Genomic DNA, 142,685 nt, shown 5'->3' with positions numbered 1-142,685 from the left:
CTTAAATAGTGGGACTACTTTGAATGGCTTTTAGCAGCTGACCACATCCATATTCCATCAGAATTGTATACCCTGACTTCTGTCTCACTTCTTTTTTTGCTGGCTCCCTGTGTGTCTCAGTGGACATACAAATAATCCTTACAAGCCAGAGGTTGAGGCTTCAGAGTAAAAGCTGATACTCTGCTCTCTATGGTGTCAATGACAATGTACCCCATTTAGTAATCTTTGCTCTACACGTTTTTAAAAAAAATGTTTTCAATGAAAGGGGCAGCCAATCAGAGGAAAGCAGGCTTGTGGGGGAGGGGATTCTATGACTTGTTTCGGACAGTAATGAACTGAGACACTGCACCAAGAGCAGGACCAAGGCAACATAAGGCAACACCTAACACGAGGCAGTAAACACCAAGCTAAAGCTGTAAAAAGTGAATAAAGATCCAGGCAAATCTTAAGACTTTATACAATTTTATCAGTTTAGTTTTTTCTAATCAAGGTAGCCTAAATCATTTATCTGCATGCAAACATGGCTAAATATGATTCAGTGCTCTCCTATACATAATACTGCGTCTTCAAGTCGGAACTAAGAAATTAAAAAAAGCTCAGTCTCTGCATATATGCAGCTCCACTGTGCAGTGTGACTCCCTTGACAATTAGCAGTTAGTGCTATAGCAGGTAGATTGTTGAAGAAATCATCTAATCATCTAATCTTCGTGATAAAGAATTGTAATAAGCTAATCCCATTGCATCCTCTGCCAGGTTTCTGGTAGTTTTCTGGTGGAAATTCTGGCCAAGCAGTACTTTACTCCATGAAATGCCAACTGGATTTTATCCAAACACTGAAGCCTTGTTATGTAATCGAAAACTGTGCAATTTACTGGTATTGTAAAGTTTTAGAAATGGCATAGTGTGGAGGAACTATTGTTACCTGACATCAGTAGGCGGATTCTGGGTGAAAGGATTATGAGAGCAGGCCAGGATCTGGACGATGGCTCCAGGGTAATAGGTCTCAAACACCTCCACTGCTGTCGGGTAGACGGGCTCCTCAAAGCCTAGCTCAATGTAATCCTTACTGTAGAAGCCTTTAGGAGTGCGACGAAAAGGCAGCGGAGCACTGGCACACTGTTCCCACCACGTCCCATAAGTTCTGAATACAGCTGTCTGGGTGAAGTCCCCTGAGCTGGGGTAGACGTTAGGCACCCCTGCCAGGTTCCACATGGTGTAAGACATGCTATTCTCACTGCCATAGTGGGAGCTGAAGTCCAAAACCTCTTTGGCGTACTGCTCCACCTCCACACTGACTGGCAGTACCGCTCTCTGGCCAGATTCCACAGCCCGTCGACTGGTCAGAGCCTCGCCTCGAGTTCCACTCCTGGAGCGCCGCCGCAGACAGATATAGTAAAACATGCTCAACAGGGTTAACATAGGGAACTCTGGGACTGATGGGGGCAGTGGGGAGAAACGGAGTAGGAGGATAACCCTCCACCTACGGGTAGAACATTATCTCAAGCGCTGGGGATGAACAAAGCGCAGGCTAGAAGGCTGGCTGCATGCATGACCTGTGGGTTAGGCAGAGACAAACAAGAGTGAGAAGAGCAAGACAGCAGGTCTAAGACACCACAGAGGGACCAATTTCTGCTTGGTCCCGATATAAACTTGATCATTTTGGATATCTGAATCCTAAATTTAAATGAAAATAGCAAGAAGCAAAAATACATTTTTGGCTGAATATAAATTGAAGGATTGTAAAACCAAAACAAAACAAAAAAACGTTCCATGTGGAGAAAGCGCTACTTTATGTTGTGCATGATTATACTAATAAATAATCAATACATTCAATACATTTCTTTGGGGTTGTCATAAAAAAAGACCTGCTTTCAACATAAGGTTTTTACATAACAGGACAAAAGATAAAATCATCCACCCTGTAGCAGGTCTTAAAATCAGATAAATGCAAGGTCAGGAGAACAACATCACATGACATATGACGCATCCCTACTCATTTAACAAAAATTAAGCCAAAAATACAGAAGCAGTGTGTGAAAGACTAAGCACATGCCTGGTTTCAGCAGCTTTTAGAGCCCTAATCATCACCCATCCACCGCCATGCATTACTGGCAAATATCTCCATATTAGCTTGTCTGTTTAAAGGACACTGTTCTAGAAGTCTTGTGCTTTGTTCAGATGTAACTTTGCAAATCTAAGCTGAGCTGCCATGTGTTGTTTTTTTTTTTTTTAGAAAGAAGAGATTTTCTCCTGAAATCCTTCTAAACAAGCCATACTTCTTCCAATTGTACCATCAAGCACAGTCTGACCTTGGGATGCATCTGCTGGGAGATACACTCCAGGGAAAATTGGCAACGGTCTTCAATGTTTTTGCACTTTTTTTTCCCCACTTAGAATGATAGACTTCAAATTGTTTGGAAATGGTCTTTTAACCCTTCCCAGATTGATGGACAGCAACAGTTGTTTCTCCAAGCTCACTGCTGATGTATTTCCTCTCTAGCATTGTGTTAACACATACCTGGCTTGTCCGTACCAGTAACCTCCCAGAGCTTCTGCTTTTTCATTTGTTAAACAAATAATGATGTTGTGCAATATGTAAAATGTTGTTGGTTATCTGAGGTTATATTTGTTTAAAAGGTAAGACTTACTAAGAACCATGTTTTGCAATTTGTGCTGATATAAAAAATTACGTTAATTAAAAGACAGGCAGCTTCTTCTTACCATGACTATACATGTATACTTACTTTTACATTTTGATGCTTTCTTGTAGACAAATGATTCATTTTTACACATTGACAAATTACAGCAAGAAGCTGGATCTAATTTCTAGCGATTTCTTCACTATTTTAACCACTTTGACACTTTCTGAGAAGAAGACTTGCTTATTTAATGAATACTTATTCTGCAAACAAACCAAGCACTTCTGCAGCTGCCAATCTTCGAAAGGTATAGCCTTGTACCGCTGCTTGCGTGTGGCATTTCTTCATAACTACATGCGGTAGTTTGTGGTTAAATGAAACACGGCAAGACATTTATCAAACCAAAATGCAAACTGTAGAGGTTAAATCCATGTTAACGCTTGACACCATCAGAAATCGCTAGCACTGACTACAATATTCAGGTTTCAAGACATCCTGGTACTTAATGGTGCCTGGTAGCCACAAATCAAGAGTGGCTACATGATACCAGAAACTTCTGGGTCTGGTGCCTGACACTCCTGCCTCACAGGTTTTCAGTATCACAGATTGACCCAGCTGTAGGCTGCAGTGAGCAGTACACGTTTGCCAGGGACATCCTGTGCTTATGTGTAAACAAACAAGTAGCCCTACAAGCAATAACAGGACACGAGTCCCCACCAACCCTATATTAACCGCCTTTAACATTAAAAAACAATTACATAAAAGCCAGTGATGTTTAGACAACAACCACGTTTTGATAAAACTAAAATATTAGCTTTAACTGTACACATGAAATACTAATAATACTGTAAAAAAAATACTACAGTTCTGACAATAATGTGGCCTTATTAATACTGTACGGGAAGAGAAAAGGAAGTGTAGCGTTTTCTGTCTTGCCAATGTAACCTTTGATATTTCATTGTGCATTTGAAGCTAGCTAAACTAGCCCTCCAACCTTGCTACCTTTGAAGGCATTTCGACATTACATTAGGTAAACGAATTCTGACATACGTAAGCGTACTTTAAGCCAGCTGCCAGGAAGAAACTGTCTTTTCCCAAGTCCTTGTTCAATAAACTGAGCAGTCTCCCACAGCTAGTGCTGTCAGTGTTAGCTAACGATAAATAGTTAGTGTTAGGTAGGCAGCTAGCTAGCAGACACAGGCTGAGCTGTCAAAACATGAACTGTTAGCTTCCGTAATGGTTGCTGTGCAAAAACCGAGCGATCAAAGAGGACAAAATTTACAGTGAACGTAGATCAATGAATCCACTGACGAGGAAAAACTCTCTTCCTTCCATAGCCGTTCACAAAGATTTCAACAATCAAACATTCTTGACGTTTACCTTGTGTTGCCTTCAAGTAACAGTCGGCCAATGCATTAACTCAGAGAGCGCACAGCACAGTCAGCGACATAATCTGGGTAACCCTTCATCTTTGTGTGTTTTAAGTATTAGAGAAGTATCAGTATTATTACTACCACTACACGAGTTATTTCTACAAAACACGATGCACTGGGGCGAGGCTCCAGGGGGAAAGTAATGCAATTTGGAAGACTGCTGCTTTTTTCTCTTTATCATTGCACCAGTGCGGCACTAAATAATTGACTGTGTTCAAATGTCGTGAACAAATGCGAAACATGGCCAATTTTGACTGTTTTTGTCAAAACGTGTGATTAAACAGGACGCGGAAACCTAAAAAAAATAGAAGTTACGTATGAACTTTAAATGTCACACTTTAAATGTACAACAAATTATCAACATCCGGTCGGCTTCTTTTAAAGCAAAGGATTATGGGAAAAGTAGTTCTTTGGTTTAAAACAGACACTCAAAACATTCACCCCAGTTTCATGGTTTTTAATACATTTATAGATAATCCAGCGTAATGTGTATTAAAACATACCATTAAAAGAATGGAGGAGTATAATAAGATTTCATTCTGTTTCAAGGCCATTCACAAACAACATAGATGTACACTATATACACACACACAAAAATAAAAGGTAGAGTTCGGTCAGCAATGGTGAAAATAATTCTTCAGCTTATTAAACCTTGGAGATAAAAAAAATTAAAACAACTGAAAAAGATTTTTTTTTTTTAAATAAAACACACACCAAAGGAGAACCAGTCATGTAAACAAAGAAAGATATGAGGTATAAGGTAAGAGCTAATTAAACAACAAGGACCAAGATAAAAATGTATTCAACCTTTTAGACATATTTCAGCGTCCTAAAATACTAACGTAATGTAAGAAAACAGTCAAAGAGGGAGTACAGCCTTTCGCTCAAACACAAGAAAACACAAGCAAACGTGAATAATAACTCTTTCTCGTTGAAGGACCCATTTATTGGCAGGTGTTTGAGCAAAGGGGGCCAGAGGAGTTTAGGGAACACTGCTTGTTGCTCTGCTGCATCCAGAATATTGTTCCGCCATTGGGGCGTGTGGCAGTGGTGGCAAGGGGTTCAGTACTGGGAATGAGGTCACCCTGTACTGTCCTATTGACAGCAGGAAGTGGTGCAGCACCACAGCAAAGAATGCGATGTCTCTGCGCGCTGACTCTTCTCCTGGTCCCGTCAGGATGTGATTCAAGCCTCTTTGGACAGTGATGTTTCCAAGAAGTTCATTACTCTTGGCAGTATTAGTGCTTAGAGAGTAATGGAGCAGATTGATTTCTGATTTGCTCAATTGGAGCAGAAATGAGCTTAGTCATTTCTGCTCTGATGGAGCATGTGAAAATAGCAGTGGAGAGCTGGTCTGCTTTAGCTAGGACTACTTAGAAAGCCATTTTACTGAACTGCTTGGGGAGAAGTGCTTAAAGGTGGCAACCAGGAACCTTCATCATCACTATCATCACCACCAAAAATCTCCTGCTGGTGCTTTCTCTTTCTCCTGGAGCACTCTTGATCCTGCCGGGTGGTCTTGTAATTTAAAAGCACTTGAAAGCACCCGTGAAACTTTTAAAAATAAATAAATTAAAGGTACGGGAAAACATTTCTATAAACCTTTAAACATTTTGCCAATTTTCTCACATCTTCTCTTGGTTTTGTAATGCCACTTTATTTTTTAACAAGTAGCTGGTAATGTAGACATGGTGTACTCAAAAGGAAACAAAAAATAAAAAGCTAGCATGCCCACTGCATTTTCAAGAGTCGTAACTCTAATGAATGTACGCTACAATTTGTACAAATACTGAATATTATCTTTTGGGGCTGCCAGTCAAACTGAATGTTTTTCACATGCTAAAAGTCTCTTGTCTACAAAAGAGAAGTCTGTCCTCCACCATCTCCTCATCACCTAAACTCTTCAACGATAACAGACAGCAAACTTCAGCTGCACAGTTTGTTATGCAACAAAATCCATCAAGTGATCACAAAAAAAGAAAGAAAACTCGGTGTTTGCTGCTTGCTGTAGCGTCCTCATGGCAGTAAGTTTTTGGACTGCTTCAAGTGAAGTGTCCAGGAAGGACAAGTGATTTTCAAAAAAGAAAAAAAAGATGGTGCATGAGATGATGAAAGCGTCATGTCGAAGAAAAAGATGAAAATGTTTTCGCATTGCTTGGCAAACACTCCAAAGGCTATAAATACAAAGAAGAGTGAAGTCACAGTGGTGCTCTACAAAGGTTAAAGCAATTTGTGCTGAGCTATTGGTGGTTTAAGAAGTGTTTTATTTTTCCTGGGCACAAAAGCACACAGATCACACGTTTCATAAATCTGAAACTCAGCCATCTTCTTCAACTCGTGAAGCCCTCCTGCTGTAGATCGTTTGCTGGTTTTAAAACCAGCGGAGTAATAGACAAACAGTGATGTTGAGGGAAAAAAGCAAAAAACAAAACATATTCGCAGTTTGAAGACTCTTGATGGAAATCTGTAATAGACATCGAGGTTGAAATTATTGCTTCGTTATTGCATTAATATTAACTATGGGGAAATACATTACATAAAACCTAAAATAAATGTAGGTGCAACATTTTATGTTTGGTTTATGTAAGCGGACAGACACTTAAAAAAATCATGTAACTTCAACCAGAACCAAAGGCCACAGGCACAAGACCCAAAACTGCTAAAAAAAAACCCTCTAAAATTAGTTGCTTCTGATGTTCTTTCCTTCCCTATCTTCTATCTTATCCTATGCATTGCTTTGAAGAGTTACTTTCCTCCTGTATATTTGCTTCCTTTGATTTCACTCATTGGTTTCACCTGTGGTCTTTCTGCAAGTGCCTTGCTTTACTGCAAATTTTTCTATCAATCCAATAACAAGGGTCAGTATTGCAGATTCCAATACCAATACTTATACTATAGAGGCAGCTTATACAGGAGACAGCAGCATGATTTATGAGCTGAGTCAACATCAATTTGCAAATTATGAACACATTTTAATGACCACTAAATCACTGTGATTTTTACTTTGCACAATAATTAGTTGATAAAACAAATCACATCTTTCAGCTTTTCATGTATTTGGAAACTGGGTCTTTTGGAGAGCTGGAATGCAGCAGAGATGCAGTGTTCATCTCTAAAGCACTTTGGGTCAGCTTCTGTTGTTTAAATGTGCTATAGGCTATAAATAAAAAAGACACGGCAGTCACACAAAGGTTCAGTTGTTTATTATAGTGCAGGTTTAAGGCACATTTTTTCACTTCCAAAATAAAGTATACTAAAACAACCTCACACAATTCAGTGGGTTACAAACTGAGCTTAGGTGATAATGACAAAGTATCGATCCTATCGTGCTTGTACCAGTTTTGGTATCGATATTATCAATATTTGGATCGATCCACCCACCTCTACATTCTATCCTGTGTGTACATGGTCTGCCTGTGTCTGTAAATGGCCTGTATTTATATAGACGTAGTGTCTCCACGTCTGTAGTGGGATCATCTCTTTGCTCTTCATTTGGCTACCTCTCAGTTCTTGTGCTGCTTTTGGGAACTCTCTTTTGGACTTTGGGTACAATGTTTTTTGGGTCACCCCCAAAAAACATTTTAATTTATTGTCTCTGCTTGTCCCTGCTTCCTGCATTTGGTTGCTCTCTTGTACATTGCTACCTTGATATTGCACATAAGAGAACATGTATTAATCATATTGAGACCATGACAGAATTCAGTGTTTGGCATCACCTCTCATAAAACTTTAGTGATATTCCAAAATACACGCACACTCTCCACCCTGTATCCCCTGATAATTAAGAGCCTAATAGATCTTGCGTATGATGGCGGTCGCACTTTGGCTGGCATTTTGCATCGTTGAATGACTTGTCCAGTTGCTCAGTCTCTGCAGCACACCGAGGCTCTATTGTCAAAACCAAAAGACCAGAGTGCCTCGACACACCCGCAGGCGACCAATCATGAGTCCAGCTCTCATTAGCAGGCATCCATTGTGGGTGACAAGTGGAGATAATTACCTTTGACCACAAGAGCTCTCTTGTTCTCTCCCTCTGTCATAGAGACTCTGTCATAGAGTGTTATAGAGACTTTACAGATAAAAATATACCCCATCCTGCTAAATCTGTCACTTTTTTGTAAAAATAGGAGACTTGTCTATGGCTTGCAAGAAAGGTCCTTTGATTGTGATACTAATAGTTCTTGACCGTGATGAACAATTTCACTTTGACATCACTGCATTATATCTGCTGATGCTTGAACATGTTACTACAAGATCAGATTAACTTTCACAGCATGACATGTTTCTTAGCAAATCCTGTACTGGGTTTTCATCACTTTATCTTGATTGATCTCTGTCTAAAAGAAGACTGTAACACAGAAGCACATCAGAGACAAGGATGCAAACCCCCCCACTCACCCCCCCACACACACACACACACACACACACACACACACACACACACACACACACACACATATATAAAGACTACCCAGCCAGATTTAGAGTTAACAAGAAAGGATGATGTGAATAGGGGGCTACTGGGCATGCTCTGTGATTGACAGGCCAAGCTGCTGTCAGCTCCTCCAGGCAAGCATCAGCGAGCAGCAGTCCTGCTACTGTCAGAGCTCTGTTCTGGTCCACTGTGCCACACATACATATGCACATGGCCGAGCACCCACAAATGCAAATCAGGTTGGACACACACACACACACACACACACACACACACACACACACACACACACACACACACACACACACACACACACAATCTATTATTTTCCCTTGTGTCACTCACACGCACATCCATGCACTGATACACTTTCTGTCCCTCTGCTGTGCCCCAGCTGTCAAAAGCCAGTTAAATAACGAGAGTGCTGCTCTCCTGCCTCTTTGCATAGAAGAAGAGAAGCTGGTTATTGCTTGTATGGAACAGAGTATGTGTGTGTTTCTTCCCAGCTGCAGTGTGGTCACCCCACATGGGGAACTGTCTCATGAGGCTGTAAGAGTAACCGAGCATGCCTGCTCATCCCTGTTTAGATTGGATACAGGGAGAAGCGGCCTTGCACTGTGGCTAACCTCTTATTTTTAATTCACTTCCCTGGAATGAAATGTAATATTGTGCACTCTGGGACTAATCCTAGAGTAAGGCAGTCGTAGAAGTTTGATTTATAAACGGATCACAAGTTACAGCATCATTTGCATCAGAAAGATCTGTTTTTGTGCCATGAGCTCTAGATGGCTGGACATGTATCACTTGTATATATTTAATCGACAGGTCAACATGTTTCAGGCATTACAGCCGGGAAAATGGTGTGGCTGAAGGACTGTGGAAACTGAGAAGCTGTATAGGATTGACAAGAGAAAGCAAGGTGCAGTGCAGTCGTTAGCAGGTTAAGATTTACATTGCTGTTAGTTGATATAGAGGTGGTGGCAGATTTGAGCGCAAACTAAACATGGAAATACCAGAAATTTAAAAAAAAGTGTCTTCCACTTTATATTGCAGTAACTGGTCACAATGTTGCTCTGAATGAAAAACTAATGTGAGCATGTTAACAGGTTAATGAGGTGTGGTTTAATGTGTGCAACTAATCTGATGATGGTTCTAGATGAATAGTTAAACACAGTTTGTCCTGCTACTCACATGGTTGTGTGTGTCATGGCGCAGTCCATCCCATAATAAGATGGGTGTAGCCATCAGGACATCATGGTGAATGTGATTGGTGGTTCTTACAGAAAAAATTCCAGGGACGCTACAATCTCATGTGGCGTGACTTGTCAGTCACAATGTTGGCCAGCTTTACTGTTCTTTTGACTCTAATATGGACCATAATTAACAACATGGACATGAATGTTTAATTCATTAGGACTTGAGTTTGCATAGAGCCTATGGTCTGTTTTACTCTATTTTACTTATTACTATTGAATTAAATGGAATTTCAATGCATTTTATCTGAAATTACAATTAAATTATATTTACTTACAAATGCTTATCCATAGATACTCAATAATAGTAGAAGTAATAATAATAATATAATTATAAGAGGTATTATAACAGGAAAAGAGATAATTATACGGTAATAGATTTTAAATGGTGTGTAACTTCAAGTATTTTATAAGAAACAAGAAAAAAATGATATTGTAAGTAATTTTAAGTAATCAGATTTTTATACATATTATCAGAGTACAACTGAATAGTGAAGAATCCGTCATGCACACCAAAAGAAGGTATAATTATTTAATAAGATTGGAAGTTAAGCTACTTCGTAATTAAGCCTACGGCCCTGTATGTACTGCACATTTACAGTGTAGGTTGGAGAAGTATTATTTTTGTGCTAAAATACATGGAAGTTTCTCACTACTTAAAATTACTCACAGTATAAATAAATCTTCTTCCTTGTAAAGTATCTTACGTTACACACTACTTACCATTTTTACAGTGTAGTCTGTTTCTTCTCTAAAATACCTGACATTACTCAAAGTAGCATAAAGTATAATTGTTTCTTCTTTGTTGTAAAAATGTGAAATTATACCCCTTTATGCTAGTGTATAGGTATTTTAAGCTAAATTAATAACATCTTAATTCTAGCAGAATTACACCCTTGCTGGGAGCCATAAAGTGCTACCAAATGATAAATAGTTTACAGTGTCGTTAAAATACATTGAAATTTGCAATGCATTTTTTGTTTGTTTTTAATTCTTTTCCTGTGCTTAAGTTTTAATCTGGTAAAAAATTATAACACCTTCTGTCAAGTACTGATTGACAGTAATAGTAATTACATGAAATTTTAACTGTGTTTTATTTATACATGACATGATAAAGCTTCAAGCATACTAAAGTATGTTTAATAACAATTTAGTCAACTCCATTAAGAGTCCATTATGACAAAGAACTTAGAGAAATCTAAATCTATGTCACAGGATGTAACCATATGATTTGAGATTTTAGATGATATTAATCATCAGTCACTCCGCCCCCTCACACAGCTACACCCATAGATTTTTCTGTTGCCTTGAGGCCACACACAGGTATAAAACTCCAAGACAAATCTAATTTCCCTGTTTCAGTCATTAGATGAAATATTTTAATATATTCTATCCACCTTGGTTTTCTTGTTACTTATCCAGACTTTCATCCTACAAGAGAGCGCAGTTTCTGAATAATCATACTGATATTTCATTCAGTAAGCACCAACGCTGTGTGTGAGTTAGGCTCTGAGTTGATGAAACCCACTTAACAGCCTGTCAAACCTGATTGTGGGATCCATTCACCCTCGCTGCCCTTGTCACCACCATCCACTGGAGCAAACCAGTTTATTAAGTTTCCTTTCTTCCTTTTAGACACTAAAACGCGCGTGAGCATCACTATATACCAAAACTATTACCTGTCATTATGATTTTAAATCTTGCAGCATCCCCATCATTCACTTACTCTTCTCTTCATTTAACTTTTCGCACAGCTCTGACCTCCGATCATAGTCTGTCACATGACATTCAGCTAAACTCTGATAACTTTGCCTACCAAGATGCTTTGAACATTTTCCACTGATTGCAAAACTTCTCTTAATGACAAAATCTGCAAATATAATTACTGCTGCAAGAAAACCCAGCCAGAGATAGCGGACAGAAGCTGTCATCTGCTATTGTTTTCTAGTCCTTGTCCTCCAACTGAACTTCACCGACCGACAGTTTAATTGGTTTCAGGGAATCGAGTGTGAAGAGGAGTCATGACCTTGATCTTTCTCCCCGATAAATGACTTTTTCTTTTTTTTTTTTTTACGAACTATACATGCAAATATGCAGAGTATGTGTGTTCGAGAGTTGAGAGGGAAGTAAACAGATACATATTGTCTCATTTTATTGTGTTTAGTGGCTGATTAGAGGCCTAATTAAATACAGTGTTAGTGAGCTCAGAGGCAAACAGAGGAGACACTGACCCTGCGACTTCTAATGCACCCTGGGGATCAGCTGAACAAAGAGAGTAGATGCACATGGGAGGACAGAGAACATGCATTCAGAGACTTTGAACAAACAAGCATCACCAGACCTTTATCACCTGAACCTGTCCTTAATTCACTCTTCAACCCGCACCATAAATATTAATAGGAGGGCAACAGGAAACGAAGCAGAACTAAACATTAGATCATGGTGATGTTGTTTGCTTCAGTTCAGACCCGAGGGGTACAAAAGCACAATATTCAATATATAGGCACGAGGACCAATGTCACAACCTTGACATATACCCACAACTGACAACTCACCTGCACTGATTTCAAAACAGGATTTAGCAGAAATATCTGTAACGCTATCAGCAGCCAATCTCACTATCAGTTTCTTTCCATCTGATGCATTGATACAGCAAATGTTCACTTCAGAATAATATGATTATGTGAGAACGCTGCACGTTTTTTGCCCTTTGGTTGAACAACCCTGCGTTGTATACATTTTACATATATGTAGTGTTTGGAAAACATACAAAACAGCACAATCAGATGACTTACACAATCCAAATCTGTCGTTTGTTTCTGTTATTTAGTTTTGTTTTATTTCCTTTTAAAAGTTATATCTCAGGTAAGCCTGAAAACTGCAAATTGGATTATTTATAATATTGCAATTCTCACTAGTTGACAATAAGATTATTATATGTTACTGTATTTCTTTTTTTCTTTTCTTTTTTTTTTGCTTCTGCTACAGACTGGATGTAAATGGTTTGTCTGTTTGTCATTGTAAACCGAATTACATAAAAAGTTATGAATGAATTCATAAACAAATTTCAGGAAACCAGAAATCCAGGATTCAGAAGGTAGGGTTTTTTTAATGTTGCAAGATGGGGGGAAATTGGACCCTTTCCATTATATTTTCATGAATATATATCAGATTGAAATAGGAAAACACAGAGAGACATCTAGACGTTCTCTAGAAAATGATCCAAACTAATAGAGATCCATGTATTCTTTACATTATAGGAATTCAGTTCATACATATTGTTTAATGATTTTTTCCATTACTCTGACGTATGTATTTGAGGATCTAGGAAATGCAATTTGAAAAACAATGCTCAGAACTGAAGGAACATGTGGAGGCCAATATAATCAAGACTACATTTCCCACAGTGCAATTCAATACCACATTTTCACTGACTTAGCTGCCACTGGTAAGATCTCTTTCTTTTCTTTTCTTTTTTTATTCTTTCCTCCTGATTTTAGTTTGATCTTAGTGCAATTAAACAACCCCAGTTACATCATTAAAGCTGCTTTCTAAAACTTCAGACAGTTCTCTAAGGAGTCACATGAGACATGGTCATATCCACAGGCTTAGTGCTGTGAAGGTTTTTTTTAATTATTATTTTTGTTGAAAAAAATGTTTCATTAATTTTTGGGACTAAAAGCCAATTGGGAGTGCTTCCATAACTTAGATTGGTATGAAATTGCGGCAGGTAATTCAGTCCAAATGATTGGGTCATATTTGGGAATATCTGTGTCATGGTCTGGGTGTGTGGCTGTAAAATTCCATTGAAGGTCTGGACCTCCCTGGTATCCACCTACAGCCCCCCTCACCTGAAGCTGATTGAGGCAATCAGGTTGGAGATTTAATCTGCTTGCTGACACTGCTTCCTCGCCAGTTCGTCAACTACCCTATGTTGGTAACCAGGCCTCACGCTTCATGTTCATGAATCTCAAGTGCTCTACCAACCTTGTAATCTCGTGTTCTAGTTACTCCAGGAAAACTCCATCATACTGAACCACTCATCTTGGAAATCTGGTTAACCCGCCAGCTCTCGGAATCATCTCCTTGCCTCACCTGCCTGCCTTCCTGCCCTTACACCACCTCGGGACCTTCACCACTCAGGACAGCTGCCACACACCACCTAACCCACCTGGACCGCACCACCTCTCCCACAACGCTTCCATCTCCCACCTGCACATACTTACCTAATCACCAGCAGCTGCCGTTGCTTTCTTGGACCTGTCCCCTTGCTTGTCCCTCTCCCCTGGCCAAGACCCTAACGTGAACGTCATTTTGGTGTTAGTTAATAAACCTTTGGTAAACCCTTTACTCTGCCTCCGCCTTGGGTTTCCTGCACGTGGGTTTGATTTTTGGTGCTCGGCCTAGTAGGTGCAAGGCTTGGTATGCAAACCTTTTCAAATGAGAGATTAGCTACACCTTCTACAAACACAATCAAAGAGCATTACAATTTGTCCCAACAGGTGCTAAAGCTTGGCTAAAGAGTTTCACTTTAAAGCATTTGAGTCTTAACCCTGTGAGGTATGGTTCATCGCTGTTGATAAGCCTAGGCTAACAGACTATGTCATGTTTTTTGTCAATGTTTGCATCAAAGAGTACTTGAACTTTTTTCCAAAACATCCATTTTCCTTTTCTCCAAAGGATTCAAGTCCTGTTTTTGAAGAGAATCCAGCAGCTTGGGGTCTGCATTTTGTAAGATTGGAGCAGTGGTGGTCAAAGCTTGAAGTGCCACTTAAGGTGCTTGACTTGGTGCATGACAGCTATGAAGGGCTTGCAGTAGTCATTAGCAGCAGAGAAAGTGTATGACGTGGGGCTTTATTTCATTTCCTGGGGCAGTGAACGTAATGTACTGGTAACATAACATATAACACTTCTTGTGGAGAAAGTTTAACAGCTTACACTATGTTAAACACACACACAAAACCCCAACAATTTATTTGACTGTGATGTATAGAGAGAGTGAGAGGAGTAAAAGGGGTAAAGAGAGAAAAAACATAGGAGATAAATATGCAAAATTTATTTATTGCTGTACAGATATATGGTGCTTATCCCTGCTTCTCTAGTGCTGTTCTGTTGTGGTATTATAGACCTTATGTTGGGGGGGTTACTTTTTTTTCTTTTACATGAATTAGGAATATGTGTTGAGTTCACAGTTGAGCATCTCTCCATGCTCTGATGGTATTCTGCTTCTTTGCAATGATATTTCGCTTCAGAAATGCATGACCTCTTTGAGCATTCTCAGGACTCACAGGATTAGCATTGATTACACACCTAATCACACACCTAATGTGTTTCTCAGTAAATGTTAACATTTTGGGGATTACGCACACCCCACTTTTCAGTTATTTATTTTTGAAAAATGTTTGGAATCATGTATGATTTTCGTTCCACTTCTCACGTGTACACCACTTTGTATTGGTCTTTCACGTGGAATTCCAATAAAATTGATTCATGTTTGTGGCTGTAATGTGACAAAATGTGGGAAAGTTCAAGGGGGCCGAATACTTTTGCAAGCCACTGTAAGTATACCTTCAAGGTATTAGAGAAACTGGTTATGGAGCTCGAAGGGAACAGCCTTTCAAACAAGGCCCTGGTTCTCAGGAACAGGCTGTACAAGTGAACAGTTTTCCAGTTATGACACGGGAACAATATGTTTACTACTTTGAATATGTGTCCTTGTTTATTTTTTGTAGAACACTGGTAAAATTACAGTACACAGTGAAACTGTAGCATCCAGTGTTCACTTTTCAAGCCACGGCTCTTTTGAGAAACAGAAAGTGTCATGACATTTTTTCTTCTTTTTTTTCTCGTCACCTTGAGACTGAGTGTGCCACACCCTCTGCTTCTGGGCAATCATTTTCAATCGCAAGTTGAATTACCACAAACATTTTATGTAATGCCAACTCAATCGACTGCAAAATGATCACTGCATTACTGCCGTCTTGATTCACCAAAGGGATTTTGAAGCTGGCAACTGATCTCAGGTGGTCACAAACCTGGTCTCAGTCATTGAAGCAGCTATTTAGAAAGCAGTCAGTTTGCAAGTTCATTGGACATGGTCACAGTAACTGTGGTTGTGCTGCGATGTCTGGCCACTGTTTTCCCTAGAATGATTGTAGCATAAGTTATTGTGATGTTTTGGTGATAGAAGCAAGCCAATGCTAATCACAGTTTAGGTCTCTTGGTTATGTCCTTGCAGGTTAAAATGTTGGAGTGGCACAAATAATTTGTGTGGCATCAAATTTGATGCAGAACAGCTGATTGTTCTGTAAATACTTTGAAATGTTTATTTTTTTAAAAACCCCGCCTTGGCTGCATTTTTAGGTAAACAGCTGCAAAAAAACTTCATTGTTTGCAAAACTCAGTTACTTTTTTGAAGAAGTAACTATATAATTAATTGCCCAACACTGGTCATTATATACTGTATCTTGCGGACAGAGAGTTACAGGACTCTTTCCCAGACCACAGACTCATACTCACAATACAAGTCAGAGCTTTATAAAAAAAATTAAATAAAAAAAAAAGTTGTGTTTTCAAAATTGGAGTTCAAATTATTTTTACTTCCAATAGTGTTAACATACTACACAGGTCATGAACAAGATTTTTTTTTTTTTTACATTTTAATTGTAAGTGGGCTAAAGCAGTTAATTAAAAGTAGTCTAACATAAATGCTGTAATTTGATTATTTTAATAAACCATGTCACTTGGATGGATTCGATGCTGGCGTGACCACAGTGCACATGTCTGCTGTTGCTCACAGTGGTCCAAAGGACCGCACAGGGAGTTTGTGTGTTCGCTCAGACACATGAAAAATTAGAGGGAACATTGATCCAGAGTGATCTGCCAATCTTCAGGCATGTTTTCATCAACCTTCGGGACTGTCTTGTCGGAAACTGACAGTCTCCCGCTCCTTTGTTTGAAGTGAATTTCAGTACGACTGGCTGCAAACTCTCTACATCGCTTGCGAACATTTTTGACATCCATGCACAACTGTCCATACACGTCTCTCAACTGGCGATGAATTTTAAAGTGGTCCTTTTGCGTTCAAAAACAGAATAACTGCGCGCGCTTCGCACTTGGCGGTAGCGTTCAATGGGAGCTCTATTTTCATAGGGCTGCCAAGCCAAGATTGAGCATCCCAGCGAAGCCGTGCATGCTTGTTTGGGAGTGGAGGAAGCACCAATCACAACAGTGTGGCCAACAGCCGTACGAACAGTTTCTATACGTCACCACTGCTTTGGGAGACCTTACTTTTGGGATTGCCCTCATATATAAAATAAACTTAGCAGAGAATAATCTTGATAATCTAACCTTTACATTTTACATAAACAGTTAGTGGCCAATAAACAAGTGGTTTCTATAAATATTCAACAGAAATGAAAAGCATAACAACAACACAAAAAACCATGTTCATTGCAAAATAAATTGTGTGTAGTTACAATAACATAAAAAAGACTATGGTTGACAAAGCATAACTTAATTGCGTGCAACCGATGTACATATGTTTTTAATGTTAATCCAACAGGTTATTTTTTTCAGTGTAGATGGGCCCTATAGTTTCTGTTTTACATTAACATGCAACATGCAGACCGCTGCACACGCATGATGTCCTAGACAACTTATCAAAACAGATGAGATTAAACTTTCATTTTACCTGAGGGTGCCTTTGTAGATACGATCAGAGATGTGGTAATACATGTAACATACTAACAATGTCAAGTGGGAATGATATAAATATTTAGCTAAAACCAGAGGTTTAATTATAAATGAGGAAGGACATTTGAGAGAAAACGGTATGGATGATGCAGTCTGAGGACGTGTGAAGGAACAACCACAAAACACCAATATTGTACATGGCAGGTGAAACGAATGGGAAGCTGTGGTAAAATAACCGTTTCAAGCCAAAGCTGTACAGATTGCAGCTCACTGCACTCTAACAGGTGTAATGAGGATACAGAAGGTATGAAAAGACCTAGGTACTGTACACAATGCACATGTCAATCTGGTGAAAATAAAGTACATGTAGAGGAAAGGCGATCAGTGCCACAGAGTGCACAGAAGCAGTGAGAGTGCAAAATATATCGACACTGTCACCTACTGACGCGGTCATTATCACTAATCTAAGATGAGGGAGGAAATCGTCTAAAATAAGCTAAAATATCACTGCATTGGCCACACCTTTGATTTCCATTTAGCTCATGTTGCTCCTGAGGCCCTTGAAGGCTATTTTTCATGCAGACCCCCTCCTTTGGTGCTCCCCCCCCCCCCACCCCCACACCACCCCTTTTTTATTCCCCAGCCCTCTCATCCCCTCTCCACCCCATTGCCGCCAACAATACCCCTCTCACCACACCGCCCCACTCTCAACAGGCTTCTGTGGAATTTATTCAAATATTTTGACATTTCGCCTCCCCTCACTTCCCGAGCAGAAATGATTTGTGACAGCTGGAGATGGGTTCGGTCGGAGGAGCTTCATCTAACACCCTGCCTTCTTTTTTTTTCCTTCTCTGTCCTTCTTTGTAGAAGGGCAGATTTTTCTCTTTCGACTCCCCATCTTTTTTTTCCCTTCTTTATTCACCACTGCTCCTGTTAGCTGGCACAGGCCTTGAAAGCCTCTCACCCAGTTTTTTTTTTTCATGTGACTTCCTAGTGTGATAGACAAACTGGGTGATATTCTTCTATTTGTTGACATTTTGTGTTTGCTGTCTCTTTTTGTGCCTTTTGCTCAGTGCCCACCTACTGTTTGATCCTGGGCTGACACCATGTATTGGTAACATGGAGGGTAATCCTTCTATGAAACGCCTTTCATCTGACTCCTCTGACGCAACAAAATCCTCGCTTGTGTTGCCTATAGACAAATATAAATAACACAATTTTTCTACAGTGTGATCACCTGCATGGTGTTGCGCAAGCTGGACAGTAAGGGAATGACACCAGCACTTTCAAGGTGCCTTATTTTCCCACATGTATTTCAATAGCTGATAAACTGATAGAGCATCAACATGAGGAAGCGGTGCATCAGCCAGTGCTGCCTGTGACAGCAGAGTGCGGACTACAGCGCGGTGCACTGACAACAAAGACTCCATTTGAATAATGCTGCTCATTAGTTGGGGGACAGGGCCTTTTTCTGTTGGCGCCTGTCCCTGGTCACTTTGCACCACTGCGATAGACAAACACGCACACACACTCAACACCAAGGCTGTCATCCATCACCACGCTGGGAGAAAGGTAGGCGACGCTCAAGACAAATGCATTTTTCGTTTTTTTGTTGTTTTTTTTCCTCTGCAATGATTAGACATTTTCTCTTGTGGAGCATCACAGCATCCACACAGAGTGAAGAAAGTGATGCCAGCTCTCTTGTACTGTACATGGCGCAGACTGAAGGAAGCTATTGAAAAAAGATCTGAGATTCCAGCGGAGACTCGAGCTGTTGGAAATCCTTTATCAGCTCCAGTGTCAGACTACTGAAGAATAATAAACTTCCTGACTGACCACATTAAAAAAAACAAAAAAAAAACAACGAATCGTCATTATAATCTGGCATCTGCATAAAATTAATGAGTTTCTGTCTAAATTATACTAAATTAAGTAGTTTTACTGTGTTTCGTTAATCTGTACATGTCCTAAAATTTTACCTCCATCTACTACAATCTACCGCCCCAAAAAAATGAAAAATAAAAAATTGCCATGAATACGAATCAAAGTCCAGTATCCAGGACTAAAGTTGGATATGCTTTTGCAAGGCAAGTGGAAACATGAAGCTAGCGTCAACGACACTTCAGTCCCCACAGAGTCAAGTGAAAATGCCTAAAGCAAAAATAAGCATATTTGGTTTCCGTATGATAGGAGCTTATTGTTATTCATCATGAAGGGCTTGGCTAATTTGACTGACAAGTGGATGCTGTTTGGTTTTTTTTGTTGTTGTTGTTGTTTTTAAAAAGTAGTGAATTACTGATGGACCTTGCTGAAAAGCTAGCTCGCAACCACCACTAGCATTTATGGTTAACACCCTAAGCTAACTCTGCCTGTACTGGGGTTAAGCTAGCTTAAACTGCCAGCTTAAATAAAAACAATTTTTTAAAAAAATAAACAAAAGAAAGCACAAAAGCAGGAAGCCAAAAAGAAAAGAAAAAAAAAAAGCAAAATAGTGTTAATAATGAGTGATTATTTTCGATAAGATCTTAGCGTCATTAGCTAATGCTAGCTGCATTTATAAACCATACCAGAAACTCTGCAAACATGGTTGAGGGGTCCAATCTAATAACACCAGTTAGTAAAGGTGAGGCTCAGCAGACAGCTGTGTGGGCGTAATGAGTTATAAAAAAAAAAAAAACCCAAAACATCAATCTACCATACAGCTGTTATGAAGTTAAATGGATTCATACTCATTTAGTGCTTTTCTACTCTGAGCATTCATGCATTTTCTGCTGCAAGCCTCAGTCACCCAATCACACACACACATTCATACAAGTGTTTTTTTTTTCTCTACCTAAGGGCCTTGTATAACATTCGCACACAGATTGAAGCTGATGGATGCATTGGGGGCAATTAGAGATTCAGTATCTAGCCCAAGGATACTTGGACATACAGACTGGTGTAGCCGGGGAACTGATCCACCAAATGTCCGCTTAGTAGATGACCCGCTCTACCTACCCACTCTCTGCCCAAAGGTGGAAACAATCCAAAGAAAAACAAAGCATATTTTTGTACCAGGCTGTAGCCATCTATGTCTTGGAGTCAGCCTGAAATTGCCATTCCAGGAACTGCAGTTTCACCGTTTGATTAATTTTACAACCCTGGAGGTTGTTGCTTGCTTCAAATGCTGACTTTGTGGTTCTTTTTACAATGAAACACTCCCTTTTGTTTTTACAAGAGCACTTGTATCAGTCATTTCAAAAAGTAGCACCAGACAGCTGATATCAATGTTTAGCTGCTCTTTTTAGGACATCTTTATTTGGACAGAGCCAGGCTGGACTAAGCTAACTGCCTGCTGGTGGTGGATTCATAACAGCATTTTCCTCACTATGATATGATGATAGTTTTTCTTTAACTTGACCTTTTTGAATGATTGCACTACCTCAGATGAAAATATATACAGCATGCACCATAGGCATCAACTGAGTATCGGGAAATCCATCTTCAAGTACGAGCACATCTCTGGTAGAATTTAATTAGACAGTGGTTTATCCTTTATGCAAATAAAAAAAAGATGAAACCAAAGTAATTTGACTTAAAAAAAAAAGAATATTGTGATTGTTTGAACAGACCTGTGGAAAATCCAACTGTAGCTCTATAAAAGGAAAAGAATCAGTCATCTGCCAAGGACAGCCGGAGCTAATAAGTGTGTAACATGATAGAAAAGAAAATTAGTTCATAGCTGTCATCTTCTTGATGAAGAGGCAATCAAAATCAAAGTGAATCACTCTGTGAGGAGGATTGTGTTTTGGAATTCAAACGGGCAATGCTTCAATATGACAAATCAGCCGGTGTGGTGCATGTTGATTGATTCCGTCCATGAAAACCTAATAGATTTAGCCCTCTGTGAATTTGGCTCTCATTAACCTCGCAGCGTTTTCATACGAGAATGTATTGGAGCCATTTTATCCACCACTCAAAGGCAATTCAGTGGGTGATAAATCCTTTGGCTTATCTGGCTGCAGGTGACAGCACAGCAGAGCACTGAGGCTGACGGGGGCACAAACACACTCTCGCAGAAATGCATGCGCACATATTCACACTCCGCAGACACACGCAAACACACATTCTGTTGTGACGCACACACATTTTCTCATAGGGGTCGCCATGGTGACCCATGTGCGGAAAAACCCTGTGATCCAACCGGAACCGAAGACATGCTCCTCGACCCGAGCGGCCAGCCGTAACACAAAAATCTTCCTCTCAGCTCCCAGAAAAGAAGAGGAAGAAGAAGAAGAAGAAGAAGGAGGGTACAAAAAAAAAACTGAATTCAATTACACAGTCGAAACCCACTCCTTGCCCTCCGGGAGTGATATCAGCACCATTTAAAAGTCTGATTACTCACAAAACCAATAACATTTTGACTCCTTGGTAATGGACCAGTAGATTAGAAAATTTAGATTACATTTAACTGCCTGTAGATTCTCATTAAAACGCCACCAACTAGTTAGAAACAATAGGTAATTAAGAGTGTAATGAAGCGCAGTAGCGTTAGCGCACGTCTGCACGTATGCTACTCTTGTGGGACCCAGCCTTACTTTTCACTTATCCTGCAGCAAAGCCATACCAGCGTCTCATTTGGGCAATACGACATATTTAATTAGATTAATGAATTTCGGTGCTGTCTCCATGGGGTTGGTTGCGCTCCTTGCAGTGACAGTATAACAACGCATTATATATTGGGGGAGGCTTGCAAGCTGTAGGCAGGCCGGTTTTAGGTTGGTCCCCTGACAGAGGCGCAGTTTGTGACAGTTTGGGTGGAACCTGTCTCAGGTTTACTCCTGCAAAATTGTCAAATGCAAATAATCACAAGCAAATGTGCTGCAAGATTAAGCACAAACTCTTATCCAAAACTCCAGATTTGATTTAGTAAAGTGAGGTGTATTGAATTAAACATGATTGATTGTAACAAAAACAGAACAAAAAGTGAAAAACACAGGCAAGAGAACTAAGGGTGATAAATGGGTTAGTGTTTGGCTTAAAGCTAGTCTCTGTTGCTCTGGCCAGTCAAAAGTAAATGCTTCGACACAAAGTAAAGACTAAAGGAAATTAAACGGGCCGTGGGTCTCTGAGGCTGCAGCTAACTTGTTTGAAACACTTGGAGACTGTTTTCAGCCTGCTGTAACAGTCAGTTGAAGAAAGTTTTTATTTTATAATGAAATGGCAAATAACTCAGAAATACATTTAGCACGAAGTTCATAGCACCAGTGTGATACTACCTTAATATGTTAGCTTAAACAGTGTTCCAATTGGGTTTACAGGCAGTTTTTAGGCTGAGATAATTTGCTACAAGAAGATGAGAAAAGGTTTTGCTGAGTGTAACATGAATAGGTGTTACTGGAGTTGAACTCACCTCTTACGACACTGCTGCTATGACACTTCTCTCTTCCACGTCAGCATTTCTGTGCCTGTGTTGAGTGTCTTATCTCGCACAAACCTTTTGGGTGGCAGCGACAGTCGATAACTCTGTTTTAACAAGCAGCTTATCTCACTGAACGTCACCTGTTTTTGAGCATATAGTCTGCTTTAGTGATTATTGGCGTAACCGGGGCCTTTTAATAGCTCTGCTGTGTTGAGATATATTTAATTAATGAATCATCCTGACTGTGCTGTTTACAAAAGTTGATTTACTTATTGATTACTGAAAAAACGAATCATTCTGACTTAAAATTTAAGGGGAAAAGCAAACAAAAAAGGCAAAAATTGCATTGTTGATTTCAATAAACAGATTAGACTTTTGTTGAAAAAATGCACATGTCCAGATAGGGTTGATAGAATTGACTGCAAACAAAGAACAGCCCCTGGAACTAATCACCTTTCTCAGTTTTAGAAAATTTAAATGTAGTATACTACAAGGCCCTGATTGATCCACTCTGTGGGAGGAATAATTGCTAGTTATTAAGTTACTGATGCTGGCTACTCTGGACAGAGTATGATAGTTATTCCGAAAAAGAATGGATCAATAGAAGTTACAGCTGTTTACAGCTGTCGTTTAATAGCTGTTGCACCATCAATCCATCCATACTATACCAACTGTCACAGTGCAGCATGCGCTGTTGCCCCATGGGATGGCAAATTAATAACAAGGAGTTAGTAGTATATAGTAAATGTTTTTATCAAACTAAGTATTAGCTATAACTGTGTTTTAGGTTAAGGTGGGAGCTCTGGTTTCTGCTTTTTCTTTAGCTGTAACTTTAGCTTTGACTATTTGCATTATTTTTGTTTGATTCGGTTTTTAGAGCATTACAAACATTTTAACTGGCACTAACAAGAAGTCACATATTACTCCAGTTTTGGATTCTCTTCATTGGTTGCCAGGAAATTTTAGGTTTCATTTTAAAATCTTAGTTTCAACTTTTAGAAGTCTATGTGGTGAAGCTCCCCAGTATATCTCTGACCTGTTGAAACCTCATGCTTCTTCCCGAGCACTTCCCGAGGTCTTCAGGTCAGAAGTTTCTGTTGGTCCCACGCACTAGGTTCAAAACATGTGGGGATCAAACTTTTCAGACACTGGCAAGGCAACACTCTTCTGTTGTCTTTACACTCCATTGACTCTTTTAAAAAGACATGTCTATACACTTTGTGAAGACAATGTAGACCTATATGGACCATAGACTGTAATGGGGCTTAGTAACCGTGATATTATCTATTGGTTAGGGAAGTTTTTGAAACTTGGAACTGAGCGTTTTCCCTGTGGGCATCTTGCTGTTTTAAAATTAAATGTGATCTATGATAGTAACCATTAGGAGTCTCCCTCTGCTGGCTATTATCAGAATTAGCACATGTTTAAAGCACTTTCACTTCACTGCATCTTAAAGATGGCTGCAGCCATCTTTAAGATACAGTCCCTGTTTGCACAGCATTACACTGAACCATAAAAACACAATTCATAACTGATGAATAGATAGCATTCAAAGCTTTAACCTATTTAGTCAAATGTGTCCTCATCAGAGCCAAACAACACAGTTTATATTAACTGTACACTTTTGCACCTTCGCCTATGGACTGCGAAGCCATGCTCGCTATCATTTTTCTTTTGTAGTATTGCACTGCCCTCTATGGGACTGCATCTAAACTGCACACAGTTTTGTGTGTTTCGGGCATATCTCCTGCCCAACTGTTTTCAGCACATTATGGATCTATATTTCAGCACAGAGGGCATTACATTTTGGAGAGAAGCTTTTTAATAACAATTTCTCGAGCTCAGCTTTATTCAGTGTCTACTGTAAATGGCTTGCTGTATTTTAACTTTTTGCGCTGATTTTAGAGACAGGCACAGATGTTCCACTCTCTATGTGTATAGACACAGCTTGTATGTGAATCACTAGGGGAATATGTCTAGAAAGCGCATACGCATTTGCACACCTCCAACCTGGTAGAGTGTTTGTGCTTGTAAGTACTTGAATAATTGAGCCAGATTCAAACACACCATCTCTCTGAAAGGAGTCATGGAGGAGGAGGAGGAGGAAGAAGAGAGAAGGAGAGCAGATGGCCCAGTGCAGATAGACTCAGAGACTGGGAGCGAGGAGTGTTCTCTGAAGGACAAGGTCTTGTATTGTTGTGGCTGCGAGGGCAGCTCTGTCACACGTCGTACCAGGGGTCCCCAAAGAGCCAGGGTCTTATGGTGTCAGTGTCCCCCCAGTCCTCATCCCCCAGCCCTGGCCTATTGTGATTCTTGTTTTTTAATTTCTCAAACGCAATCAAGTGTGACACAAACTGTTTACCTAGCGTGTCTGCCACAACCAAGAAGAGAAAAGGAGAGGAGAGAGAGAGAGAAAAAACAGGCACACAAGCCAGGATCTCGGCACAAAAATAATCCTCCATAATACCAGAGAGTTTAAAGAGGCTTTGCCAACACCTCCCTGAATCCCCCCCTCCACCTCTCTTTGCTCTTATGAAAAAAGGAGGGGGGAGATAAAAAGAAAAAGGCAAGAAAAAAAAACACATCAGAAGAAAGCTGTTAAATTCGCCCCTCAGTCTCGTTTGGGATTGCTAATTATTGTTTTTAGAGCACAACAATTGGGGTATTAGGGCATAAGCGGCTGGAGATAACATCCAGAGGAAGGCGAGGGGAGGGAAAGGGGAGAAAAGGGAAGAGGTGCACGGGGGGAGACAGATAATGGCTCGACAGAAGGGGAGCTATGATAGGGTCTGGTCCATGGCAGCGTCTCTCTGTACTGCGACACACCACAATATCGGGGGACTCGCTGGCTCGCTCTGTCTCCAAGGATCTTGAAAAGTGAAGAAAACTTGGCAAGGAAAAGTTTCTAATGTTTGACAGATTATGAATTTGGCTGAGATCAGAAGAAAGGGAATGAGAACAAAGTCACCACATCACACCACAACAAACAATGTTAATATAACCAAAATATTCAGGAAAAGAAATGTAAAAATGCTGCTATAACACATATGCCTTAAGAAATATATAAAACCCTTGTGGAATTATCATCAAACACAACATTTATCATCAGCTTTATGGGAATTTTATGACTTTTAGCTCTTTGTTTCAGTTTTGGGCCCACATTAGACGCAACCAATGAACAGCAGAGTGGCACATTTAACAGATAAAAAGACATATTTCTCTTAGAGGACTAAGAAAGCACGATCTAAAGCAAAGGAGAGACAAAAGATTTTGAAAATCAGCTGTGGAATGAGTTACTTGCGAGCACAAAGACTTTTATCATCTTTCCATGACTTTTGGTGGAAAAAAAACCCTTGCAGTTTCTGTCATGGGTTACATTTTCATGTTACGAATGGGCCAGTTTTGGTGTTGGAGGTCTGCAAATGAAAAACTAGCAGATTTTGTGACATCACAACCAATATATAAGAGAAGAATCTAACTTTTTAAAGCAATGATAACTTTAAATTAGAGGTGATCCAAACACCGATCCTTGTGGAACATCAAACATGAAATCATAGACAGAGAGGACATGGTATGGCAACATAACATGTTTAATGATGTTGTTTATATTACATGGCTTGACTTGATTCAGGTTTATTTAGGCGTGAGTGGTTTGTGGTGCTTAACTGCTGACACTGATGGGCAAAGATAGATGGCACACTATCGTATTACATAATAATTTTATTTCAATGAAGAAAAGAAACTTTAGAGTACCAAAAAAAGTACCTGGAGATGGCGTATGCCCCAGAGGAGAGAGAAAAAAAACAACTGGAAAACACATTCATACACACACACACACACACACACACACACACACACACACACACACACACACACACACACACACTTTGGCTTTTATCCTGTGAATGAGCAGGCCAGCCAAAGTCATCTGGAAGCCTGCACATGCCAATGAATAAATAAAGCCGTAATTAGTAAAGAAAACAGCGCCACCTGTTGGTGTCCCACCCCTGTGAACTCGGACCATTATAGGGAGCTGTGGGAAACACCTGAGCCTACAAAGGCTGTGTGTTAAAGAGCTGGCACACGCTCAGAACGTGCGTGGGCGTATCAGAGGAAGTTTTTTTTTCCATGTGGGCCACCCGTGTAACCATGTGTGTTTCAGGCCTTCCATTTGTAAAGAGGCTTACTGAGCATATGTGTTGGTATTGTGAGAGCGTGCATGTGTTTGTGTGTTCACTTGTGCTCGCTTGCGTATGTGAAGGGGTCCAACTGCATGTCCTGGGGCCCACCTGGCAGCATTGTGCAGATTCCGGGGCCTGAGCAGCTGGCCTGGGGGCTGGTGGGGGTGTTCGGTGCGGGAGCAGTAGAGGAGGTTTAAGAGGGGCGTGGGGAGGTCTTCCATGGCCGTTCTCCCACCAGACCCAGGCAGTAGGAGGCAGATGGGCAGGCCACAGTCACTGCCAGAGGGCCAGAGGGGCCACAGGGCCAAGGGACAGGGCCAGCCAAGCCCGACAGAGCTCACACGCATGGAAAAAACATCAAAAAGACCCCCCTCCCAACAAATAAAAAAAAGAACAAAAACAGCTAACCTACAATAACAGACTTAATACATGTAAATTGGAAGACTTAATTTATTAATGGATCCACATCCATGAGCAAATAGTAAATTTGTACTAGTTAGTTTTTATATATAACTATATAAGCAAAGTACTAGATGATGATCACCATAGTTATTGCAGTGTATCCTAAGAAAATACAGCAAATGTGTCAGAAATTCAACCAGTCATTGTTTTCAGAACCTGTCTGGAGCTAAAGGGGTGAATGACTGAAAACTGATCATTTATCATTATTGACCATCAGAGAAAATGTTGCTCTCTTCCATACTTTTAATGTTGCTCAAATGAGGCTAGACTGCTGTAAGTGTACACGTCTTACACACCGATGTTCATAAAGACGATTATGAAGTCTCTTTTAAACCCTCCGCAGCTGCTTCAACACATGCTGAAGACAAAAAACAAGCCTAAACCAGCACAATGCAGAGGACGGTTTTAAACGTGGGGCTGGGTGATTTCAAAGGATATCTTGTGTGAGTGTGTTTGTGTGGGACTGATACGCAGATTGTAGTGAACTTGTACTATAGGTTGATTCTGGTGGTGGTGGTGTGGTAGGTAGCCACCGGCTCTGGTAGTCCAGAGAGCCACAGATGCTCCACTGTTTGTGTGTTGACTCTCTGTAATTTGTTTGCTCTAATTTGTTTTGCTGTGCCAAGGGAGTTCCGATTTTAATTTTGCTCTGTGTGTGTTTACCCCTCTTTGTGGATCGCTGATCTGTTAAGCACAGAGCGAGGGAGAGACAGTCAGTGCGGAGGGTGGGCTGTTCGCAGAGCCAAATTAAAAAAGGAGCAGTGCAGATTGTTTTAAGCTCTGGCAGCCCCTTCAGGCCCAAAGGCCTTGCTCGCAGCCTGCACCTGCTCCGTCCCCGGGGAACTTGGTTCCTGATCCGTGGCCCTAGCTTCTCCTCCCCGGGCCCCTAGCCCAGCCGCCTCATCCCCTCCTTTTCTCTCCACTCCGCTCTGACTTCTTGCTTTCTTTCTCTCTCCTCTCCTTCTACCCCTGTCTTTTCCAATTCTTCCCCTCCAAAAAAACTCCTGATGCTCCTTTTCTCTTTCCTCCAGTGACTTCCCTTTATCCCTTCACTCCTCAGTCCTGGCCTCTTCACCTCTTCTCTCCTCTCCACCACCTGCTCCTCTAGTTCGTTCTCATTCCTCCTTTCCCTTTACTTGCTCCTGGTTACTTCCTCTTCGCCCTGGTTCAACTCTCTCTTTTCACCTAATGATCTTTTTTTTCCTCCTCCTGCTCCTCTCCTCTCGTCTTGCCTACAGAGTCATGGCACACTCTTAATCAGCCCCCCTCTGCACATGAGTGATTGTGGCTGGTTTAGCATGATTGAAAACACACCACCACATGCACGATATGCAGTTAGGGATACGACAGCACAGTGTGCGTGTCAATAAAGCTGCGTCATGACTTCGGCCCCTTTCCGTTAAGCTGAGATGCACAAGCAGAGTGAACACGAAACCAGGGTGTGGTTAAAATTGTCACAGCTAGTCTTTATTGAAATCATCCAGTCACTCCAGCTTGTATGACTGCCACAGGTAGTTTGATCAGTCAGTCAGCTCTACATACAGTATGATACACTTTGTCACACATACAATATTTACATTACACCAGCAGCAAACGCTATGACGTGGTTCCAATAACAAGACATCTAGTTTTAATATGGCTTGATTAATGCAGTCCAACTGTACTGTAATATCATGCCCACACTGGATGAAGCGACTGAGAAGCACACAACCAAGACTGGTGCGGATCAGGTCAGAATGCAAACCACAGGTTGACATGATTGAAGAAGGTTGTTTCTACAACCTGAGTCTCAGTTCATCTCTGGCCTTTGGGCAGCTACCTAGGATTGTTCCCCAAAACAATAAAAAAACAAAACATAAAAGTCATCTCCTCAGATGATACATAGACATGCAGACAGTTTTGGTTTTCCCTGGCCAGGTTTTGAGATATCCACTTTTCCTTCATAAGGATGGAAATGGATGGATTTTTTCCCCCTTATTTAAAGTGAACTGCCACTCTCACTTCCACTTCATAGTTTTAAAAATAAACCTTAGGTATCTTCTACAGTGCCTCCCTCAGTCCGGCCTCTGTCTGAAACAAGCTCTTTTACCTCTCATACATTAAAAACAAATTTCTTCTGATTGGGTGCCTCTCACAAACAACAGGTTTGAACAGCTGGTGGGTCGGCTTCTGTTCCCACTGCCAAAGCTATTAGGGATAACCCCTCATTGATCGCAGTGAGAGCCAAGAGTGGAAAAAATGTCTAAAACGGAGCATTAAGAGCAGTCTGAACCCTGAGCTTTGGCTCACAGAGATTACCAACATAAACTCATTATTAGAAAGGTGGACATGTTTAATATTAATCCAGTAAGCTAACAATATATTATATATATATATATATATATATATATCTCTATACACTTGCTCATTAGAGAGATTTAGAGCATTGTTGTTCAATTGGCATTCCTGGCTGTCTGATATAACTACAGTACTCACTCAAATTTATCAGTGGTTTGGTCTCCAGCTTCTGAAGGAAATTTTAGCTCTTTACTTGCTAAATAAGCTCAATTATGATCACCAGCAAGTTGCTGTCATTATTAGTGTCATATGGTGCTAAGCAGTTTGTCTAGAGCTAAAAAGCTGCCAGCTGCTTCTTAGAATGACACTAATGAGAGCAGTGAGACTTAACAAAAAGCAGTTAAGTTGCAGCCTGCGCGACCAAAACAATCACCGGAGAGGTGCTGTGCCTCTTTGTAGATCTGAGGGAAAAATGCAACACGACTCTGTTTGCATTAGAAAAATAAATGGATCCTTTTCTGGAAAAAAAAAGAAAAAAAAAGAAGAAGTTACCAACAGCTTTAAATAATTCTGCAGAAATGTCTGATAGTTGCTCAAAAAAAACTTTTTTTGGTGACAGGTAAAATATGTTCAAAAATGTTTCGAAAACATGCAAAAATCAAAGGTCATCTTATTAGCTTTAATATTTAATTTGAATGATTTACAAGTCAATTGATTTTTGTGACAGACATCTGAAGGCTGGGTTCACACTCCAAGGCCCTATGCAGAAATTCTGGTTTAATCCTCCGATGAGTTTGTTTGGCACTTTTTTTTTTTTTTTTTTCCATTCCTCTCTTAGCCAATATCAGAAAAACAGTGAGACGCATGTGTAACAGCGTCCCGTGCATCGTACTTTTACACAGAAGCGACAAGAGGCCGAAAAAATGCGTTTACCGGTTCACTTTTAAGTTGATGTGCAGAAGTGGCCGGCTAATCAGAGAGGACGAAGAGAAAGATCGTGGCTTTTTGTGGTACAGTAACTCCTAGCTTCATATTGAGGCGTGGAGGCAGTGTTGGAGCCCAGAGTGGTTGGATTCTGATTTTCACTGAATAAAAAACTCTGTATTTCAGGGCTCCATATGAAAGAATTGAAAAAAAGAAAGCAGATTTCTGTGATTTGTGCTTTTGTGAAGAAACACGAGTGGTATTTAAGCAAAGGAATCTGATTTGGGCCCTTTTTTTGCCAGCACGTGAATATAACCTATGAAACCTGTTTGCACTGTAAGATTCTAGGCTAATAAGTGTTTAAGTTAACCATCTCATATTTTGTTCATTTACTTTTTATTTATTCCTCTTTCTGTGAAATAAAAACTAATGAATCTGGCAACTCTGACCATCTATCCAGCCAGCTGAATGAAGATTTTTTTTTAATTTTTCCAGGAATTAAAATGAAACTCCATTAATCTCGTGGAGCGAAATAAGAAAAGAGACTCCGAGCCTGGAGAATTCAAAACAAAACTATCTGCACGGTTTAGTGCCACTCGTGAGGAGAAAAAAAAAAGAAGTTTATAATCAGGGTTTGTAGACCCTTTAATGCAAGTCACACTTACTTTTTATGTACCATAGTCAGTTTTTAAAAGCCATCACATTTTCATTACGAGCACTTCCAGCGAGCTTAACGTGACAGACAAAAACGAACGCTCCCCCCGGCCCAGACACTTTGGTCCACATTTTAATCAAGATTTTCCACCAAGCTATAGTCGCTTCCTTTTCATTTGGTATTCTGACTCAGTCCGGTCTGCAAACACTTTATCAGCTGCTTCACTGATGACATTCACACCCGGTAACATTCGCATATGCGCAGCCGACATGAGCAGCACAGTCCACTGCAGCTTGATCTTTATCAGCGTCATTCAGTCTCCATTCTGTGCCTTCACAGCTGACTCCTCCGACTGAAATGAGGTGAAAATTAAATTTCCACTAGTGCAAATTAAGATCTCTCTTTGAGAGCAATAAGAAAAAGAAATAACATTAAATATATGTATATATTTAACAAAAAATAAATTATTGTAGAAAGAATAATATCAAGTGGCACTGATAATAAATTATATCATAACAAAAAAATGTCGCAAAGGAGTTTCACCCATTTGTCTCAATGTTCTGAGCGCTGAGGGTGAGTTGTTGCTGCGCTAAGTTGTAGGATGCAGTATCTTTCTCTCTCTCTCACACACACACACACACACACACACACACACACACACACACACACACACACACACACAAGCGCGCGCGCTACGTATGAATGGGAGATTTAGCAAAGAAGTGGACATTTCTTGTGTTAAATGTACTGCACGTCCTTAGTCTGGAGTGACCTTGATGTAGAAGGCAACAGGCGGACTGCTGACTCCATCTAGTGGTCAAATACAAGAACTGCAGCTCTCCGATAAGACCACAAGAAGTTTGGAAGAAACTACAAAAAAAAAAAAACCAAAAAAAAAAAAGACCCGACAACAACAACACCCCCCCCCCCAACTCTCCAAGTTCAACAATAACAAAGTGCAGGCAGATAATTACTTACTGGGCAGAAAATAGGATGAAGCTTGCAGAAGAAATAGGCACAAACCTTACCTCCTGATTTCTGTTCAACAGGCCTATACAGTAAGTGTATCTGGGCTTTTAGACAAAATGATTGAATTACTTTTTTTCACCACATACAGAAGCATGAGGGAGCATGAGGAAAATGACTTTAGGGTCAACTTAATGCACGGACTGATGCTCAATGTCATCTGTGTTTACTCCTCAGCACACGGATGGCTAACAGCAGAGACATGGCAGCTGTTCCTTTTTCAATCTCCACCTGTTTCAGTGGTTTTGTGCGTTATGACACACGGCAGAGTGGTGATTAGTTGCATCATTTCATAGCAAGTGAAGTGCCACCTGTCATGTCTGTAGCACTCTTCTGTTGCCAACGCGCTCTTCATGAGATGGTTCCTTTGTGTGTTAACCTTTCGCGCTAGCTTCTGCATCTTAGGATGAGACAAATAAGGCAAAGAGGAACTGTCACAGGGACAGTTCTGACGTTACGGGAGGGAACTGACTGTACAGTTGCATGTTTTGTAAGGTTTATTTTGCATCGTCCGCATACAAACGCCCAGTCTGCCCATTGGGAAGTTGTAACATGCTGGGCATTACAGGTGGAGGAGCTGGAATAGTTCTTTCAGCTGTGTGCGAGCTGCTGCTTGGACACATTGTTCCAGCCAGATTTATTTAAGCAAAACCACACAGCAGCCTGTAGCACCGACTGTTCTAGCCTTCGGTCAGTCTCAGTCTGCCTAGGTCAAACTTCCAGGTCTGGCATTGACTCCTCTTTAAACTGAGCATCATTGTCAGACCCTGTGCCCACGTCCGAATCAAATAGCGAGCGGTCAGAGTCGGGGGAATGTGTGTGCGTGCGTCCGGCTGAGTGGCTGCTGCCATCGCTGTCGTCCAGCGTGTCAGTCCTGGAGAAGAGGCCGAAGTCCAGCAGGCCCGTGGGGGTGCCCCCGCTGCTGCTCTCGCTGTCTCCGTCGTAGTAAAAATCCTCCACCTCAACAAACCACTCGGGCCAGAACCTCCTCCGCATCCGCTCGCAGAACATGGCCAAGTTGATCAGCTCTCCTGTGGAGACATGTAAATCTTTTTGAAGACAGAGAAGAAACCAGCAGGTGGTATCACAGGTGCTTACTGCCTTTGTTAGTCTTTTCTTGTGTCCGGTTTTCTTCCCACAATCACCTTGATCACAAATTATGGATTAAAACACAGAATCAAGCTCTGATGCTGTTCTCTGAAAAGATAAAAAGACTTCAGTGTTTCCTGTGTGAGACTTTAAAGCTGCTCTCTGAGCTTGTGTAAGCAGCACTGCACTGCAGCAGAACAGCACTGCCATCTAGTGGACTACACATAAAAATGCACCAGTGAAAACATCTCACAAGTATGCTTAAATTTTGCAAGGACAAGGTAATATACAAAAACTTGTGATAAAATACAGCATGTATGTGTTGATTTGCAATTACTGAATAGATCCTCTGACCTTTGATAAGTTGCTCTGGTCGTGTTCCAGGTAAAGTCCACATGGCTTGAGCTAGATGCCCAAACACTGTAGCATCTAATGTTGACATCTTAGACCCCATGAAGTATTTCTTATCTCCTGCAAGACAGAAAACAAACAGCAATTTCAAGCAACGATAAAGGGAATATACGAGAACTTCCACAGCACTGTGCAGCTAAAGATGGTTAAATTAAAACTATTAGTAACATTAATAAGCAGCGATGAAGCAACAAGTTGGCCAGCTGATACTGTCCCTGTTCACCAGTACTGGCATGTTGGCTGTTAGTAATCTGCTGTGGCATGTTAATGCAGAGCTGAGAAGACTTTAAAACAAATCAGTTTTTACAGTGATGATTTACCTGCTGCAAATCAATAACAGAAACAAAGTAACCAAACACACACACACACAGACACATAATAGATATCAAAAACCAAATTAAAGTACTCCTTTTTCAACTCTGCAACTCATTCCATCTGTGTTGTTGAAAGCTTTCTTGCTACAGATGATTTTCATTCCACTTGTACTGGCAGAAGGTGTTTGTAAACCAACAGTTTTCGCTTTACTTTGAGCTTTTTTGATGCACTAACTGACTTCATGAACTACCTTTAGCTCACTTTTTGAGATGTTTATCATTAAGACCTTTGCACACTGAGTGTGCTGGGAAAAAAATGTTATATTCCGAATTCTTGGGATATGAGCTGGTCATGTAATGTTTATACATATAGGATGTCAGTGGGGCAGTTTAAGCTCTTGTTAGCAGAGTCAGTATCACATCTGAGGAGACAGAAATCATTTCAAAGAGCCAGAGCAGTGTCTAGCTGTGTGCCTGAGGTAAAATAGTATTATTTTACCATTTCAATATCCATCTTAATGTATGAAATATCAGTACAAATTTGATGCATCAGGTGTGTGAACGGCTTTATTTTAAGATTACAATACAAAATGATCTATCACTAGCACTAAATCTTAGTTAACGGTTGTTTTTGGATACTTTTCCCCCCACCTAAACACATTTCACCGAGCACATTTTGAACTGCTGCAGAGAGTGCTAACACTGACTAGAAAGACAGAGCATATTTCTCCCATACTGCCTTCTCTTCATCGGTTATTATTCATCTCTGCCTGTCTTCCACAGTGTGTCTTTTGTCTCGTCTCCCTCCCCTCACCCCCAACTTGTCCTGGTTCTGCTGGATGTTTTTTTTCCCCCCAACTCTGCCAAGTGCTTGCTCATAGGGGGTTGTCTGATTGTTGGGGTTTTCTCTTTATTATCGTTGGGTCTTTACTTTAATATAAAACGCCTTGAAACTTGTCATTTAGTGCTATATAAATAAAACTGAAATGAACTTCTTTTTACTTTTGTTTTTAAATTTGTTCAATTTATTCATACATTTTTCAAATAAGTGGAAATACTCTGTGATCTTTGAGTACCCCAGGCAGCTGCTGACATCTCTCCTGGTTGGGAATCCCTGCTCTTATACACATCATCATCAATGCCATTAGAGATGTTTTTAATGTAACCTGTAAACACTTCCAGTAATGCAGAGGGAAACCAAAACACTACAGGAAGGCAGGTTAATGAAAGGTTGCTAAGTATTTGTGTGCTTTTCTTGCCCTTCAGAGAGCAAACTTCAAAGTAAACTAATTTCATTTTGAAGTTGGGAAATCAGCTCTTCTGGTTAAAATGCCAGATTTTAGATGAACACTTCTGGTACTTGTGTGTAACAAACATTAAAAGACGGAAGCCAGATGGTTGTGGAGTGTACCAATGTTTTCACTCGGGAATGACTTTTCCATTTTATACAAGCTGTTGTTCGCTGTAATGACACAAGCAGATCGATGCAAAGCACTATTCTAAACACACTTATATTGCATCCCTCCAGCTAACATCCAGAACGTTCTGTTTTCATTTATTACTGTCTGTACCTCAATAAAATTCAAGTGCAAAAATGCAGATAAATGACATTTTGTTCTGATAAATATAAACCAATTAAGAGGAGCTTGTGAATATTTTGAGAAATATCAGCTCACAGTAACAAATTCATGTATTTTCATTGCAGCCAATGGAAAAAAGAAATAACACTAGCTCCATTATCAGCTTGCATAACAGCATTAGCGTATCGCTCTATAACCACAGTCCTGATGAGGTTAGTCTTAGTTCTACTGAACAGGCGTCCGTACCCAGTAGAGTGGCCAGTGTCCTCATGTCCTTCTCCATCAGTGTGTAGACCTCCTCCTTGGAGAAGCGTCCGATGCCGTGGCCGTACATCTCCCGCCGCACCATGCCACCATTCAGGTGGCTAAGCATCCATTTCAGCGTGTCACTCAGAGGCCCACTCATCGCCAGCAGCTTCTGTGTTTCCTCCAGGTTATCCACCCACTGGCAGTAGGCTATTGTCCTGAAGGAAAACACAATGTAGACAACACTGTGTTACGATTACACTGGCTGGCAAAAAGCTACTCCTCTAAATCAAAAGTGAGCCTCAGCTACACCTACAGTCTGTCAGTTTCTTACACTCTTCCTGTACTTACTTAGCTCAAGATCAAAAAGTATTCCAAATGTTGGTCTAAAATCATCGTGGTCTTTTCAAAAAAGAACAAACCGCATTTGAAACTGAGTCTTTGAGCCATCAGTTCATTTGTATCATTTATAGTTGAACATACAAAATGATTTCTACACAGCCAAAAAACCTTATCCCACTCAGCATACAATTCATGTACCAAGAACATGCTAGAAGGTATAACACCATCAATATTAGCACACATATTTAAACATAAAATTATCACATACAAAAGGTTAGGGATATAACAGTTCTCCAAAAGCATGTTTTTGTTCATACTGCTGTTTTTAAAGGAGATAAATAAAGCAAAAACAAGGAAAAACAGCTTTAATGCCTTAATGCTTAAATCTTATTTAGTTAGTTCAGTGACTGCGTGTCTGTGTTCACTTTGGCATTTTCACCCCTGCTTTGCAGAAACATTGTCATGTTGTGTTGTATTAAAGATCTGTAAATCATTAGATCCGTTTCAAGTAAAACCAAAAACTACACTAATACAAGAAAGAAGAGCCATGTTTATTCATCTCTCCAGTCTAGTGCTGTATTTTTAAAACTGAATATGGTGGCAAACCAGAATTTTACAAAGGACCAACAGTAATATTTTACTCTATGATGCTGAGTCAAAGTGAATTAGAGTGGGATTCCAATAAAAGTGTTTAATGAAAGGTCCAGCCACTGCATCGTAAAGCTTTATGTCTAATGACAATTAGCCTCAACTTAATCAATAAAAGTGCTCCACCCATTCACTTGCTGCCAGAACACAACATCGTATATTCAGCCCTTCAAACTGTCGGCCTGAGGGTTGAAAGAAATGCCTGGAATCCGTTCCTGCTGCTCGTGATAAAATATAGACGCCTACTGCTGCAAAGCACCGGCAACTTACAGTTACTCATGAAAAGAAAGCAATGCTGCAGAAATGGCAGCATATAGTGTATCTCTATATTGAGATTTTTCTCACACTGTGGTCCAACAAATCCTGTTTATTTACAAGCAAACAAACCCAACTCAAACCCTCAAAATCCCTTGTGAAACCACCAAAGGACAAATGTTTCACATGAATTCACTCCATAAAACAAAGACAATGAAAACAGCAACTCTGGTATTTCATACATTTGTTGCTTCTGTTCTGCATAAGTTGTCTGTGTATCCAGATACTATGATTAAGCTGTTACATTCTTACACACTTGGACTTTTCACACTGTAGGACTTTTTTTTCTTTCTGTTTATGATCTGAAAAAGTCTGAAGAAGTGAAGAAGTTGGGCTTGGTGCTTTTTTCTTTTTTTTTTTGGCTCAACAACAGAACTCAATGACAGCCAAGCTGTTTGTTGATAATAGTACAAGTGCAGGGGAGACCTACATGTTTCTACCTACATGGGTTAGAGCTTTTACCCCTCAGTTCATCTAAAGGCCAGTGCCTGGCCTCTGTCATTTTTCTGCTGTATGTGACTGGTTGCTCAATAGAAACTGAATTAAAGAATCTGGGTTATATTAATTTTCAGAGTGGGGACTATCCATTGGCCAAATGCTACTTCCTGTTATATTATCTGATGTCCAAAGTGTCTGTATTCTTTAAACAAACAAACAAACAAACAAACAAACAAACAAACAAACAAACAAACAAACCAGAAGAGGAGCAAGCATAAATAGAGTATTTTTAATCCCCAGGTAATTTCAAATGCAACCTTTGCAAATGTTTCTGTGCAGTTCGCCACAAACTGCATTTTCAAGATAAAGCTGCAGTTGCAGTATTTCCCAGGGAGAGAAAAAAATGCTAATGTGTGATCCTGACAGATGGAGAAGGATGCAAGAAAGAGAGGAAGATGGATGGATGAAGGATGACTGTTTTCAAAAGTTCTGGCTGCTCAATACAAGAAAGTTTCCATACAGGAAATTTAAATCTTACATGTAATGCCCTCATTGATTTTAGAGTTTTATAATCAGATACATGTCTGATGCTGTACTAAATTACATTTTTTGAAACCTCTTGTCAAACAAACAGTGTTATTCAAGGGTTGCATGGGAATACCTGGCGGTTTAGTGCAGGCTAAACAGTACATCGGACTGGTTACACCGAGGGTGGCAGGGATCATTTTGGTAATGATGGTAATGATGGGTAATGATGGGTAATGATGCCGATTAGATTCACTCTGTGAACTATGGCTTTTATACTAGCTTTATAGTGTCTAGGAGTTGGGGCCATTTAGCCATAAAGCTTATGAAACATCTACTTATACAGTATTTTAGTGAACTTTGCTGGCTAAATCCACAAAGAGCAGTGAATATCAGAGCAGCAGCCCAAGTCAGCCAATCACAGCCTGCACACAAAGAAAAGTCCAATGGAGCTCACGAAACAAATCATTTTACTGCGTGACTTATTTCTAACTCATTCTTTTCACCATAGATGTGTTACAGCCCATCTTAGAGTTCCTCCTCCTGCCGAATCCCCCTTTAATCCGCGGTTATACCTGCTGTGTTTGCAAACAGTTGGACATTTAAATATCCAGCATAAGGTTAATCTCAATTTAAAGTTGTATTTATGCCCAGTTTTACTCTTGAAATTCCTCTTTGACATTCACTGGATCACAGCTGCTAACACTAGTTGTCTGTGTATGTCTACTTTAAAGTATAGTTGAGTGATCCTTTTCTGGTATTACAGAGTTATTAACAGATTTGTATTTTTAAAAAGCACAGCAAAATAAATGAGTATATAATAGTAAAGCTAGCTTTGAGAACATTTTCTGCTCTATAACCATGCCACTATGAATCAGGAAGGCAACTCTCTGTGTGCACGATCTAACCAAATCTATCTCTAGGCTGTGTCTCAGTACACAAAGAGCAGCACGCGGTCATGCTGCCCTTCCCTGAAATAAATAATTCACTCAATAGGTCTATATGTGGGTCCAAACTTGGTGCAGGGTGCATGGACAAGCAGAGGAAGAGGAGCAGGGAGGTGACACAAGGAGACAAGACGGGAGGGAGCGTGAATGTAGATTACATGAATGACCTCTGCTGCTTTTTGAGAAATGGAGCAGATTCAGTTTATAACACAAAGCCAGCAAATTGTTCCATCCGTTGTTCCTTTTTTATAAGTGAACTAAAACCAATGAGTAGTTCAAATTGTGTTCTAAAATTATTATATAGAGAGCAATAGGCCATACCACATGGATCAAACCGAGTTAGTGTGTGTATGCGCGTGCGCCTTTGTGAGGGGGATGGATAGAGAAAGAGAGATAGAGCTTTTAGGTAATGGAAAACACTCCTCTCGGTGTAGATGGAGTGTGGAAAACGATTTCCTAGCAGCATGTCTCTCCCCCAGTGATCCTGGAGTGACTCACTGCTGCGAAGGATGGCAGATATCAGAGCCTGGGCTGAAAAGCTGCACAAACAATGCACAAATAATCTTACTTTTTTGTTTTTAGAATAAATCTGCAGTGTGTCTTTTTTTTTCTTGCTGCTAAAATAAATTGGACCTTTTTTTCCCGGGAGGATCCGTGTAGGTGGTTCCTCATATGGTTTAGCACTGAGCACATTAAAGTGTGCATTTAAATATGAATGCATACACACAAAATTACATAATCAACTCAGCACCACATAATTTCACCCCTCAAGTGCAATAATTAAATCAAACTGTAGAAACAGAGAACTGCTTTTGGTCTTTAAAATGATCTGACAGTGGCTTTTCCATTTAAAGTGCCTGAAGTCTTAGCTCTTAAAAGCCTTTCAAAGGCACAGCTAAAGCACTGTATACCTATACGACTTACTTACCAGTAGAGGTGTTCCTCAACCATTTTGGTGACAGCGCGGGACACAGCTATCTCCTGTGGGGTGAGGTTCTTGTTGAGGTTCACACCCAGCTTCTCCTCCAGGAAGTCCACTATAAACTCTGACCCCGACACCTGTTCGTGGTTGTACTCGATCCAGGGCATCTTACCTTGCGGAGATAGCCTGCCATCAAAGTAGTTCTGCAAAGGGAAACAACTTTGCACATGAATTTCCTGGGCTGTGTGTACATTTTATTAACAAAACAAAGAGACTGTAGACCTATGTGAAAATGGAGACTTATTTGTGGCATGAAACTACACAATCATTGACTAACAAGCTGTAAATCACAAGTCATCATCCATAATAAGCATGTGGTTTCAAAGTCAGACCCAGTCTTCCTCATTGCATCCATTTTTTGCAACCAAGATGGTCATTAACAACTAAAATCTTAAGATCTTCAACTCCGTCACGTCCAACAGCTTTCATTGTTTTTGTCCTTATATGGAAGCTGTTGACAAATGGGACCCCATTTCTAAGCTGCCATTAGCTTGTGCTACCCAGTGTTGATGCTGATGGAAGAGAGACATTAAGGCTGTGCAACAGAAGTAGCTATTAATGGCTGAAGAGAAAAACAACTTCAACTCTTCAGAGGCAGAAACACCCCCCTCCCCTCTCTGTTATCACCTGGTAGGGCAGATCCGCCATCCGCAGATACGTCTCTATTTTGAGGCAGAAGGGCGAGAGGCTGGGCACACCATTCTTTGGCCTGGAAAACTGATGGAGGATGATGGCGTCTTTGGAGTCCAACTCCTGCTCCTTCCTACATAGAAACCAAAGGTGGGGGAAACTCAATGAATAAATGTTGTACCTGTAAACGTTATACCTCTTTAAAGACCATTCTTAAACTCGCTAACATTGTCTCATTTTGTACATTTTCCCATATGGAAAAGATTTATATAAATCTTATAAAGTTTGTATCTGTCTTGTGTGAAACTTGTATGAAAAGCATACAAGAGTGAAAACAGATATAAGATCCCTTGAAAAATTATATAATGAAACTTGTATGTTTTGGATACTTACTAAAACAATGTATGAAAGTAATGCGAAAGTGGCCACTTTCATGAGTAAATCATATAAGCCTTATATGATTTACTCATGAAAGTGGCCACTTTCATGAGTAATCTCATATAAGTTTTTACTATTTCTTTTCTGTATGGGTTGTGCCAGTGTTAACGTTAACAGCATACTTTCATCTATTCTGTGTGGATGAAAGTATGCTTTGGTGTCTCGAGCCTTTCCAACTATGCATAGATACCAAGAGGAAAAACTGCCTAAAAATGTTTCATTTTAACCCAGCGAAGCCAAAATCAACCGGTTTTTCCACCTGTTTTCAGGGTCAATTGGTGCAGTGGGGCCAGTGAGATAAAACCAAACGTAACTCAGCATCTGGACAGAAAACAGGACTTTGAGTTCAGCTTCAGGCTCTGGCCAACCTCCCTGTGAGGAGTAGGTCACACCTGCAGTTTCTTTCTAGCACGGTGACACACTATTCGTGCCGAGTTCTGTTTTCTTTGCAAGTTTAAAAAAAAAAAATTATTATGTTAAACAATTCCAATGAATCCCAATCCAACTTTATTTATAGAGCACTTCAGAAAAACAACACAGCTGACCAAAGTGCTTTCCTGTTAAAAGACAACATCAAGATTTAAACAAACATATTAAACAAAAAGGAAAAAAATAATATAAATCACAGTAAAACATGGAAAACTATAAATAAAATAAACAATAACATATACAAGAAATAAAACTAACAATAAATGAAAATAAGTATTAAAAGGAACCAAAAAAACAACACTTTCTTTATTCACACTGAGGTCACTAACTTTTACATAATGAGTCTGTACTTCAAGTGACTTTAAGTGTTTTGAGATATACTGGCATCACTAGCTGTTATTATACTCCATTAAAACTCTTTAAGTGATTGTCAAGACTAGAAATTTTATTTCCACTTTGATAGATCGTTCTGTGAAACAAGGAGCAGCTGAGCTACCTAAGGCTTAAAATCCACAAAGTTGTATTTACACTGCTCCACTGTATTAGCCGAGGGGTATTAAGAGCTTCAGTTATAAGTCAGAATATTGACTAAATGAGTCATCTCTCCTCCCACTGTACTGTAGGCCTGCTGTCTAAAGACACTTAAGATAATAATAAGCTAGAATGCAATTGTGCAGGGAGGATGTTGGTGGTATTCCTACACTGCTATTACCGTGCTAAAAATTGTAGTTGAGGAGTGTCTCAATGCTATCTAATATGGCAATTAGAGTTAAGACCTTTTTTGCAACCAGAGAAATAAAACTACACCTAACACATCAGCACAGGGAAAAAAAACTACATCTAATCTGATTTTACTACACCGCTTTCCTAATCACGTTACACATTCATCTGGGCATCTATTTCTATTCCTGAAGAAGCTTTTAGGCATCATCTCAGGTACACACACACAGACCCCATCTGCTCCGTTTAGCATCTCTTTTATCACTGACCACTGCTCCCTATATTTGAATAAATTTGTGTAACTGCAAAGCGGTCTGACAACACTTACTCCACTTTTAACCATCCTTTTTTAGAGTTAGGTTTGTGGAAATTATATTATAGATTATGGTTGCTTTTCTTTTGAGTTCTATCCTATTTTACGATCACATTACAACATGTCGTCGTTTTTTAATTATTCAGAGGGGAAAAAAACGTATTTCTGTACATTAAGACAAAAATAAGTAAAATAAAATTTTTTACCCAGGCCACTTTTAGAATGACAGAAAAAAAATGATAGAGCAATATTTTGCATGGCACTATTGTATCAATAAAGGGACACCAAATATCTATATTTTATTAAATAAATTAAAATACTCTGGAAACACTACAATAAGAGAGCTCATATCATGTAGCACCAGCATTAGATAAGGTTAGCGGAGCAAATTCACATGAAATCAGCTGAACTTTTGCAATATAAAACAACTCAATAAATACATCGTTAAAAAACAAAACAAAACGAAAAACCATCCAATACTGGACACAGTTAGCTTGACGATGCTAAGCAAGCGAATCACTAAGTCACACGAATTCATTTGTAACAACAGATATTTGACTGTGAACAATTTATCACTGTAACACTTGATCACAGTTAATTACCGTATTATCAGAAACTGATTCCATGTAATTGGCAACTTGACCCCATTCCAGGCTGGATGTTATCTAAACAAAAACTAAATACAAATCTGTTTTTACAGGATAGTACAGAGTTTATATTTTATTATATTCTAAAAAATAATATGTTCATTTCTAATTTAATATCAGCAACATGTTTCAAAAACCCCAAGTCAACAAAAGATTGTTTAAAAAAAAACAACAACAACACACAGCTGGTTGAGTGTTTCACAACTTATGAGCTTAAACTGTCATGGATGCTCCATCCTAAAATATAAAGAAAAGAGCAATCCCTCAATCTACTATCAGTCCATATTTCAGTGCCAGCATCTGTGGTTGTGTGCATTGTGTGCTTTGAGGCAACGTATGCTGCCATCCAAACAAGCCTTTTATTTTCTCTCAGGGAAGGCCTTGCTTATTTTCAGTAAACCACATTCTGCAGAAAATATAAATTCATGCTTGCATGACGACAAATTCTTATTTTTTTCATAACGTTTGTAGTTAGGGCTAAGGCAGGCTAAGGCTGCAGTGGGGACTTCCCATGATGCACTAAACATTTCTACTAATAATAATAATAATGGATTGGATTTATGTAGCGCTTTTCAAGGCACCCAAAGCGCTTTACAATACCACTATTCATTCACTCTCACATTCATACACTGGTGGAGGCAAGCTACAAACTACACTCACCTTTTTTCACTCCCCATGTTTTTGTTTTTTTTAAATAAATCTAGTGCATGCCATTAACTTTTGTCTAGTCTCTCCCATAGCTTGTGGTTTGACCTGTTTGCGGCTGAGATCAGAGCAAATATTTTTGATTTTCCTAAACTTTGCTCTGCTGGAGATTCCTTCCTGTTTAAAGGGAGCTCTTCCTCTCTATTGTCACAGTGGTGGCTAGGAGTTGTTGGTTGTGATGCTAAATAAATAAACTTGAGCTGACTGTGGTGCTGAAACCTTGCAGGTCTCCTTGGTAGCTGTCCACAGTTACATGGTGCTGAAAATATTCTAAATCTGCAGAGAAACTGACATCATATTATTACGCCTGATCTACGCATGCCGTCCTTCTTCCATGCACGTTGTGGTGCTTCGTCTCTCAGAGGAACCACTTAAAGAACTTCTCAAAGATCTCTCAGCTGGGAAAAGGAGAACAAAAGCTGACTAGTCGTAGCAGCAGCTCTGCCAACAATACATCACATGGCACGGACAGATGACGCCGGCAGGCTGCGGGGCCAGCCTCAGCGGCCTGCACGTGATTCAGAGTTTCTGCACGAAATGCACGGTTCACGCAGCTTGTGGATCGAGGAGGGGGGAGTGAAAGCAGAAACTACCAGGCCACTGTAACAGGATGTTCTTACTTCCTGGCACTGGCCTGGCCGAAAAAAATAAATAATCCGTCCATTCACAGCCAGGCGGTCTGTGCTCTGACAATAGTCCCGTGTTAATCTCTCTTACAGTGACCGCATACTGATCACCAGCTTTCATTGTAGAAAACAACTGTAAATGACGCGGACAGCTGCTGTGTCTCAGCTCATTAAAGGTCAGGCTGATTCCGCAGCGTCCGAGGAGCGCTTCGTTTAGACACGCTCAGGTGCCGATGTGTTCCGCACGGGAACTGGCACACGAGCGGACGCGTGACTCGCTTATTAATTATTTTTTTAAGTCTCCACCTAGTGTCGTGTCCTTTGAAGGAGAAAACGAGGGACGGCAACCTCAGCAAGAGCCTCTTCCCGCGAGAGCTGCAGAGGAACCACATCCCCATGTACACACTCCTGTATCCATAATGCTTTATGCGGTGTCACTCATCAGTCACTGTCAGCGGGGGTGGGTGCGATCAAAACGTGAGCCCCGGGAGGCAAAAGAAATACTAAACAAACAAACAAACAAACAAACAGAAACCTGGTGGTGATAAAGATGATAAAGAGCTCAGGAATGTTGCGCGTCCCTACCTGATGGCGAGCAGCTCATGCAGTAGGTAGGCTGCAGCAGCCAGCAGGGCCCCCCCGGTGATGTACAGGGTCTTCTTCCACCAGGAGTCCGAGCCCAAAACCGACATGATGCCTCCGTAATCCTGCAGAGGAAAGGCGATGATATAGCCATACAACGACTGCTGCTGCTCGGAGCCGCACAGCCCGATGGGCAGGCTGTGATTCCGCCCCAGTTCAACAACACACGGCCGGGAAGAGGCGAAACCAGCAGCCCAGTACATCCTCTTCCCTCGGTTACAGCCGCCCCGCGTCCTCCCTGCTGCAGTCCCCGTTAGGCTTCATCGAGACCCCCGGCGCTGTGTCTACGGCATGGCGGCGGTGTGGCTAATATTGATCCAGGAAAGCGGAAAAGGTAAATATCTGGAACATCACTCCCTGAGATGAGGCTCGGCAGCCAGCTCGCTTTCCTTCGCAGGATCTGCCCAGCATTATCGCGCGAATAACAATGGCAACACCGCGACTTCCGGTCCCTAATTTCAAAATAAATGTCAGTGTCCACACTGTTACAATTACATTTTTTGCACCTAATATTTTACTTGCAAAATAACATTTTCTGCTCTTAATAACCGTACACAGTGGCTGTTAGTTATTGCTAGTTTTCCATCACATATCATGTGAATGGAATTCTATCGTAAATCTGAACATGATATAAACTAAATTATTCATTTTTGTTCATGAAATGTTTTAATCGTTTAAAAGTAGTCGAATCATTATCTGATTTGTCTGACCAAATAAATAGGTTTAATTTATTATTAGCAAAAACAAATTAAAGTAGCTGGGACCAAAGATTATTTGGCTGTTTTGCTTCCAAATAATGGAAAAAGCTTAAAGCAGGCCCATCATGTATTCCCTTATTTTCTGTTTATATGGCAGATCCCCATCTGACCAAAGTTTCGAGGTACTAATGGGTGCTTCCTTTTTTCTCAAGGGACAGACTAAGATAAACATGAATTAATCTGAACTGTGAATTGTGCAAAGCTACGTCTACATGTTTAGTTCCAGGTTGTTGGGGTTTTTTTGAGTCTCTCAAAGAGCTTTAGTCAGATACACTTGGTTTGCAAAAAGATGTCCAATCCCCACCATAGAAACGAGAGTTTACAAGAAAGAGAAGCAATTGATCTAATTAAGTTCTGCATAGAGCTGCTAAGAAACTTATGTGATTAACACCTGTAGAACTTAATAACTTTCACAGCACATATTACGTGTAGTGGAGTGTACATTTTGATCATCAGATCAAGGTAAAAAGAGGGCTAGAAACGCAAAAAAAGAATTACCCAGTCCTTTTATTTTTGTGGCAAAGTTGGGCAACTTCCGTTGCTGTCTAATCAAATGCCGGTTACTTCATGCAGCCGGCCTATTGTCTTTCTCCGGTGGAGGATCGGAGCCACCCCGCCCTGGCGAGCCCCTGAACGCAGAGACTCACTCACCACCACGAAAACAAACTATTGGCCAACAGCAGCCAAACATGATGATAAGCCCTTCTGCTCCGCTTCTACATTTTAAGCGGCCTCCAACCGACTGACTGCTCCGCTTCAGCTACTACAGACTGCTAATTCTATGGAGTGCAGTGTGTTTGTGCAATCACACTGAAGCACATTACGCAAACGAGAAAAGTAAGACACGGATTGCAAATCCACTATGCCAACTGTGCTGTGACCGCGGTGTGCTGTGGGTATAGACTCTACTTACAGTCTAACTGTATAACTTAGTGGTAAATGCACTAATAGGAAGGAGTACTCACTCTGGAGCAACTTTGGAAGTGGAAGACTTCGTTCATCCTGACGCTTTAATCCAGCAGGTGAGTTCCAGATCTGTTTGTAGAGCATGCCGAGAACAGGATGTAGACAACTCGGACAAAAGAACATCCAGTAGTTACGTGTCCGCCGGTATCATCCTGGTGCCAATTACCTGCCTGCTGCTGTCTGACCCCGTCAGGTCAGTGAAGGAGGGTGAGTGCTTACCGCAGCCATGGCTACGGCAAGTTAAACGCGCGGCCTCGTGGCTCTCGGGAGCGCGCATTACAGCAGGAGCGTGTATTGGTGTTTACTGCTGAACCAGCCTGGGAATATGACACAGCAGGCACTGCTGGAGCAAGGCATTTAGTAAACACACACATAGAGATACTGTCGGCAGATAGAGGAAACGACTTTGACACCAGGAAGCATCTTTATGACGTTTTTTGTTTTTTTAAATGGCACTTTTGGCCAGATCGCTCGTGAAAAAGACATTTTTGATGTCAATGACGCTCTTTACCTAGATAAATATAGGATACATAAAAGTCACTTTGCCAAAAACCGACTGCAGCTTCTTACCTTGTGACAGGACTGTTTTATTTCTGGCTCAAAATGGCTTGATATCATTCTTAAGAGACATGCTTGTCATGTGTTTGACAGACTGTGGGTTGACAAGTCATTTAAAACAGTTTAAATATAGACAATCATTTTGGGGCAAATTCCTGAAATCATTTTTCTGGCACAACACAGACTTAAAGCACAGCGCAGTCTCTAACACAGCAGCACAAGAACAGGCTCTAGGTATCAGATAGAGGGTTGAGTCTACAAAGGGAACAAAGTTGAACAGTGTGCAAAGGTGCCCCAGAGACTATCCAACATATAGTAATAGGATGTAAGAAGCAAGCTGGAACTGCATAGATGTAGAGGCACAACCAAGTGGCTGTGATAGCGTACAGGAACATCTGTGCTGCATATGGACTAGAAGTCCCCAAGTCCTCAATCACAAAAGGTGGTTGAGAACAACAGGAGTAAGGTCATGTGGGACTTCCACTTCCACATAGAAGCTGCTGGCAAACCAAGCAGTATTGTAGTGATTGTTGACAAGGAACAGAAGACCGCAGTTGTCATAGATGTTGTAATCCTACCGGACAGCAACATCGGGAAGAAGGAGCACAAGAAAATGGAGAACCAGGTGCTGAAGAAACATCTGGAGCAGATGTGGAAGGTAAAATCCAAAGTGGTCCTAGTGGTAATAGAAGCATAAAGGAGCTGGAAAATTAGCTTGAGCAGATTCCAGGCACAACATCAAAGGTCTCCATCCAGGAGAGTGCAGTCCAAGGACCAGCTAAGACACTGCACAGAGCACTCTAACTTCCAGGCCTCTGGTAGAGGACCTGAACGTGAGGAGCACACACATACCACCCCCCAGAGGGTGAGAGGGAGAGTTCTTTTTAAAATATGTATATACAAAGAGCATTTATTTTTTTTAAACCGGTGAAATGTCAACATATCTGAAATTGAAATAGGTGTAGTGCTCAGTCCTCACAGCGTGCTCTGTTAGCTTCTGCACATGTTCTACAGTCATATTTCTGGTCTCTTTAAGACCATCATGCAAGCATGACTTATTCTCTGCACGAGGGAGATCTGTATTATGTAATACTTCCACATGAGACCAGACCCCTTATAATCCCACAGGAAATGGTTGCCCCTCCCCTCTGTGGACACAAAATATAAATTAATATTAACATCTAAAAACCCGAAATCATGTTTGTTTGTTTTTTGTTAGCATTCCAAATAATCACATTTTTCACTCTCATGCGTTCATTCTTGAGAAATCAAACTGATGTGAGGTCAGTTTTAATGGAGGATGTTGCAAACCTTTAACTATTCAGCCTCAAACACCACACTGACGCAGGACAGCATATGCTGAAAATGATTACACAATTAAAGGATGCACCGTTGCTTTACACAGCTTATCAAACACTAGACATGTATTCAGCGCTCACGCAGCACAGCACAGCATCAATGGGTCTGCCAAATGCAGCACATCTCTAATTCTATCTGCAGGCAGTTTGTCCCTTTCCTTGAATAAACTCAGTCTCATGTGCTGCGTCACAGCTGGCCCACAGGATGTCAGGGCCGCTCGCGTCTGAGTTATTATTTCTCATTTTTGGATTTCTTCTCAAGTGGCGTGGCTCAGCTGCTACTTTCTATGGTGTGGTCCTCTGGGTGGAGGCTGCTGTCCTCAGCCTGTTTTCTCAGTTTGACGGCGTGGAGGGCGTAGTTGATGGCAGTGCTGTCGGTCCAGCTCCAGGCTCCCGACAGGGGGTTGTACAGCATTCCTTTGACAGACTGCACCGAGAAACCATCTAACAAAGAAGGAAGACACTGATGTCAACACAAAAGGCAAAATTAGATTTTTATTTTTGCACTACTCCTGAACACGAATTATAAAATGAGCTTTGCAGACAATTTATGGACACAGAAATCCTCAAAATTTACTGTTTAAAAAAAACTTTTACATCTTGTAGCGACCTTTTGTAATATGGTATATTTACTTAGTTCCACATAGATTTGCCCACTTAATTATTAAAAAAAAAAAAAAAACCTTTGCATTTTTAGTCTGTTTTCTATAATCAGTGGGAGCTTCTTTTTTTTCCTCCCTCCAAAGGGACTTACGAGACTCCAGGAGGCGTTCCAGGTCTACTGGGCTGACAAACTTCTCCCAGTCGTGGGTCCCGTCGGGCACGATGCGCAGCAGCTGCTCCGCTACAACAATGCCCAGCACGTAGGACAGGTTGGTTTTATTTATAGTCGTGATGAATAGTGAGCCACCTGGCTGCACACAGGGAGCAAAAATGGAAAGGTTTGATTCATGAAATATAAATTAAATAGACTGCGTTACTTCTGGAAACACATTTCATGACACCTCTGCAGGTGATATACAAGGGAGGAGCTCTTCTACGAGATGCAGCAGGGTATTTATAGAATGGATTTAAGGCTTTCAGAGGACAAAATCCAGCGCGCGAGATCTGGAAGGATGCCAAACCTCAAAGTTCAACAAGGCCAAGAAAAATAGGTTGAACAGGAGGGGAGAGAAAAAATAAATAAAAGCATGAGCATCAAAAAAATATATGTATGCGTGGTCAAGAAAAGTACATTTAAATGTTTGGGGTTTTTTTTTTTTCCTTTTTTTTTTTTTTTTCTTTTCGCCTGTCCCGTTTGGCTCTTTTGCCATCAGAATTATTGTCTAAAGGCGAGGAAAGATGCCCAACGGATTTACTTTACCAAACTGACCATCCCAGCCTTGCCGTAATGGTCTATTTGATTCACCTTTTATTGTTTATTTAATTTATTTTTTTATTTTCACTTGCTAGATACGGGACAGACTTGAATGAAGAAAAGAAAAGGGAGAAAGGAAGAGGGTGAAAAAAACAGCGGAGAAGAGGGACGGGGATAAAGGGGAAAAAAACAAAAAACAAAAACCAACTAAATAAGCAGACAAAAAAAAAAATTAAAAAAATACATATACCAATCACCTGGATCACCTGTTGAGAAAGAAAAAAGAAAACAAGCAGAAGAAAACGAGAGCAATACAATAAACAACATCACGATGATATATGGAAATATAACAGTAAATACTAAATATTAAACATTATTGTGTTTGGGGTTTTTTTTAATGAAAGTGCAGAAGAAAGATTTAGACCAGAGAGAGAGAAAGAATTCCAGTCATGACTTAACCTCCTGTATTAAGCTTTTTTTTTTCTCCCCCCTCTCAGCTACTTTTGGCCCACTAACCTAGGAGATTCTGACCCCCAGGCTGCAGTATGGACCACGGCTTTCACTGAAACTTTTCAATGATAAGTACAAGGCACACACAGAAAAACACAGCAGGTCATCCACAGACCCCGTCCAGCCCGGTGCTGACTCGGGCACCCATAACTGTCTAATTCAGAGAGAGGGAACCTCTACCTGATATGCAAACACAAGTGCAGTATTAACACACAAATATCAGAGTCAAAGTATTAAAAAACAAAACGAAACAATAAAACAACAAACAGCACCTTTAGCACTTGGCTGCAGCAGAAGGCGAACGTTTCCAGGTCAGCCAGATGTTCCACAACCTCAGACGCCACCACAGCATCAAAGTGTCCCGCTCCTTCATCCTCTCCTCCTGAGAGCTCTTCCAGGGTGCACACCTGGTAGGACACCCGCTCACATAGGTCCGGGTCAAAGGACGAATGCAGCTGGGCGGTGCCAATGCTGTTTTCCACTGGATCTATACCCAAAACTTTAGCTCCCAGACGACCCAGGGGCTGGAGGAGGATGAGGAGCAGAAAACTGCACGTCAAACTTTTTTTTTAAAAAAAGCAGAGCCGAATACGATTCACTTAAAAGAAGAACAGACAGTACAAAACCATATTAAAAATGATAAAAGTAGACAAAGCACACATTTTAAATGAATAATATATTAGTTGCATTAGCTTTGAGGAATAAGAATACGATTTTTCATTGTCCTCTTTGGATGACAAATATAACATTATACATCAATCATATTAACTATGCTAAATACTTAAAAAATAAGTCACTGTTCAACCACAACAGCTAACAATATGAGCAACATTTCTCTTGCATTATAAAAAAAATATATATCTGTATCACAATAACTCATATTTTACTTAGTCTTAGTAGAAAAACTTGACTCTTACACACAAATAATGTTGTACTAACAAACTTGAAATGTTACTGCTTTGTTATCTAACCTGTCTTCTTCAGGATGCTGTGCTCATTTGACTGTGAAGTCACTGATTATGTGTTGGAACTCACATTTCCACAAGCCTTATGTTTATCTACAGTAATATATTCACTGGGGGGTAATAGGCACCGATTTGCATGAACTATTAAATTCTGGAATACAAAATTTAATGAGAGAAAGAAAATTTCCTGACTTCCATCATTCACTTCATCCACACTCATCCATAACCTGTCCATCTTCATAAGAAGAAGAAGAACTAGTAAATGGGGATTGTTGTTTTACATGCAGGTAAATACAGCACAGTGTAGGTCTAATGAGAGTTATTTGAATTCAATGTTAGGCTTTTATAATATATCTAAAACATGTCAATTAATACAAGAGATTTTGTGGTTGTTGAGTAAAAGAAACCCAAAACAACAACAACAACAACTCATGAAATTAAAAACAATATCAATCATGGTAGTAAAGCATCATTTCATCTCCACAAGACGCTGTGCTGGCACTGTAAATAGAGTGGGGGAAAACATAGCAGCGATATGCAGGAACATGCACTAAATAAGGGTTTGGTGTGAACGGTGCCCTCCTGTGGACAAAAGCTAAACATCCAAGTCTGACTGAAGAGCTTTTTTGCCCAGGGGCCTGTTATCCATCCTTCCGCTGCTGATCCCGTGTGATGGTAGGACTGTTAGCTAAGAGACGGTCAGACACACAATAACAGTCACAGCCTTAACAGGCGCTCTTATCATGTGTGTCTGTGTCTCAATAAGACAACCTGTGTGACGGAGCTGTATAAGAACAGGACCTGATTTTGTCTTCAGAGAGCACACAGCACAGCTGGTGAGTCCTCAGCTCACATCAAAGCTCCGTCCCAGTCATGCAGCTATCAGTGCTAACAAACAGATAAACAACTGTAAACGACCGACTGTCCGATCCACCACGCCGTGACCAGTCAGATCAAAGCAGAACGAGCACCGGGCTGACGTTGAAATGTTTATCCGGGCTCTGCTGCGTATGCATGCGAGAAGCCTGGCACTGAAGCACATCGAAGGCACATATTTACGCTGCACGAGGGAAGAAAAGACTCAATGTGACGTGAAAGGTAGCAATTGAAACAATTGCGCCCAGACAGATAATATGTAGCAGGAAAGACGCTTTTCTTTGGCGCTGTTGTTTGCTCTGAGTCTGCAGCTTTCGGACGCTTTTTACCTCTGTGAGCAGGCCTCCTCCACAACCGACGTCCAGGATCTTCAGTCCTGCGAGTGGCTTCCCGGGATGGCGCGCTCTGTGCACATTCAGCAGGTTATCCCTGTGCAAGGTAAAAATATATCTCCCATTCCCAAGTCTTCAAGATATTTCAGAATACTCTACAACAGACCTAACGCTTAAAAGTAAAAGAACAGTGGGCAGATATGAAATTGTGAACCTCCAAAGTCTATGAGAAGCCGCTTAGCATGAGGAAGTGTAGGGGTAACTCCATGGTGTATTACACCATCTTCTCTCAAATCGCTCCGAGCAACAGTGTCAGCCAGCAAACAAGCATCCTCACTTCCTTCCCTGATATACAGTCCGACAGCCTCCTGCCTGAGGCCCGAAACATGGGAACAGGCTGAGACCTGACTGCACATCATGCTCGTCATTAAAGCTCTGCTAAGGTGCCAAAATATACTTACATCCATCTAACTACCTCCTCGCACTACCACCACCCAGACAGAGCCAGACAAAAGCTACTGCTGAACTATCAGCACATGATAAACCATTACCGTCAGCATGAACTCAGTGATTATTTTCATAAAATTTACTTTGACTTAATGAACCAAAAACCCCAAAAAGAAATTCAGTCTCAAACCTGAAGTATTTCTGAGTGTTTTCCAACTTTATATTTTAGAAACTGTGGGTAAACATTTTGTCACACAGGTAAATTTGCATACACAATGAATAAAAAGTCAAATAATGACCTCTACATTTTTTCCCTATCATACTGTGTTCCCTCACTTTGGTGATGCTGGTAGAGTAAGCCATCTATCATATGGATCCAAATATCTCCGTGTTCAACTTCGTTGAGATCAGCTGACTGTGAAAACTGTAGCATATGGTTCGCATCATTTTCATAATAATCAAACCTTTCAGTGACCCACTCATGTCCTACAGAAGGTTACAACTGCCATATTGGAAAAGACCACTCCCATCAGGACATAAATCTGTATCCTTTGATAAGAGGACAAGTATGATGGAAACTCTGAATTCCTCACAATAAAGGGCAGATTTTTTTCCTTTAATTTGTCACCATTGCATGTATAGTTATGATTCACTGTATTGCTGTCAGTGTAACATTTTGAGGACAAAATAGACCATTTTGCTAATAACTAAGGCAAATCAAACACTAAACCCTGTTTTGTTAAAGACATTGCATTTGGTTACTACACGGGGTATCTGCACAGATCCTGAGTCTGTGTACAACACCATGTATTACAGAACTAAAGCACACACTGAAACAATGAAGAAAATAAGGCACCCTGGCAGGATGAACTATCAGAGTCGCAGAGCTCCAGCAGCAACAGTGGCAGCACTGCTGCTGTCTCTCATTTCAACTTGCCCTGAGGGTAAAATCTTATTGGGCAAATCATCCCCACTCAGACATCACTGACACTAGATCTGTCATACTGTCACCATAAGCACACATCATCATCACCACCACCACCACCACCAAGAAGATCCCAGGGTGGGGGAGGGGAACACAGCACTGGGCTCTTGGCTGGATGGCTGTCATGATTACAGCAAAGGGTCCTGAACAACAGATCTTATCAATCAAAACAGCCCCAGCCGACCCCCAAAACATGCACACGTGTAGAGCCAAAGCAGCTGAAACACTATTGGCTGAAAATGTACTGATATTTGGAAGAACCCTGTCACTTTCAATTTCTCTTATTTTTCCTTGTATCCTCACAAGTTGCTTTCAGATACCACGAGGCCGCCCGGCTTTCCTTTGGGTTATGTTACGTTGACACCATCTGTTGGCGCCTCTGATGAAGATTGACGGGCGGATTGTGTACCGTATAAAAGGCACCCTCAGGTCGTTCATGGCGTGAAGAGCTGCAAATTCTCCCTGTTCATCCCACCACTTGTTTGCCAACGACTGGAACTTCCTCAGTTCATCAGGGTCCACGGTGCTGTGAGAAGCTGACCGAACGCTGCATGTGGAAAAAAAACAAACAAAAAACAGCCATTAAAGTAGAAACAACCAAGCCAAATAAACAAGGAACCAACAAAAGACTGTTCTATAGTGTCGATAATAAATAATAAAAATCTCACTATACTTTTTGATTCAAAATTCTTCTCCAGAACCTGCAGCTGAGTAGCCCGACAGCTGTGTTGAGTGTGTGGAGTCGAGCTGTTTGCACACATATTCCAAAAAGTATACACAGCACTTCACTTGTTCCACATTTTGTCATGTTAAAGCTTTATTCCAACATGGACTTGATTATCACTTCATAATGAGTAAAAAGGTTTGCTTGAAATTCTTGCAATTTTATTAAAAATAGAAAAAAAATATGCCATGTAAGTATTCAAAGTCTTTGCTCAGTTTGATGCTACTCGCTTTGCACACCTATCTTTGGGCAGTTTCTCTCATTCTTCTTTGCAGAAACTCTCAAGCTCCATCAGGTTGGACAGAGTGGGAGTTGGTACACAGCCATTTTCAGATCTCAAACTTCAATCATGTTCAAGTCTGGGCTCTGGCTAAAGTCACTCCTTTGTTATTTTGGCTGTGTGCTTAGTGTTGTTGTCCTGTTGGAAGATGAACCTTCGCCCCAGTCTGCGATCCAAGCTAAGGCTGACTAGTCTCCCAGTTCCTGCTGCCAAAAAAACATCTCCCAGCATGATTCTACCACCACCAAGCTTCACTGTAGGGATGGTATTGGCCAGGTGATGAGCGATACCTTGTTTCCACCAGACATGATGTTTAGCATTTAGTTCAATCTTTGTTTCTCATGGTCTGAGAGTCCTTCAAGTGACTTTTGGTAAACTCCAGGTGGGCTGTCTTGTGCCTTTTATTGAGAATTGGCTTCTGTCTGACCCTCTCCCATACAGGCCTGATTGGCGTAATGCTGGAGAAAAGATTATCCTTCTGGAAGTTTCTCCTCTCTCCACGCTGGAGCTGTCAGACTGACAATCGCTTTCTTGGTCACCTACCTGACTCAGGCAGAACTTCTATTTACAGATGATGGTGATATTTTTGATGAAGAGTAATTTTTCTGTAACCTTCTCCAGATTTGTGCCTCAATAAAATCCTGTGTCAGAGGTCTGCAGACAATTCCTTGCTTTGTTTGTGCTCCAACATACACTGTTAACTTTGGGGCCTTATTTAGACAGGTGGACTCCAATCAAGTTATAGAATCATCAGATGACCAGTGGAACCAGGATGTACATGATTTTGAGTGTCATAGCGGGGGCTTTGAATACATATATGAACATATTTGGTTGCTATTTTTAGTAAATTTAAAAGAATTTAAAGCAAACCTTTTATTAACCGTGTCACTATGGGGTATTGTGTGGATCTTTTTAGGTAAATAATGAATTTAATCATTTTGGAATGAGGATGTAACATGATGAAACACCAGCAGTCGTGTACTTTCTGGATGCACTGTGTTGGGCTATGTACCAATATCAGTATCATTGGCTCTCATATGTGAGCTTACTGTTTTTCTTATCCTATCCAGTATTTTGCATTCTGCTGTGCTCATCATACTTTGGACACACTGAGTGCAGTAAAACTGAAGAAAATGAGTTAATCTAACAAGCAAAATACCAAGCCCTTTTGCTACTGACATCAAACATATAGTTTCTGAAGATGCAAATCGCAAATGCAAATTCTAAAACAAAAGGTTGTGCTGGTATTTAACCCTCAGTACCCATTTCATTCAGTTCATCTTGCTAAAACCAAGTAAAGACATGTAAAAAAAAAAACGTGTAAAATGGTTCGGTAATGATGCAATCTCTGGTGACGTGCAAATTTTTACAAATGCTGAATTGTGCCAAATTTTGTTTTTTTAGTTCATGCATAAGTCACATGCTCAAAATGCTATCACTTGAGTAAAAGAAAAAGGCAGCATTTTTAGTGTTCTAAAAAAAAATGGTGAAAAGTGTTCAGCCACAGGACACATCAAGACACTGAAAATCGTGTCTGTAAGCAATGAATCGGTTTGTGCAGAGATAATCTGCTTGGAAGCCTTTCTAATATGATAGCCATCCACAAAGGTACTCAACTTTAAGATACTTTGACTATAAAGTATCGGAGTATTGGAGGAGCATCACACATTTCACAAATCAGTCCAGTTCATTTAACAAAATGACAAACCTGACTATCTTTCTGGATGCAAAAGGATGCTTGTATTAAATTTCAGAGTAGTAGTAATTAGAATTGTTTCCGTAACATATTTATGATGCACTATGTATCAGCTGTCCAGAGTCGTAGAGCTACCAGGGTGAGCCTCGTCGGACCTCTTAGTCTAAGCAGTAGCTGTATGCTGCTAAATTTCACTGAGTTTTAGTTTCTTTTTTTCTTTTGAAAAAAAAAAATACTGATTTCTAGCCCTGCTTCCGGTCCCCCAAATATTCTTATACAGTGTGGCACTGGAAAGGAAGGTGTCACCACACGAGTGTGTCTGCTAAATACCCGTTTTGACGGAGTACAGCACGTCGTTCTATCTCCCGACAGGCGCTCCTCTGCAGCCACAGTGTCCGCTGTTTACACACCGCAGTCCAGCCGAACCCGCTTCGACCAGCGGCCCTCTGGACCAGGCCACAAACAGCGGTCGTTTTAAGGCAGTGCAGCCCTAACATGAGGCGGCGAAACTTGTTGGAGTACATGTCATAAAACCATCGAGGTACTAGCTGTGAAGTTCATAATAAACAGTCTTCTTCGTCTTTGGAGTTCAGCGTCGCTGGGTTTCCTTCTTCTTCTACGCTGAGATTTAAGCGCAGCTCTCACCGTCGCCGTTGCACTGCTGCCCTCCTCTGCCTTTGGAGATGAGCCCACTTCTCCACTCTAGTTTCTCGGGCCTCTCAGGTAAAACCAGCGAGATGCTCCCCTGTAAAGCCTGCTTCCAGATTACAGCTACTATTTTCAGTTTCGTCATCATTGACGTTGACTATCTTTTTCAATTATTCCCCATGTCCTCTTGAGCTGCTAAGGACCCAGTGCCTCTGCCACTCTTCATCTATTTATATTTTATGTATTTAATTTTATGCTATGCCAGTTTTCTTTTTTGACTGCTTGTGTCTGCTCTATGGTATTCGAAAGAATAAATATGAGCAGTAAAAGTATGCCAAGTTCTTCCTTGATTGTTTAAAAATTAAAAAGTCCCAGTTGAGACCTGACCAACTGGACAAAGTAGAGTCTAATGACTTTGGTTAGTTTCATTTGTCCAATACACTTTACCCAGTAATCACTTGCAGGTTAATAGGATCCATCAGTAAAGAAATCGGATATTGCAAACCACTCACTAAAAATCAGTGTTTGCACAGTAGGAAATGAAAGTTCGACAGCTTTATTTGTTCCCAGTTTTTTTTTAATTTATGTTTTAAAATGGATTCGTGGGAGTCATGCTCTCAGTTGTGATGCCTGATCAAACATTTAACTAGTTTCATTTTTTTTAAAGTGCCAATCATCTCTGTACAAACAGAAAAAAAAGTTTACTCATTGGGGAAAAACCAAAACTGATAACTTCACTGGCCAATCATATGTTACTGATGACTATTTTTTTACTACTAGGGTGTAATTTGTGATAACTTGTATTATGTTCACATGTGGAACAAAACAGTAAGATCACCTATGACAAGAGCGTTTCTGGCACAGTGGAAACATCTGAATGGTTTGAGGGACGTGAGATGAAGATTTTTGTGTTGACTGTTGTCTCCAAATTCTAAATGTGATTAAGCATTTAACCTGCACAGGCTTCAAGTACTCATGTGGTACACTAACCTGTGCTCCCTCGTCAGCGCTTGGACTCAGTGTTCGGATGCATGACATGAAGAGTTGTTTTTTTTTGTTTTTTTCCAAGGCCAAATCCAAGCATCACCTTTCAGAAAACTGTCTGGATGTGCTCATGTTATATTTTTATGTTCCAGGATTTAAAAAAAAGAAAAAAAAAGATCAGAAACAATGGTGTACCAAACACTGAGCACAATTTTCAGGCTCACCTGCAGCTGAGAGCCTTTAACGATGTGCTATGTAAGAAGTGAAACTATTGAAGTGTTAATATTTTATATTGAATAACTGTTTTTCAGTATGAACAAACAAGCAATTTGATGCTTTAAACAGAAACCATTATCCTAACTACAGCATCAAAAAATATTTTTTTCCTAAAGTAAAAGTTCTTATACAAAACAACCTTTTAGATTTCTAAATTACATTTTGATGTTGTAGATCTAAATTGATTTGATTAAAATAACTTATTTAATCACTTAAATATTGCTGCATTGCTTTATCTATAACAAAACCGCAACAAACTTGTAGATTTAGCTTAAAAAGTGACACTCTAAAACTTATATAAAATATGGTAAGGAATACAAAGTGCACCATTTGCAGTACCTAGTGGAACAGAAGTAGCACAACTTGTAAATACTTATGGACAAAGCAACCGTTCTTCAGAAAACTGAGAAAATGTTTTAAGTTACTTTCTACCATTCATTCTATCAATGCACGGTTTTTGCAACACTACTTCCATCCAGCAGCACTGACAGCTGAACACATGCAGCCTTAAAGTGGGAATTATTGTAATCTCTGGGAAGTAGCAGGATCCTGCTTTGTATGGTTAAGTTTAATGCAATTGCAACACGCATCATTAAATACTGTGTTAGTAAATACTGAATTAAGGTCAGAGAGGTAGTGAGGCAAGACAAGAAACAGTTTATTAGACATCTTACAATAATTGGAGAAAAAGTTAATCTTTTTTTAAAATATACACAGTTTCACTTGAGTTTTTTAGTGTGTAATTAAACTGTGCATGATAATGGAAACTCCTACCATTCAAACTTGTTCTTCAGGCACACTTTAAAAAGAACATATTTACAGTAAAAGAAAAGTATGAGGGGGTTTTCACCTACACAACTGCCTCTATAATGAGACAAGCCTGTTCAACTCATGGAATTTAAAATGGCAAAGTGCACAGATCAGGGCAGTGACTGTGCTCCTCAGCGTCTGCTACGACGGGAGGGAGACGTCGACCTGAAAGAAAGTTATGAACACGACATTATTCCTGCACTAATGACACTGATTGCAGTGCACAACAGAACAAAACACGTTTCACCAAAAATACTGTCAAGACTATAAATATGGCAGAAAACTTCCATAAAAACTGATGTTATACAAATTCTACAGATGCAAATTAAACTGCAGAACATGGCGAAAAGACAAATTTGTTTGTTTGGCTCAATTTGACATTTTCGCCCTCTATTTTGGCCAGGAACCAGACAAATCAGGCAGATGCTCTAGGGAAGCGGTACTTGCTAGTATTCAGTCATGGCATATTTGCATTTGACATAGAAAACCGTTGTGAAAGATTTAAGCCTTTAATTCATGAGACCTGACTTTACACAGTCAGGCACGTGTAGCTGTATTAAACATTAAATTTTCATAACAGCCAACATTTTCCTCTCAGCTACTACAACAGATCAAAGACTCGAGAGAAATCACAATGAAAACAGTATTATAAAGTATTTTGAAAGAGAAAAAAACGAATACTACCTTGATCGCGACTTAGACTTGTGTTTGCGGCTTGCCTTCTTACCAGACTTGTGAGATTTTTCCGTCGATCTTGAGCGACTACGTTTGGATTTCTTATATTTTTTTTCCTTGCTAACTTCAGGGGAGGGGGATCTACTTGAGTCAGAGTCTGAGTGCCTCTTGCTAGCTTTGGCCGAGCCCTTCTTGCTGGCTTTACTATCATGTCGCGAGTGCTTGTCAGTTTGAGAATCGGTTCCTAACTCGCTCTCTTTCCTTTTCTTAGATTTGCCATTCTCTTCACTAACTACAGAGCTCCCTTTTTCCTTCTCTTTGGTCTTTGGCTTTTCCTTCTTTTTATCCACCTCTTTGTCTCTATCTTTATCCTTCTTTTTCTTGTCTTTCTCATGACTACGACTCCTTTCCCTCCTCCTCTCTCTGTCTTTACTAGAGGCCTTTTGTTTATGTTTGCTGCTGCGACTATGACTGCTGTCCCTGCGTTCCCGACTCCTTTTCCTCTCTCTATCCCTCTCCCTGTCTCTGCTGCGACTGCGACTTCCTCTGGCCCTCTCTCTGGCCCTGTCTCTGGACCTAGATCTACTCCTTCGACTCCTGCGCTCCCTGGAATCACTCCGATCTTTCTTGTGGCGGCCTGATCGCTCTGCACTGCTCCTCCTCCTGTCCCTGCCCTTCTCACTGCGATCACTACGATGCCTGTGTGAGCTGTGGCTGCGGCTGCGCTGCCGGGTTTTGTGGGATGAGGAGCGACTACGTCTCCTTTTCCTTCGCGGGGAGGAAGATCGAGAGGAGCTACGGGAAGATACCGAGGAAGAAGATGAGGAGGAGGAAGATCGACTGCTGCTGTGGCTGGAGGTGGAGCGGGAGCTGCTGCTGTGACCATTGGTGGGAGAATCGCTGCTGCCTCTCCCTGAGCGTTCCTTCCCTCTGCCTGAATGCTTTCCCTCACTACCCTCCCTCTCACTACGGGACCTGCGCCTGTCTGCCAAGGGCTCTGCCTCCCTCTCTTTCATGTCCTGTTTGTGTGGATATTCTGACTGACTCTCATCATATTCCCCCCTTTCTTTACTTAATCTCTCCTTTGCCATCTCTTCTGTACAAACAGAAAACAAAGACTCAGGTTAAAAGTGAACTAGTAACACACATTGCACAAATGACATTTAATATTTACCACGTGCTAGCAGCGCCTCCTGAGCTTGTTTCTCTTGCAGCAGCTGCATCTCCCGCTCTTTGCGGCGGAACGCGTCCTGCTTCTCCCGGATGCGGTGACGTAATTCTTCCTCATCTGTGTCTGAGGATTCGGATCCTCGGACGCTACGGCCATCCTCATCCTCGCTCTCATCTGAACCATAGTCACCGAGCCCGCCTGCCACAACAGAGCCCCCAGGTTGTTGAGTGTTGGAAACTGTTAAGATCCGCTCTCAAATCAGGTTCCACTTATGAAACCACTCAATCCAAACTCAAGGTCCCCATTAGGGCTGCCACGATTAGTCGACTAGTCACGATTATGTCGACTATTAAAATCGTCGACGACTAATTTAATAGTCGACGCATCGTTTGAAGCTTTGTAAGATCACAAAGGACGCAGGAATGAGTAGTAGGATTTAAGAGTGTAATAACGGACTGAAACAGAAGATGGCAGCACTGCATGTACAAGGATGCCAGCTGCCGTTAAACCCCGAAGAAGAAGCTGTGTCCCAGAATTCATAGCGCAGCCCAGCGCAGTTGTCAACAATGGCGGCAGCTAGTTAGTTTTAATGTTATTATTCTTTCTTGGTCACAAAATAAACGTTTAACATATTTTCAGGCGAGAATGTAGCTGTGTAAACCTCAAATATCTGCTCAGTTTATCAAGACACCACATATTTTCAAAAGCGCTCCGACGTTTTCGGAGACGTCTATTACCCACTAGCTCGATAGCTAGGCGGGGGCAAGGCTAACTAGAGCCGTGAGAACACCGGACTCCCGGCAAATCGTTTTCAAACCCACCGCCGTCTTTCGCTAGTCAGGTTAAACATATATATAAGTCACTTAGATAACTTAAAAATGTTATTGTTTGGCTTTCTTTAGTATTTTATTTGTTCCTGAGTAAATCGGTTTGGCTGAGATTAAAGTTATAGTTTTTGCACAGCTAAAACTGTCAAGCAGACAGCTGATTATCAGAAGTGTGAGACGCTGGAGAATATACTCCGGTGTCCTGTTATATTTTAGAAAGCAAGGAGTTTATTAAACTTCACCGAAACAATCTGCAAATTTCATTAAAAATTAATAAACTACCATATTGTCTTTATTTTTAATTAGCACAAACACTTCAAGCTGTAAGCTAATGATAGTTATATAAGACCAGATGCTGCTGGTGCAATAAGCTGTACGCTGTACGTCCAATGGATGATGATCTGATTAGTCGACTAATCGCAAAAATAATCGGTGACTAGTCGACTATCAAAATAATCGTTTGTGGCAGCCCTAGTCCCCATGAAAGGCACTTAATCTTGTTTAACTTTATACTTCACACCAGTAAACCTCTTATTAACAAAGAGTACACATACAGCTCTTAAACACTTTCAACAGTCTGTAATGTCTTTGAGAGCATGCTTCTAATTTCAAAGCACAGATCTAAAAAGCAAGTCAGATGCCACTTTTGCCTTAAATAGTAGCAGTGAAATATTGGGTGTCACGCTTTGTGCCAACAGCTTTTCCCACGTTCCGACTAATAACCCCGACTATAAATCAAAGAAACTTCCCTTCCCTCCCCACCAGTGACAGAAAAAGGGATACTCACTGAGACCGGTCAGAGAAGCCAGTGCACTTGACTGTGCCAGCTGTTTTGCAGGAGCTTTGATTCACATCAACAACAGGAACAACATGTTAAAACACATACTGCCATTTTCTCAAAGGCAAGAGTCGCTAGAGAAAGGGATGGGGCCACAGATAAAGCACTATTCACAAGAGCTGCCATTGGTAACAAGAGAAAAAAATAATAAAATAAAACAAAAGAAATGGAGAAAAGAGAGAGGGTTAACAAACAAACTTCTGTCACACATCCAAGTCAAACAGTCGGACAGGAGCGAAAGAACCAATCTGTACTAATGCACAGTCACTTCACTGGAGGAAGTCTCTTGTATCTACAGGTGAGTCAGCGCTGAGACTTTATTCAGTCTTACAGCCATTCAGCAGCACCTCCAATACCATGACAGGTTTTCAATACTGTCTGTGACAAACACTGCTCTGCTGTGTCCTGATGCATTAGCAGAGAATGGTTGGAAATGCATATCAGACAGACATACTCTGATGTATGCTGCTCAGTCACCCTCACTTACAGGGTGTTACGGAGTAATTTTAAGAGGCACGTAACGAATTCTGTCCAGATTTAAACATAATGTTTTTGTGACAAGCAGAGATAATGCAAAAAGAGGAAAATATAAGACCAGACCTCGAGTGGCTTTCCTGTGAGTATCTCTAGCCACATGCAGGATCTCTTCATTTGTGACCTCAAGAAGGATCTCTGTCAGGAGTGTTTTTGTCATCACCATCTAAAACAAGGACAAATTAACAAACATCTCAATATTTTATCAATTTCAACAATTAGATTAAAATCAAGCGCTCAAAAAGGAGTCAACTGGACATTTTTGGTTTGTAAACACATTTCACCTCTACAAATCAGAAAAGAAGTCCAGTTGCCTCCTTTTCGAACACTCAAAACTGCCATGACCCGGACTGAGAACCTACACAATCACACTCAAATCTGACTACTTGAATGTAATTTGAAAGTTCAAACTGACCAGCTGGAATTCCTTTTCCTCCTCAGTCATTTCAGGTTCACTGTCTTCTGCAGGGGGCGAGGGACTCCGCGCAGAAAATGCTTTCTTTAGTGAAATCTTTTCTTCGTTGTCATTATCATCATTGCCCTCATCATCACTGTCCTGATGCAAACAGAAGAGAAGAATGAGTTTCAATCAAGAAAACATAGCCAATCATTGCTACAGATGAAGAGGGAAAACAAAACTATTTGCAGTATGGGTCTTAAATGAGTTCCTTACAAATTTACTCTTGCGGGGCAGACGTGGGCCATCACCACCCTCATCAGCCTCATGGCCTTTAACGTCATCTTTTGCCATTTCTGCACGCTCCTTCTCCATCCGCTCGCGCTCCAGCTTCTTTTGCTTCTCCCTGTCCATCTTTTCAAGACCTTCTCTGATCCATGCAGGTAGTGTGCGTCTCTTTACAGCATCTGGAGATCAAACGTGTTATCCACATATATTTTACAAACGATTAAACTATTCCAGTACAAATCCATGTACACAAAGAAGTTGTTGTATTAATAATGGTGCATCGGTTTCTACAGCTATCACCTATTTAAATTTGACTCTTTTTTTAAACAACCAAATTTTTATAAATACCTTTTGTATGCATATAAAATGAAGCCAACACAGGTGGAATAAGGACTTCGATTATTTAAACATATAGTCATCTACTGATATTTATCTCATACCTCAATACCATTTTCTTGAAATGTTTCTAGAAAGTTCAGGAATTTAAATAAATTAACTAAAAAAAAATAATAAAAAATTCCGACATCAGGACTCACCTAATGGTGCTGCTGGGGCCTCAGGTTTGACAGGGAGCTGGATAGGGGATCTTGGCCTGTCTCGAAACCCAGGCGGTCTGGCATCTCGTCTGTTCTGAGGAGGACCCTGCCAGTACGGGGAGTGGAAGCTTGCTGGTGTCGGAGCAAATGATGAGGCAGCTCCATGCTGTTGAGAGACAGCACAAACTCAAAATTAAAGTCAGTTCTAAGTACTTAAGGTCCTCTGTTTTGGCAGTCACTAGGTATGGGGTTGCTGTTGTCTTTCCCCACTCCTTACTGAGCTAAAAGGTATACTTGGGTTAAAAGGGGAAAAGAAAAAAAACTCAACAAATAAAGTAATAACAAACCATGCTGGATCCTCAACAAGCCAACACTTCCTCTGCACAGCATCAAGAAAGCAAACGACTGATACGCCTAGATGCTCGGACCCGGCAGAGTGTCTATGGATTGCTCCTTCTCGTGCTACTTGGCTGTCACACTAAAACCAAAACGCTTCAACAGTTTCTACCGTAGCATCTGCATACCTGATAATCAAACTGGTTCATGGCCATGGGGGCCATGGCGTAGCTGTCGGGCTGTGCCCCATACCCATGGCTGTTCTGGGGGTAAACCCCATGGTGGGCTTCAGAGTTGAATTCCACGCTGTCCTGGCTGTTGCTGTCCTCGCTGGGGTTCACCACATCCATTGGTCCTGACCCTGGAGGGATCCAGGCCTGGTCAGGGGGTGGAGGAGGAGGGGGCTGGCCATGCATTCCCCATTCTGTTAAACACAAAATACTTAAACAAGCCACAAGAGAAATCTCCACAGTTTTTTGTTTTTTTTTTCCCAGGGGGAGAGCCATGGCTCAAAGGCTTAATTGTGTACCTGGTTGCCACATTCTGCCAAATGCTGGGTCACCCTGAAAGTTGCTGTGATTATTCTGTCCAACAGATTCGAGGCCTGGGATGTCCTGACCATTGGGCTGGATGTTCTGCTGCTCTCCTCCTGTAGACTCTTTTTGGGCTATCCATGCTTGCGCCAGGGCTGCCCAGTCCACTTGACCTGGAAAAAAGTGCATTAAGACTAGTTGCCAGTGCAGTTTTTGAATCCATTGTAAAATATTTAGATTTTTTTTTATTGAGGGAGCAAAAATGCCATTTGTGGTGCATGAGCATCACTCACTAACCTGGATCATGCTGATGCTGAAAAGATTGCATCCACTGCTGCTGGCTAAGAGGCCATTGCGGCCAGGGCTGTCCTCCCTGGTCCCACATTGCTCCTTTCACGATTTACACCTGAAACACCCAGATCAGCTACATTTAATTGTATTGTGCACTCTCAACATGGAGAGGTGTGTCAGTGTAGAATTACACTTGCCAAATGGCAATGGAAATTGCAAGCTGCAATAAAGTGATAACGCTACTTCAAACTGACCGGCTAGCTGTACGTTGGGAGACACTTCCCTCTTAACGTTAGGATGCTACCTAATGTGAGACATTGTGTCGTTACTTACATAGGATACTGAAATTAATTCGGGAATTGTGCATTGGTTCTTTTTTGTTTTTTTTAATTAATTTTTTTTTTAGCTAAGAAAGCTTAGCCATGCTAACGTGAGCTAATATTAGCTAGGCTAGGCTGTGTCTGAAAACCAGCAGTTAGCACCACATTTTTCTCAACAACCAAGCAAAGGTTCACTCATTTAAATTAGGCCATAATGGGAAAGAAGAGTGGCTGAAATTTACACTGAAGCTGTGCTTTGAGTTTACAGAATTCCCACCTTTGCCTGACGGGTTCGTTCCGGCGATGCGGTCGCAAATCAAAATGGCTGTACAGGCGAGCTGCTCGGAGGAAGTACGAAAGAAGAACTGCTGCCTTCAAACTAAATAGGAAAGTTACAAATCATTCAGTATCCATGGTTAGTATAAGTTTGCTGGAAGATTATTTGAAAGGTCGAAGAGATACTCAATCTAGTCTCTGACTGTATGTGCAATACAGTGCTTGTGAACTGGACATTCATTTGTCCTATGTCAAAAAAGTTGAATTTGTTGTTCTAATTTGAGCTATTAAATACATTTAATTAATTTTAAAATTTTGTAGCTATGACGGGTGCATTTCCTAACCTCAAATAATAGTTTTGTTGTCAAACCTTGAATAAATGGGATTAAACTGAAAATGAAACGGAAGGAAAAAAAAGTCTTTCCACTTGAAACTTTTCTGTACGAGCAGCAAGTGAAGGCAGCACGCCAAAGGCTTCAGATGGTGATGTCAGTGTGATTTTAGCACCCATTTATAGCTTGCGTAGTTTTCATGTAACTGGAATGCCGAAATGCCTTTCAACGTACGCCCTCATAGAGGGTATAGAGCATGTGCCGCAATGTGCATTCAGAACCACAGCCATTTGGATTTGAAACAACAAATCTACCCAGGGCCTTCCTGTTTTGTTCTAAGCCTGTAATGAAACGTCTATTTTTTGTTTTCGACTGCTCGTTTCTCTGCAGTTCTTCTTCTTCTTGTTATCATCAAGCTCCCTGACAAAACTCAGCTGAGTGAGCGAACTTCCAAAATTAGAATAGAAAAAAATGAAACAGCCTAAAGTAAAATAATAAAGGAAATTGAAAGAAAGCAAACCGTGGGACGTCAGTAGTTAATTTTCTTTCAAAAGAAAGGTGGGAAGAGCACAACTAACAGATTAAGGATGGTTTAGATATCAGCAGTTGTTATAGATAGTGTAAGTAGTTACTTCATAGTGATGGATGTGTTCATGTGTCTTTTTCTCCTTGTACCATGTACATCAGCATACCTGTTTTTATTACTAAATAACCCAACATATCTGAACGACCATCGCGCTTCCGTATTCATTTTGATAACATGAAGCCCAACACTCAAACATATCAGATCATCTCTATTATTTACAATCATTATGGTGACTTTGGCGATCTGGTTGGATCACGTGCCTCAGCACCAAAACGGCTGGAAAACAGTATAAGGCTGTAAGCAGGTTAGCCTAATATCAGTCCTGTATGCTTCATTCCTGTGGAGGTTATGTCTGTGTAGCAGCTCATGAGGCTTAGAGGTAATCTGACAAAGACTAGAACTGAAGATGTTTCTTGCACATTTTTATTTAAATAGTTTCCAAAGTATAGATCATCAGTTATTATTATCATTTTAACTAGTTTAAAAAAAATGCAGAAAATAATTCATTTGTAATGAATGAATATTTTGCACAAAAAGCAGCCACAGCCATTTAACATCAAAGGCTTCTTAGCTTGAATTTTTTTTTTTCCAATAACACATTTAAAATGAAACACTTCATTGTCAAACACTTGATTTGTATGCAGCCACAGATTGTGCATGTCACATTTTAATATTTTATTATTGTTCAAGATGCTGGGTCGAAATTTGGTTCTTCCTAATTTGTGTTCTCTTTTTGAGTATTTTTCACCTTCATTACTTTCTTAAGTACAGGAGATACCCACATGAAATTCGCACAGCTGTAAAACGCTGTTACAAATGGCAAGCAAATCAATCTTACACCCAAACCAAGTGGCAGAGCTTTTGTTTCACAAAGCTTTATTAATAACTAACTTTTAGCATCAGTATCATGGGGAATATCATAGGTTTAATAGCAAACAGCACCAGTTTAAGGTTTATGATATTGAGTAACAGAAGAATGAAGCAATGTTGGTGTTCACATTAAAAATAAATAACTCAGACATATTTATATTCTGAAAATTCTTCCATTCATTTTCACCTGCTTAACCATTTCAAGGTCACAGTTGGGCTGGAACCTATCCCAGCTGCACAGACAGCCATTCAAGCTCACACCTACAGCCAAGTTAGAATCACCAGTTAACCCCAATCATGTCTTTGGACTGTGGGAGGAAGTTGGAGCACCTGGCAAGAACCCAGGCATTAAATGGAGAGCATGCAGACTCCACACAGGAGATTCAAACCCATGACCTTGTTGATGTGATGTTATGGTGCCATCAAATGCACCACAGTTTTTCCAAAATTCCCACAATTGGAGCACACACAAGAGGTTTCGTTCTTTCAGTTGGATTCAGGTCAGGTGATTGGCTGCGTCATTTTAGCAGCACTATTTTCTTTCTCTGAAACCATTTGCGTTTCCCTGATGGTGTTTGGGATCATCACCTTGCTAAACCCCCCCCCCTTTGAAACACTTGCTGATTCTGGTTTTTCTGTACCTTTCTTTGCATTCAAAACTTTTTCCCTGTGTGAATTGTTACCAACATCTGGTAAGACTTTCATGTCAATAGCACCTTTAGAAATGTTTTTTCCTTTTACCTAAAATCTGTGATGCTTTCAATACTTATTTCACCTGCTGTGTCCATTTGGGAATCGAGCCATTTGCTGAGCATAAACAGGTGCTAGTGTCATTCTGGAGGTTCAAACTGCATAATTTAAGACTTATTTATTGGCATGTATAAATTAAGCCATAATCAGCAGGATTCCAGCATTAAACAGACTGGATGGAGCCCACTATTTTTCCTAAAACAGAACTGAAGCACTTTATGAGAACATGTCGTGTGTTTGAAGAGGTCGTGTGCAGGTGTGATTTAATACCATCATGTACTCTGTTGGTATAGTGTTGGTGCATTTTCCCTGTGAAGAACAAAGCCTGAGGCGTGTGCAGTCCAAGTGTGTGAATGCTTCCATGTGAAAACGTGTTGAGCGTGTTATACATTAGCGAGTGCATGTGCAGCGTGGTGTGCAGCTGGGCCAGGCTGACAGTGAGAGCAGTAAAAATTTAACCTTCACTGCTGGTAGACGAGCTCTACAGCAGCACCTTATTAGTTTCTTAAAACTGTCTCATGCAGAGGGAGGGCGCTTTTCATTACACAAGATTAAATCACATCAAATGCCTCAGCAGCATGTCCTCCAGCCAAAAGCCCCCCTTTAAAAATAGACAAACGCACTTCAGAAAAGATTTACTCGTCTTGTTTGGTGGCGGTTTGACAACATGTTCTATGTTCCAGCCGCACAGCCGGGATGTCACAGCGTGTGGGAGTGAGAGAACGCGCGGGGCGAATGTCTTTGGACGTTGCCCTTTTTCCTGATTCCACACCCACCTCCTTTTCACCAGCTCCCGACATGTTCTGAAGCAGTGCTGCTTTGCACCCGTCACGGCCGATAACGGGCGAAGACTGGCTGAATGTGGCACGGCGGGATCCGCAGTGACAGCCGAGATAGGAAGAGGGAGACTGTCGACGACATCTTGCTTGCAGTAAAAAAAAAAAAAAAAACAACAACCCAAAAAACAAAACCCAGCATGACACCAATTTAGCAGCAGAAAACATTAAATCTATTGTGATTTCTTTTCTACTACTAGAGCTGTTGCACAAGAGAAGCTTAAAGAAAAAAAAAGAATATCGTTGACTATACTGTTCATAAATTAGGTTTATTTTTATACATTATGTTTTATGTTCATTCCATAAGCAAATTTAAATATTTTTCTGGGAGCAAGAATTTGTCTTGAGGAAGGAAACCCTGCACGCCTGGAGCACCATGAGTTTTGTATTGTCCTATATGTACAATTACATACACTCAGTACTGTTTTTGCTTACAGTAAGCAATACTGTACATAAATAACCCACGCATATCCCTCTTTATATGATTGCAAGTTGTCTTCTCACCATCCACGGGTTTCTTAACCGTGAAGAGAGGCACAGATTTTGTATTTTTTCTGTCGCAGTCGAACATAATTCATAAACTCGGATGCATACGTTGAACTCTTTTCTGTCTAATCGTTTGGCAAAGCAGGAGAAATAAAAGTAGTTGAATCTAAAATATTTTCATAGAAAAACAAAAAACAGGTCATTTGTCATGGACATTTGAAGAATAGGCAATACATTCATTAGAACATCAACCCATGCACATTACAGAAAGAGGTTTTTCTTATTAGCCTTTTTTTAAGCCTTTAAACTGTTTTCTAACATGTTTCTCTCATTTTTTTCTTCTTTTATGCTCAAGCTTATTCATGGCATTAGAGAATGAAGAGCAAGTCTGTTGTGGTGCTGACTGTCTGACACTTTCGTGTGTTCGGGTGGAGCTGAAATACAATGAAGGCAGAAGAAGTGATGCGTGATGCGATAAACATCAAGTGCGCCTGCCTGCGGGGGGGGGAGAACTACACCGATGACCTTGAGGGAGAGTATGTTAAAGAAACTCAGCTCAAACTTGCCGCAGAAATAAAAAACCAAACAAACTTGTCTTTGGCAAATTCAATTCACTGATAGTCAGACATTTATACATTCTGATTTTAAGAAAACAATCCTTTTGAAAAAGGCCGAAGTAGAATAATGTTGTGCTACTTCTTTAAAGGTGCTGTGTGGCAACTTCAGTCAGTATGTTAAGCCAGTGTGTATCCTGCGTCAACAGAGCCAAGGCTGATTTTTCAGACTGGGTGTCTCAAATGTACAAACACAGATTCCAGTGAACTCCACAGAATGCTGCTTCTCGGCTCCTCCTCGTCTATATTCGTCTTTACTGTCACTAATGATCACGCTCTCACTGAAGCCATTGCCTCACAATTCAAATATTTTGTGTGGAGCATTTACATTCATAACACAACCAGACTGCCAAGTCTGATTTAAGCTGGCGATCATTTACTGATGTGAAAATGGTACACAGCACCTTCAAACTACATTCACTGGTCTCTCGCTCACTCACCCACACAAATACACGCAACCGACACCAACTCATAGGCGCCGGGTACAGGTTAGCATGCAGTAAAATTCTGCCACTTCCAGTTAGTTATAGTTGTAAACTATCATGCATTTTACATCTCAGGCACGTGACTGTGGCTGAGACAGACCGTAACATTTGTGTTACAGCTCAGGTTCAATAACACTCTGGTTTTCACCTAGCCTCTTTTTAAAGAGCAGGCTTTTCATAGTAATGATGATATTAATAATAATAAAAAACAGAACATGAATGAAAATCTCTAAGCCACAAAATAAAATCCTTTTATCCTTTATACATCTACAATATTTAAAGGTGCCAATTTAAGTAATACAAAGGTGTATACAGTGAAATCCTTCCCTTTTCTTGCCTCCAAAACACCCAAAGATACAGTAAGAGGAGTTTACAGGCTTCTGCAAAAACAACACAAAGCAAAAGGAGGTTTTCTAGAGATAAATACTTTCTTCTGTCATGTTAGAGGATTTCCTCATAGAAGAGCAGATATGCCTGAGAGTTGAGTACCCTTGACTCTGGTACCATCTGAACTGTGGTATCGCTGACATACACCCACTGGCCCTGGGAGCTGCTGCAGGTGTCCCTGGCACCTGGGAAAAAACAAAAACAAAACCCACAGTGTCAACATCGTGAGGCATAAAGGCTCCTCCTGGAGTCGGGGGGTGGAAATACAAGGAGATACTGGGTTACTGGGAGTAAATATTGGGACAAGCTGTCACTTCATGCTTCCATAGCAACAAAGCTAAAATAATGCTAGCCAGTAAGGAGTGCTGAAACTAGCTCAAAGTGGACTCATTGTGCTCTTCTTATTTTCTATATGTTACAATGGATGAAACTTTATATAACCCTCAAAATGTCACAAGGGGCATTTTAAACTCTGTTCTGAGAGCTGACAACACTCGATTTATGGTAACTAAGTGGTAAGACCAGGGCCATCAAGTAAACAGACAGAAAGCCTCAAATAACAAGGTCACAGATTACAACAGGCTAACTCACTGCTATTACCTGCGTGTTATAGCAACAAGACTGCATAAATTAAAAAAACCTGAATACTTTTTAAAGTCTTTAATTAAAACACATTTTTAAAAAGGACCTGCAGACATGTTGGCAATAAGATAAATTTTTTTACCAACTACTCTCACATGAAAAAAAGCAAAGCATGATTATATATACAAAATAATACTTTCAAGCTTAGCTGAGTTAAAATGAAATTATTGTAGTAAGTTACTTTAATACTTTTACATTGAGCAGCTATAGCAGGAAGAAGAAATGTTGAGGAAGACAAACTTTCATTTAATAGAGATGTCACAAGGCCTTAAGATAAGAAATTGCTCGATTCACCAGTCTGTCAGCATTCATTGTAGAGATGTGAGACCTGTGTGTCATCGCCAACTAAAAGCTCCTATTGTAAGACATAATTTCTTAACATTATTTTGGAAGCAGCAAGGAAAACTTCTTCCTTGAGGTTTTCAGCTATTTTTCAGCTTTTCTGCAAACCTGGACACGATATAAAAAGAAAATGAAAGAGGGAAAGAGAAAAACATGGCTCCAAAGTACACAAAAAACTTCCATTCAACCTGCTCTTTGTGGAGGACATCTTTGAGGTTACAGGGGAGTCAGGGTTTTATTGCCAAAACATTGACTAAGCTTACAAAAACACAGAAAGAAAATAACAGATAGAAGGTCTTGAAAGAGCTCAGGAGAGCTGGCCCCTGACCTGATAGGTTCTTGTGCTGTTGTTCTGTTTTCCTCTGTGGAGCGCGCACTTTTACATATGCAGTGTAGTGGCCTCCACGCATTGAGCCACTGTGTTCGACAATCCCGTACAGGCTGTAGAGGACACGCTCACCGACTGCCAGGTTCTAGTGGGAAAAAAAAGAAAGAAAGATTAGCAAAAAGTAAAACTAAACTTTAAAAAAAAAAAAAACTACCACCAACCAAGGACTTTCATTACAAGCTGAACCAACAAAGTGATGTAGTCACGGAAAAAATCTGAAGGTGCAGGAAAGTTTTCAGAAAATTTAAACTGTAAAACCTTGCAGGACGCAGAGCAGAAAGGAGCCAGATCCAGGATCAGAGGAAAGTCAACATGGCGGTTCACCTTACGGAGGTTCATCCCTGCCTTAAAGGAGAGAAAAAAACCAACAAAATCACACACGTACACACACCAATCAACAATTAGACTCTCAAACTTACTGATGATTTTGCTGAAGAAAACAGAGTTATGGCTGCCTACCTGGTGGAAGCGTTTCAGGTGCAATGTGATGACAGGAGGCAGTGAGGATATGAGCATCTGCTTCCTAGCGCTGGTGTAAACCTTCTCCACTTTCTTATCTATGCAAACACAAAAACACAGTAATGTCAGCTACAACTATTAACTACTTGAGTAATTTAGACAAACACAGAAGCAAGCCAAAATAATATCAGCCACTCAGTATGGGCAGTATGGATTCCTGGACGTCTGTTCAAACTTGAGCGGTCGTTTTAGAGCAGCAGCCTGATATGTGAAGACATGCAGCAGCTCATGAGAGTGAGTCCCCAGATCCAAGGCCTGAGATTTCAGCTCTGTGTATGTTATGACTCACACTACAAAGAAGTGGACCGCTACAGGATTGGACAGACAATTTTCTGTGTATGTTCTTATTCTTTCCCACCCACAACGACAAAAATACCAACTCCACACAACCAACTGTAAAGAATGTGAAGAATACTCCGATGGAAGATTTTGCGTGTAGCATACAGACAACCTGTGGTCTGGGATTCAAATGTACAATAATCTGGAAATAATTTAAAATATGCTTGTAAAGAAAATGCTGGTTCCTCATCCTCAAAGCATTGTACTCTGCTTCCAGATGCTTGTTTTCTTTTACCTGCTGAGCTGCTCTTGCGCAGCTGCTTCATCCTACGTTCAGTGCAGCTCTCACAGAGCAGCCTGTTGTTGCCCATCAACAGCTCCACAGAGGTGAACTGGTGGAGGCAGGACTGGATGGAGCACTCCTTGGAACTGGGTGTGTAACTGTGGGACAGAGCCTGGAAGGCCCCCTGGTGGTGCTGATGGTGGAGATTGTCTCGGCTCTGTGTTTCTCCGTGCTCCTCTGGAGAACAGTGTGCAGATGGAGAGCAGTCCCCAGAGCTGAAGCTCAGGTTGACTTTAGAGACGGCGCTAACTAGCTGTTCCACAGCGCCGCCTTGCCTTGTGGAAGACGATGAAGAAGGAGATGAGGCGGAGACAGGCGTAGGGGACGGAGTGAGGGTGGAGGTGGATGATGGGGTAGACATGTGCCTGTGGCTGTGGCTCTGGTTGGAGGAACGTGGCGTCCACTCGCTCTCAGAGGCCTCGCTGTCGGCGTCATTGCTGCTGTCTTGAGCGCCCGAGTCTCTCTCGCTGCCGTCCGACAGGCTGCCGGCAGCCGCCATCTTACAAACTGAGACGCAGTGGCTTGATCCACCTGCAACACCTTCGTCCTCTGGTCGGTCCCCACTAAAGCCTGCTCCTTTCTCCTCCACAGAGCTGGAAGACCTCCTGCTCTGTTGCTTCTGTGGAAAGGGAGAACAAGTACATTATCATTATCATGCACACTGAAGACTGGATGCACACAGGATACTGCATTTTTATTTTAAATTCTCATTCATTAAAAAAAATAAAATACAATTCTCATATCTGTACACAAGCATTCTAAGAGTCTTTCTAAAGGAACTCTCACCAAAACTAAAAACCACAACAGTCCATCTAATGCATAATCATGCATTAGAAAAACAGAAACCAATGTCAGAGAAACCAAATACCTACAGCAGTTTTCATATAAAGGAAAGAGAAAAGACCAAGATCATAACAAGGACAACCAGAAGCACTCTGAGAGAGAAAACCTCTGCCAAGGCAGCTCACTCTCTGGGCAGTATTTACTTTTCAGAGAACAGCATTGCATTTTCTATATATTCAGTTTGTTTCCTTTGTTGTTTTTAAAGGTACTTTGAGAAGTTTGTAGTTTGGTTTTGTTATTTATCCTGGTGAACCCCATTATAATGTACTCGATGATGAGTACAATTATTCTTTAGTTTTCTTTATTTATGTGGACATTGTTTCAATCTTTAGTTAGAAGAAAAAAAAAAACGTTATTATTTTCTTTTCCTAAAAAAACAAACAAACAAAAACCCCAAAACAATTAATGCCGTGTATTTGAATTGTTATAACTGTTACTGTAATGCATATAAAGTCAGAAGAAAATCAACTATACTCAAAATGTATTAAATAGCTCTAGCTCTTTAAATAGCATTATTAATCACTTTGACCCTGAGGTCAATAAATTGTAATATTTTTATAGTACTTTCTATATGTTGACAATACACACCATACTTGTAAGAATCATAGTTCCTAAGTTCTAAGGCTTTTTGTTAATTTGCAGATAATAAGTTGGTCTTGCAGATCTTGGTGGTTGCCATTCATGGTCAAATTTCAATGGATTGCTAACACATATCTACACCCAGAAAAAGTTTTAGGAGAATTCATTCAAAACTGTCCATACGATTGCATTTCTAGACAGAACAACATGCACACAAACACTACCAAAAACATAACCTTCTTGGCAGCGGTAATAATAATAATAATAATAATAATAATAATAATGATGATGCTCAAGAAAAGGAGCAGAATAGACCTGTACAACAGTCTCACCTGTCCACTCAGCTTCCTGGTATTTCTGTTGACAGAGTGTGTTGCAGAAGGAACCTGCTCACTGTGAGCTGTGTGGCTCTCCTGCTCCCGGGTGCCCTTCCCCAGCCTACCAGGGTTGGAAGGTTTTGATATCTGAGCACAACAAAAACAAAGAAAAAGTTTCAACAAGGACTTTGAACTGATTTCAGCAGATGGGGTTGGCCAGTAAAAAACAAAACAAAACATAAAACAGAGAAATGCACCACTAACCCAGCAATCTGTGAGATAACTCCCAGCTCAAACTGTCTCAGAGAGTTAATTTGTATCCTTTAAATGATCCACAATGAATGTAATTTACAGCAGCTCACCCTCTCCTCTATAATGGGCAAAGAGATGTCAATGAAGGCTTCCTTTACTGTGGATATCTGAAAGATAAATAACTGCAAGTCAGTGTCATGATATAAACTTTTAATCTCTTCAACAGTTAAAATCATAGTTCTGCTGCAGTCTAAGAGAAGATGACTGAAAATGCTTTCATTTCCTCTCCTCTTTCTTAGCTCCACACCTGCTGCTCTCCATCTTCAATGATACTCTTTAGTTTGCATAGAGGCATGTGCTTTGTTAACCACTCTAAGCTTCCACAATTTACTGTAAATGCCTGCTGTAAACAGTTGGTATTCGAGCTGGTCCTTGAAATGATTTATGTTTGTTTTTCCACTGACTTCCATTTGTTACCTCTGATTAATTCTGGAATGTTTCCTGGACGTCACAGCTGGTAAAGAAATCTTGTTGCTTAGTTTTGTTGTCTTTTCATTTCTGGTTAGAGATAAATGTCTGCCAATTTCTGACTAACTGAAAAATACCAGTGCTGCTCCTGTGACAATCATTCAAAGCAAAAAAAAATCAAATAATTAAGGCATGAAATGTCTCACAATGAGTCCTAACTAGGTTACACGGCTATTAAAAAGCGACTCGTGTCAGAGCTGGTTGGTTTAAGAAATGCCAGCTTGTCAACCCTCATGTGCTTCATACGTTCTAATTCTACAGAGGGGAAAAAACCCTACAGAGCAGTGCCTGATTGGTTCTTCCCGACTATTCAGGTCCTTTGCTTTATTTCACTCGCTTACGTGCTCGCACTCTTCACACATGATTGTGTTTGTGAGCTCGCCGACAAAGATGCGGTCGACAAAGTTCATCTTCACACCTTCTTTCCCGTATGCTGATGGAGAAAAAGACAAAAGGTTTTCTTTTATTATTTATGCATGAAAATTGTGATTATTGCTGTTACAAGATTACCTTCAAAATTTTCAACACTATAATTTCCATTTTAAACACTATTAAGCATCACAATTTACAATCACTATTGAGAATTAATGAGATCAAAAAGTGCAAATAAAGGACTACTTTCACTGCTGAGACAAAGGAAGAACATGGGTCAATAAAAAACAAGTGACACAGATCATAATTAACTATTTAAATTTATTAGCTGCTGTATAAATAACTGATTATACACAATCAATTTTGGATACACAACTGGAAGGGTGCGCTAAAACATGAGGATGTTTATTCTTCTCTTCATGAAACTGTCCTCTGCTTCAGGAGTAAATTAACTGCATTTCCTCCAAATGCCACAAGATGGAACTATTGATCTCTGCCGTGTGCCGCCTCCATACGAACCTTTGACTTGGCGTTTGGTCTCCTCGTCTGCTGTCTTCTCTGTAGGATTGTTGAACGCCTTTAAAATGCCTGCTTTCACCCTCTGCATATAACAAAACCAGAAAAATACTAGAAGTCACATTTGAGGTAATATTCATAAATCAAATTAATTATATAAATGATGCAAATAAAATGCATTTTTGGGGGGATATTTCTTGAATTCTCTTTATTACATCCATTATTGACATATCACAATCTCGCCTGCAGCTGAGCCTGACAGGTATACCCATTATAAGCATCATTAGTGTAAAATAATTATTGTGCTTGTCCAAAAATGTTATCATGTAAATCACTTAATTAAATGTGCATGTTCGTGTGTGTGTCGTTGTCTTATTGGAGGTGACATGGTCAGTGAGTGTGTTGTGAGAGAGCTGTGAAGAGGCACAGCCACAGTAAAGCACCAATCAATAGATAATTGGCCATGGTCCATGTCTGAGTCGAGACCAGTCGGCCCCCATTGTCCCGGGACCCACACACTGCACTGGCTATTTAGGTCAAAAAACCCTGTTAATCCCAGCCCGGCCAGTCTGCACCTCATTCAGGGAGCGTGGTCAAACCAGGATGTGGCTCTCCTACTAATTAATTACCAGTAACCCCCATGCTCTCTATCTCTCTCCCCCAAAAGTAACAGCATGCACTGTCTCACACAGGATGGGCCAAAGGGAGGGGAATCTGGTCGGGGGGCGTGAAGAGAGTTGGTACAAGTGTGCAGGGGTGGAAACTAAAATGAAGACAGGGCAAAGAAGGACAGTCCATGCCCTGGGAGGGTAATACCTCCCATCTCAGCTAATTGGTGATAATTGACTGGGTCTAAATTAGCATATTCAGATCTCTGATACTAATGGCCATTAAACACAAACACTTAGGGCCTCTAAAAGGTTGGCTACACACAGAGGAACACAATATCGTGGCTCTCCCGCTCTCTTATACACACACACACACACACACACACACACACACACAATGATGTGGATGTACTATCACTAATATTCAATTTGTGTGTTCATACAAATAAGAAGCAAATGGGTTTATTCCAGTTATGAATGAATCAACGTTTCATGAATTGATGTGTGCATCCTGTTTTTCTGTTTGAGAACACGGGATAATAATAATGCTTTGATTTTTACAAGAAAGATTAGCAACTGGTATGACTTATGAGTTTTAAAAAAGGCATTCGCTAATGTAGGATTAAAATGCCACTGAATCTCTGAATGTGCTGCATAAATGAGTTTCTGAGTCAATGAATAGCGGAGGCCATACCCCCCCTCCCTCTTTACCTCCTTGATTGGATTGGGAGACGGGCTGATGAGTGTGTGTGCATGTGTGTTTGGGAGGAGGCTGTGGGCGACCCTCAAGCACAATGGGACGGCCCTGGAGCTCATTCAGCAGCTGTGGGTTTCCCAAGATCACACAATGATGCCGGTTATGCCACTTGCAAGTCCCCTAAGTGGCACAACTGTTACTGTTCACAAGTTTGAATGGGAACAGGGGAGCCGAGCCCGTGGCCCTTTCGTGGGCCCGGGGCTGACCACTAAACACACCCGCTAACTTCTCCTCCTTGGTTTCACACAGCCACTGGTGGGATCACAGGGGCCAGCTAAGCCCTCCAATGGGCTGTTGTGGGGTCTCCTAATTGCCCCATGAAGGGTTGTGGGGGCAGGGGTTCTCTGTACTTGCCAAAAACATGGCACCATAAGCTTTGACCACAACTGCTGGCTAAAGATGACATGGGTTTATGTGAGCGAACAAAGCCACCCACAAAAACACAGATGAATGTCTTATGGTGATAGCCATCTAGGATAAGTTTTAAGATCTTTACTGAATTACAGCACAATGCATATGTGGAGCAGTTGATAGGACTAACAACAAGTAAGACAATGATTAGCTCCTCATGGCTTTTGAAATAAACACAGTTGTAATACCGCTGGAGCTAAAAATCAACCATCTGAATTATTCCGATGCATTTTTTAACTTAATTATTAGCATGTGAGATTGAACTATCATCACCAAGTTACTAATGTGCATTTTTTTTTAAAGCAATCGAGCTGAGTGTTTGAGCAAACTTTAAAAATCAAGCACCTCTGTGAGGTTGTACTTTGTGTTATCCATCCAATTTAGGTTTGGATATTTATATGTTGACATGAGGTGTGATCATGTTTGTCACTCTGCTCATACAAAAAATAAGTCAATAGATAAAATCCATTAAATTTGTCTACTTTCCCCTTCAAGGTCGACTCCCTGATCACCACCTTTAGCTGTTCGTTTTCAGTCATGGAAGTCCTATTCTGATAATTTCCACAAGTAAATATCAACTTCTGTGTCTAACTGACCCGATGTTTTTTTCTCACTGGCAATAAGAGCTGAGTCTGTGGCCATGACCCAGAGACCAAACAGCACTCTTCACTGAAAGAGTCTGCAGCATCCAAGACTGAAGGCAGCAGCAGCATGACCAGAAAGCAAGCTTATGTTAGGTTTTTTCCAGACATTAAAAGGGTGTACCATAAATTCATCCAGCAGGCTCAGACTGTCAAGACAGAGCTCCCTTTGTAAGACTTTGATGTTTTTAAGACAAGAGTTTGGTGAAAACTTGAACTGCAGTGCCAGCAACTTTGATCCAGCACACACAAGTTTTGTGTGGCAAAAAGAACAAAATTCTCACTTCCCCAGAATTTAAATTTAGGTTAAAAGGTCAATTTTTGGACATACTGCAGGTGATTCAACACCCATTGCAAAGCATAAATGTAAGAGGACAGAAAGGGACTTCCACAAAGTGAGCTAAAAACAGCAGATAATCTCGAAACAGAGGAGGCTGAAGGAATCTAGACGGAAATTAAATCTTGTTTTTGTATCACATATTTCCTAGTCAGCAGAAAACTATACCTAAGCACATTGAAACTAAAACACATAAATCTATTGCCTTAATGTTTGCTATAACCTTAATATGTATTCATGTTGTTCATATTTTCTGCAAATTTATCTCATACAAAATGTTCTAAATGCACCTGAATGAAGACGACAAAAATAAACCACAAACACTTTGTGCTTGATTGAAGAACATAATCTAACAAAACATCGCCCAATTCTTATTCTGGGCTTAGAAAAATCGTATGGATTATTGAAATACATGAAAGCCTATTATGTATGAAGGCGTACTTTAGTTTCTTCTACTCGTATGGAGTCCAGTAAGTAGTGCAGAAGCTCCTGGCTGTCTTGTTGTTGGTAGCCCTTGAAGCATGGAGCTCTGGAGAAAAACAGAAACATATATTTTTTTTAGAAAAAAAAAAAACACAACAAAAAACCCAAAAACAAAATAAACAAACAACAAAAAAAAACAAAAAAAAACACCCAGAAAACAAAGTTAAGACTAACTGAAGGATGGATGTTTGTGAAAACAGTGACAACATCAAACGTGGGAGTGAATCTGACTCAAAAGAGTCTGTTGTTTGTGCACAAAAACTGAACACGTTATCGAGTCTAGAAGAAAACCACTGAACACAAAGCAATTAGAATCCATGGCAAAACACGCAAAAAGAAGAAACCGTGCATCAAGGTCTCTCAAGAGTTTTCACTGCTGGATCTGTGAAATCCTATCTGCCACTATAACTCCTCCTTTCACAATCCAGGTGGACGCAGTATAAAACTTATACACTTAAAGGACCAACAAACAATTTGTTAAAGTTATTTTGGTGGACAGAATATTTTCTTCATACAGTCATGTTAGCAATATAATGAGAATTAAAATCCACCGAGAAGTCGAGGACGCTTGCAAACAGTCATATCCAGGATCTTAGGTTAACAACTTCACTAAATGGCCTGAATAGAATATTGTTCAGTACATCATAATTGGGTGCTCATAAAACCACAAAAACAACCTTGAGCTTGAGCACAGGTTGGGTGAACTCACACACAGTGATCACATGTTTGATTATATTCTGACCAAAACTGTAGGAGGAGGAGCAATTTTAGTGAATGTGAATTGTGAACAGACCACCAGATGAGCTCTAGCTCCATCTGAGTAACCCCATTACCAGGATGAACACCTATTTGCTACTAGCAAATGAACTGTGTGAAAGCAGGTCCCCCTCAGATAAAATTAAACATCTTCTTTTTGTGAAAGCAGTTGCTTATTACACTGAACTTCAATAAATTATAAATTCATTATACTTTATTATAAAAAAAAAAATTATACTGGATGAAAAAAAAAAGATTTAAATAAGTCTTATTAAATACCATTCTTCCATCCATAAAAAAGTAAAAAATAAATACAATGAAGCTCTCTAAGCAATATAAGAAGAGGTTCATAGGCAAGTCACCACTCCTCTATGTTGGATACTTCCACAAAACAGACTTTCTGCTGTGCACAAATCTTCTTGGTAAAGCGAATGGACACCATTAGAGTGGTTAGAGGGGAGGCTCTCCTTGGCTCCGACCCCTGGCTGTCCACGGTGAAGCAGATGTGAGGACAGATGCCAGGGGCAGATGGGTAGCCAAGGTTGGAGCTACTGCAACCTGTTGGGCCGAGGCAACCACATAACCAAAGGACAGGTTGGTTCAACAGGGATAACACATACTGAGAGGCCACATTCCTGATTAGACAACATTGAGGGTGGTCAGAGGTGGGCAGTGCGTAGTAGTGGGTTAACTCCTTTCAAGCCATTGTGGAGCTTTTGCTATGCTATGATCTTTGTATGTTAAGTTTCTTTGTTTGCCAAAATGTTCTGAATAGGAATGCTGCACACCTGTTCCTGTCTGATGAAAGCAGTTAATCCTATTATAATTATTAAAAAGGAATGCAGTGTGTCAAATATAAATTCTGACCAATACATTCTCCTAATGACATTCCTAATCCTACTTATGTGGGAAGATCACTCAGACCAAAACAGCTTTTTACACCCTTGACACATTGCCATGAACAAATGGATGTCCAGGAGAGAAATGGCCAAGCACCTCTCTTCAACACAGGTCAGAACCTGTAAATCTGGAGGAGATCAAAGTTGCCCCACATACTCGCATCTTATCCTAATCTCTGTCTTTCATGCCTCTTTTTGTGCAAACAGAAGGCAACGTGCAGGGGTGAAGATGGTACAGAGAACATATGTTATTTACTGGCAAGCCTCCAGGAAGAGCAGCAAGTAAAGGAATGCCTCCATCTAGCTTTGCCAACTGAATTTGTTGATCAACGAAAAGAGAGAAATATGAAGACAAAACAGAGAGGAGAATGCGTGAGACAGAAAAAAAAAGGGGGGGAAAGAGAGAGGCAGTGAAAAAGAAAAAAAAATGAATGCACATGGTTGGTATCAGTGGGAATGAGGAGGTCTGGAAGTTCATCCCAGTGGAGACAAAGCAGAAGGGCCCTGTAGCCCTGCTCTCAATCTGGCCAATACAAACAGCTGCGGTGCTAACACAATTAATAGCCGGATGAGTTAGTACCAGACACAAGGCCACACAAGCTCCCCCCAAGTCGAACACACACACACACACACACACACACACACACACACACACACACACACACGTTTATTATTATTGTTTGCATTCACTGCAGCATTTAAACACTATGAATAATTTCAAATTAAAAATAATAAACATTTGTTGTCACTCTGAGAACATTGTTAGTTTAACTACTGACTTCACTAATGGGAAATTGAGAGACAAACCCCCCAAAAACATTCATTCTGACTACATGGATTGGTCTGCACCCTCACTGATGCTGACATACTAGTGCTGTATAAGAGAAAGAAAACTCATATATCATGACACAGTAACGTATTTAAAGGTTGATTCGTCAATGAGAAATGGCACAATGTTTGAAACTGTAATATAAAAAGATTTTATGCCTATTGAAATATTCCATAAAAACGCACAAAAATTCTAGTGCAACAGGGAAAAAATACAAAGAAAAAAAAATCACTGAACCGCCATCAAAGATTGGCTTTGTACTTTTAATTCATATTTTTCTGGTTTTGATCATGAAGCTCTCAACATCATTATTCGAAGGTGTCCTGTGTTCACAAACCAGATAGAGAGCAGCAGAGCTGAGGGAAAGGATGTAAAGTTTCAATGCCAGCTTTGAATATGTGCACATGTCAAAATTATTATTCTTATTTTTATACCAACTCTGAATCTGTCTCTCTTCTTTTAATGTGGTGTGTGCTGTATGTGCAAGTGACCTGGATGCCAGCACTAGATGGGATCCATTGTTGTCATGTGCTATTTCTATCAGGGATGAAAGGCTTCTCACAAGGCTTATTTATGAACAATTTTTGAAAGATGTGAGTATGTGGACACAGTACACGGACAGAGAAGAGAGCCAGCATACTTTTCATTTTTTTGCACCACAAGAGTGTCCAGTGGCTGTCCTGAAAATGGAATCAGTCCTTGAAAGAAGCAGGTGTTGATGAATGCCCTCTGTGTGGCCTTTTTTCCTCCAGATTGTGCATTACACATGTGTAGCGAATGCATCCAGATAAAGTGATGGACATTAATGATGAAAATTCTCAAAAAATTGTCATTTTTAATACTTAAGACATTTCAAGTCCAGGTCCAAAAAGGAAAACAGACAAACAGTTGTGTCTGTAATTTTTTTTTTCCCGGTTGTGCCACTGACTGGCTTTGTAGTACACTGGGTACAAGCTGGGACCCTCACTGGCACCAGATACAGAGTGTGGTGCTGGCCGTCCGACACACACTGCTTGGCACTGGTCTGAGCACAGACCAGACCCCGTGCTGTTGGCAGGAGGATGAGGAAGCAAGCTGTGGGGTACTCAGCTGGTTAAGGTCAAATCCATGTGAACACACGCACATTTAACACAAAAATGGGCTCGACTTCAGGATGAGCTGAGTAGAGTAGGTTGACTCATATGGCTGTTTCAAGGTGTCGGAAACAGACTGTGTTTGTCATTATAATTCAGAAGATTAGTGCTGTTTATTCCAACTTCTACCTTATTTTCAAAGCACAACAGCTCCAGCCTGCAGATTTACTTCCCTTTACCGAGAGTAAAGCCTAAATCAGAGTCTGCTCTGCGTGGGAATACTGTAAAACACTGGATCAGCCATGGCTATAATCATTAACCCCTGCTAAGTAGAAAAAAACCATTTAAACTGTGCTGATCACAGACTGAAGGCCCCATTATGCAGTGTGCTAACACAAACATACAGGGAAAGACTGATAAAGAAATGATAAAAGCGCTGTTAGCCCTCACAGGCCAAGGGCAGACCCAATCCTCTTTGAGTGAGAAGAACTTGCAGAGGATGGCAGGACATTTTCAGAGTACAGGTACTGTAAAGGTCGCTGCAACAGAAAGAAAAATGTCCCAGTAAACAAGAGCAGTTCTTGGCCTTGGCCTTTCAGATCAAAGGCTTTAGGCCTGAGTAAATGTAGATAGGCTGCTGTGAGGAGTCGTCTAAAAACAGGTGATAGCGCAGGCTATCATCAGGCTCAGAATCATGCATGTTCTGTGGCGTATAAGTAAATTTAAAAAAAGTTAAGTTGCCAATCACAACACTAACAAAAAAACAACAAACAAAAAACAAAAACAAAACCCAAAACAACCCCCCCCCCCTCCCAAAAAAAACAACCCAGACAAAACAAAACCCCTCATTAAAAATAAATATATATTGAACACTACATACAGCCTGAAAGGAATCTGCAGCAATTGTGACCAGAGACAAGTGACTACAAGCAAAATAACTGCTGGCGATGGGAAGTGGGCGACACCCAAGAAAAATTTCTCTCAATTCCAGGTGATAGTACATACATTAGAGGCTCGCCCAGACCACTGGAACCTGGCTATCCACAAACAACCGTCCGTCAGCTTCAAAGCGATGTGTGATGAATGCGTTACTTCAGTGTTCCTCACTTTTTGAATTGGATAATTTGGCTTCAAGACATCAAGATGGCGATACCAAAAACAGTCATCCCTGCTTCCTTGCCATAAACAAGGGGTTCACCAAAACGAATAGCTCTGCACGTTTGGTTTGACGCAACCATGAAGGGGATTTATGTCTCTGGCTGGAGCAAACCAGCAACTTTTCACCTGCCAAGTGAATGTGTTAACCACTACACCATGGGATGCAAAAAGTCTACATAAACTTCATACCTGTAAAAGGCTACAACATACAATAACTTGAATGCTTATATCTCTATCCATTAGATCAGCGGTCCCCGACCCCCGGGCCTCGGACCGGTACCGGTCCGTGAGTCGTTTGGTACTGGGCTGCGAGAGTTGAGGCTCAGGTGTGCAATGTATGGTTTTCAGGGTTTTTATCGGTTTTCAGCGTTATTTTGTTATCGTTTTGATCGTTAACTCTGTTTTCCTGGGTCTTTTCACGTGTGTTATGAATAAATCTTCTTTTTTTCGGTACCGGTACTAGTTTTATTTTGTTGTATTTATCCGCGACACCTTAAAGGCCGGTCCGTGAAAATATTGTCGGGCATAAACCGGTCCGTGGCGCAAAAAAGGTTGGAGACCGCTGTATTAGATTATGTGAGTTGAATTTACCTAAAAAAAAAAAAAAAAGTTATAAAAACAAAACATTGATAATAAAGTGCATCAAATATTATTGTCATTGGGAATAAACATGAACGCTGTAATTGAGCAATAAAATAAAATAACATATCCCCTGTTTCCCACCTCTTTGCCATTTGAAGCATAAAAACAATGTATTAAATCTGTCATTTTACTGTACTACAATAAAGCTGTATGGAAAAATGAATAGATTAATCATTTGATACAGTTTAAACAAAGAGTAGCATAAAGTGTGGTGAAGCTTAAAGTCAAATCTGTCTATTCAAATGTATTTTAGTGGAATAGATTAGTTCTACTTGAAATTAGACATGTATGAGTGCATAAGAGTGTGCAGTGCTTGCTGTCTGAATGCACAATTGCCTGCATGCGTTGCAGGGCGAGGTGGTGCCAGGTGAGGTGGCATCCCACAAACACACACTACACAAACACCCACAGAGGTCTGTCTGATAAAAGCTAGGTACCAGAATAACTGTAAAAGCCGCACCAGAGAACGATCCAGTCATCCAACGTCAAATGCTCTGGTCATCCACCTGCACTACTAAACAGTGTGAGGCCCCAGCCCCCTCCATACACACAAACACGGTGGACCCAACCAGCAGGGTACCAAGCTCAACCAATAAGTCAGCCAACCAGACACCCACACTTTTCATGTAAGAGCAAGGTCTGCCTGTCACACAGTCTGTCAGACCTTGGATCAAATGCGACACAGGTGGCACAGCCATGTGGAGAGAAGCAGGAGAACTACAAATGGCTAGCTACAGCGGTACAGTGATTTGAGTGCATGTTCCGTGTACGTCAAGGTTAGTGTGTGTGAAAGGCATTCAGCAGAGACCATGTGCTACTGGGGTCAGGCTGGTTAAAAGTGTGCACTGCTGCAGTAAAGGGATGAAAGCAGGTGGAAGCTGTGGCTCCTGCAGTGGTGATGGAGAACAATAATTATGGTGAATTCTGATGGCTTCACTGACCCTGAAACCAAACATTGGCAGGAGTCTGAAGCTGGTGTATGATGATTGGTGATTTTAGGTCCGCAATTACACAACCAGAGTTCAAAATGTCTGAAAGGTTTGTCAATAAAATCTGTGTACTCAAAGTACAGATACTTTTTTACTGTGCTTACGTACTATTTTCAGATATATGCAAGTTGGGTTTTTTTTCTGCCTACTTTTTGCTTTTACTCCCTACATTTTTTAAATATTTGTAAGTTTTTATTGATTATCTTGCACAAAGTATTTACATTAGGAGCGTTATAACATTCCTGAAAATAAGAAACCTGGCATTTATATGTATAGTATTTGTCCATACGCAATTTTGCTAAACATTGGAGACAAACATATGACAAACAATTTCAACTCCTCAAAGTTGTAGCAAGATGGAAGTGGTATGTCCCGATTGAATTTTCCAGATGTTTTTTATGTAAAATGTTTTTTTTTAAATAAATATCTGGTTGTGATTTTAATTGTAGGCAAAAAAAGAAAAGAAAACCAAAAAAACCGCAAACAAAACAAAACACACACACACAAAAAAAACAAGAAAGAAACCAACAAACCGAACAGTAGGACCGGTGGAAACAGCTGGCCCAGTCTTGATGGCATTTTCCACCTCATAGTTGTTTTACTAGGTAAGGTAAGCTATTTAGACAAAATTACTTCTTATCTCTTTAATATACTGGGTCCACTTAAACCAGGGTTTGTTGAATTTCTCTCTTTAAAGCTGCAAAGACATAGTGAGCCTCACCATTATAAATATTTGGTAGACAGTATGGTGCAGTTCTTGTATTCCTTCCAATGCTTGGAGCCATTTTCTTGTCAGGGTTTTCTTAGCTGACATTAACATAATTCTCAGTAGATATTTATCTGCTGGATTAGTTATATTTGGGAGGCCTAAGTACATATATAAGAAATCAAAGGGGATTTGTGTGCAGAAAATCTTTTTCAAACATTTGTGGATATCTTGCCTAACCCTAATTTTTGGGCAGGACCAGAATAGATGGTAGTGATTAGACTTCAGACTGCCACATACTCTGCAGGACCCTCTACAGTGTAGGCAACAGAAAATAGATACACATTTTTTATTTTCCTTCTTTGTCTTCTGATTCAAGATGAGTATCATTAGAATGAAAAAAGTTAGACGAAAGTGAAAGTGATTTCAATCTACTGAGATTATGTTATCATTACGTTAATATAGCACAAGGTTCAGTTAGCCTTGCATAAAAATAGAAGCATCCTCCACAGAAGTTTCTTACTTTAAGTGCATTTCTGAGCCTGTGCTTTTTTACTTGAGTATAGAAGTTGTATCAGTACTTCAACTTTTACTGGAGTATTTGTTACCAGTAGTATTTGTACTTCTACTTAAGTACAGAATGCCTTTGCTTTTGCCAACTCTGCTTGCTTCAGAATGAAAATATTCAAATCAACATAGCCTCTGCTCCAGCTTCACTAGCTTACATTACTTCTCATGTTCCCCACAGATGAGGGGACACATAAAGCAGAGGCTCTGGGTTCACAGGAAGTAGCAGGTGATATGAAAGGTTGTGCCTTACTTTTGGCAGAGTTGGTTGAAGAGGATTTTGGGATTGACACAGCCTTTCCCTGGATCCTTCATGTTGTGGAGGAAGGCAAACATGGCGGCAGTCAAGGGTTCTGGACTGGGCAGCACTACTGTTAGTGGACTCTGGAATAGGAAGAACACATGAAAGTAAAACATGTTGTTCTTATTTGAAGTAATTAATATCTTGTTTATGAAATAAGGCCAGAAATACAGAAAACATGAAAATACTTCAATTTTAACTACTACTAAGTTCTAACAGCATTCAAAAATTTCTGTAATTATGCATATTAAAATATGCATAATTCTCCTTTATTAATGAGAATAATAAGCTGTACCAGATTTGTCTCTGGAGGGGGGCAGATCCTCAATTTGTACCCCTTCTCCTTCACCTCTTGGATAAGGTCAATGAGCATGTGTGTCTGGGACAGGTTCTGTGAGGAAAACAGAATCATGTTAAGACTGTTAAGCGGGGTCATCGTTTTCTAAAGGTGGGACTCGCTTATACAATATTAATGCAGTTTAACATTTTGCAATATACTGAGTACTGCAATAACATCTATTGTGATTTGTCACCTTTCCCCAACTGCAAATTATGTCCTCAAAGTTAGACTTTGTCAGTATCTGTTTCATTCATGTTATGGTTTTGTTGTAAATAATGGTCAAGCACACCAACACTGTCACTAAAACCTGCCATAAATGTTGCCAGTAAGTCTGCTATCAGTCTGCAATTTAAATTTGGGTCAAGTTGGCAATTACTTGCAATCATTTATGACAGTACAGCAATTAACTGTGATAACTCATTAAAACTCACATGTGAAATTCACATTTAACCATTACATTTGGACTTAGCAACATTCCTGCTTTATATAACCAGTATACAACCATTTGGCAGCCAGTTGAATCCTATGGAGTTGTCCTCAGTGACAAAGACTCATTCAGACTGATGGCAACATGCAGACAATCTGTCTGTATTTATGAATTAAACAGAAATTATTTTCACACTTTTGACAATCTTTCAGAGGGATTGCAGTCGGTCCAAGTCAGACTGGAACTGTTTGCGGAAACATTGCCTCTTGCAATCAAAAGTTGTTGTGAGGATCTAACACTCTCAAGGTCTAAGCAACCATTTACTCACCACAAGATGCAGAATGTGAAAAAAGGGCAATTTTTAAAAATGTACTGAAGATCCTATTTTGTAGTTGTGTGACTGAAGGTAGCTTTGTCAAACCAAGTGTGTCCAGTGTTGGATGGTTTTTCGGTTAATTTTAATTAGCTAACATTATCTCAGATGAGGTAAATGAGGTGGGCCCTCTTTTTTTCTAAGTATTAGAATTTATTTAATAAAATATTGATATTTGGTGTCTTTATATCCATACAAAATAACACAATACCAAGCTGTGTTGATTTCCCCCACCATATCTGACACTCTGCCTCTGATTTCAACTGGGGAACAATATTCATCAGGTGCATTAGATCAACTGGTTTTAACTAGAGAATATTGTACATTAAAGAAGTGGCTCCAACTGATCAAAACCACAGATTCTAAGATTTTCTTTCATAAGGCAAAGAAACAAGAAAAGCTATAATGTTTTAGAGATATAAAAATGTTTCTGCACTTAGCTTGTGGCAATATCATGTAGTCAACTAAAATAGCTGCGCAACAATGTTTTCTCCATTTTAGTATGATTTAGAAACTTGTGTCGAGTTTATCACTGAAAAAGGCAAAATTATCTATGATCTGTATGAATTAAATGCAGAGAAGATCCTTGGCGAGGAGATTGCTTGAAGCAGTCATTGTCCCTTCATGTTAGAGAAGCATCTTTTCCTCCCTTTTCAAGAGATATTTGTTTTGTCACATCCTGGCAATAAAGACTGTTGCTATGGAAAACACACAATGGAGCTGGCATTGTGAACACAGACACAGCTCATCCTCTGACAATTATGTGTTTTCACCAGAAAGATTGCAATTTTCAAGGAGACAATACAAACAGACAGGGAGAGGGAGGGAAAAGCATGTAAAGCACGCTCACTCGAATTTCAATCAACGAGGGAGACCCTGAGGGTGATTAACAAAATGGCGGAAAAAAAACAGCTTCATTGTTGAAGAGGCATGTCAGTTTGCAGTCACCATGACATGACCAGGGAAAAACTGAGGAGGGCTCTATAGCTGTGCTGTGCTGTGAACGTGCTCTGCACCAACCGAGTGCCAGTTGTGTACAGTAAAGTCTGGAAATATTTGTACAGTGATTCAAATTACATAATCTTGGCTTTGAATGCCAATATCACATCAACCACAGAGGAATCACAACTATTTTTTGTCCAGAGTCATCCATTTTCAAGGTCTCCAATGTAAGGTCTAAAATAAAATGTCCATTTTAAATACGTTGAGTATCCTTTGAAAGCAATGACTCCCTGATGTTTAGAATCCGTGCACCTCCCTAAAGGAGGAGCTTGATACTTTGTGATGCTTTTCCAGGCCTTTATGCTGTAGTGGTCTCCAGTTGTTTGAAGGTCTTTCTGGCTTTCCAGTATTGCAAGTAAGTGATAGACTTGGCCATTGCAGTAGTTCACTTCATTACCTTCAAAAGTGTCTGGATTGCTTTCAGAATATGTTTTAACTTATCCTTGAGTTGCAAACACCAACCAGTCAACACTGTTGAAAGCGAGCTGACAATATAGTTGATACGAGTTTTACTGTCTTTCAGATCATAGTATGCTTCAGGCCACAGATCACTTGTTTGCAACTCGTGGTGAACACCCTGTGTTTTTTCCCTCCTTCACAGTGTTCTTCACCTGGCTGCATGTTCTCAAGCAGTTCTTCTTTACCATAGAAAGGATACTATGATCATCCACCACTCTTGTCTTCCACAGATGTCCAAGAGTTCATGCACATTTACTATCTATGGCTTCTTTCTTTTTAAAGGATGCCACTGGTGTCACTTTCCTTGGGAGCTGTATGCCAAAAACAATGCTTCTGAATATTTTAGTGTTCTGTTAATGGCAAAAGTTTCTCAGTTCTTGAGTTCTGACCCAATATTATAAAAAGAGTAAGATTCAAGTAAAAACAAAATCATCAAGGACGAGTAACAGAAACAGAATAGCAATACCAACCTGCATAACAGCATTGAAGAAGCAGGTGTTACCAAGGTTATTGATTCCCTTAACAGGGACCAAAGCACTGCTGACTGAGCTCTTGCCTTTTGGTGGGTCAGCATAATCTGGTGGTTCTTCTCTGAGTTTTATGATCTTGGGTGATACTGCTGGAACACATAAAACAAAGAGGTACAGTAAAAGGCTATAAGTTAGAGTTAAATGGCATGATTATAGTGTGCACGTGGTTTTGAATTAAACCTTAATATTATTTTTCATAACAAGACTGAAGTCAAGATGCACCAAGTGAAGTGGGGGTCTTGAACAAATTTCCATTGTCCTGGAATACTGGCCAAAAAAAAGAAAGAAAAAAAAAAGACTTTGCCTTGCACCAAAACTGGGACTGGGAGTAAGGTATTGGGATGGCAGCTGGAAGGAGAGCTGGGTCATTTGGGAAAGCAGATGACAGCTGTAGAAGTTTCCGCTGGTTAGTGGTGGAGGAGTGGGGGCTGGGGTTGGAGAGATGGCTCTCCAGAGCCAGCTGTTACTCCTGATCACCAATGAAAACTAACCTTCCACAGAAAGTAAGACACAGATGGTCAGAATCTAACAGTGGCATACAGCTTGCTGGGGACAGACTAGAGTTAGTACTGGAGCAGTGTGGGCTGATGGCGTGCCAGCAGCTAGCAATATAGCTAAAACCATGATGGGTCAACAATAACACGTTATTGACACATGCTAGTCTTCTTCACTAGTTAACTTATTGTTCTTAACATGACATCTTACTTTTGGAGTTTATCATGGTAAAAAATCACGAATAAATAAAAAACATAAATATGTGACAGTTGCAGCTTCTTCAGGTAAAACGCAGCTGTTGTTCAGAAACAAACGCCGATGTGGGAACACACCATAATCCTCTACAGATTGGCTTTTTTAATTTAGCAGCCTTAGGCACAGAAAGAGGTCTACGCAGTGAACCAGCAGTAATGAGAATACCAATGTAGCCATTATCAACTCCCTAAAACGATCACTGTACACAGCTGAATACTGAAATGAGAGACAATGAATGTGTTCTGTTTGGTATTAAAGAAGAAAATAGACTATTTTAAATGCTAAACAATAACCAAGCCAGGAATGAGACACACAAGCAACTCAAAAATGTACTACTCTTTAATTAACATTACCTATTTGCAGTGAAGAATGAGAAGATATTTCAGTCAGAGTGCATTTCATTTGTCAAATTAATTCATGAATATTTTGAAAGATTTATTTGTTTGTCTGTCAGGAGAAAGCTTTTCTTTAATTTCTCTAATGATCTGGAAACTTGATGTTCATCATATTTTTGTCTATTTAGTCCTAGTACTTTGGGATTTTCATTAACAGGATCTGTTTTTCTGCCTTAAACAGTAAAGGGCAAAAGCATTGAGCCACCGTTCATTTCTTTATATTTTGCTTCCCAGCAACCAGACTTTCTTGTAATCTTTTAAACTGGTCTTGAGCAATAGTTCTCCAGGCTTTCTGAAACTCTTCTGAAGCTCTTTTTTCACTCATTTTTTAGAGGAATATTTTCTTGTTTTTGTTTATTTCTTTGTTAATCCACTTAAAAAGAAAAAAAATGCACCTAAATTAAGGATGAACCAGTGTTGTATCCATACATAACAGATAACTGTAATAGCAGCCTGTTGCAATACACAATTTGTTTCCTTTTCTTCACTAGAATGTGTGAATAATGTCAGAATCACAGTTTTGACAGGTATATAATAAACTTTTTGCACCAGCAAGGTGATTACCAAAGAGCTATTAGCTGAAAACTTGGTATAAAATATCTAGGTATGATGCACCTAAGAAGTCATCATAGCTCAAAAAGAAATATGATGCATCTGACCCTTCAGTTCTACTGTTCACTAAAGCCTCATCAGAAATGGTCTCACTGGAAGTGTTGCTGGCAGTTAGCCATTCTTAAGGAACGGAAACAGGGAGAAAAGGCTTATACAAGAACTGGACTGAAGATCAGTGGCAACAGTACTGATGGAGTGATGAATCAATATGTGAAATTATTAGTCAAAATCTTTTCAGTATTTACAGAGGTCAGGAAAGATTTACCACAGTGTCTACAGCCGTCTTAAAAGCACGCTGGAGGCTCTGCCATGGTTTAATGCTAAATTTCAGAGGATTGTGTTGGAGTGCTTCTTAAAAAATAATGAGCACATGAACTTGTTAGAATTGTACAAACCCAGTTTTTGATTTGTATCCTGTACTTTCCTTTATGTTTGCATATGTTTAAATGGTCAGAGGGCCCGGTGGCGCCAGTGTCCGGCAGCCTCGCCTCTGTCAGTGCGCCCCAGGGCAGCTGTGGCTACAATATAGCTTGCCATCACCAGTGTGTGAATGTGTGTGTGAATGGATGGATGATTGAATGTAGTGTAAAGTGCTTTGGGGTCCATAGAGACTAAGTAAAGCGCTATACAAATACAGGCCATTTACCATTTAAATAAACCACAACAACCATTTTCCATTTTCTAGAAAATTAGTAGTATATATAGAAATAGTGGCCAAAGTCTTTAGCCCAGTACGCTATAGTAAGGCAGATCATCTTGTAGATGATCCCCCCCCCCCCCTGTGGTCAGAGTAAGGCACAAGTGATAGAAGTGAACACGGACAATCCCTGTTATGACCAAGACTGCAGCAATCTTTCAAGCTGGGTTTGTAAAAAGCTAAAATATATTCTTTGATGCAGTACAGGACAAGTGAAATATGCCATTTGCAATACGCTCTGAATGGCATCCATATTATCCAATTGTGTATGTTTCTGTTCCGTGTCCTGTGTCCTGTTTGTTTGTATATGTCTTTTTGGCTGCTGTTACAACCAAATTTCCCCTTGTGGGACAATTAAAGGATTATTCTATTCTATTCTATTCACATTGAGAACTGAATTCTTCTTAGCAGTAGTCAGTCCTCAGTGTAAAGAATTTGTGAATACGCCAGCATGATTTAAAAAAAAAAAAAATCTAATAGTTTGTTATTGTAGTATTAAAAAAATTCAGAGTCAAAGGATTTTCATGTCATTTTAATCGTATTTAAAAAATATTGCTGAACAGAAGTTACAACAGTTGACGTAAAAAAAAAAAAAATTCAATGAGTTTCCTACTGCATAGAAAATATAACCTCTCTTCTGAGCTGATAATAAGACATTTCATTACAAAATGGCAAATTCTTGCAGGGACTGATGGAAGCACTTTCAGGTCCAAAGGCTGTTGAGAAATCCAATAATTGCAGAGAAACACAAAGAGAGTTTGGTCCATGAACACTTTATACATATAAGCGAGTCAAGAGAGCAAGCTAGCAGCGAGGTCACTAGCCTGAACCTGCTTATGTCCAAACCGAGAAATTCAATACAACAGTAAACCTTTAAAAGAACCTGCACCTTTGCTCTTGCCATTCTCTTCCTCAAAACAAAATGGCCCTGCATTTGCACATATTGAATTTATAGAATCACTCTTTGTGCATGTTTACTGAAAAAGCTATTCAACATACAGCGATAGGTAAGCCCACTCTTGGCCGCTACCAAGCAAGCTTTCCCTCCCCAAGGCCAAGGGCATTAAAACGACCGTCCTGGTCACAGTCGGTGGAATGTGAGCCTTGGACTTTTATTTGTGGCCTTAAAAATTTGCATTTTATACTAAATCAAATTCCACTAAACAGTGTCTAAAAAAAAAAGGTCAGCTTTTCTTTTACATAGATTTGAGAAGAAATACCACAACAACTCTGTCACAATGCACAGTGCATAGTTTTTTTTCCGTTGTATTTTCTTGCCTGCACCAATGCTGCTGCCTTAAATTATATTGCTTTAACAGAAAATATTTAGCGCTGATGAGAAATGAAGCAAGCGTATTTAAGCTTGTCCTCTAGATTTGGGATCAAGAAGGCAGGGGCGAGGTTCAGCTTGTCGGGACAACATGCTGCTGAGACGCTCCACCCAGTGGTGCTAAATGCATCTGGCTCTCTGTGCTGGCAACATCTGGAGGCCTATTTTCAATTTCAATATGCAGCCATAAGGGAGCTCCCATATGTCATCACATACAATGCATGGAAAACAAGTGGGGATGAGGAAAGGCCATGGCCTGATCAAAGGGAAAAAAAAAAATCGGTGTATTTTTGGAGTTTTGGTGTGAGACTGAGAAGGTGTGAAAAGAGACATTTACGCAAGTATGGACAATTGAGCAGAAGAGATAGTTGAGTGGGAGTAAGAGTGTGTAAATGAGCATGTCTACTTGTTGTGGTATTTGAGAGACACAAAAATCAACAAAGTGCAACTTGAGTGCGAGAGCCGAGACCTGCACTTGAGCTAAGAGAGAAGCAGAGGAATGAGGGAATGAAATGGATGGAATGGGGATGCCGATGGACACACACTGCATCTGGGACCGTCACCCAAGGTAAACAATGTTCAGGGAGCCATCTGGCTGAGACTGGAGGCGGAGGAGGGTGTGGGGGAGCGATGGGCAGAAGAGGGCAGTGTGGGGGAGTAGAGCGTGGAGGGAAGGGTTGCGACGAGCACAAGCATATGGAAAAGCAGATTTTTCCTCTCCCCGCAGCAGTCAGCGCAGGCAAATGTCAGCATGAGCTGCATCCACGCTTGACTGTGCTGCACTCGGCACCACCACCTGGCTCTCCTTGCTCAGCCACCGAGTATGGGCAGCAGTGACACTGTGGAGCCTTTCCCCAGGGCAGAGGAAAGCATCGTGGTGCTCGAGCTCACCCACATGCATGCATATACACCAACACCTCCTGTACTCCCTGCTCTTTTTCACACAACGGAAATACAAAGAAACATGCTTACTTTGGCAGGGAATATTACTAAAAGTACTTGCAAAAGAGAAAGAGAAAAAAACAACGAACTGCCTTACATGTTCGACATTATCAAGCTGAAGCAAGGCTAACATCAGACTAAAATTCAAGCTCACAAAACAAAACATAACCAGTTTTGTTAAAAATTAATATTTTCAACTTTATTTTTAGCAGTAGCGCACCACAAAGACTTTTTTTTTTATATCTAAGAGAAACTTAATGTAAATTTATACTGATATCATCAAGACAAAACACAGGAGTCTGCAAAAGTCTATTTTCAAAAGGCCTTTACTCTGCCTTCTTAATGCAGTTCACAGTTGGGCTGGGAGACTGTCAAATGCAAAGGCCAGTGGGCGTCATCCACGTTCACTTACAGTGCAGCAGTGCAGAGGGCCAAGGCCGGCTCACTTCATGCAGAGCAGCCAGTCAAGAGGAAGGCCAGGCAACACCAAATGTCTTATTAATTTGCTAATTTGTTGTGACTGCAGGGCATGAAAAGCCCGTTTCCTTGCCATCTGAGGCCAAGAGAACCCAGTGCCATGTTACTTACAGACACGCACACATTTAAGCACACAGATTTTACTACCCACTATCTGGCCTACTTTCATGTGCGGTGGTGGGAATAAAGACAGAAGCACTCTTGATTACCTCCATGAAAGCACCACCAGGGGACAAGCCTCTTACTGGCTACTGACTCGGCAAAGCTAAACTGACAGTAAACTAAGAATTATGGCTTACAAAATTAACAACCAGGGTGAGGAAATCAGGTGAATAAAAGTGCCGTAATCCAACTACAGAATATCTCTGACTTAAGCCACGGTCTCAAAACTGGAGGCTAGAAGTGCAATTCTGAGTACAACAGAGACAAACAGCCCTGGTGCAAACAATATGTAAATATTCCTCATATAAACATGTGATAAATTTCCCACCATGACAGCAACCTATTTAGAAAAGGATTTAATGTGAGTGTGACCAACACCACACAGCAATAAACTTTTTGCAAACAAAATTGTTTTGGCCTTTGAGAATTGGAGAAAAAAAATTATAAAAGGGAAATGAGAGATAAATCCATGTTATTTCTGATCCAGCAACATTCAGAGTCAGCCACTTAATGCAGCTTTGATGTGCTGACTCTTACCTAGGGGTCCGTGTCTGTGTCAGCAGATATGAGAACATGAAACTTCTTACAATAGGAAAAGAAACAAAGGCAGAGCACATATATAAGTTGTGCAGCTACATTTGTCTGACACGACTGTGCACTGTATTCAGGTCAGTAGTAGTGATGCTGCAGTCTGTACAGTTCTTTACTGCATGCCTCCTATTGGGAATGCAGAAAATGTTGGGCGTACACACAGGGCAAAGTGGCTGGATATCAACTAAAACTGTGTGAACTGGTCTGGCGCTTTTAGAGGAGAGTGACTGAAGCAACAACCTATGAGAGGGAAGGATATCGCAATCTGACATCAGGTCAAAGTCCTCCATTTAGAATGTTACTGGAAACATGCAACAAGGTTACCTTCACATTCAAAACTTAGGAATGTCAACTATAGCAAGCTGTCAACCACACAGCAATGACACAACCAATGAAGCACATTATATGTGGATAAGGCTTTACTGGTGCAAGTTCATGTGCACAGGGTGGGCTTTAATTAATGTTAAAATTAATGTTTAATACAAGGATGTTTATGATGATTTGGCTATGTTAAAAAAAAAGAAAAAAAAATTGTAAAGCAACCCTGAATCATTTTCAAAGATATTTAAAGAAAATTGCTTGAATACATTAATACACACATGCAGTCCAGTGATACTGTATATTAACACTCAGATTTTCTTACAATTATAATGCAAAGAATGACTCGATTCACAACCAACATTTTAATTTGCTCCACAAAGACTCCCCAGCTGTCTTACATTCTAGCACCCCTGAGGTCAAGTCGCTTTTTTACCCGGGACTCTGGCACTTGAGCTGAAGGCCTTGATGGTGAGAGACCACAGTTAATCGACTTTCTTTCTTCCTGAAGCTGTTGTTGTACAAAATTATTATAGATTTGGAAAAAAAACCTTGCTGGGCTCTTTTGTGCTTAGGGACTATAGGAAAGAGAAAGAAAAAAAAAACAGAGTACAACAGCAGCTTCTTGAGAAACCCTGGCCTCCACTGAAATGCAATTTCACAAGCTCCTCAACAAGCAACGACTATCTATTTTGCTGCAACAATGGCTGTCCGCTTCTATACCCATTTGGCCGACCGGTGTGGAACAATCAGGTGGCAAGAAAGGTGACAAAAAGGTGACACATAATTCAAAGAAGCAGAGCTGCATGAAAGCTGTTGGTAGCTACAGTCCAGCTCGGCAGATCAATCCCCACCAACAACGGACTGTGGCCTGGCACTGTGTACAAAAAAAGGCTATTCCACGGACATAGGTATATAAAACAAAACACGCAACACTGCTCACCTATAGTCTTTAAAAATGAACAACACAAAATCAAAAGTGTATACCTATGTAAATTTGTCAACCCACCACATGTCTAACTTATGAATTCTCTGTACATTTCTTTTAGAGTCTGTGTGTAACACACACTATGTAGACACTTTTAAAACACTTCAAAGAATCTGAATTTTTCAGGTATGTAATGTACTTAGAGGAGAAAAGATATTCAGATTTATTGTGCCAGGAAGAGCTTGTACTCTGTGCTGCAAAGAACACTTTGTGCCAGTGAGAATTCATTTAAGTGTATTACTGAAACTTAAAGCTCTTTGTAGAGGCCAAGTGTATAGTATGAGCTGGAAGAAAACAGGGTATCTGCTTGACTTGAAAGTTATTTTTAACATTCGGCGTTATGTGTATCTGTGAATGTGTGTGCATGTCCACTGAGAGTTAACGCGCTCCAGCTGTTAGGATCCAGTTGCTCAGACTTGTTGAGGACCCTGGCTCCCACTAGTGCAGCACACAGGCCCAGAGGTGGTGAGACATACAGCAACTTAACAGAGGAAGCTAGGGACAGAAACGGATAGCGATGGAAAGACAAAGAACGACAGATCACAGGGCTGAACCCTGCGCAGCTGCGCTTGTTCTTCAGGGAACCCAGGCGGGGAAGCAGCGCTCAAGCGCTTAATTCCACAAATATGTGCAGTCATGCAATATGCAAGGTGGGGGCAAGGGAGGGAGTGAGGGGAGAGATAGCTGCAGAATCAGTCTTGCAACTTCCACAGCCATGGCTTAGATTGGGGACCAGCTTGCCTGGGCCTCAGTGGCTGGCCTCTGGCCACTGGCAACTGGGCAGCATGCAGCGGGCGATGCAGAGACGGCCTGAGAGACTGAAAGTGATGATGCCCACCACCTTGATCAACTACAGTCTGCTAGGAGGTCTTTCAGCACGCCAGCACAAAGCAAGAGATGCACACTGAGCTGAAGGTGTAGGTACATGTAAGTATTGAGAATGGGAGTTGATGTCTATATGGATGACTGACTCAGTGTGGGGTGGGGGGCTCAGGTGGTCTAAGTGAGGGAAAAGGACAAGTCTGAAGGTAGTAAGTAATGCTGAAAATGCTGCAACTAAAATCCAACTCTATTCTACATCTAGTTCTTAGTATTTCTAGTAAGTTTTATTGCTTTTAATGACAAGTTTGCTGCTCTAATTCAATTTTAGACCGACAGAAGGGTAGAAAGAATATTCTTCAAGCACTTAGCAGCATAGAAAAGCAAAGCAAAACAAAACAAAAAATCAGACAACCATTTCACCCATTTGAATAGTGTGGGGTGTCTCTGCATGAAGAACAGTAGGTCAAACTTCACATGACCATTGCCACCAGGGGGAGCAGGTGTACTGCAGCCGACTGCTGGAATGTCAGCCCTTCACTTAGAAGAATAACTTTTCTGATAGGAGCCCGTCTTATTTGTGGATCTGGCCACAACGCAGCCGCTAACTGGCTCATATACTGTTATTGTGCTTTTGCCTTCTACTCATAGACACAAAACCTAGACTGACCAGAATATTAAGCAAATTATGTAACATGAGATGTATTCAACTAAAGAAAGGATCACCAGTTTAAAGGAATGATAAATCTTGAGCTACACTGTCATTTGGCCCTGCTGAAACTGCAGTAAGCATGTACGTTTTGTATAACTGAGGCTTAATTTGACAACAGTGGATGGCCAGAAAACACCTTACCTGATGTTGCCTTGACAGAGTGCTTTTGTAAAAAGTCCAGGCTCTGAGCCAAGGCCTTCTTGTTGCAATGAGTCGAGAGCTCTTCACTGCATTCGAAACACCTGTCACAAAGAGAGAGGTTAATAAGACCGGGTTCATTTTACTTTAGAAACTAATAAGACAGTATTTAACATCCGAATTGCTTGGCTAGAGTGGAAAGCAGTTTAGAAATCATGATTAGGGATGGGAATTGATAAAAATGAATCAGTGTTGGGGTCATTACTCAAAAATATATTACATATATTACACAGAACACCTTTCTTAAAGTGTTCTTCTACTTAATTACTTCTACTAAAAACTACTCATTACGTTACTTTCATGTTACTCTGTAAAATGATCTGAAACGCAACGTCTCATAATTACCATTTAACTACATAAACCTACAGGCTACAGCCCCACACACCAGCACAAATCCCTATCCTAATAAGAACACACGTGATCTTTCTCTTAGTATTGATGTATGAACACAAATCAAAGATGAAAACCAGAAAAGAGACTTTAAACTGATCGTCACAGTGATTTTACTGTAGAAACATGAACAGGTAGACACGGAGGCTGCAGCCAGACCGCTCAGGCTCTGTTACCTGTTGAATTTAAGCAGCGGCTTCACCGCGAATAACTGCTTACTTTATCACGGTGCTGTTCTGGTGTCAGCATTTACTCAGCTTTAACATCCCATCTAGCTTAGCACAGTGTCGGTGAAAGTGCTTGTAAAGAGCCAAAGTTGTGTTAACAATATAATGCAGTTGTTTCTGTCTTGGAGCAGTCTCCACTTCATTATCGTGCTCTCATCCTTTTATGCAATAAAAATAAAAGTAATGTCCATATCCATGCTGTAAACTGTGACACTTTTTTCCTCCCCTGACACACAAACTGAAATCAGCTGATTGCAGCAAGAGCTCAAGATCTGATAAGCAGGATCGATAAGCAGGCAGACTAATGGTTCCAATGGATTGGACTACTGGGAGCTGGTTCTCGATTCCCATTCCTAATTATAATGGTGGAAAACAAATTTTATTTTATTATTTATGAGCCTAAAATGATGTAAAATAATTTACAAATAAACAAACTGGTCTTAGAATTGTGGTAGCCAGGATCAAAAAGACTGCAGGTGCCTGTTGTTTTCTATTTGAGCTCACATGCTGGCAGCATTCTGACACATGCCATCGCAAGGTGACAAACAGGGCACCATTGTGTGCAGCCTTTGCTTCTTTTCATGACAGTTCACAATTAACTTCCTGGGTTTCTCACCAGGCCTTCCATGTGCTCAAACTGATGGTGATGCAGTGTGACTCTGGGTGGAAAGCCTGTTGATGCTTCACAACATGCTGGATCCCTGACTGGTTACAGCCCTGTAAAAACAGAAATCTTTGTTGGCAACCATAAAATACACTCTGGGCTCACAACATTTAAGGTGCAACAAATCTTCAAGAGCACAGTAGGGTGAAAATCTTTATTCAGGGTCATGTTTAGACTTCCTCTTTTCTTGAAAGTTCCAACAGGCCTAACCACTTCATTATGGACATTTTCTTCACTAGCCACGTACCCTAACAAACAAACCTGAATGCCTAACCCCAAGCCCAAACCTAACCATGACCTAATTGTAACCCTGAAACTAAAACCACATTTTAAGTCTCAAAAATGCCTTCAACCTCAAGGGGAGGTGCAATAACTGAGCATCAGAATGATGATATAAGTGACTTTGGGCATAGCTTGGCTGTTGGTGGTAGAAGGGCTGAATATTTTAGAAACTGCTGATCTATGATTTCCCCCACAAAGCCAAGGCAACAGTAACTCAAATAACCACTTGTTACAACAGAGGAATGCAGAAGAGCATCTCTGAACATAGAACACATCAAACCTAGAAGCAGCTGCGTTACAGCAGCAGAAGACTGTGTCTGCAGAAAAATGAAGCCACAATTTACACGGGCTCACCAAAATTGAACAACAACATAAAAGTAAATAAATAATTTTTAAAAAATTGGTTTGTTGAGCATGACAATGAGTTCATTGTATTCAAATGGCCTCCACAGTTACCAGATCTCGATGCAACAGAGCAGGGCAGAATGTAAAATTAGCATTTTGGACATGCAAGCAGCAACTGTATGATACTATCAAATCAACAACGACTAAAGTTTCCAAGTAATGTTTCCAGCACCTTGTTGAACCTATACTGTGGAGAATTATGGCAGTTCTAGAGGCAAAATGCAGTCCAACCCGGCACTATTAAGGCACATTTAATAAAGTGTCCAGTGAGTGTACACATGAAAGTAAAGAAGCAGTCAAGTTCATACACAAATAAGAATTAAAGACTCTTGAATATGATAATGACGTTCTTACTCTGTTGTTTATTTCAATTTAGTTTAAACTCTGCTGCATCACATTTTGCTTTATTTATCATTTAAAAAAAAAAAAAAAAAAAAAAAACTTACCTGAAAACCACACTTTAGACACACCAGAATGTCCTGAGAGGCTGCTGGCTCGCCATCAATCATTGTCCTTTCCTTTAGGCACTCTGAGCATACCGACCACACACTCGAGAGGACTGATTTCTTTACTGAGTTCAGGTCCACTGCTCTACTCACATGCTGGCAAGTCAGTCCTGTTAACAGACAAGGTGTCTTGTAAGCAAGGATCCTTTTAATTGAAGGTGAATTGCACTGATCCCATAAGAATAATGAATGAAACCTCACAGACTTTTCAACATTGACAAAAAATACTCAAGAATAGTCTATAGGACTCTACCAAGTCAAAATTCATAGTCTTAACCGTAACAGTCCGGTGGCATGTACTGTTACGGTGACTTACCGCTGACTTCATCTGATGATTCCTCATCTCGAGGTTTTCTTGGTTTATTAGTCCGCTTAGTCATGTCGGCGGCTTTCAAGGAGAAGGGATCCTTCAGCCGCATCTGGTGCTCTGAAAGCAAGAAGGGACAACACTGGTTTAGTTTTACACATTTAGGACACCCACACATAATTTTGTTTATCCAGGTACTACACAACTGCTATTATTATTTTCTTCACAACAGAATGAGGTACTTTCAAAATAGCAAAAAAAAAAAAAACCCTACAGTTTATATCAGGAATTGTTAAATGCACACACTCACACACATTTATTGTGTTGTCATTGTACTACAGCACAGTCCTACAGAAATGTGCCAAATCAAAACTTTATGACAGCATGTGTTTACATTCAAATAGCTATGCATACATATCACCTAAAAGCCTATTTAGGCAGTTTTTAATGTATTTGTAAAAATTGTAGAGGGTAATATCACTTGTAATGGAAATTGTGTATTTTGTTTGAGTGTTTTGTTTTGGTTTTCTGCTTTTATATAATTTTTAATATTCACATGTTTACATTTCAGTATTGTAAAACTTTACTGTAGATCTAATTGTTGTAACATTTTATTTGGAGATATTTGATGGCTTGGGCCCCAGGAAGACTAGCAACCACTGTTGTGGAAGCTAATGGGGTTCCTTATAAATAAACAAATAAACATTGAATCGTCAAGCACTACTTTGCTTCCAACAATAGTGAAAAAAAAAAAATTAGGATAGAATAACTAATTATGTTTGCACAATTACACTCTTGCTTTCTCATATTTTATATATATTCAGTAAACTACTTTTCATTAAAGCAGTTGTTTTTTCTCTCCTTCATTCAAAAGCCCAAGCCAACTCCTCCTTGCTGGGCTCCGACTCAACGAAATCCACTTTCAAGACAACAGCACTAAAAACAACAACAACAAAAATTATTTTCTTTTTTTTTTTGCCATACCAGAATAGCCTCTGCTGAAGATTATTTAAATAATTAAACGGTAAATGCAATATGTGGTTTGGCTGTTATAAGTTGGTGTGTTTGACGCTACTCTCAAGCTGGTGTGTTCGGGGCGATTAAATCAGGTGACTGATTTAACCAATCAAAAACTTTCCACTGCTTGTAGGTTTAAGCTGATTTTCCTGGTGGACTCCTTTTGAAATAATTTTTACACCCTTCGCCTAACATGCTACTGACCTAAACGTTTTCTAAACTGCAAGAAATCTGGAAGCGAACGGTCACAATACCTACGGCTACATGATATGCCACTGCTAAATAAAGGCAGTAGGAGAAAATCAGAGTTTTTACGACAGATAACTCTATTAATGGACAACACCATGATTAAGAGGCCTTAACAACCCCGGCAGCCCGGTTTGGGTGAGAATAAGAGGCGCCTAACCCATTTATTACGGAAATTTTAAAAATTAGTTTATCTTTTTCATACTAGATTTAGCGAAAATGGAATATGTATTAACTCACCTCTTAAAGTTAGGCTCCTATGTTGACTTTGTCAGCTAATATGAAGCCAACACTGAGATGTCAGCTCTTCCTGGGTTGCAAAAAAAGGCCAGCTACATTAGCTTGGTAGGATAAAAACTGAACTGGTGTGTTTTATCCAAAATTACACGCAGACATTATGGCTATTCAAAGAAAAAACGCGCAATACCGTCAACAGTTATCTCAATATCTTTTTGTTTCCACCCTTGACTTTTAAAACATGTGTCAAGCTTTCGTTAGCATTTACAGGCAGCACTGGTTATGTGTGACGCACTACGGCAGCTCAGGTTGGCCCAATGCTGCATTCAAGTTGAGTGGGAAAATCTCTTTTTTACTAGAGGTAAATAAAAGCTTGTTTCCCATCTTTATGCGTTTCCCAGTTTCCCATGGCGGCGAATGCAACATAAATAATGTTTTTTGTTTTTACTTGATGCACTTGTTTGATCTAATTAGGGGACATGATGCTAATTTGTGTTGATAAATAGTTAGTTATTACTTGTTTGAAACTATCACTAAGGCATTTGTGGGGAAAGAATTTTGGCCCATTAGGATATCCGTACGTCTGCGCAAGCGCAGATAATTGTCGGCATTGTGACTTTTTTTAGTTGTCCCACGCAGATACGCTTAAGTGAGGGTTTGTGTTGAAGAGCAGTGATAATTTAGAGTGCAGTATCTGGCTTTGATAATCACACATGGCCTTGAGAAGTTGTTGGAGACTTGCCGGTGTTGTCCCGCGGCTTTTATGGAATAATACCGTCCAGTTTGAAGCTTGCGTCCCGAGAGGACAAGGCTCTGTGTCCAGCAGTGTCAGCACTCGCCCCGGTTACAAAAGTGAGGTTTAACACTGTCATGTTTTGAAGGAGCTCATATACTGCATTAAGTATATTGTCTGTCTTGTTTTTAAACGCAGAGTTGCTGTTCCGCACATTCAGTTCAACGCCAGCGAGCACAGTCGTGAGTTATGAGCAGCTGAGGGAGCTCCTGGTTGGGCGGAAAGCGGTAGTTATAGATGTGCGAGAGCCCTGGGAGCTCCGAGAATACGGCTTCATCCCCGGCTCCATTAACGTCCCCCGTGAGTACTGCTCTCTCTACCTGCAACATTGTTGTCCGGCTGGGCTGCCAGGGCTGTAGACTTGTATACTAGTGTAGTATATTCTTTTGGACATGACTGCTTCTATTTTTCTCATTTTTAACATTTATATTTTTAATTTTATTCAACTTTTTTCAACAAAACTTTCCCATGTATTTCAATGGGGAGACCCTTCAAATTCTCATTCAACTTCCTCCTCTTTAAACTGTATCTACTTCCACATACATTGACATAGAGCCACCATTCAAACTTTAAAACGAAGACAAGACATTCAACTATTCAACTTGTATTTATCTTTTCAATATCTATTATACTTTTTCTTCAGTTCCAGTTTAAGTTTCATGATGTTTTTTCACGCGTTTCAGAGTTTATAATGGGTGTGTATGGGACGGAATGTTGGGGCTAGAGTGAGACAGCTCAACTGCTAGAGTGAGAGGAGCAAAAAAATTAATCTTAAAATCTTTTTTAAAACTGCTGCTGTGTCCGCAGCGTTTGCTCTACAGGTATGATTTTACCCTCAAAACGTAGCCATCGCTGTCCTCTTTCATCCAATGTGTTTACTATTGTCCTAGGTGTTATGGTTCTTTCATAAATGTCACCAATGCACAGCCTCCTCCCTCCAACTCTTCCATAGACTCTAATGTTAAAATGGCTCAGAAGGTTCGTTTGAAAATCAGAAGAGCATGGTGTCTTTACACTGTCACCACGTCCATATAATAAACTCCACAGGCATGAAAACTGAGAATTTGGTAGACTGGACATTGCTGCCGCTCACGGTGAAAGAATTTTGTCAATACGACTTTTACTTTTCATTTGGGAGCGATTTGTTTAGGGCTGACGTTTCTGTTCATTTTAAGCAGCAAAAGTGAGGCGCATGTCTGTGTACGTGTGTATGGAGCCATTGGGTGCGGTCACTATAGCAACCAGGCTCACACCTGCCTGCTTAACGAGCTCTCTCTCTCACTCTGCCAAGATTCATCTTAAACACTTCTCTTTCAACTGCTGCTGTGTCCACAGTGTTACAGCCATCATTTTACCCTCAAAACGTCGCCATTGTTGTTCTCTTTCCAACACCGTGTCTTTCAAAGCTCAGACTTTTAAATTTTTAAACTGTGTGGATCCAAGCAGAGGGATCACATTTTAGTCATTCAGTGATTCAAAGAATATGACCTTTTTTAATATTCTTTCAGATGTTTTCTGACTCTAAATGTTCTTTTCTCATTTCTTAGGTTTTTCTAATTTAAAATTAAAACATTTTCAGCTTTTTTCCAACTTCTTCTTCTGTGTAACCTTCAGCTTTTAGCAGTTCAGCACTTTTGTTTTCAGGTTAAATTCGGGTTTTTTTTTTTATCTCATTCAAGATTTTTAACTTAAATTCAGTAATTAATTCATTTCAGTGCATACATTCAGATTCAAGCATTCACACTGCAGTTTCTTCAGAAAATGCACTTTCTAGTTAGGTTTGAAATGTGCTCAATTTGACATACAATTCTAAATGGAGTAAAACGCAAGCAATATGAGCCACTTCATATTATATGGTACGAAGGAGGGCATTATTCTAAAATATTACTACAATGCTTCCAACCAACTGTTCTCCAGAGCACCAAACCCATCATACTTCCTTAACCTTTGTGTTTTTGACTTTACAGTGGCGCAAGTGAACACTGCACTCCAGCTGGGTCCAGAAGACTTCAAAGAAAAGTATGGTGGTGAATTACCTCACCAGACAGATAATGTTGTGTTTACTTGTTTGGCGGGAATCAGGAGCAAGACTGCGCTGAACACGGCCATCACACTGGGATACAAAGAGTGAGATATGTGTCCTTGGCTTATGTCTGTCACCGTCACTGGTTTCCACCTCGTCATTATGTTTCTTACTAGACTTGGCCATTTTCAGTCACGAGAAAAGTTATCAGTATTGTGGTTAAACTTAGACTTTTATAGTTACCACCATGAGACAGCATTTACTATAGTTGAGGTTATTGCCTTGTAGTTACACAATGCTGTTCCTCCTCGGAAGGATACCACATGTCCCACATCACATTTTCTATGTCTATGTGTCAAGTATTAAAACACTGTGATTGTCTGGTGATGGTAAAGTCACATACAAATGCATGATTTTGTTTAAAAGTCTTAAATTATGAAAAGTGTGATTTCGTCAAAGCAAATGTTCACTTTTTTCTTTCTTTTGTGTCTTGTTTCAGTGTTCAGCATTACTCTGGAGGATGGCAAGACTGGGTGAAGCATGAGCAGCATAATCAGTGATCATGGAACTGGAAAGATATTTATATATTTATTTGAAGCTATTTTTGCAATTATTCGAGTTTAGAATGTGAAGTGATGGCGCAGCCTTGTAAAGGGCTTAAAAAAATTTCATGGCTCCTCATTTCAATGTTAAAATCTCAAAGAGGTGAAACCAGTTTGCTTAAATCCACATCTGCCATACAATATTTCTTGAAACCCCTCTTTAATTTCTCTCAGGCTTAACCTCCTTCTAAACCCTTTACAGCTTTTTGAAATAAGCTCAAAGAATCTTCTGAAGTGCTAAAGATTAATTATGCAAATAAAGTCTTCCACTCCATAATGTGAACTATTTTATTATTTCCTGTTGACATATTGTAAATATTAAATTGCTCAACAGGCAGTGCAGACTTTGCCAATACTTAATGCATTTATTAATAAATGTACTATTTAATAAAGTTATCAAAGCTAAATAAACTAATATTTAACTTGAGTCTGTGTGTGTTTATTATTATTATTTTTATTATTTATATATTGGGCAGGATTAGTAGATGACCTAAGAGGACATTCGTTTAAGTAATTCCAGATATAAATAGGCATAGAGAGGCTTGCCGGGGTGACAGCTGCTGGGGAAGTACTACGATTTACTGTATTGAAAGTCCTTGTCTAATATCCTGTATGAATTTGTCACCAACTCTCCACAGGTTCCTTCATCATCCGTGATAATAAATGGGTTTGTTTTCAGCAGGGAAGAATGTTTCCACTACAGTTTGCTGACCACCGCCATGGACCTTGTTCCCTGTTCCTTCTTTTACAGCTTGAGCTGAAAGTCCCTGCAGAATCAGCAAATTTTAATCTCACTGTCTTGTTTAATTTGGACAATATTGTTTTAAGTTACTTTAGTTTATCCTAAAATTCAGCTTAATCATTGTGAGTGACAGGAAACTGGCCTCTAGGTGACCTTTCAGATGCGTTAGTAAATTATCTAGAAGTGTTTATTGGTTTTCTTTGGGGACATAATTGATAGCTTTAAAACATACCTGACATTGTTGTATCACCTCAGCACTTTACAGGGATTTTTGTTTCTTTTATATTTGAGCTTGGTGTTGACAGTAATGACTTGTAAATAAAAATAAACAGTTTTTGAGAATCAGAAAATTTTGTGATGCGATAATATATTTACTTAAGATTTACATCTATATAAATATTTAATTTTGATTGTTTTAGAGTTTTCACCTCTCTGATACAGTTTTTAAATAAATAAGAAAATATTTAAGAAATATATATGAAAAAATAGTTTTATGAACACTTAAACATATTTAATACCATATATTGATGCATATATATTGTATGAGCAGTTCCATTGGTAAATTTGTCAAGAATTTGTGAAAAATTCTATTAATTGACAGCAAAGCTTTGCATGGTATTCAAGACAGAATAATCTTTACACAACGTTGTAAAAAATTAAGTTTTCACAGGACTTAATAGCTCTGTGAAAAACTATGTGCATCCATATGGTTACTGGTAATTGCACTTGATCAAATGATCATCAGCATGTGTGAACATCTCCATCAAAAGAGACGTTTTGGCAGTTTGCTGGTCTGGAGCATTCAATACCACAAGCTTTCCAGGAGTGGACATCCTAGCAAATCCCCACCCCAAGGTCAGACTGCGCTCAAAAACTGCAAAAAACCCAAGGGTAACATCTCAGACTCTACAGGCTCAGTTAGCATGTTAAAGTTCATGACAGTTAGAAAAACACAGACCAGTCTTGCTTGCAGTGGTTGCCAGGAGAAAGAACATGGAAGATTATGTTTACGAAGTTACATCTGAAGAAACCACAAGATTTCTGGAACAATGTCCATTGAACAGATAACACCAACATGGAGATGTTTGGCTATAATGCTCCGTGCTACATTTTGTAAAAACTAAACACAATATATCAACACAAACACCTCAAACATGCTGCCAGCATGGTGGTGGATGGGTGATGATCTGGGCTTGTTTTGCAGCTACAGGACCTGGGTACCTTACAGTCACTCAGTTGACAATGAACTCTGTATACCAAAGTACTGTAGAGTCAAATATAAGGCCATCTGTTTGACATTTGACGGACTGATAATGTCATACAGAAAACCACTACCTTGAGATACTCCATCTAGTAAAGGAGTATCTTAAAGTAGTCTTAACTTTATTTATTAACTAAATTTATTATTAAATAATACATTTATTCAATCAGTTTGCTGAATGTTCTCTGCTGCCACAAGGGCGTCTTTCATAGCAAATGCCACCACCCTCTAAATATAATATAATTATCTGGTATTTGTCATTTAACACCAATAATAATAATGATAATAACAAAGCATTTTTAGTTCAATATTATCATCCATTTTAATAAGTAATAATTAAATATTTAAATGAGTATCAGGCAAAAAAAGTTATAATACCACACAATGATGTATAAGAGTTTGTGGTCTTAGTAAATGAAGTGAGGTTTTATAAATACTGTAACAGAAAGCATCATCATAGTGAACAACGGTTGGTGGAACGTGAAACAAGCAGCTTAGTAGAGAGATGACTATTCACATGACTGAAATATTCCGGCTCTTCCCAAAAGTCCCATGCGGCTGCAAGATGTGAGGTCAGTAGGAGAGAATAGATGCTCACTTAATCCATCACGGCAAGTTTTCACATGGAACTGTGACTAAATCATCTCATAAGTTGGATTTTAATGTTCTAAGCGGACTAAACCAACATCGGCTTTATGCATATTTTGAGTTTTTTTGTGGTTTACCATGTTGCTGTGGTACCTTCTTTTTTATAATTGAGCTCATTGTAATATCGTCCAACCCCTGCCCATGTGATTCTGTAGGTGTCAATGTAAACCATGAACAGGGCTGACTGGCATTTATGCCCTTTTATCACTGTGTCATGTCATCCGTAAACTCCAGACTGTAATCTCCCCCCTCCTTTTCTTCCGCTTCCTCATCTTCCCGCTGAAGCAGTTAATTCCATTTTCTTTTTTCTGCATACTCCAGTTTTAATATGTTGAAAACAGAGCAGACTAATAAGTACTAATTTACGTCAAAATCTTGCCAGCGCTCTTTTGTTCCTCTGCAGCCACAGCCTCATCAGGTCACCCTCTAGCTTCTGCTCAGCATTCAATTAAAGTCCCTCGTCCCATCAGAGCACATCACATCAGAGATGCACCTACTGGCTGCAATGACTTACTGGACCCTGCCTCATTGCCTGCCTGCCTGTCTCCCTGCTTGTCCTCTGATGCCGGACATTAAGGTGGTGGATGTGTTGTAACCCAGGCAAAAACCCATTATGATTTGGATAAAATAAGGAGTCTGAGAGACTTGTGCCCACAGCCATGATCCCAGCCCATTTCTGCTTCTCACAAGCTGCTGATACATATCTGAGAGGCAGGTCAAGCCTGCTTTAGTACGGAGGTTCAAGATTCCGCATGCGTCGGCTCATGACCTGGGCTGTTTTGAACAGAGCAGGAGCATGACTGTCAATGGGGAGTATAAAACCTCAGACTGTGCTGACAACCAGAGAGTGCAACAAAGGAAGGTTCAGGAGCAGTAAAGTGCAGCAAACCACTGACTGTTTCCCTTCACAGAACCAAAGCCACATAGAAACCGCTGCCATGAGCTTCAGCCCAGAGAGGATCTCGTCCTACCGCCGTCACTTTGAGGACAGCAGCAGCTCGTCCTACCAGATCAGGGTGTCGAGCCCATCCCCCACCAGGAGAGAGGCCCGTCGTGCCTCCACCGGCTGCTTCTCCTCTAGAGCCGGGGCCAGCAGCATGCGTGTGGACTCAGTGGGACGAAGGACCATGTCTGCAGCACGCAGGTCTCGCATGGTAGGAGCAGGGTAAGCCATTGGATTTTTGTTTTACAGGCGAGGCCGCGAAAATAAATTCTTCTTCTACAGGCTGTCTTTAGGAATAATTTTAATCACTTAAAGGAACATATTTTGGTGCCTGTGGCTGTAGGTTAACTTGTATCAGTCATTTCAGTGTGAGTGCAGGTGCCATGGTGTGCGTTGGGCCGAGCGGAGAGCCTGCCATAGACCTGGATGTGGCTTCAGCTGAAAACCAGGAATTCCTCAGCACCCGGACAAGCGAAAGACAGGAGATGATCGTTCTCAACGACAGACTGGCCGTATACATCGACAAGGTGAAACAACCTTTTTCAACTCGATTTTACTTATTTTGATAGGCGCAGCGAAAAGCAGATATCACACTGAACTCAAACATGTTGCACAGGAGTAATTCTCATCTTGTGGAGTGTGGTTTAGACTGAGTTTTCGTGTCCTTACAGGTGCGATCGCTCGAGCAGCAGAACAAGCTACTGGAAACTGAGATTGAGGCCTATCAGAACCGGTTTGAGAAGCCTGTGGGTCTGCGCCTGCTCTATGAGGAACAGCTGAAAGAGCTGAAGAAGATTGCTGAACAAATGAGAGTTCAGAGGGTGAGACGAGAAATCTCCCGGATCCTGCCTCTGCTCTTCCTTTGCTTAGACACTCAAGAGGGCATTAAGTTTACACCTCACCGATCTGTAGAAGATCCACCCAAACAACGATACAAGACGTCAACTTGGTGTTTTCAAAGTTCTTTACCTGGTAACAAGCTCATTTCTGGCAGGCAATTTGAGGGGGATCCTGACCGTATTTGGGTGTCAGACTACAGCTGTTGTCAGATGTGTTTTATGCACAGATGAGATGACTTGATAATGTGCTGGCAGGCACACACACAAGAATGAAGCTGAAATATAAAATGCAAAAGGCTCAGCTAGATTTTGCGCACACCCTTGTGTTCACCTTCAAATCTAGCAGACAGGCGTCTTACTTATGCGTTCTTGGTTTTCAGGACATTTCCTTGGCGTCCAAAGAGTCTGCAGCTGCTCAACTAAAGGCAATCAAAGTCAAATATGAGGAGGCGGTGGAGCTGAGGAAGAAAGCCGAGTTAGACATTGAGGCCTTCCGTCCAGTGAGTGACATTAAATTAGCCACTGTCCTGGGTGTGAATGTCGCCTACACATTATTTCTCAGGGGCAGACATACATGATAACACTTCTGTTTATTTTTCAGGATGTGGACAAAGCCACCTCCTCCCGCATTGCCTTGGAGAAGAAGCTGGAGCAGTTAGAGGTTGAAATTGAATTCCTTAAACGAATCCATCAGCAGGTGGGTGACATCTTTACGTAGGAATTAGCTATTCCAAGTTTGCCTTTTATTTTTAATGATTCCTAAAGGCCTCTCTTTTTTTTTTTTTGGTTTAGGAAATTGATGAACTCATGAAACAGATCTACGCCGCTCACGTCTCAGCCCAGAGTGCGTTCACTCTGCCCGACTTGGCTGCTGCTTTGAAACAAATTCAAACCCAGTATGACGATATCGCAGCCAAAAATCTCCAGGTACAAAAATATCACACAAAACCGCTTCCAGATGATGAAAAGTACACAGTTGAGTCTTCTGTAACGTTATCATTCTCCACTGTTAGGAAATGGATTCGTGGTATAAAAGCAAATTTGAAGATCTAACCCAGAAGACGTCGAGGCATGTTGATAAAGTTCGAAGCGTTAGAGAAGAAATAGCCAGTGCCAAAAAAGATGTGAGTATTACAAGTGAAAATTAATATGTAAGAACCGTTTATTAATATTGAGTGTCTATAATTGGGCTGAAACTGTCCCTAGATCCAAAGTAAAGAACGAGATTTGGATGCCATGCGGACCAGAAACGAGGCTCTTGAAGCTCAGATCCGTGAGACACAAGAGAAGTACAGAAAAGAACTGGAAGACCTGCAGGTAAATGTCGGCTCATGTTGTCCCAGGGTGCACACCTGATCCCACCAGAGTCAGTCATAAATACACACATGCTCTCACATTCATACATGCAAACACAAAGCCACTACAACAACACATTCATTTTATAACCCCGATTTCCTGATAGGCTCGGATTGAGGCCCTGCAGCTCGAGCTGAAATCCACCAAGGAGAAAATTGCGCTGCACCTGCGTGAGTACCAGGAGCTTCTGAATATCAAGATGGCTCTGGAGATTGAGATCACAACTTACAGGTAAGTGAAAAATAGCCACCTGAAAATGATTTTTGGGTTGTGTCTTTGAGTGAATATTAATAAATATGGTAATTTTTTGTCTTTTTTTTTCCTCTGCAGAAAATTGATCGAGGGCGAGGACCTGCGGCTTTCTGGCATGATGCAAACCTTATCTCTCACTAGCTGTAGCATGAGCGCCATTGGTGCCGGGATGAGCATCAGTGGAGGAGGCATGGGAGGTGCAGGTGGAATGGGTGGTGGACTGATAGGACGTGGTGGTGGGGGAGACATTGGGGGCAGAGTAGGAATGGGTGGGGGCATAGATGCAGGAGGCATGGGAACAGGTCCAGGAATTGCAGGTTTAGGTGGAAGAATGGGTGCTGAGGGAGCCAGTGGTAAAAAAGGTCCTGCTGGTACATCAGCTGGGGCAGACTTTACTGGTAGTCATGGATTAGGAGCTGGGGGTGTAGGTGTAGGTACTGAAGCTAATGGTGGGGTTGTGGGCAAAGGCAATGGCAGCAGAGCAATGGGCACTGGAGGAACAAGTGGTTCTGGTGCTGGAGGTGTGGGAAACCTGGGATTCGGTACTGGAGGCAAGAGTGACAGCAGCATAGGTGGGACTGGAATGGGTGGAGGTGGTAAAACTGGAGGTTCAGGTGGGATGGGTGGAACTGGCACTGGGTTTGGTGGAGGAAATGGTGGTGTAGTTGTAGGAAAGAGTGTTGGACTTGCTGGAGGAATAAGTGAAGAGGGTAGTGTAGCCCGTGGAATGGGTGGTGGAGTTGGAGGCAGTGGAGGAAGTGGGGGTGTGGGTAGTGACGATGCTGCTCTGTCAGCTGCTAGTGGCATGGGGAAGACAGGTGGAGGAAAGGGTGGCATTAGTGGCACCGGGACTACATATGGCTCAGATGGACATGATAAGAACATCGAGGCCTATGCAGAGCAGGCTGTGGAGCTGACGGAGAGGAGGACGGTGCTCATTAGGTAAAGGTACCATCAGGTGTTTTTGCAGTTCTTTCAAACAGGACAAGCACTCACACCCAGAAAGTACAACCAAACACTACCCTTCATTAAGAAACAATGACTTAACCTGGTCTGTGACAGAGTCGGGTGTGGTTTAACATGCTTGTTTCAGTCACTTTGTCTCTCTGTCTCTCTACAGAACAGTCAAAAATGAGGATGATGTGCTGGAAATGGACCACCAAGAACAGACCTACACCATCACCGGAGCGGCCGATGAGTCGGACAACGAGTGAGCAACACGAATTCCCAAGTGACCTCCTCTCACCCTTAAACCTCCACGCCCCTCTGAGCTTTGCACTGACCAAGCCCCATGTTTGGACACTGACCTTTGCCCTTTTGCCCCAGACAAGAAGACCATGACTGACCCTTTTGCTTCAAATCAGGGGCTTTAACTATGCCTCACTAGACAACTCAACATATTCTCTAAACTTTTGTGACCCCCCCCCCCCTTTTTTTTCTACATGCCACAAATAAAGCTATCAGCATTGAATTACCTTGTTGCTCTTTTATTTTGTGTCCTTTTGAAGAGTTTATATGAGGATAGAGAACGTCATTCAGCAATAATTCAATGCTGGTTAAACCTCATGTTTTGCTTAGCACAAAGAAATGCTCCTTAGAATCCTGGCTTTGGCTTGAAATGATGCAGAGTGAAAAAGGGAAAAGGAAGTCATGAGGGAACAGCAAAACAGAGAAAGAGAGGGGGAAAGGGACAGAGTCACCTGAGGGTCGAGATGGTTGCCCTGACACTTTCTGCAGGGCTGAGGAATCCGTCACTCAAATGCGGTCCTGCAGCAGAGTGACTGCACACAGCCGTTTCCTGTCCTCATTCCATCCATTTCCACACCTTTTCCCACTGCGGCTGATCGGGAGAGATTGGATGTGGCCAGCAGATGCCAAACACGCTCAGTGTCCTGCTCAGGGGCAGAGAGTGAAGACATGCAACACACCAATCAGAGACAGAAAGCGCAACAAAGACTGGAGTAGAACCGGTGGTCCTGTGCTGTCATGGCAGCAGTAACATTACTGTACCATTATTATTATAATTTGGCACATCTCAGGAAAGATAGCAAGTAAATAAATAAAACAAATAATTCTCGGTGGATGGAAACCCAGAAAGGCTTCCTCAGTTCAACGTAATAAGGCTTCAATGGAACTTTTAGTTGTTTGATTGAAGATTTTTTGATGTTTCATTGGCAGCTTTAGAGTGGATATATGTCAATAGACAATTATTATTATTTTTTCTGAGTAAATAACTTAAAAAGGAAAACCAGAAACAGTGATACACGTGGGATAAATATGAGTGAGTTAATTAAAAGATCAATAAATACATTTTAAAATAGCAAAAACAGTCAAAGCAAAACAAAGAAAAAGGGGGAAAAGAACAGAGAAGAAAATTAGTAAATTAGACTTAGTCAAGTATTTTAGTGTGTAACCCCGTATTTCTTGCTGCACAAATTATTTATCTGAATAATATGCACTGACTTCATTTTAAACTCACGTCATTTTCACGAGCTCAGTCCACTCAAACACGGAGGAGAAATTAGTTTGAACCCGAAGCTGTCCGTCGAAAATATGACGCTCATGTGAGAATGAAACAGGAAAGCATTTATTATCGATAGCCTCACGTGTTTTTTTTAAATGTGTGGAGCTCTCCATGGTGCTTCCGTCTTCACACTGAGAAAACTCATTGGGGGAAAAAGTGAGTACATTTTTATTTAAATATGATAAATAAATAAATAAATAAATAAGTATTCTGAATTCCACAGCATATAAAACAAAGAGGCAAAATGCGCTCCTTTAAAATATATATTTTTAAAAAAACCCTCAAAGACAGTGTACCTGATCATTGATATTTTTATCGCTTATGTTTATTATTAGTTGCAATTTCCTTTTAGGATGTAAAAAAATACGAGACTGAATTAAATGTTGGGTTGTTTTTTTTTTAATTCTTTTAACGTTTAACTTGTCGCAGAAAAATGTTAGAAAATATTGACCTCCTTGTTGAGATAATAACCGTGAAGTTCGCTAAAAATGTCTAACCATATTCAGCCATGCAGGCGAGTCAAGGTATCATGTCTTTAAGCGTGCTCTTTGCCTTTATATTTGTTTGTCTCACATTGCCAGCTTGCAGAGACAAACCCGCCGAAGTGGGTCACTAACCTTCATCCTGGGAGAAAAAAATGCGCTTTTGCTCGGGGCGAGGGAAAGAGCTCCTCAGATTCACCGAGAAGGGCAAAAGTTGCGACTTTCTTTGAAGCCGGTGATTCTCTGTCACTTCGGCGCATATGCTTTGGGTAGCTAAATCCCAATTAGGGTCGGCTGACACGCTGCTCTATTCACGGGCGACCCTGCCTGCATACATTTGCCTAGGAATGAACTCCTCAAATAGATCTGCTGCTAAATGCGCCGGACAGCAGAGAAAATCGGCCTGAGTGACACTTTCTTTCTGAGGCGGTCGAGTGAGAAAAGGTATGAATTTATAAGGTACACCGAAACATATCAATTCACGGAACTTCACGCGCCTTTATCCGCGTCTTCTCACGCGAGACAAAGTGAGTTGAAGTCAGGGAAAAGTGGCCTTCCAAAAAAAAAAAAAAAAAAACTTTGTTGAGACTTTGAATACCAAAACGCTGCAGCCCACTTTTGAGTAGGGATTTTTTTGAATGCAATCACGCATGAACAGCGCTGAATCGGATGCCATTTATTCGGCTCCTCTCTAATGCGATTTTGAATATTAGTCTGGGTTAAAATCCCAATCATGTCATCTGGTGGGAGTCCCATACAAGCACAATTACTATTCAAACGCGTCTCAAATGTCCCACCCGCATCAAGGCAGCTGGTCTGCCCACGGTGCAGCTTGCATCTTTCTCCAGGTTTCTCAGAGTGTGAAACACCTCATAGATGAGCAGGGGAGGGTGTTTCTGCAAAAGCAAAGAAAAGCACGGAGAAGATGGACGGTCTGCTCTGAGAGCAGGCACGAATCTGAAAGGAATAATAATGATTGTTTTGCTGGGTGGGATTCGGAGGGGCCAGAGAGCCATACGCGCGAGGATTTCAGTTTTCTTTCTTTCGTCTTCTCCTTTTTTTTCTTGAATCAAAATTTAAGTGTGACCGACTGAATGCGAGAGGTGGGCTACACAAGATGTGCTGGCTTACACGCGGAGAAATAAATGGATTTAGAGGAAAACAAAGTCATTTCTAAAACGTGGGAATCTGTGAGAAATAGGCCACATTGCTAAGTGGGACAATGATTGGGCTCTCTCCCCCCTCCCTCCCCTGAATAGACCCAAAGAAAGTTTATGGGTCGACATAAAAAATGTGTTTTCTTCTGCACTCAGAGGGGTCTTCAATGGTTAGACCATTGAAACCAGTCCAGGAGAGGTGGTGGTGAACCCTTGGCACCCCTGAAGTATAGTCAGGGCGCATGAATGGAGATCCCTGGTGGGGCATTGCTCTCCGTATTTACCGCGTTGCTTTGCAGACAGGTTGTTCCTCTATATTCATGGGTCATTAATGGCCAACCAGTTAAATCAGAGAGAGCCCCACCGTTTAGACAGTTTTAATCCAAAAAAGGCTGGCAAGAGGCAGGCAGGGAGGGCCATAAAAAAGAAGAAAAAACCCGACTCCCACCTCTTCCGAGCACCAATTCTTCTCAGGTCGTTATTTAAGTTTATTAAAGAGAAGAAGAGTTCATTAAAAAGAAAGAGCACTCGCAGAATCCGCAATAGTTTCTGAATAAAGATCCAACTATGTAATTAATGTTTTTCTTAAAAAAAAATAGAAAAAAAAGAATAGGAGGAGGCACAATAAGGCCGCTCCAGCCATTTAATTTCATTTAATTTTCCATCCCATTTGCCTCCAACACTGCCGTCACTCTGACACCGAGCCTTTTGACCACTCTTCAGGGCTTCAGAGCGCACAGCGGAGCGGGGATTCACCCCGGCGACTTTTTCCGCTAACAGAAAGGCAACGTCTTCCCCTCTTTTTTTCTTCGTTTTCTTTCCTCCTTTCATTCACCCCACCTCCTCCTCAGAGAATAATTAATTTCACTGTGGAGAAGTGCGGGCCTTTAAAGCAAAGCAGGGGTGGATGGGAACCAGTCGCAAATGGCGAGGCGTTAATAAATAACTCCCCCGCACAGCCGGGCGCAAAAACATTGACGAGATTGTTCGCGTGTAGTTCAGGACTGTGGAGGAGCGCAGGGAGGTGGGGGCGAAGGGGGAAAATAGTACCTGAAATAGTTTATTTTCATTTTGTGTGAAATAGCTTATTTTCATTTTGTGGAGAGATAGCGGAAATGCACTAATGAAGTGCTTTTATTTCATTTTATTTTTTAAATTATTTATTTATTTATTTATTTATTTGGGGTTTTTTTTTGGGGGGGGGGGGGGGGGTCTCTTTATTTATCACCATCTTTTTGGTTCTAATGTCGCATACCCACAGTCTTTCCTCACTCTAATCCCCTTCCAAGATAGTTTTAGTACCACATGTTTTACATTAATTGCGTGTGTGTAAGAGAGAGACACAGGGAGACGTGCACAGTGGACAGGTCAGAGGTCAACTTGTTCATGGTCTGAACTGATCACCCAGTTGTTGTTTTTTCAGTTCAGACTCATAGACAGCATCAAAAAGCATCCGTATCTTTAAACAACCTGCTGCGCGGAGCCTCATTGTGAATGTGATTCTAAGTCTGCCAGTACACAGACACTGTGTTCGCCAAACAAGTGGGTTTTGGTGGGCATCACATAAGAGCTACAGATCCAAGAAAAATGTTGTTAGAAATAACAGTTTTGGAAAGAATATGGAAAGAATAATTAAAATATATTAACATCCATTCTCAAATGACTTAACATCGCAAAAAAAAAAAAAAAGAAAAAGAAAAAAAGAAGTACACTGTATAGCCAGACCTGCCTGTGTGAGCTCATGCAAAGTTTTGGAGATACATGGCTTTCATAGGGCAGCGATGTTACCATGGTTATTTGACTTTATTTATTTATTTATTTATTTATTTATTTTAATCAATAAATTAATCATTCAATCAACCAACAGGTTCAATTACTATGTCAGTCCAGCCACAGGAAGCAGCCAGTAGAATCACCTTGAATCCAGCGTTTCTATTTCTAGCCTTTTTAATAAGAGAGACAGACTGAGCATATTTTTTTCTTTTTGTCATAATAATAAAAATATTAATAACAATGACAATATATTTTTTGAGAATATATTTCTTTGTTAAAAGAAACAGCCTTTTGTACAAACGATTTTCCATGTTTACATATATATACATTCATAAAATACCATATATATATATGGTATTTTTATGAAGGTATAAATAAATATATTCTGCAATAATTCTATTATCTTCGTGTCCCTGAGCAACCAAAAAGAAAAAAAAATAATCTGTTGTATCTTGAGCCAAGAGAGCCACAAACAAAGAAAGTGTGAGCGTCGTGAAGATGATGATGATGGTTGTTTCTTTCTCTCTCCTCCTGCTGGTGGTTCTCTCTTTTCAGTACCTGCCTGATCTCAACCCGGCACACGCCGAGAGTCAATAGAAGTTAACAAGTCCTCTAAACTTTCCTGCGCCTTTTGTTAATCTAAGGACACAAAGGCGGAGGCAGAATAAAGCCCTTTGAAGTATGCAAAGCCTAAAGAATGCCAGCCAAGTAGATTTAAAGTAGCCACTGATTTCCAAAAACCTGCCTTGAAAGGGAAGAATGGAAAAGGGTGAGGATTTATGGAGAAATTATACAGTGGATTTGTCAGTTAAAATATCGGAACTGTCTGGAGGACAAAGCCACATGCTGAGGATTAATGGCCGCTCTGGACCTTTGATTCTGCACCCTCTTTTCTCTGGCCTTGACAAATTGGATTTCGGGGATGGGAAGGTCGCCTGGCCCTTTGTGTCTCTTGACCGTTTTGGAGCAATTCATTATACAGCGGGGTGAGGGAAAGTCTCCATGTGACCAGGCCGGCCCGTTTTCTCTCTCCACACAGCTGCTGGGTGAGCCCAACTCTCTCACACTCACTTCCACACAGTCACCGCTGCTGCTACAAACTCAGGACCGCTCCCACCCCCCACCACCACGTCCTCCTCCTTCTCTCCCTCCTACCTTACAGCACAGCATCACCTCTTTGCTACAATCCCCCCAATCTGAAACACCCTCACACACTTGCATCCCCAGATACAGGAGTGGGTGGGTGGGTGCGTGGCTGGGGGTAGGGTGGGGGGTAAACTTACTCTGCTCCATCACTAGAAAAGCCGGAGAGCATAACGCCACCGCGTCACTTTGAGGGCGGACATCGGCCTGTCCTCATCATCTCCTCTCGCTTCATCCCCCTTCCCTGCGCGCTCTCCATACTTCCGTCTCCATCAGTCTTCATGGTTCTGATCTCACCCCACGCCATGCAAGCCACCCGGGCGTCCACCACCGTCAGTGTGTTTGCGGACTGCAGCATCCCGGCCGGGCTCCGGATTGGACCGGTACCGGGCATCTTCAAACTCGGGAAGTACGTGTCGGACCGCAAGGAAGTAGGGCCCAAGAAAAAGGTATGTTTAGAGCATTAAAAGAAGAAACGTGGAATAATTGTCTCTTTCTGGAAAGTTCTTGTTTTTACTTTGCATTTTCGAGTTTTTTTTTTGTTATATATATTTTTTTTATTAATAACGGTTTTATTTTTAAATTAATTTGGAAGATATAAAGATTGATTTATTTTTGTAAGCTTGCCTTTATTCAAAATCATTTTCGTTATTCCAAGTTTGTATCGGAACTGCTTTATTCTTTCGCTGATATAATATACATTAAAGCATTTTACTATATTTATATAGTATATTTTACACGTGATTAGAATTATGTATATTATCTTATGTTTTTAAACATAAGTAGCTCCAGCAACACTAGAAATTAGATGTATATTTTTTTAAACTTGCTCTGTCAAACTCCATCGGGCCTTGAGTTAGGCTTTTAATTGGTTTGGCCTGTCAAGTTGGAAATAATTGAGTTCCATTAGCGGCTGACTTGTCAGTCTGTGCTTCTACTTAACCGGCCTAATGGGCGACCCGGGTCTGCTGTGTGGGATTTCAACCCCTCAGCCGCCTCACATTTCTCTGCCTGGCGGGCCTGTTATTCCGATGAGCCGTTTAATTTTAATCTAATCCGGCCACAGAAAGATGCCACTGAGACAACATCCTAAAACAAATCAGCAAAAATAAAGGAAAATAAAATTAATTTAAAAAAACATAAATAAACAACTAGATTGAAACAGTGAAACATGAATTAGACCCACGTTATCAGCAATTAATTATTTAAATTAAGTGAAGCTTGGGGGTTAAATGATGCCCATTCAAAGACCAGCATTTTTGCACTTTTTAAGTACTTCGGACTGGAAGTATGGGGGGGGGGGGGGCAAACCAATATATCTGCCCCCCTTTTTTTTTTACACGCGCAGTAGTGAAGACTTTGCGGCTCTGTGAGCATCTTTAACTGAACTGCGACGTGTTATTGTTGAAGCTGTCATCGGGGGTGATTGATGTGTCTAAATGCGTGGCCCCGGGCTGCCGGCGATCATCAGGTGCAATCTCTGTGTCACGCTTCGATCTTTAATGTCCTTGAACAGTTTAGAAACGCTCTGACACTCCTCAAATTCGTTTCCCATATCAACTCAATTAGGCCCGTGTGTCATCCTCTTTAATGAATTATCAGCAGAGCGGAAAAAGACGCATTAAGCGCGTTTTAAGGAATATTATTAGTGGCCGCTGAACCCTTCAGGTAGCTCGACTTGGAAGACAGTCGTTTGTGGCAATTTCGTTTTTTGTAATGTGAAAAAAGACTAAAATAGCAAAACTGCATTTTTTTTAAAGAAGGCAGCGACCTTTCTTTTAAAAATGTTCCTTTTTCTGATGGTCAAAAATGGCCCTCACTGCTCACGTTTGTCTTCATCGTGTTTCTCTTTCCCCCCCTGGCTCAGATCCGCTTGGTAAGGGGGGAGTTCGTAGATGAGTCAGGATGTCCCGTCCCGGACTGGATCGGATTAATCCGCGCCGCCAGAAACAGCCAAGAGCAGAACCTGGAGGCTTTGTCGGACCTGCCTGGCGGACAGGTGAATATTTTAAGCCCGTGACATCACAGTTAACGGCCTCGTGAAGTTTCTCATGAGCAAATTCCTTGCCCCTCTATATGGACTCTTAAGTTAACACTGCTTTTGTTTTTTCTTGAGATTTTCTACCGCGTGCTGAGAGAAATCCCCGCAGGAGAGGAGCTTAGTGTGTGGTACTCCAACGCTCTGGCCCAGTGGTACGACATCCCCACCACGGCCACTCCCACGCACGACGAGAAAGGTAAACGAGTCTGCAGAGAGTGGTGCTGCTAACGTGGACAGTTGAACGATTTTTAATCCAACAACAATAATAACAATATCATAAAAAATCTGTGACTTTTTTTTTCCTTCTAAGGACGCGTGTGTCGTTTTCACGTGAACACTACCTTCTGTGGCCATGGCCTCCGATTTACAGATCTGACACATCGACATGTTGAGGGTTTTTATCACCGTGCAGTTAAATGACTGCCAATACCCCATAATGTGACTGCTTTATCGCTCAGAGATGGAAATCAGTTGGATGTTTTTTGCTTCCCTGCAGGCGGATTATTTATTCATTTGCAATTCTCCATGTCGCGCGTTAAATAAAATATCGTGGTTAAGAAATCAAGTGAAGAATAATATAGCCTACTGGAATAAAAAGATTCGTGAAGGGAGAGAAAACTGAACTTTTAGCTGTATTTTGGGTGGTGTTTAATTATTAAAAACTAGTTCTTGTGGGCGGATGAAGACGATACAGTGGATAACAGATCATCAACGCAAATCATTTTTTGGAATAAAATGCTAGGATGAAATGATTCGATTTGCTAAGATTAAAATACAGAACACAAGAGGATTTCAGTTTTGTGAAAGATAATTTCTCGATGGGTTAAGATTTTTCATCAGCCCGTCTTCGAATTTATAATCAATTTGTGCGGGCCAAATTGGTGCAAAGTAGGCGTTTGCGCGTCGGGGATTAAACACTTAATCTTGGTTAAAAAAAAAAAAGCTCAGAAGAATTTAATCGGTTTAAAAAAGATTATCCACCGATACTTCATTGGAAATTCCATCAACAGGCGATTATTTTATCTTGCACATTTAATTTCGAGCTGGAAGGGCCTCTTGAATACTTCCCAAAAGCACAGCGGCGAAGCTTTAAATGATATCAAACTTGATTCAAGATGTTTTTTAAAGCTCTTACTCTGCCACAAAGTAGTTGCGGTTCTTGAAACACAGAATAAAAAAGTAATTAAAAGCAGAAACTGACGCGCCTCGGCGACCATGGAGAAAGAAGAGGCTGGTGATTCAGTCGCGAGACTGGAGGTTAACAAATGTCATCGCGCCATTAATATTCATGTATTCAAAAGCAAATAAATTCAAAAACAAGTGCTTCACGGTAAATTAGGTGGGTGCGTTAAGGTATTGTGGGCTAATGAATGCTAACTTTTATGTGGGGTGTATATTGCCCTGATTCTCCGGCCCAACACACCGTGTGCGCTCCTGGACATACGCTCTCCTCCATTATGAGGCGTCAACAGATGGGCCGCCGCCATTGTTTCCGGGGACTTGCGATTTCAAGCAACAGCTGCTGTCACTTCCACGGGAAAGAGCACAGAGAGGAAAAGTCCCGCATTCAATGCGTCGTTTTCTGAGCGCCAGATTGGGCTGGGCGTTTGCCCTTTTGATGGTGATCATAAACAATGGCCCGTATGAGGATTACAAAATCATTACATCTATATTAGGCCTAACCTCAGAGTGCTGGACTGGGGGTCATTATGATGGCTCCATGTGTCTATTACCATTTGGCACCAGATCTTAGAAACCGGATCATATCCATTAGGCTTGAATTGAAATTTCAGGTGATGTGTAGCAGTGACTGATAAAAATCTGTCAGAGTAAATGGGATATTTAAATAGGTTTTAATGTTATAGGTTGTTTTGTTTTTTTTGCGATAATGTAGTTGGGAATGGGAAACGTGTATTTTCTGATTTTTCAATCCTTTCAGCCCAAGCTTATGTTTGTTTGACTTTGTGTGTGTGTGTGTGTGTGTGTGGTTACATGTACAGTTGTTGTTGTTGTTGTTTTTTTTTTTACAAGTTACAGTGGCTGTTATTGCCATTTTACGCACGGGGTCTAACGCTCCACATTAATGTCTCTGTTGTTGTCGTATGTGTTGTCTCTGTAGGTGAGGAGCGTTATATCTGCTGGTACTGTTGGAGGATATTCAAATACCCGAACACACTCAAGGCTCACGTTCACTTCCACTGCGCACTGAGCAACGGGCGAGGGTTTGTGAGCAGCGAACAGGCCAGGGGCACAGAGACCTTCAGCAGGTCACCAAAATCTGGAGACATTCCCAACAACTCCGCCTCACCGAGGAGCGCTCACAGTAACTCCTCCATCACAGACTCGGGTCGGCGGGCGGTGTCCTCGTCCCCGTTTTTGAACAAAACGGGACTGTCAAAGAAAAGCAGCTCCGAGGAGCAGGACAGGGCCCTCGACATGAGCGTCACTTCAGGCAGAAACCAGGGGCATCTCCTCAGCCTGGGCGCCACCACTTCAATGCTAAGCAGCATGGGCTTCCATCCTGGTGTGCGCTCAGCCTTTAAGCCAACTGGTGTCTCAAAAGTCCCGGGAGCGGAGAGCTCCAGAGAGGAGGCCAACGGAAAGCTGAGCTCTATGGGATTCAGCAAACTCATTGGGAACATGAAACCAATCCGCAACGTGGGCGAGGGTCTAAACGCAGGAGGGAACCACCCTCCCAAGTGCCCACCTGCAATTATGGACTCCACATCTCCGATGGTGCCGTGCACAAACGCAATCCGAGGTTTCCCGCTGCTGCCTCACATGGAGGAGACCTCAGCTTTCAAGCACGTAGAAAGTCGTTTCCACTCCGGCCTGTCCCCGTCCCGTTACCCACAAATGCCCCCTGGTCTCCATTTTGAAAGACTCTCCCTCCCTCACTTCGACGGTGTCAAGACTTACGGTGGAGACTGTAACATCCCCCTGATGCCCTTCACTGTCTACAACGGGGAGCTTTTATACAGCTCCTCCTACTATCCGCTGAAATTCCACTTCAGCAACCTCCTCAAGTACCCAGAATCCATGTCATACTTTGGTGCACCCTCGCTGAGCCACGACCTGGGGTCGATCACGAACATTGACCGGGAGATCGCCATGCACACACAACAGCTGTCAGAGATCGCAGCAGAGAAGAACCGGACACGGCTGGATTCCATCCCCGCTGGAAGCACGAGCAACACCACTTCTGGCAAGCCTAAAAAGGGACATCTGTGTCTTTACTGCGGCAAGCTGTACTCCAGGAAATACGGCCTGAAAATCCACATGAGGACTCACACAGGCTACAAGCCGCTCAAGTGCAAGGTGTGCTTCAGGCCCTTCGGAGATCCCAGCAACCTGAACAAACACATCCGACTCCACGCTGAGGGAAACACGCCCTACAGGTGTGACTTCTGCGGAAAGGTGCTGGTGCGGAGGCGGGACCTGGAGAGGCACGTCAAGTCCAGACACCCCGGACAGACCGTCAAGAAACTGGAGGACAAACCGGGCGGTCTGTTCGAGGAAGCCGAGCAAAAGAGCGACAATGACAGCGACGTGGACGTGTGCTTCACCGATGACCAGAGCGACCAGGAGTCGAGCAAAAACAACGACTGAGATGGTTTTCACGGCCACATAAAGACTGGCATTGTCTTTAAATATTGTACACAGCAACACGTGTCATTTAGTCTTGTATGAAGTCTTGCATTTTTATATTTTAGATGCCTGGAAGGCTCGCGAACTACAAACATGAAGAAAACATGTTTCTGGCCTCGAAATAAACGTCACAATCCACAGCCTAGCTGTTAATCTCAGTAATAAGTGGGGAGCTAGGCTTAGTATTCAGTTTTCTCACGTTTCCCGGCTACTTCGGACCCCTAAAAACCCTTTAAGAAAAACAAAAAACAAATAAAGAAAAAAGAAAAAGATGATCGTTGCGTTTTTTGCCATGCAAACCAAACCACAACAAAAGTGAAAAACAAACGAGGAAGCTTTCGAATTTTATTTCAATCCTCGCTCTTTTCCACATTCCTTTTGATGCCGACGAAAACACATCTGCCAGCGATTCAAAAAATAAATAAATAAAAATATTCACATTTCAGCAAAACCGTGAAGGCAGCAGCGCAAAACAAGCAAACCTCAGTCACACAAGAAAAACAAAAGCTCACAAGACTGAATATGACGCTAAAACACATCTCCTTGATTTGGTTTGCAGTGTGAAACTATCTCTTGTAAAATCCCCCACATCCCCCTCCTCGCCAATTAATTTCATGTTTGGAACTGGTTCTTAACTAAAGGCCCACCAGAGGAGGGGTTAGCGTTACATTCACTAACACGGGATGTAGACACATGATCATTGTTGTATTTCCCCTCCCTCGGACTGTCAGTTGCACTTTAACAAACAAGCAAACAAAAAAACAGCAATGGGCATTTCATCTCCAGGACACGGCTGCTTAATTAGCTGCTGATTATTGATTTGAATATTGTATCTATAGCCTCACCCGCACCCTCCTCCTCCTTCCCACTCTCTCACTCACTCACTCACTCACTCACTCACTCACTCACTCACTCACTCACTCACTCACACACACACACACCGGCGCCTCGCGCACTGTTCTTAAACTTGCACTTTCTTGCCGAGGCGCGCGCCTCTCGCTGAGGCACCCGATAGCGTCCAGTTTATTTAAGGAATCACGTCTAGACAAAGAGTATGTATTGAGTGCAGTTATAGCCTATGTAAAGAAGTTGTAAAGTATGATATTTCAAATTTCAGTGGAGAAGTGATGTATACGTTCGTTTCAAAGTGATCTTGTCCACGACGGACAATGTTTTACTCCTGTCATTGAGTCGGTTGCTTTTTAAATAAATTTAATTTAATTTTTTTTCTTAAACAAGCTGTGTGTGTGTGTCTTATAATCATCTGCTACTTCAGACATAAAACTTCAGCTAATACACGGTAATAAATACATTTTTATTTATTAATCTATTTTATTGTATTTACTCAGATTTTGGAGGCGTTCAAAGTGGGCGTAAATTCCTCTGCGCAGTGAGTCGCCCCTATATTGCCCTTAAAACAAGCAGAATATATGTGACAATAAAGCAGGATTTCTTTTTAAAATATACATAAATAAAAAAATTAACAAACAAGTAGCTAGCGGAAGAGAAAATGCCACTCAACTTCAACTGGGTAAACCCGGCTTCCCAAAAGGACTTGTTTAAAGACGTCTCCTGCGTGGTGGAAGACAGTAGGCCCGCGTCTTTGTAAGCTAAGGTATGTTAGAAATATTTACAATTAAAATAGCAAAAAAGCGGACCCCTGTATTTGTCACACTTTTACATATTGTATTAGCAGATCGTTAAAGCGGTTGCATTCATGCGTCAGCAGCATTTTATTCTCTTTGCTGCATTAAAGAAGGCATTTTGTTTCTGTATATGCGCCACAATAAAGACATTTTCTAAAGTAGCTGTCGTCTAATGAAATGGTTTATAACCGTACAATATTTAAATGAAAATAAAATCGAGTAAAATTAATTAAACATAAAAAAACCAAAATTGAATAAATTGGAGGATTTTTTTCCGCGAAAATTAAACGAAAGCCAAAGGTCTGCTCCGGCCCACGACTGCATAGAGTGGGTGAAGGTTTCATCCCTTGTGGATGCTCTGGACGGAGGCAAGCTTTTTTTGTTGTTTGTTTTTTTCCTGCTAGCAGGGCGGACATTGCTACACCCCTTTGTTCTGCACACAGTCCCCCTCGGTTAAGGAGCGACAGTGTCCAGTATAAGAGCAATCACAATCAGAAATTCAGTAATACATAAAATCCATTTGTTGTGGCTTTCTTTTATAAATCACGGTATTTAAAAATGCGTCATGAGCTACGTGTTAATTTACCAACTTCCTCCTGCTAATTTTAAATGAGCACCGTTGATTGGAGTCCATCCCATCATTTTGAAATTAAAGCATGGCCCGGAAGGTTGCAGTGGGGTTGAAACCCGTTCCAGATCACATCCCGGGTACACCCTGAACAAGTTGCCAATCCGTCACAGGCATAACACAGAGCGACAACCACACACTTCCACAATCACACCTGTGGAAGTGTGAACCCAACACTGTTTGTCTTAGCACACAGCACACAGGAAAACTCCAAGCAAATGTCATTAAAGAATGACTATTATTAATTAATAAAGAGTCTCTAAACGAAAACATGTTTCAACAGTAAGACAGTAAGAAAATAATGAGGACAATAAAAAATGATTCCAGGCTGCGTTGTGTCCTGTTTACAACATATGAGAACAACGTAATCTCAGCTCAGTGTGGGTACAGTTTAAAAGTTTAAAAGGTTTGGCTTGGACATGATGTTAAGGTGCAGTTAATATGCTACTTGATGTTTCCTAATACTTACACAGATTTTTTTTTTTTTAAAGGTGCTGAACCGCATCAGCTGGCTCCATTGCATGTCTGCTTGGAGCTGATTGAGCTCCTCACTTTATCTCCTAGGGAAAGCCGCGCCACCTTCATTTATTTTGCTTTTATGCATGCTCTCATTCGTTTGGTCACTATCACAGGTGAGGGCAGGAAGGTAGATCGACCAGTAAAATCAAACTCTCAGCTTCACGCTCAGCTCTCGCTTCACCACAATAGACCTGTAAAACATCTGCATAGCCTGCTGCAGATGCCGCACCAATCCGTCAGTCAATCTCCTGTTCTTTTGTTCCCTCACACATGAATAAAACCCCGGGATCGAAGTGCAGTACAAGGAGAAATGTCAGAAATGCGATATGAATTAGCAGAATTAGCAGTTTATGAATTAGCAGTTCAAAAAAGTGAAGTTCCACGAAAAGCAAGAGTAATTACAAGAACTATTTTTTCATTAATAACGTTGCTCCTTGCAAACAGCGAAGAAAGCGGTTACCTTATTTTTGCATGCAGCAGAGCTCAGTCTGCCTGTAAATGATTTAATGTTCCTTTACAAACCTCACAGCGTGTAGTAAACACGAGAGAAAGGAAATGAGGCATTTCAGCTTCACAAGCAACCAGGTTTTCTGTCCATCTGCTACCTGCTGATGGACAGTAAATTTGAAGGTTATGTGAAGTGCTCTGAGCTCTGCGCAAAAACGTTTGTTAACATAAGGCAATGGCAAGAAAAAAAGAAGCAGCCAAGAAAAATATCTGAATATAATAACTTTAGAGTCATTTTTCTGCTTATCTGTCCTTCTACCAGGCAAGTACTCCGCTGTCCAATCAAGAGTCTCTAACCCCTAAGATATTGAGCATTACTGAGAATACTGACTGTAATTACTGGATGTTAAAATGCAATCCCTGAAAATGTAATGCTATTCCCACTGAATGCAGGAACGCATGTGCACAAATCATCAGAAGTCTTGCACCAGATCGCTGCCATTTAAAGACAATCCTCAAAGCAAACCAAACACACTCTTCTTTCCCCAACATCTCTGACCACTTTTGCCTCTTTTGTGGCAAAAGTGCTCTTTGAGAAAGAAATTGACCCGCCTGGCACTACACAATGACAATTTACTGCTGTGTAACGGGTTGGAAAGAAATATGACATGCTTGTGCTCCATATCAGCGAGTACTATTCCAATCCAAGCACCATGTGTTATGCTTTAATGGATATGAGTGAAAGCTGTGACTCTTTCCATCCACCTAATAACTGCCCAAAGTGGAGCAGTGCTAGGCTTCTGGAGAGTTTTCCATTAGTGAGGTGAAATGGATGGTGGGGTTGAGTGTGAGTCAGGCCTCCGTGACGGTAAAGGTATGAACAACAAAGAGAAGCTTTTAATTTGTGCTTGATCTTGGTTCACCTGCTGGTCACGAGCCCTGGATAGTGGCGGAAAGAATTCTATTGCACATACAAGAGATACAATTAGATTTTTTTTCCAAGGGGGAAGGTGACTCGCTTCTCTTGTAATCCTAGTGATTGCATACCAAAGCTCCCTTGGCTGCAGTGTATTATCTTTAAAATAAAGACATAGCGTTGTGCTGCTGATTTTATTTTGGATGCAGTTACGTTCCTTGGGACTTGCATAGTTTAAGACAAGAAGAACAACGGGGCAGCGTGAGGCACATGAAACTCTCAGCAGAATGTATACTGAACATGTAATCTCATTATATTTAGCCACAAATGCACACCATGATTTGACCTCCAGGAATTAATGTAATTAAAAATAAACTCAGCAGGGCTGCAGCTTCTGGAGGGATCACATGTCCCCTTTATGTGTCTGTTCACTTGTGCTCACTGTACCCTGTATTATTGTCCCTCCTCCGTTTAAGCCCACAATACTCAGGGCTCATTACTGTGGGCCCCCGCATAAGTCTGGATCTGATCCAGACACTGTTTGCAATCCACCCCCCACCCCACTCTCTCAAACCCCGCTTGCTCATCCCCTCCCACCAGCGTTTTCAATCAATTAGTGCCGTTCATTAGTGGGAACACCGGTGAGGGAAAAAAAGAGTTTGACTGGGGGGTTTGACTCCCAGCCTAGAATTTGATCCAAAACTCGCCTTCATTGGGAAGCTGACCACCACTCCAGACAGACTTGTTTCCAGGCTACAGCTAAGCCTCTTCTAGAGGCTTGGTGCAGGTATCCTCGATCACAGGAATCCTTTTTTTGTTTTTTAACTTTTTATTTTGTGCTTTTTCCAATTTTATAGTACATGCAAACAAAAAACACGAAAAAAAAAAAGAACACAAAAGAAACAAACCAAAAAAAAAAAAAGGACACCCAATCTGTGGAAGAGGGGAAAAGGGGGAAAAAACAAAACAAAACAAAAAAAAACAACAACAATGAGGAGAGGTCCCTGCCCTATGGGGCTGAGTGAGTCTTATAGGCTATCCATTTTGTCCACTGTTTTCGGTGTTTATCAGATTTCAGTCTCAAAGTGTAGGTCATTTTCTCCATTATATATATGTCCTCGATTACATCAGTCCATTCTTCCAATTTTAGGAATCCTTTTTAAACTGCTTACCTCTGCCGACAACCATGTTGTTGATCTAAACTTCTAAACATGCAGTTTTGTGCATTAATAAGTTACACATGCAATTTTAAACTCATGGATTTAAAAGTGATCTAAATATCTTTAATCATTTCAAATGGAAGTGCATTGTTTTTTTTTTTGCACCCTCTCATTGCAAAAGGATGAATATAAAGCAATGCAAAACTCAGCACCGGTTATCATCCATAACACAAACAGAACGTTCTTGGCAAGTGTACAGAAAAAAAAGAGTATGATTACAACAAGGACACAAAGACTGTGTCCATCCATCGCTTTCATAAGAGAAATAAAAGTGATGTTGGACTGGATATATTTATTAAGTAGGGACTGGAATGGATAGTTGAATGAAATCTCTAGCTGCACTGCTTGGAGGAGATCTTCAATTATAAGTTTGAGGGTCTATTTCTCACCTGTTTTTGGATTTTCAAAATAAATGCAGCGTTTAAATGCTTTAAAAAGCATCAGTGATAACAAATTTGAAACAGCTTAAAGTTCCGTGCCTTTATCTTTGCTTTTCCCTTACAGGAATGACTGAATTAATTTCACTTTTATTCAACAGCTTCTGACAATCGAAGGCCAGAGAATTGTTAATACAGTGTGATTGCAAATACCAGGATGAAGGCTATCTAAAAATGACCATCCACCCTGGCAACTAACAGGCCTGTCAGGAGTTTGCATAGACATTTAAGACTGCTAGTTTAAAGGAAGTTAAAAGCACAATGAACTGAACACCAGATAATTATGAAGAATAAACAGTTGCTGAGATATCTGCTGAAGTTTAGCATGCTATCGTGCTAGCATCATCTCATATCCTTGCATGAAAAAAAACATTTGTAAGACACAAGCGCTGCCCAGAGGTCATACTTCTGTTTTCCACAGTCCATGATCGTGCCCTCTTTCCAGTCATGTTAGAGGACGTTACTGAACTGAAGAGTAGGTTGGCTATTAGCTGGTTAATAGTTTATGCTGTAGCACTGTCAAAGTTGGAGTCAATAAGAAACTACAGGGCACTCTTTTAGCATGAGGTTACAGAGCTACACTACAAGTAACAAACAAACAGTCAAACATCTGTTGTTACTTGTAGTAAAAAAAAGTAAAACGTACTAAAATAAAGTCTTTAACGCCTTAAGAACTAAAAGATCACACCATTTTAATCAAGAGCTAGACGTTTTCTTGAAAGAACAATTCACACGATGTTTAGCTATGCCACTACTGGGCCCTATGGACAGCAGTGTCTGTCAGTCAGACCGCCACAGTCTTTAATGTGAATTATCTCAGCAACTATTACACTAGCTGACCAGAATGTTCACAATCACCACACGATGAATCCCCCTTCCCCTATTTTCCCCTCAATCTACCATTATTGGGTTTATTCTGAACAAAAAGGAACTCTAATATGTCTCATGATCACATAACTTTAATTTTTTTTTTTAGCTACGTTGCTTCCACATGGCCGTAATGCAAAACTATGGTAAATGGGTTGGTTCTTATGTGTATCAAAGCACTTTACACAAGTTGCTCTCTATGCTCTTTCTATGTAAGTGCTTTCTATCCAACATTCCCACTCTGACAGAGAACTTGGGGTTAGTATCTTGGCCATGCAGGTGGGAAGAGATGGGGATCAAAGCTCCAACCTTCTGATTAGTTGGTGATCTGCTCTACCACCAGAGCTACAGCGAACCCCAATACTAACATGCCTTGCATTGAAGCGTCAATATAAAATTTGAACATGTATGCTTACGTGGTAATGTGATGTGACCAATTCTAGTCCTTCACTGCATCTGATAATTCTTAAAGATAAAAATAATAAGAGTGAAAGAAGTAAAACGAGTAGAAAGAAAGACAGAAATTATGCTTTGACCCTTTTATGATTCATGATTTCAGCAGTTTACAAAAATAAAATTGTTGTGTGTTATTTGACCTTTCCTTATATTCAGTGTTGCACACCATAACAGGTTCAACTTGCCCACACAATACTGAAGAGCCCGATTTTTCCTACTGGCAAAAACAAAATAAAGTTTAAAAAATCTCAAGGCTGCCTTATTTTTTTTGGAGAATAGCAAAGGAATTTTTAAAAATTTCTCTTCAAATCACAAACATCTCTCTCGCAGTTTTGTGTTTTTTTTAATGGGTTTATGCGTTCTCTCACCCCGGTTGTTGCGTTCCTTTGGTCTGTTATCATGTCTCTCAAGACCAGCTGTTCACACCTGCCCTGCCTTCCTGTCTGCCGGAACACCTTGGGTGTGTTAAGCCCTGAAAACACCATGCAAAATCTTGCTACAGTGTAAGACCTGACAGATGCGTAAACGACTTGATGCTAAGTGTATTTCAGATTTTTATTGTCACAGTGGAAAGTGCAGTGCTTTAGGATAACTCTATCAGGTGGTAGCTCGATCAAAGCATTGGGCTGAGTGAGTGTGCCTTCATTAATGTGTCAGGACACCCAAAATACAGCTTTCCTTCTCTAATGTCTGGTTTTATTTGACCAGGTTTTGAAAAATTGTTTCTTGCGATGTCTGCCTAAATCCCAATTCAGTGGATTCACAATTGCAGAACTCTGAAAACACTTTTGGAATTTTCAAGTAAGTAAAAAGTTCCGATGAATACTGTTCACGAGAAGGTAATTGGAAGATTTTCACAGGGCAGACCTTTCATTTATATTTTAAAGTTTTTTTCTTCAATTCTTTAGTCATCATGAATGAAATTCCATCCCTTTCCAACATACGGGGGTTGCAGCAGGCACTCAGATCAACACAAAGTTTTTGTGCAGTATCGTTGAACCAGTGGTTTCATGTGTATCCCAACATCAACATCACAGTTCAGTTCGGCTTCATTTATACAGCGCCAAATCACAACAACGGTTGCCTCTAGGTGCTTTATATTGTATTGTAAAAACCCTACAATAATGGAGGCAATAGAGAGAGATGCACAATCCAGGTGTCGTTTATAAAGGACTCCTCTCCAAGAAGTCCGCCTCAAAAATCTGAGGCAGTTTCAAAATTTGGCCCTGAACATTTTAAATGGTAAATGGTAAATGGCCTGTATTTATATAGCGCTTTACTAGCCCCTAAGGACCCCAAAGCGCTTTACATATCCAGTCATCCACCCATTCACGCACACATTCAGACACTGGTGATGGCAAGCTACATTGTAGCCACAGCCACCCTGGGGTGCACTGACAGAGGCGAGGCTGCCGGACACTGGCGCCACCGGGCCCTCTGACCACCACCAGTAGGCAACGGGTGAAGTGAATTTTAGGTCGGTTTAAAAACACATCTATTGATTTCTCGACGGAAGATCTGATCTGAGTAGCTGTTCTGCTCAGATCGAGGACAAAGTAAATCCCCGCTAGACGCACGTAGTCTTGGAACACCTACACAAATGGCATTCAAATCCAGCTCCATGATGGCAGCCACTCAGTTATGTGTAAAAGAGAATCAATAGCACGAATAAAACCTGCAAGGAACTGGGTCAGAATCAGCACAGACACCAAAGAGCAACCTGGTCTCCAGGAGCCACTGGATGAAGCACACAACAGCTTTCATTACCGAATATTAAGAAATAGGTTTTTCTTCAATACCATTAATGTTTTTTTTATTTTATTTTACTGAAGCACCTGCCTTTCCCACAAGCACAGACAGGCAAAAAGAAATACTAGCATAATGTGATGTTGCTGTTTTGTTATTTCAAGGCCACGGCCCACGTTTTTTTTAATGTTCACCAGTCTGTAAAGGGAAAAATCCACTGCTGAGACTTTTTAAAAAAAAAGCATGTAGCAATAGAAGTGTGTTTTCTGCACAGCTGAATATTTCAGCATACTGTTATTTTTTGTTGTCAAGCATGGCTGCTAAAACAAATCATGTCTCTGAAAAGGACACAGCGAATGTTTGTCTCAGTCTCTCAACGTGACAGAGCTGATGTTGCCTGACTGCTCTACTGCTGGCAGCTGGCTCTCCTGGAGCAGGTAGACCAGGAAATGAAAGCAGGTAGAGCCAGCATGCACAACTGGTCAGACAGAGCTTGAAAGAGATCAAACAAATAGAATCGTGTGTGCACACCACCTAGCTGTACAAATGATGTCTGCAAAATCATGTAGCAGACGAGCAGGCCTCATAGCCATGACGGGAGTCTGTCAGCCGGCATGTCAAGTGACAGAGTGGCTGCAGGCAGCTTGCTCTCCTGGAGCAGGTAAACCAGGTAGAGTAAACACACACAGCTGGTTTCACAGAGCTGCAGAGAGAGAAGAAATACACACATGTGAGAAGACATACATAAAGGAGCGCAGAAAGAAAATGATGCATGTTGACATGCACGCACATATCTGTAGGGAGTTGCACAAAGAGGTAAAAGGAGGGACACAAATTGTAATCAGAAAAATGGACAGATGGACGAGCATGAGATGTACAGCCAGTGAAACAAGCTGACAACTTTGGCTCAGTCGGTCAAGCAGGCAGACTGCTGTGTGGGAGTCCACTTCCTCAACTTAAGTCAGAGAGAGACTATTAATCCCTGATCACGGCCCAGCTTGTCAGTTGTGATATCAGCAGGTAGAAGGTTTAGACTGTGGCACACCAGCTGTGGCCCACTGGTACCCTCTCCTCCTCTGTCCCTCCACCACTTCTGCAACACAAACACATGCTAAACAGGGCACTGTCTCCACCGGCTCCCACATTCAGCTGCAAATGAGCCTGCTCAGGGCCCCCAGCCCCATTTGATGTCATGAATAATGAGGATGAATTTTCATTTGCGCAGGTTTCTGAAAACTATAATGCCTATTGTTTAGTCTTCTCACATCAAGCAGTCAGCTCTGTGAGCTCGGGAGTCTGTTTATGTGCAAGTTTCAAATACACATTAATGACAGGTTTTAGTGAAGATATTGTGGCTACGTGAGACTGACTGTGCTACCAAGTCAAATAAACTGTGGTCTTCTTTTGATGCTCAGCATGTTAAGCATCAGTGCACACACAAGGCTCCTCCTTGACATGATGGACATCTGATGAAGTGGATGTGAAGTCCTGCTGGCAGCCTTCTCTCCCTGAGCAGATGAACTAAACTTAGGAGACGTACACACGTGATTATAAAGAGCATGTAGGAAGAACACCAAGCTCACAAAAAACCAAGGTTGCTGTTAGTGTACTAGCTGCTGGTATACGCACACACCCACAAACCTGAATGTCTCAGAAGAGAGAGAATACACAAGTCTTAAAAACTAAAATTACTATTGGTAAAATGACAAATGTGTTATAATAAGTCAAAGTCAAAGTCAAAGTCAGCTTTATTGTCAATTCTGCCAAATGTACAGGACATACAGAGAATAGAAACTACGTTACTCTCAATCCCTAGATAAAATAGCAAATGAACATTTAAATATAAGAGTGATTAAAAATGCAAGTAAAATAATTAAAAAGTAAAATTTAAATAAATAAATACAATACAATTTTTACATATAAAAAGAAAGCTATACAATATACAATATAATGAGTAAATGACATTGAGTGCAAACCAGGCAGAGTAGTGCAAATGGGCAAATAGTGCAAATGGAGATTTGGTAATGTACGGTAAGAGATAGTGTAACAGTAATAATAGATATAAAGGAATGTTCCAAACACAGACAGCATAAAAGACGGACATAGAGTAGTTCTCGGGTCTGAAAATATTAAATATATCCAATATTAATATTAAAATATTAAAATGAAACCTGCCCTTTTTTTAAATGACTGTCACCATCACTGTGGTTGCAAAAAAACTTGCAAAAAAGTATTTTGGGCCCGAACTCAGTAATTACTTTCCCACTGAGTACACAGGCTCAGTTTTATTTAAGATGATACTAAAAAAGTCCATTTTGCAAATTGTGGTTGTTCTAAGTGTCAAAAAGGAAGATTAGCCTGTCCTCAGTTTTCCGATGTCGTAATGTAGGAACGTGTTGGGTGCCCGAAAACGTAATATGTTGACGATTTGTCACCTGGTGTAAAATGTTACGCTATGGGAGTGAGAATGTGTTGTATCCTGAATGGATAAGGATTTGTGGATAAGTCCTCAGCCAATGAAGCAGCATCTTTATAGCCATATCCACTCCTGATTCTGATTCTGACCCCCCAATAAAATAGTGAAAGCACTGAAATTGAGGCTTTCCATGTGAGACTTCTGCAAACCAGTGGGTGATGTCATGGTTTCTGTGTCCATCTAGGTCACAGATACCATGGTATCTAGGTCCAAACTCTGAGGTCACCTCTAGATTTAAGCCCTGACTTTGGAGCAAGACCCCAACTGAATATACACATTTGTGAGTGGACCACTGTTGGCATTGGTATTTAAAATTAAAAATTGGTATTTAAAATTTAAAATAAATACCAATTTTAAATTTAAAATAAATAAGATATTACACACTACTTGGTACTTTAAAAAAATAATGCTATACACTACTTTAAAACTACCCAGGAAAAGTTATTTGTTGCACTACTCATTACACTGACATGGTGTGTGATGCAGTGTCGGAAAAAGGTAGAGGCAGAAATTGAGTCTACAGTGCCACTAGTGTCAGCAAACACTTAGCTTTTTCACTGGTTCTTGCTAGCTTTGTGCTAGCATGCTGTCTGCGCAGATGCTTGCAGAGACTCAATTTTGTGTCGCCAGCAGTGGATAGCTGTTTTCTGCTAGTGCACAGATTGGACCTTACCATTGTGCTCTTGTCCTTTCATGTTACAGAGAAAAATGTAATGTCCACATCGCCACTCCTCAACAGTGGTAAACTGCTCGACCACTCCTTCCTGCACATGAACTGAAGTCAGGTGATGCTAGCATAAGTGTGCAGGAAAAATGCTTGTGTGAGTTTTTTTCTTTCCACCTGCTCATCTTGCAGATAACTGAAGGTTTTTAAGACAAATAAAAAACTAATAAATGTAATGCATTACATTACTACATTAAAGTCAATGCTGTGACAATAAAGCAACTCTTCAGTGAATTCTGACTGAGAAAAAAAATCTTCTCCTAAATGAGTTCTGTTATACCAAAACAAAGTGAAGACATTTTGGAAATAATGGGGCTGAACCGTGACAATCTGGACTGCGCTGTGGAAGAAGATGGATCGAACAGACAGGGAACAAGTGTGAGCCACAAAAGTAGCAGGTCTAGCTCTCATCGACTAACTGGCGGGTGAATAGTTGGATTTAATTGAAGCCCACAGGCTGCTACAAGTTACTATCGATAGACTGTTTATGTCCATAAGAGACTACGAGTTAACATATTATCTAACATCTGTGGTAAGTCATGGCTATATCAATGTGCTCAAACTAATCTTATGTGAATGGTATTTGACTGCCGAGGTAATGTTCACTGAGCTGAGGGTGAATAAGTTCTACTCCTAAAAAAGACTCTAAATATTTGTTGAATGTGGTCCATTGATTTCCTCATTACCCTCAGCCTACTAAACAACCAGGCGACTGCTAATGCACTAGTCATTACCATTTAGAGTACTGGCCAAGGTCTCAGAAGGCAAACCTTTCTCTTCGATCCTCAAGGGCATTCATTGCTGTGTTGTTGTGTACCCAGTGAGTGCCAAGTTTACTTTACAGACTGAAAATAACAGTAAACTGCTGCAGGAGACCTTTTGTTTCGTTTTGCATTTCTTTGGCTGTTCTGCATTGAAAACCATGCTACATTGTGTGGTGGCCCTGGCAGTTCAACACACTGCTGCCTAAGACATTACAGGCAAGTAGTCACAAAAAATAGCAAACCTAGTAAACACATTCCTCAGAGCTCAGTGTTCAAACATATTGTCTTCCCGGTACAGTAAACTCTTGTCAATGGGTTTGCATTTGCAGCGCCAAGCTATGTCTTGATAAGCTCATATTCAGCACGCTGCTCCAGCAGCTCTTTCAAAATTCAGACTTTAACTTGTGAAAAGATATGCATTACTCCGTTTATTTGGTTTTCATTTGTGTGTTTTATAAACTAACAAGAAGCACTCAGAGAGCTCAAACTTCCACCAAGCCAGCTCACTCCACGATCTCTTACCTACATATTAATTGTTAGTTGTTTTCTTTGTTCTTTGTTAATGTATGTATGTATGTAAAGAAGTTTGTGGTGCAGTAAAATAATGCCTGTTTGGGTTGACTTGAAAGAAAAGTATATGTGAAATGTGAAAATGAGAGCAGAGGTCAAATGTGACCAATAAAGTGATATTTAGAATCCAGGAACACCAGGATCGTTTCATAAATGTTGCCAATTAAAACAAAGACAGCAGAATTTTAAGCACAGTTTTAATACATAAAAGACACTTTATGAAACTTTGACCCTATTGACCTTGAAGAAGAGGTCAAAGGTCCAATGTCACGTAATCTTTAGATTCCCCATATCATTTCCTGTATGCCTATATATTGTCAGCGCAAACAATGGAAGTGAGAGTGACAAAGCTAGTTTTAAATATCTATATCTATCATTTTAACCTTCCAAATAATGTATCAACCTTGAGGTAGAGGTCAGAGGTCAAATGTGACACATTTTAAATTTTTATACAGTACATTTTTTATGTTGACAACACGCACTACACTTTCAATAACCATAATTTGTTTCTAAGTTTTAAGGATTTTTTTGGGTCAGTTTCCAACCAATAAATCGTTGAGTTGACCTTGGAGACCTTGTTGGATGTAAGACAAATTTTAATGGATTGTTAATATAAAACCACTCTACACCCCTACACAGTTTTATCAGAGTTCAAGTAAACATTTTGTGCTCTTGTGTTTACCGACAGAATGACACGCATGCAAATGCTACCAAAACAATAGAAGGTAATTAGTAACTGAGACAACTGACATAATTATTAAGTAATTTTCATTACTGGCAAAAGGGGTTAGGTCAGGGGTCAGCAACCTTTAACACCCAAAGAGCCATTAGGACGCGATTTCCACACAAAAGAAAACTCTGGGAGCCGCAAATACTTTTTGACATCTAAAATGAAGATAACACTGTATATATTGTTTTTTACCTTTATGCTTTGTGTGAACAACTAAGGTGTGTTGCTTGTGAAATCCATGAAGTGCTACAGAGAAAATTACATTTGATTTATGTAATTAACACATTTTGAACTCTTAAAGAAATATAACAAAAGGAACTAAAATGATCCATGTAGCAAACAAAAACTGCTGTGAGCCGCCACCCTTATATCGCCTTTGGGCTTTAGGAGCCTTGACCTGACTTTTAACAAAATGATTGGGAAAAAAAGCACTATGCTGCAAAAAAAAAGAAAAATAGATATTTGCAAAATTCTGCCTAAATATGTATTTTACCTGGTTAATGTGTGTGGTGGGGTGCAGGGTGGACACGCCTGAGCGGCACCCGCAAACACGCCTCGCCGCCTTA

General features: G+C 40.7%; 8 protein-coding genes and 1 long non-coding RNA gene across 19 annotated transcripts in view; 4 read left to right on the top strand and 5 right to left on the bottom strand.

Moving 5' to 3' along the window:
- Positions 1-4,169, bottom strand: part of fbxl4 (F-box and leucine-rich repeat protein 4) — a 14,002-nt gene extending 9,833 nt beyond the window's left edge. The window contains exons 1-2 of one of the 5 annotated variants that reach the window (XM_085473429.1): positions 4,020-4,169; positions 923-1,553 (exon numbers count right to left, since the gene is read on the bottom strand). In XM_085473429.1, coding sequence (XP_085329555.1) covers positions 923-1,419 — 497 coding nt within the window. In that variant the 5' untranslated portion in view covers positions 1,420-1,553; positions 4,020-4,169. The other 4 variants (XM_085473432.1, XM_085473428.1, XM_085473431.1 and 1 more) reach the window with 4 other exon arrangements.
- Positions 4,170-32,864: 28,695 nt separating this feature from the next.
- faxcb (failed axon connections homolog, metaxin like GST domain containing b) lies at positions 32,865-47,358 on the bottom strand. Of its 2 annotated transcripts, XM_085473426.1 has the most exons (7): positions 47,092-47,358; positions 45,312-45,433; positions 40,846-40,981; positions 40,165-40,361; positions 36,022-36,239; positions 33,825-33,941; positions 32,865-33,412 (listed from the first exon to the last, which is right to left on the bottom strand). In XM_085473426.1, exons 1-7 carry the CDS (start codon positions 47,125-47,127, stop codon positions 33,093-33,095), a joined length of 1,146 nt encoding a protein of 381 aa, XP_085329552.1. In that variant the 5' UTR covers positions 47,128-47,358; the 3' UTR covers positions 32,865-33,092. The 2 variants fall into 2 exon arrangements, with proteins under 2 accessions (XP_085329552.1, XP_085329549.1); XM_085473423.1 differs by lacking the exon at positions 47,092-47,358 and having other exon boundaries at positions 45,312-45,784.
- Positions 46,681-56,138, top strand: LOC146698342 (uncharacterized). 2 transcript variants are annotated; one of them, XR_014923015.1, is made up of 3 exons: positions 46,681-47,148; positions 54,787-55,760; positions 55,926-56,138. It is a non-coding gene; the product is annotated as an uncharacterized LOC146698342 (long non-coding RNA). The 2 variants fall into 2 exon arrangements; XR_014923016.1 differs by lacking the exons at positions 54,787-55,760; positions 55,926-56,138 and adding an exon at positions 49,755-50,082.
- Positions 48,927-57,895, bottom strand: coq3 (coenzyme Q3 methyltransferase). The gene is made up of 6 exons (XM_085473427.1): positions 57,511-57,895; positions 54,890-55,027; positions 53,046-53,145; positions 51,148-51,399; positions 49,763-49,922; positions 48,927-49,452 (listed from the first exon to the last, which is right to left on the bottom strand). The coding sequence occupies exons 1-6, from the start codon at positions 57,702-57,704 to the stop codon at positions 49,280-49,282; spliced, it is 1,017 nt and encodes a 338-aa protein (XP_085329553.1). The 5' UTR covers positions 57,705-57,895; the 3' UTR covers positions 48,927-49,279.
- A 1,830-nt stretch (positions 57,896-59,725) lies between these two features.
- pnisr (PNN-interacting serine/arginine-rich protein) lies at positions 59,726-67,002 on the bottom strand. 4 transcript variants are annotated; one of them, XM_085473419.1, is made up of 12 exons: positions 66,922-67,002; positions 66,331-66,439; positions 66,030-66,206; positions 65,689-65,924; positions 65,165-65,330; positions 64,617-64,807; positions 64,359-64,499; positions 64,010-64,109; positions 63,359-63,412; positions 61,748-61,942; positions 60,583-61,669; positions 59,726-60,063 (listed from the first exon to the last, which is right to left on the bottom strand). In XM_085473419.1, the coding sequence occupies exons 2-12, from the start codon at positions 66,416-66,418 to the stop codon at positions 60,030-60,032; spliced, it is 2,469 nt and encodes an 822-aa protein (XP_085329545.1). In that variant the 5' UTR covers positions 66,419-66,439; positions 66,922-67,002; the 3' UTR covers positions 59,726-60,029. The 4 variants fall into 4 exon arrangements, with proteins under 4 accessions (XP_085329545.1, XP_085329547.1, XP_085329546.1 ...); XM_085473421.1 differs by having other exon boundaries at positions 60,583-61,666; XM_085473420.1 differs by having other exon boundaries at positions 61,751-61,942.
- A 5,107-nt stretch (positions 67,003-72,109) lies between these two features.
- usp45 (ubiquitin specific peptidase 45) lies at positions 72,110-106,056 on the bottom strand. Of its 2 annotated transcripts, none has more exons than XM_085473416.1 (18): positions 105,750-106,056; positions 104,256-104,366; positions 103,880-104,049; positions 102,699-102,799; positions 101,409-101,509; positions 92,415-92,563; positions 89,639-89,734; positions 89,296-89,426; positions 81,382-81,469; positions 78,190-78,271; positions 77,640-77,731; positions 76,881-76,937; positions 76,534-76,665; positions 74,732-75,398; positions 74,098-74,195; positions 73,897-73,983; positions 73,579-73,723; positions 72,110-72,451 (listed from the first exon to the last, which is right to left on the bottom strand). In XM_085473416.1, exons 2-18 carry the CDS (start codon positions 104,356-104,358, stop codon positions 72,321-72,323), a joined length of 2,430 nt encoding a protein of 809 aa, XP_085329542.1. In that variant the 5' UTR covers positions 104,359-104,366; positions 105,750-106,056; the 3' UTR covers positions 72,110-72,320. The 2 variants fall into 2 exon arrangements, with proteins under 2 accessions (XP_085329542.1, XP_085329543.1); XM_085473417.1 differs by having other exon boundaries at positions 92,415-92,560.
- tstd3 (thiosulfate sulfurtransferase like domain containing 3) lies at positions 106,046-109,591 on the top strand. Its single transcript, XM_085473418.1, has 4 exons — positions 106,046-106,598; positions 106,678-106,839; positions 108,507-108,666; positions 109,062-109,591. Exons 1-4 carry the CDS (start codon positions 106,460-106,462, stop codon positions 109,120-109,122), a joined length of 522 nt encoding a protein of 173 aa, XP_085329544.1. The 5' UTR covers positions 106,046-106,459; the 3' UTR covers positions 109,123-109,591.
- A 3,085-nt stretch (positions 109,592-112,676) lies between these two features.
- LOC146698337 (desmin) lies at positions 112,677-116,629 on the top strand. The gene is made up of 11 exons (XM_085472655.1): positions 112,677-112,980; positions 113,126-113,285; positions 113,430-113,579; positions 113,978-114,097; positions 114,199-114,294; positions 114,390-114,524; positions 114,611-114,721; positions 114,804-114,914; positions 115,060-115,184; positions 115,284-116,147; positions 116,326-116,629. Exons 1-11 carry the CDS (start codon positions 112,754-112,756, stop codon positions 116,417-116,419), a joined length of 2,193 nt encoding a protein of 730 aa, XP_085328781.1. The 5' UTR covers positions 112,677-112,753; the 3' UTR covers positions 116,420-116,629.
- A 5,866-nt stretch (positions 116,630-122,495) lies between these two features.
- Positions 122,496-129,205, top strand: prdm13 (PR domain containing 13). Its single transcript, XM_085472654.1, has 4 exons — positions 122,496-122,733; positions 124,152-124,283; positions 124,401-124,521; positions 126,445-129,205. The coding sequence occupies exons 1-4, from the start codon at positions 122,566-122,568 to the stop codon at positions 127,932-127,934; spliced, it is 1,911 nt and encodes a 636-aa protein (XP_085328780.1). The 5' UTR covers positions 122,496-122,565; the 3' UTR covers positions 127,935-129,205.
- Positions 129,206-142,685: the final 13,480 nt, after the last annotated feature.

The sequence above is a fragment of the Copadichromis virginalis genome, linkage group LG11 (assembly GCF_057382275.1).
Source record: "Copadichromis virginalis isolate Kocher_CV1m ecotype Utaka linkage group LG11, C_Virginalis_male_GT1.1, whole genome shotgun sequence".
NCBI classification, from domain to species: Eukaryota; Metazoa; Chordata; class Actinopteri; order Cichliformes; family Cichlidae; genus Copadichromis; species Copadichromis virginalis.
Note: the sequence above shows the minus strand (reverse complement) of the source record. Positions and strands in the feature narration are given on the sequence as shown.

Excerpts from the sequence above, each read along its gene's own strand:
- tstd3 (XM_085473418.1), top strand. The coding sequence starts at position 106,460 with ATGGCCTTGAGAAGTTGTTGGAGACTTGCCGGTGTTGTCCCGCGGCTT. Across the intron at positions 106,840-108,506 it reads CGGCTCCATTAACGTCCCCC|TGGCGCAAGTGAACACTGCA; the intron begins GTGAGTACTGCT and ends TTGACTTTACAG. Across the intron at positions 108,667-109,061 it reads ATCACACTGGGATACAAAGA|TGTTCAGCATTACTCTGGAG; the intron begins GTGAGATATGTG and ends GTCTTGTTTCAG.
- faxcb (XM_085473423.1), bottom strand. The coding sequence starts at position 45,571 with ATGTACTGGGCTGCTGGTTTCGCCTCTTCCCGGCCGTGTGTTGTTGAA. Across the intron at positions 40,362-40,845 it reads TGGCGGATCTGCCCTACCAG|AACTACTTTGATGGCAGGCT; the intron begins GTGATAACAGAG and ends TTCCCTTTGCAG. Across the intron at positions 36,240-40,164 it reads GTTGAGGAACACCTCTACTG|GACAATAGCCTACTGCCAGT; the intron begins GTAAGTAAGTCG and ends GTTTTCCTTCAG.
- pnisr (XM_085473419.1), bottom strand. The coding sequence starts at position 66,418 with ATGTGGGACCAGGGAGGACAGCCCTGGCCGCAATGGCCTCTTAGCCAG. Across the intron at positions 65,925-66,029 it reads TGGCAGAATGTGGCAACCAG|AATGGGGAATGCATGGCCAG; the intron begins GTACACAATTAA and ends TGTGTTTAACAG. Across the intron at positions 61,943-63,358 it reads GGCTTCTCTGACCGGTCTCA|GCGGGCTCGGTGACTATGGT; the intron begins GTGAGTATCCCT and ends CTGTTGTGGCAG.
- prdm13 (XM_085472654.1), top strand. The coding sequence starts at position 122,566 with ATGGTTCTGATCTCACCCCACGCCATGCAAGCCACCCGGGCGTCCACC. Across the intron at positions 122,734-124,151 it reads AAGTAGGGCCCAAGAAAAAG|ATCCGCTTGGTAAGGGGGGA; the intron begins GTATGTTTAGAG and ends CCCCTGGCTCAG. Across the intron at positions 124,284-124,400 it reads CGGACCTGCCTGGCGGACAG|ATTTTCTACCGCGTGCTGAG; the intron begins GTGAATATTTTA and ends TTTTTTCTTGAG.
- usp45 (XM_085473416.1), bottom strand. The coding sequence starts at position 104,358 with ATGCGGCTGAAGGATCCCTTCTCCTTGAAAGCCGCCGACATGACTAAG. Across the intron at positions 76,938-77,639 it reads TGTGTGAAGAGTGCGAGCAC|ATATCCACAGTAAAGGAAGC; the intron begins GTAAGCGAGTGA and ends TTTATCTTTCAG. Across the intron at positions 76,666-76,880 it reads TGCCCATTATAGAGGAGAGG|ATATCAAAACCTTCCAACCC; the intron begins GTGAGCTGCTGT and ends TGTTGTGCTCAG.
- coq3 (XM_085473427.1), bottom strand. The coding sequence starts at position 57,704 with ATGTACTCCAACAAGTTTCGCCGCCTCATGTTAGGGCTGCACTGCCTT. Across the intron at positions 55,028-57,510 it reads GCTGTACTCCGTCAAAACGG|CGTTCGGTCAGCTTCTCACA; the intron begins GTATTTAGCAGA and ends TTCCACATGCAG. Across the intron at positions 51,400-53,045 it reads GAGGAGGCCTGCTCACAGAG|CCCCTGGGTCGTCTGGGAGC; the intron begins GTAAAAAGCGTC and ends ATCCTCCTCCAG.
- LOC146698337 (XM_085472655.1), top strand. The coding sequence starts at position 112,754 with ATGAGCTTCAGCCCAGAGAGGATCTCGTCCTACCGCCGTCACTTTGAG. Across the intron at positions 115,185-115,283 it reads ATTGAGATCACAACTTACAG|AAAATTGATCGAGGGCGAGG; the intron begins GTAAGTGAAAAA and ends TTTCCTCTGCAG. Across the intron at positions 116,148-116,325 it reads AGGAGGACGGTGCTCATTAG|AACAGTCAAAAATGAGGATG; the intron begins GTAAAGGTACCA and ends GTCTCTCTACAG.